This window comes from Cajanus cajan, chromosome 3 (genome assembly GCF_000230855.2).
Source record: "Cajanus cajan strain Asha chromosome 3, NIPB_CcT2T_4, whole genome shotgun sequence".
Lineage (NCBI taxonomy): Eukaryota > Viridiplantae > Streptophyta > Magnoliopsida > Fabales > Fabaceae > Cajanus > Cajanus cajan.
The window spans coordinates 13,591,138-13,735,316 of record NC_138519.1 but is presented as its reverse complement, the minus strand read 5'-3'; the positions used below and the strand labels follow the sequence as shown (position 1 = coordinate 13,735,316).

Here is a 144,179-nt window from a genome sequence, read left to right as displayed (position 1 = left end):
GCCACTTATGGTTTAATTAAAGTATTCTTTAACTTGTCTCTTCAAACAATTACCAAAATATTCTTTAAATAACAAAGTCTCTCCAGACTTTAACAACAAGTGTTATTTACAACAAAACCTTCCTAAGCTTTAAGTAATAACACCAAGTTAAAAATGAAAAATCACTTGTTTCATCTTACTATTAAGAAGTGATATAACTAAATTAAGTACAATATTTTTTACAGAAAGAATGAATATATTTTTACAACTAGTGTTCTTCTTCTTCTTTTCGAGTCTTCAAACTTCTTTATTTAGGTGTTTTATAAAGATGATCATTGCAAATCCTTGAGCATCTCTCACAGGGTTGCTTTGTTTTCCTTTTTTGTGGTGAGAAGTGTTCGTTGGTACATTAAATATGTTTCACCAAATTGTCACTTATTATCTTATCAAGCATACTACTTATCGCTTTTAAGGTACCAAACGGAAGGAACTATTACACGTGTCAGTCACAAATGACTTTCTCTAAGACTTTGCATGCTTTGAGAGATTTGTTTGTCCTTTTTTCTTATAGAAAACATGTCTTTATTCCTTTTTGAAGTTCATGTACCAAGGAATTTTTTTCCTTTCGATTCATTAAGGAATAACATAGGCAAATATGATTTAGTTATTAGACATCATAAATCATGCATTCATTTTACATACAAAGTGAATCATTTGAGAAATTACATGTCATCATAATCAATCATCCATTCTAATTCGTCTTATAGCATGATCTAAAAAACTTTTATCTTAAAAACATCTATAGTGTGTTTGGATGGGGAATTTAAATGGAGTAATTCATTTATTTGAAGAATTTCAAATTCTTTGAGGTGAAATACCATGTTTGGATAGAGAATTTATAAGGAATTTAAAATTCAAGCATTTGTGAAATTCCTTGAAATAGTAGAATTTCAAATTCTCTCAAAAAAGTAAGAATTTGAAATTTCTCATATTTTTTTTCTTCTTATTTCACTTATATATTTTATTTTATCTCTTATCTCTTCATGTTTTTAATTATTAAATATTCAAAAATATTTTTAAGATTATTAAATATTATAATATTAATTTTTTAAAATTATTATATATTTAAAAATTTGTTAATATTTATTTTTATAAAATTTAATTTAAAAATTCTCAGCATATAAATATATTTTTAAATCAATTTTGCTATGGTGGAATCAAATTATCATATCCAACCTAATAATTTAAAATTTGATAAATTTGAATTGACTTATCCAAACAAAATATTTTAAGAATGATAGAAATTGAAATCAAAGTAATTCAAATACCAAGAATTTAAAATTTCTTGAATTTGTAAAATTCTTCATCCAAACACACCACTAAGTTAGTTGATATTAAAATCGATACTTTGAGGGATCCAAAAATCTTTTTTTTGATCTAATAAAACCTACTATTAAAAAGTGCAAGTAACATTTAAGTGTAAATAAAAAAGTAAAGTAGAAAATGTAAAATTAAAATAGTCTAACATAGTCTAATATAGTACTTTAACATTTAAAATTAAAGTATTTCAACTTTACATATTTCAAAATATATAATATATTAACATTATAAGATAACAATATTATTAAAAGACTTATCGTAATACTATTAGAGTGTTAGTGCGGTATAGTATTACATTAATGTGTTACTAATAAAATCATAATATTATAAAATAATAGTAAGATAATAATTACTATTTCTATTTCTATAGATAGGACATAATTATCTAATTCACTAAGATTAAGAAAAGTAATTAACTTAGTTGATAACCATAATTTTGTCCTCTTTATATATATTTTTCTTCTAAAACCACCTTTATATATTACTTCTCTTTTCTAATTAATACTTATATATCTTCTAATCAATTAGAGTGCATATCTTATTCTATTTCTCTCTCCTAGTTAAAACTTATATTTTTCGTAACTGATTGAAGTGCATGCCCTTTGAATAATTTATAATTAATGTATTTTACAAAATTAAGAAAACACACTTTAATTAGGGATATTTTAGTCTAAAATTATTAATACATAAGATAATATGAGTTAGATATTATATAAAGGAACAAACAATTGTTCTAAGTTAGGTTTTATAAATAAGAATGAAGATAGTATAATAGTTAAAATAAAATAGTAATAATAATTTTAATTGGTTTGGTTTTTGACTCATTGGATTCGTAAAATATAATTCTATTTTCTGAACCAATTAAGGTTAGATTTATTTAATTTGGTTCAAATTTGATCCGATTAAGAAAAAAAAATCAAACCAACTTAATTAATTTAATTCAAATAATCGATTTTATTGAATCTAAATTGACAAACACCTTAATTGATGTGTTTAATTAGGAGTTATATCTTATAAGGATATTTATATATTTAACATTTTAATGATGCACTATGGTCATCACACTTATGAATCACAACTATTAGCAACAAAATTATCTCATAGAAAGGATTTATATTCGAAATAACTGAATATGCACACTATAACGTGTATATAAACATAAGCAACTAAAAACAACTATAAAAATATATACAGTATATGTACAATCATCTGGTATAAAAATAGTTTATAATCTTATGTGTCGATCAAGCACAACTATACAACTATAAAAGTAGTCATTTATTATATTGCCAATCGATACATAGCCCATCGACAACTTTGCCAGCTCATTCCAGCTAACTTTGTCCTGCTCCCATGAAAATCATGATCATCACAATTCATATTACATGGAAAATACATAAGGGTAAGCTAGATTTCAAAAATATACTAGTATAGGAAGAATATCTATACTACTCTCCAACATGTAAACCAACCAAAAACATGCCACATGATTTACAACATACAAGAATCATCATTTGTGAAAGCTAAAACACTACAGCAGATAAATAATCACCACAATTATACCATACAACAAGGTATTCATGTCATGCATATGGACATAATCAACTCACACCCTATCATATTGTTAACACTACAACTAATGTGTCGTCATGCATTCACTTATGGAGATCTATTAATGCACTTGAGTAGCCTAAATGACTTGACCCTACTAAACCAACACAACCATTTTCAAATCAAAATGCCCCTGCTCGATCACAAATAAAATGGGATACCAATCCCTAACTTATGATTTCTCGGGTCGCCACTTACACTAAGAAAATCCGATTCCATTGTCAAGAATAATATAGTTGGATATAAATATATCATGACCTTGGTATGCATTAATATGTCACATGTGAAGTTAGCCAACTAACTATTTGCAAGGAACCACAAACTTTTTTAAAAATTAGTTAAGGGTTGTAGCCCTCGATTTCATACTTTATTCCATATTGACTAAGGACCTAAAGAAGACTCAACAAAATCCACTCCAAGAGTTTCACACTTACTCTAGGAGGATTTTCAAAATTTGGCCTCCTAAAGTGGTAAACAAGGTTCCTTATATGGGATCTTCAACTTTCAACATGTTTTAATGCCTACAACATTTTCATCATCAACGCCTCAACATACATCTTTTATATACATTATCCCAAATCATTGTATATAGAGATCAAATCATATCAATCATACTTAGCATACCAATGCTAGAAAACATATTCATAACAACATATTAATGCCCATCCACCATTTTCAATCATATAACTATAGCATAGTAATGCTCAACTCATAACTCAATCATACAAAAGAGTAGCACACCAATGCTTATCAACGTTTCAACCATATCATAAATAACATATTAATGCTCATCATCATCATCCATTATACAACATCTTCATATAACATCACATATAAACATACATATATACCTATCACTCCTCATACATTATACAACATGCAATAGACTCAAATGCTTTATTCATGTTCACCAATCAACTCACAAGTCAACATATAAACATAATACAACTTGCAATCGATGCAACTTAACTCGCGTCCGATGCCATTGAGGTAAGGGACTCTCTACCTCGCCCATGCATAATGCCACTTAACTCGTGTCCGACGTGATTGAGGTAAGGAGCTCCTAGGACCTCACGACTGACATGGCAAAACCCAGGTTCGACCTCATACTGGACAGAGATCCTCTACTTGACTCACGTCCAACGTTAGCTCAATGATGTCCAACATCATTTAGGTAGAAAGCCTCTACCTTGATTATGCTTGGCGCTACCTAATTGGGGCCTAGCATCACTAAGTCAAAGACTTTCTAGAGCTTTCATGCCGATGCCATTTGAATCACGCTTGATGTGATATCATAAATCTGTGAATGCAAATCACGAAAATTGCTCCCAAACACTTGAAAATCAAGAAATTCAGAGCATGCAATGCATCCAACAATACATACACATTATTTGTGACTGAAATTTAAGCTAAAATAACACATGCAACCTCAAATCAAAGAAATCACCAATTTCCACTTCCATGAACCCAACCACTCAAGTCCAACATATCTAACCCCAATTCATGTAGTTTAAACATAAACTCATGAAATCCACAACCCATTCAATGCATTCAACCCAACATTCATTAAAACACTTCTTAACTTCCCTTACCTCAAAATCAAACTAATCTAAAGTGGAGAAATAAAAGAAGAAAAAAAGAAAAAAGAAACAACTCCGAGCTTCAAATCACTCAAGCTCCACGTCGCCCCATGAATTTTGAATTCTAGGAAGAAGAAATAGAATCAACCCTTCTTAGCACCCAAGACTAGGTAAGAGAATTAAAAAAAATAGTAATTAATTAAACTTACCTCACCCAAATTAGTAATTAATTAAAAAAAATGTTAATCGGTACCCTTAATGCATTAGTTAAAAAAAGAATAAGTAATTTTTTTATTGAAAAATGCACCTATACATACTTTTATGATACTTTGTTTTAATTTTTAATAAAAAAATATGTTTATCGATTCTTTAACCAATGATCTTTTACATACTTATGTGAAACTTTAATTTCATTTTTAATAAAAAAAATTATTTATCGATTCTTTAACTAGTAATCTTATTGATGGCAATATTTTTAATTATAATAGCTATAAAAAAAACTTTACCACATTAACTTTTCTTATATTGGAATAAAATGTATGTATAGAAATCATTAAAAGGAATGAAGCATTGTATTTTTTTCTTTTCGATATCTGGCGTAAGATTGATCTTAATCATTATTGGTGATCAAATCATGTACTTACAGTATCTATAATATACTGCGTGATATTCAAGCTTAATGTCGACGCATGCATGCAGGAAATGCGATTAGTGTAGTGGTCCCACTCTAATTACATGTGCAAATCACGCGTCAAGGGGCGACATCACGTACCATATGTTAATCAATTCTAAATAAAATTTTTGAGTATTTCATTCAGCATGTTTTAAAAAAATTATATATTATTTCTGGAAAAATAATAATATTTTTACGAAAACATCAATCATGCTATTACTTTTATTTTATTTTTAATAATAATTTAAAAACAAAATGTTCCTGTCTTAGGATACACACTTCAATTATCCTTGTTGTAGCGGGTCTGGTCTTGGGTCTAGGTCTTCTCGCCCTTCTCCGAGTAGTTCGAAGTGAGGGGGTGCCTGCAAAGACACTCCAACGTTCAAATAAGTGATCGGCATAATAAATGCGGTAGTTAAAAGTTAGTTACGTATCTCGCTGGGTCCTATTTATAGTGATTCTTATTGAGCCGCGATTAAGGACTGGGTCCCGGGAAATTAGGGGGCTAATCTGGTGCATTACGTAAATTAATCTCACCCTAACTATCCTGGCGTAAATCCGTGACTTGGCCGAGCACACCGACACGTTCCGTTCAGGTGTGAGTGGTCGGTGTAACATTGTTAAAAAAAAAAAAAAAAAAAAAAAAAGAGGCTGATTCAGTAGCCCAGAACGGGCCGTTCCCAAATTGGAACGGGCCGTTCCAAGCTACTGAATTGAACTACATATTGTAGTTGAGAACGGGCCGTTCTGGAGGGAGCACGGGCCGTTCCGGAGGGAGAACGGGCCGTTCCGGAGGGAGAACGGGCCGTTCCGGAGGGAGAACAGGCCGTTCCGGATGAGTTCCGGAATGGGCCGTTCTGATTTCAGAACCGGCCGTTCTGGGCGTTAATTTTGTGCGTGATTTGGGAATTCGGAACGGGCCGTTCCGAATTCGGTACGGGCCGTTCTGGGCCAATCCGAAAGTCTATAAATAGGGGGTTGGGGGCCTTCAGGAGTTTTGGAGTTTTTAGAGAGAAGTTTTAGAGAGAAGGTCTCTGGGTCAGTGAGCTCCTTTCTCTCCCAAATTTCTCTGTTTGACTCCTTTTCTCCTCTAGATCACTAACTCCTTCTGACTTTTCTTGAAATTCAGATTAGAAAGTTTGTTTTGGGAGGACTGAAGTTCCGAGTTGAGCCTCGAGGGGAAATTATACTTTTGTTCAGTCTTTGGCTATCTGAGCCAATCTTCAGGTAGGATGGAATGTCACTTATACAACTCTATTGTTGTGGAGATCTCCTAGGTGTATGCGTGACGACGCATTAGATGATTGATATGCATTGATATCTGTCATGAGATGCATTTATTGTATGATTATTAATATGATGAAGTGTGGTGTTTGACTTCATGATTGGTGGATTGTATTTTATGCATGAGTAGTATTGGATAGAGTATATGGTGTGACTCTATGAATACGATTGTGTAATATAGATTATTATGATTCATTTGTGAATTCTAGCTTACCCTTCTGTTTCCATGTGGTGGAACTGCGATGATCATACTTGGTATGGGAGCAGATCAGGGCTAGCTTGGAGTCGAGGTGACCGCTGCGAGACGGGGAGTTTGATCCTCGTGTTAGGGTTACCATTTTGGGTAGCGATTTTTGTCTGTTTGACCGGCACTAGGAAATATTATTTTTGGGATGACTGTACATATATGGCATTTTATTTTGTATTTAAAGAATTTGGTTATTTTTATTCTTATCTATACCTGTATGTATGAGTTATCCAATTTAATATTTTCCTTAGTTCACTAGTAGTAGTGCGATTCCACTAAGTGTAGAGACCATGGCGGGTCGTTACACTTTTATGGTATCAGAGCCGGTCGAGTCTGTTAGGATGCTCTGTGGGGAGTGATCCTTCTATGTTTCTGTTGTGTCATATCTTTGATATGTGTTAATTTTGGTGAGTTGTAGTGGTAAAGTGTTAGTAAAAGAATGTTTGAATTCTTTTAGTATGGTGAGGTCTCAGTTTGATCATATCGCTAGAACTATAGAGATGATGGCCATAGTGATGCAATAGTAAAGTGCTTACTTTGCTTAGATGGAGGTGGGTAGAGCTGCGGTTGAGGCAGCTAGACCGGTGGTCTCTCAGGCAGAGTTTAGGAGATGTTAGCTTCTTCAGTTCAAGGGGGATTCAGATCTTGATGTGGCATATTAGTGGTTGTGTGAGATGGAGAAGATCTTCAGTGTTTTGAGATCTTCTGAGGAAAGGAAGTTGGCCTATGCAATATGTATACTGGCAGGCGAGGCTGAGTACTGGTGGAGAGACACCAAACAAATGTTAGAGAACAGGAGTGTACCTGTTGATAGGGATTGCATTAAGAGAGCCTGTCTGTTCTAGATTATGCTATGAGGTTTGAGCATTTAACTCGTTTCTACTCTCAGGCCATATCTGAGGCTTGAAGATGTAGAAAGTTTGCAGAGGGATTGAGGCACGAGCTGAAGAGGGTCATAGTCCCTATGTCCATAGTGGAGTTTCCTGCCTTGGTTGAGAAGGCAAAGACTGTTGAGAGTTTGGAGGGTGGTAGTAGCAGTGGTAAGGCTGCTAGAGTTCAGGAGGGGAGGCCAGTAGAGGGGACCCTATGACAGACCGGTATAGTCTCAGAGAGGAGCTGTTAGTAGAGAACCTCGACCTGTTACTGCTCAGGGCGGAGCACAGTCGGTGCGGTACTACAGATGTGGAAGAGCACATATGGTTAGAGATTGTTCTCATCCGGGGAATGTTTGCTTCAGATGTGGTAGGCCAGGCCACATCTCTAGAGATTGTCAAACACCGCCGACTTCATCTGGGAGTGCCCCGAGGCCACCTAGACCTACAACTGCGGGGAGAGTGTTTACATTATCAGGTGCAGAGGCTTCCACTTCATCAGACTTGGTGAAGGGGATAGGGAAGGCAACAGGTGAGGATGTTTTATTTTTGTTCGATTCTGGTGCCACACATTCATTTATTTTTGTTGATTGTGTGGGGAGATTGGGTTGTTGGTGTTTGTAGGGCACGTTGTTTTGTATGTATCTACTCTGGCTTCAATTTCTTTGATGACATTGGAGATGTGTGTGAGATTCCTAATAGAGGTGTTTTGGTAGGAGGTTCTGAGTGAACCTGATTGGGTTGCTCATGATAGATATTAACATAATCTTAGGGATGGATTGGTTATCTGTCCATCACATCCTTATAGATTGTGCTCGGAGAAGATTGGTATTTCCTCAGTTGGAGGATGAGGTGTTGTTGTCAGCGGGTCAGGCTGAGTATTTGATGAAAGATGGAGCTGAGTGCTTCATGTTGTTTGTCGTTTTGAATGATTGAGATGGAGAGGGCCATCACTGGGATTGAGATTGTCAGTGAGTTTCCTGAGGTGTTCCCAGATGATGTGTCGGGATTGTTACCTATGCGTGATGTTGTATTTAGCATTGACCTGGTATTGGGTGCAAGATCGGTATCAGTGGCTTCTTATAGGATGGTTCAAGCTAAGTTGGTAAAGCTGAAGAAACAGATCGAGGATTTGTTGGAGAAATAGTAGTGAGGTCCAATGTTTCTCCTTGGGGTGCCTTGGTACTGTTAGTAGAGAAAGATGGTGGGGCTCGTTTGTGTGATTATCGGCAATCGGTAACTGAATAAATTGACGATAAGGAATAGGTATCCGCTTTTGAGAATTGATGAGTTGATGGATCCACTGAGGGGAGCTTCGATGTTTTGATGATATATTGGTGTATTCTAAATCTTTGGAGGATCACTATGAGCATTTGAGGTTGGTTTTACAGGTACTGAGAGAGAGGTAGTTGTATGCCAAGCTGTCCAAGGGTGAGTTTTGACTGTCTGAGGTGAGATTTGGGGCATGTGATATCGATAGAGGGGATTACAGGAGATCCAGCCAAGGTGGGGGCTGTGATCCAGTGGGAGCGTCAGAGGACTGTTACGGGGATTAGGAGTTTTGTTGGGTTAATGGGTAACTATCAGAGATTCATGAAGAGTTTCTCTCGAATAGTAATGCCTTTGACTTAACTGACTTGGAAAGATCAGCTTTTAGTTTGGATGGACGCTTGTGAGCAGAGTTTTCAGGAATTGAAGGAGTGATTGAATACTTCTCCAGTTTTGGTGTTACCTAATACTGGTGAGTATTTTGATGTGTGTTGTGATGCTTTTCACCAGGGGTTGGGCTGTGTGTTGATACAGGAAGGAAGAATAGTAGTGTATGCTTCGAGGCAACATAAGACTCATGAGAGGAATTATCCTACTCATGATTTGGAGCTTGCACAGCTATGGTGGTTGCCTTGAAGTCGTGGAGGCACTATCTGTATGATGCGAGATTCAATGTATTTAAGGATAAAAAGGAGTTTGAATATGAGGCAGAGGAGGTGGATGGAATTCCTAAAGGATTTTGATTTCAAAGTTGATGTATATCCTGGAAAGGCGAGTGTGGTAGCAAATGTATTGAGTAGGAAATTCATTCATGTGTCGGTTATGTTGATTAAGGACTTGGAGCTGATTGAGTAGTTTAGAGATTTGAGACTAGAAGTGGAGGTTGTCCAAGATCACATTAGTTGTGGTATGATCACCATAACTAATGATTTCTTAAGACAGGTGGGAACTAAGCAATTACATGATCTAGAATTGTTGAGGATTTTGGGATTGCTTGGTATTAAGAGGGCAGCTGTTTTTGAGCTTAGTGCTTTGAGCTTAATGCTGATGGAGATTCTCAAGTGGAAGTGTGATAGTGTCACTAAGGACTTTGTGGTTGAGTTGCCTAGGATAGCTAGGAACAGTGACTCTATCTGAGTGATTGTTGATAGGTTGTTAAAGTGTGCGCACTTTCTTCCTATCAAGAGGTGGTCCTTGGAGAGGCTTGCACAGTTGTATATCAGAGAGATAGTACGGTTGCATGGAGTGTCTTACAGTATTATCTCTAACAGAGATCCAAGGTTTACTTCCCGGTGGGCAGACTCTGCATCAGGCTTTGGGAACAAGGTTGAGGTTGAGCTCTGTTTATCATCCACAGATAGATGGTCAGTCGGAGAGGACAATTCAGTCAATGGAGGATCTCTTGAGAGCTTATGTGTTGGATCATCTGGGTAGCTAGGAAGAGGTGTTACCATTGGTAAAGTTTATTTATAATAGCAGTTATCACTTGATTATTGGCATGACACTTTTTGAGGCTTTATATGGCAGGAGGTGTATGACTCCATTATGTTGGTATCAAGAGGGTGAGCCAGTAGTGGTTGGTCCAGAGTTAGTTCTTCAGACTACTGAGATGGTGAGATAAATTCAGCAAAGGTTGAGGGCTACCCAGAGTTGATGAAAGTCCTATGCCGATAAGAGGAGGAGACCTCTAGAATTTGATGAGGGAGAGCATGTGTTTCACATTTTATAGTTGAGGAAGTAAATCCCAGATCTGAGTCAAGTGGTAGAGATGGATGAGGTGCAAGTTAGAGAGAACTTGACCTATGAGAAGAGACCGGTAGCTGTGGTTGATCACAAGTTGAAGAAACTTTGTGGCAAATCCATCAGCTTGGTGAGAATTGTTTGGGATGCAGCTACTGGTGAGGTTACCTGGGAGGTGGAGAGTCAATTCAAGGAACAGTATCCATTCCTCTCTTCAGGTAGACCTATTTTCGGGGACGAAAATTCCTATTTGTTGGGGAGTATTGTAACATTGTTAAAAAAAAAAAAAAAAAAAAAAGAAGAGGCTGATTCAGTAGCCCAGAACGGGCCGTTCCCAAATTGGAACGGGCCGTTCCAAGCTACTGAATTGAACTACATATTGTAGTTGAGAACGGGCCGTTCTGGAGGGAGAACGGGCCGTTCCGGAGGGAGAACGGGCCGTTCCGGATGAGTTCCGGAACGGGCCGTTCTGATTTCAGAACCGGCCGTTCTGGGCGTTAATTTTGTGCGTGATTTGGGAATTCGGAACGGGCCGTTCCGAATTCGGTACGGGCCGTTCTGGGCCAATCCGAAAGTCTATAAATAGGGGGTTGGGGGCCTTCAGGAGTTTTGGAGTTTTTAGAGAGAAGTTTTAGAGAGAAGGTCTCTGGGTCAGTGAGCTCCTTTCTCTCCCAAATTTCTCTGTTTGACTCCTTTTCTCCTCTAGATCACTAACTCCTTCTGACTTTTCTTGAAATTCAGATTAGAAAGCTTGTTTTGGGAGGACTGAAGTTCCGAGTTGAGCCTCGAGGGGAAATTATACTTTTGTTCAGTCTTTGGCTATCTGAGCCAATCTTCAGGTAAGGGAAGCTAGAATGTTTGTTATTTAAGTTGCATGTGAGTTTAGAAACTCAATTGATGCATGAAAGTTGAGGATCCATGGCTGGATCGGAGAATTCGCTAATTGTTCAAAGTCTTGGAAAAATGGGGGTTCTAGTGAATTTGATGCATCAGATGGGTGCATGTTGATTCTAGGTTTATTTAAGTTGTATGGAGTCTATGCATTGTATTTTGTGTTTGCATGTGGCTGGATTTGTTGGTGTGGATGAGAGTTTGTGAACTCTGTTATTGGAATTTAGGCCGGGCGCAGGTTGAATGCGCTAGGCGTGGATGAGTCTTGGGACTCTCAGGCTGGGATTAGGCTGGGCGAGCTCAGGCTACGCCGAGCGTGAATAAGTTTATGAATGAATTGATGCTTATGCATGTTTGAAGTTAAAGTTTTAGATCATGTATGTATGATATATGATGTATGGTGAGGTGTGATTCATATGTATGCTTTGTGATGATACGTATGAATGTTTGAATATGATATGACATGCGTATATGTTCATATGAGTATGATTGTTGATCATAATGGTGGGCAGACCATTATGATGTATGATGCATTATTGCATGTGATGTCTTATGATATGTGTATGATTGTTGATCATGATGGTGGGCAGACCATTATGATGTATGATGCATTATTGCATGTGATGTCTTATGACATGTGTATGATTGTTGATCATGATGGTGGGCAGACCATTATGATGTATGATGCATGATTGCATGTGATGCCTATGGCATGAGTCTAGCCTAGGACTTGAGGAAAGGAAAAATATTTTCGAACTGGAAGAGCTCACATAGAGTCTCTTGAGAGTGGTGCTTGGATAGACCACTGATATATGAGAGTGGTGCTCTGGGAGGCCACTGGATTTGGGAGAGTGGTGCTCAGATAGGCCACTGGGTTGGGTGAGTCTCCTCTAAGTCCTTAGCTAGTGTTGGAGCGGGGTATGAGGTCGAGGGTTATTCCCTTAACCAAGTACTCGGGAAGGTGCGTGGATCCTTGCGGATAGTCGGTGGGCGAACTCCACAATTGACTTGGTTAATGCATGCCAAGGTCGTGGTAAGCCCGTACCCAGCTGTGCTATACCTGACGGTGGATCTAGACTTCCAATTGTGTAAGTGACATCATCCGAGTAAACCCGAGGGAGGATTATATATCCTGTTTAGCTGTGACCGAGCGGGCGCATTGGGCGTGAAAACGGTTGGGGTGGTTTCGGTAGGATGGAATGTCACTTATACAGCTCTATTGTTGTGGAGATCTCCTAGGTGTATGCGTGACGACGCATTAGATGATTGATATGCATTGATATTTGTCATGAGATGCATTTATTGTATGATTATTAATATGATGAAGTGTGGTGTTTGACTTCATGATTGGTGGATTGTATTTTATGCATGAGTAGTATTGGATAGAGTATATGGTGTGACTCTATGAATACGATTGTGTAATATAGATTATTATGATTCATTTGTGAATTCTAGCTTACCCTTCTGTTTCCATGTGGTGGAACTGCGATGATCATACTTGGTATGGGAGCAGATCAGGGCTAGCTTGGAGTCGAGGTGACCGCTGCGAGACGGGGAGTTTGATCCTCGTGTTAGGGTTACCATTTTGGGTAGCGATTTTTGTCTGTTTGACCGGCACTAGGAAATATTATTTTTGGGATGACTGTACATATATGGCATTTTATTTTGTATTTAAAGAATTTGGTTATTTTTATTCTTATCTATACCTGTATGTATGAGTTATCCAATTTAATATTTTTCTTAGTTCACTAGTAGTAGTGCGATTCCACTAAGTGTAGAGACCATGGCGGGTCGTTACAGTCGGTGGGCTCAGGCATTCGGCCTGGTCATCCGCAGACTCAGGTATTCGGCCTAGTCGACCACGAACTCGGATATTCGGCCTGATCAACCACCATACGATATACAAAAGATTATTAACTAATAATACTATTTTGTAAACAATAATTTTAATATGACATAAAAACTAAAAATAGTACAATAGACTTATTAGCTAAAATGATAAATAAATAATAAAATATTTTCATTGGTGATATAAAAGATGCTGTGGATGACCTCGTGTGGCTACTTTATAGCATCCATGTTTTGTGGATGTTAGCATCCACTTTTCATTAATCCATTGGATGCCTTTTATATACAGATCCCTTATATGTATAGACTCACTTACCTATATGTTTACAGGTGAAAAGAAAAAAAAATCCAAATTTAAATTAAAAAATAGTAAAAGATAGGAAAATTTTGAAGAAAAAATTATTTATTAATCATTTCTTTTATCAAATAAAAATATTTCGTTATTTATATTTGAAGTGTTTTTTTTGTCTCATTTAAACATACTAAGGAAAAAATGTTCTCATCATCCATTTTCATATGTCACTACAAGAAATGATACATATAATGACATACAAAAAGTGTCATTATAAATATAATATATGTAAGTATATGTCTATTTGACATATAGTTACGTATAATTTTAGTGTTGATTTTGGATAAAATTTAACAACATATTTTGTGTATCACTATAGTCTATACCCACACTTTTTAATAATATACCAATATATATTATAGTTATTGTATGGGTAAAAGTAATTTTTAGTAACATATATAGTGTCACTATAGGGTGTGTGTCATTATATGACAATTTGTTATAATGTGTATAGACACACTTACGAATTTAGTTTATAGGTGAGAGGAAAAATTTTTGAAATTTAAATTAAAAACTAGTAAAAGAAAGGAAAATTTTAAAAAAAAATTCTATTATATATTTAATCAAATAAAACATATTTCATTTATTTTTGTCCATTTAAACACAGCATGGAAAAAGGTTCTCTTGTTCATACGCTTTGAAGCAATTCACATGTTCTTATTCTCTCCCATTCCTAGAAGCCTAGCTAGCTCAATGTCACCTCAACTTCCTCAAACCTTCTTTTTGGTCAAAAATAGTTCTTTCGTATGTTTTGCAGCCCTTTATAGCTAGCTAGGCTATGAAATCATATTGACCAAATTTTGTGTCATTTTATTTTTCGGGAGGAGATGCTTTCAATTCATAATGATTTTTTTTATATATTATATTATGCAAAAATTTTGTATTTCTATTTATAAATGTGTATATAAACTTTAATTTGATTATACCTTTAAATTTTTATAAAAAAAAGTGGACGTAATTTTTTTACTTGTTATAATCATATATAGATTTTACTCGAGTGGATTTATTTCCTCCATCCTTCTTAGTTTGTTACCTATACCAAGTGAACTTTACTTCAACACGAATATACTTGAAAAAAAGATAAGTATTTGTCTAGAGGGGACCAAAACTTGACTTCAATACTAAAACAAAAAATTTTCCGTAATAATGATTAAAGATGGCCAAGGTAGAATGATTCAAAATTTAAGTGTACTTTCATAAATATCTATATTTTGATGGTATAAATTTGGAGATATTATATACGTAATAATCTCTAAAAAAAGAAAGAAAATCAAACTACAATAATCATAAAGGTAGACAAATCTTTAAGAAAATAGAAGTTAGGTTCTTGAATTTTTTTATTACTTTTTAAACTTAATTTTATGTGATTTTTTTATAATATTTATAATATTTTTTTATTTGCACTTTAATTATGTTTAATATTTTTCATATAAGTAAATCTAATTAAAGAATAAAACAAAAAAAATCATATCTAAAAATTAAAAACAAATTTTGTTTAAAAATGACTAAATCAACAAAAAAATTTTGGAGATAAAGATTAAAGAATTATAATGAAGAGTTTAAAAAATAAATAATTAAAATAAATCTTAAAAAATAAAATAAATGACAAAAATATAATTTAACTGATTATAATATTGATATAATTAGCATATTCCATTAACCAAAGGTTATATATAATAACAAAGACTCATAGAACACTGAACCTACATGACATTGACATTTTTCCTGTAGTGTAATAAAAGTGATTTAGGTATGAACTTAGATTTTCTAAATTCTTAATTATAAAAATTTCATCGTTGCGTGAGAATTAATTAGGTGATTAGTACAAGTAGTGGGCAAGGCTTGTTTTGTTACTGTTTAGAGGTCAGCTTCACCTATCATGTTCAGTTGGAAATCATCAAATTAATTTGCAGTCTTAAAATAATTCTGCTTAAAGTGACATGCATAAACACAAATTAGGTGAAACTAACGATCATACATTAAATAGGACCAACTTAATTGTCGAAACCTCTCCTGCTGGGTCCCTACCTTTTAGGGATTGTATATTTGTATGCATCGATCCAATATTCCATTAAAAATAATTAATCATATTGTTATATAAATTAAAAAACAATTAAGTGATTTATTAGTGAAAATGAATAATTAATGATTTTTAATTAACAAATGAATTAACAGGGACTTCAATTTGATGAGTGATTAAGTAATCCAATGAATGTCTAAAAAAGTAATTCAATAAGTATCCGTACATCTAAATATTGCGACAATATTAATTATACATGTTATTAAATTAAATGTAAGATTTTTGTTGGGTGGTAAAATGGGTCCGACTCAGGTTTGTTAAACACGTAATATCATATTTTCTTAATTATGTTTATGATAATAAATATATTTAAGTAATATATTTTATGTTGTTTTATTGTTTATAGTTTTTATGGGATAAAAATTAGAGTTATGTACGATAAATTTAAAGTTAAGTTATAGAGGATATAATTTAGGTGTGTGAGAGAGGTCACGAGAGAGTTGAGGATACAAGACGAACTCTTAGTAATAAAGTTTACAAGTTTATGACCCTAGAATTTTAAAGAGAGGAATTCTAGATTTTAAGTTTTTTCTTTTTCCTCCCTAACATTTCTAAGGGTGTAGAGATTCGTGGTTAAGTAGCAAAATGGTGATTTTAAGCCCGCATAGTTGAGAATCGGAGTAGGTGTAGTGTTGTGTAGAGTTTTTGTGCAAAGTGAGAACATGGAGCTCATCTTCTTCTTCCATCTCCTTTGTTTTCTTGGATTCCAGACGTAAGACAAGCTTGTTGTTTGCCTTGCTAAGTTATGTATGGTGTTTTTGTCGTGTTGATTCATGCATTGGTAAGGATTGAAGTTGAGATTAGGGATAAAACTTGGTGTTCTTAGTGAAGAATAAAGAAATTGATGATCTTGATATGCTTGATGGTTGCATGTGGCATTTTATTTAGTTTTTGAGTTGTATGATGATAGTGATTACTATTTTTGTGTTGTATGTATGAATCTTGTAGTTGGGTAAGAGAATTTATAGAGTTGTTATATTGTTCTCGAGTTATTGTGTTTGTTTTTAGACTTATGCATGTTTTATGGGTTCAATCATTTAGAGTGCCCATGAGGGTAGCTCAAAGCAAGCAAGTGAGACCGATCAAAGTGTTCTTTGACCTAGCTTGCTTAGAGCGCTCATTGTGGACACTCCATGCGAATTTCACTAGCTTTGAGCTAGTTGTTGGACGCTTCGAGTAAATTTCAATAGCTTCGAGTTAGTTGTTGGGCACTCCAAGTGAATTTTTGTTGCTCTGAGTGAGCTCTAGGAGCTTGAAGCACATGTTTCTCTTTTTAACTTATAATTTTCTCAACTTTTCTTATTGAGTTGGTTGTTTACATGATGTATGGTGAAGATTGAATGTAGTTCATTATATATTGATCTATGATGATGTATAATGATGATTCAAGTTGATTAGGTTGAAAGTTGTATGTTGTATTAAATTTTTTAGGTTGTAAGTTGCATATTGTTATAAGTTGTCTGTCGTTGCAAGTTGCATATTGTTGTAAGTTGCTTAAGTTGTATGATGTTTTAAGTCGTTAAATTTTAAATTTTCTTATAACTTTAAGTTGATTAAACTTTTGAAAAGTTATAAGTTGAGTTTTATGTTGAAATTTTGGTGGTTGTGTTGAGAATGAATTAGGCATTAAGTTCTGTTGAGTCGATTGACTTAGGACTAGAGGAAAGGTTGCTTTAAAACGTTGAATATCCCATTATATGGATATTGTGTTGTGTGTTATGCGAGACGAGTTATTGAAAACCTTTCTTGAGAAGTTAACTCTTGAAGTGAATGATTAAGTCTTCTCTAAGACCTTAATTGATGTAGTATGAGGACAAGGTTGAGTCATACTATCTACGAGTGACCATAGAATAGAATCCAGGATGAGCTATATTGATTATAAGGCGACTAATATTGATCTATATATGAGTAAGGTCGAGGCACACATGTATAAAGCTACCAAAAATAGAGTAAGGTATAAGATCGGGAGCCAAAGTAGGATGTCAAGAGTTCATGTTGGATGATTCCAGTAATAATTGAGTTGAGGAAACTGATAGAGAAGTTGTGGTAAGTTTTAGCGTTTTCTATAAAGAAAAGAGTTGAAAGTTTAAGGTTGTGTGTGACTTGAAGTTGGTGTGGAAGTGTTGAGGGATAATCAATTGTGTGCTAAGTTATCAAGTGCGTGTCTAATTGAGTTAAGTGACGTTCTAGATCATGTGATTTTTGCTGAGGGGATTTCTGTGAATCCATCTAAGATGAAAACTATGATACAATGGGAACATTCTCAAAACAGTTTTAGATGTTTGTGAGAAAAGTTTTCAAAAGTTAAAAAGGAGTCGATCGCTCCTCCAATGTTTGTGTTACCTGATTCTCATCAAGGGTTAAGGTATATGTTGACGTTGTAGAGGAAACGAGTAGCTTATGCTTCAAGACTGTTGAAGATTCATGAGGGAAATTATCTTATTCATGATCTGGAAGTTAGCAGTTGTGGTATTTGCCTTGAAGATCTGGAGACATTATTTGTTTTTTTTTTGGAACAACGTTTAATGTCTTTAGTAACTTTAAGAGTTTGAAGTACTTATGTGGCTAGAAGGAGTTAACTATGAGGAAGAGAAGATCAATGAAATTCCCTAAAGATTGTGACTTCCAATTGATGGACCATCTTAGTAAGGCTAATATGGTTGTAGATGTGTTAAGTAGGAAATCTATCCACATGTCATCTATGATGATTGAGGAGTTAGAATTGGTTGAGAAGTTCAAAGATTTAAGTCTCTATGTTGTGATGGCTGATCACATTAATTGTGGGCTAACTACTATTACTAATAAGCTCTTAGAGCAAGTGAAGGAGTAATATATGCAAGGTTTGAGAGAGGTTGGGAACTAATAAGGCAGTGGGATTTGATGTTGGTGGAGATGGGTTTTTAAGGTTTAAGGATAAGATTTACCCACCTTAAGATTTTGAGTTGGGGAAGATAATTTTGGAGGAAGGGCATAAGAGTCGACTTAGTCTATATTTTGATGTAACTAAGAGGTGCCAAGACCTTAAGAATAATTTCTTGTAGTATAGTATAAATAAAGAAGTGGTGGAGTATGTGGCTACTTGTTTGACTTATTAGAAGGCAAAAGCTGTAATATAAGAAAATTAGGTGGTTTGTTACAGTTGATGAGGATTCATGAAATGAAGTGAGTTAACATTAGTATGGAATTCTTATTAGGTTGGCTATATTTACTAAGGATAGTGATGATATATGGGTTATACTTGATCATCTTAGTGGTTGGGAGAAAGCATTATTCTTGGTAGAGCTTACTAATAATATCAATTTTCATGCTAGTATTGGTATGATATTGTTTGAAGCCTTGTATAGGAAAAGATGTATGACGCCTTTGTGTTGGTATAAGGAAAGTGAATTAGTTATGGTGGGACCAAAGTTGATTTTACAAACTATAGAAGAGGTAAAGATGACACAAGAGAGGAGTGAAGAATGTCTAAAGTAGGCAAAAGTCATATGTAGATAAGAAAAGAAAACTTCTTGAGTTGTTGACGTAGAGCATGTGTTTCTTGTAGTTTAGTTGAGGAACTATGTTTATGACCCTAGTCATGTAGTTTAATATGATGTGGTGCAAGTTAAAAAAAACCTAACTTATGAGAAGAAACAAGTTATGGTTGTGGATCACAAGATGAAATAGTTGATGGGCTAATCCTTTAGTCTTGTTAATGTTGTTTGAGATGTGTTATTTGTTAGGCTATAAGGGAATTGGATGATAGGATTGGAGATCAATATCTAGACCTTTTCCCAAGTAGAGAAATTTTCGGGGACAAAAATTTCGGTTTAGGGTTTAGAGATTTATTATGATTCGAAGCCTGCATAGCTGAGAATTGGAGTGAGTGTAATGTTGTGTAGAGTTTTTGTGTAGAGTGAGAACGCAAAGCTCATCTTCTTCTTCCTTCTCCTCTATTTTCTTGGATTCCATAGGTAAAGGAAGCTTGTTATTTGATTTTCAAAGTTGTGTATAGTGTTTTTGTCATGTTGATTCATGCTTTAGTGCATTGAAGTTGAGATTAAGGATAAAACTTGGTTTTATTGGTGAGGAATGAAAAATTCGATGATCTTGATGCATTTGATGGTTGCATGTGGCATTTTATTAAGTTTTTGAGTTGTATGATGATAGTAGATGACCATTTTCAAGTAACATGTATAAATTTTGTAGTTGGATGAGAGAATTTATGGAGTTTTTATGTTGTTCTCGAGTTATTGTGTTCATTTTTAGATTTATGCATGTTTTTTGGGTTTGATCGTTGAGAATGCCCATGGAGGTCGCTCAAAGCGAGTAAGTGAGGCCAATCAGGGTGCTTCTTAACATAGCTAACTCAGAGAACATTTTGTGGATGCTTTAAGCTAGTTGTTAGGCACTTTGAGCGAATCTTTGTGCTCAAAACTAGTTGTTGAACGCTTTGAGTGAATTTCTATTTCTTTGTGTGAGCTTTGGGGTGCTTAAAGTGCTTGTTTCCCTTTTTAACTTATAAGTTTCTCAACTTTTCTTATTGAGTTGGTTATTACATGATGCATGATGAAGATTGAATGTAGTTCATTATATATTGATCTATGATGATGATTGAAAGTTGATCAAGTTGAAAGTTGTATGTTGTATTAAGTTGTTTAGGTTGTAAGTTGGATATTGTTGTAAGTTGCTTACCGTTGCAAGTTGCCTATTATTGTAAGTTGCCTATTGTTGTAAGTTTCTTAAGTTGTATGATGTTTTAAGTTGTTAGAGTTGGAAGTTGTTTATAACTTTAAGTTGGTTAAGCTATTGAAAATTTGTAAGTTGAGTTGCATGTTGAAATGTTGAGATGGTTTTGTTGAGAGTGCTTTAGATATTAAGTTGTGTTGAGTTTATTAACTTAGGACTAGAGGAAAGGTTGTTTTAAAAAGTTGAATATCTCATTGTGAGAATATTATGTTGTGGTGCTATGTGAGTACCGTTGTTGAAAACCTTTATTGAGAAGTTGACTCTTGAAGTAGATAGTTAAGTCTCTTATATGACTTTAGTTAATGTGGTATGGGGGACAAGGTCAGCCATATTGTCTACAAGTGATTATTGTTTAGGGGCTAGGTTAAGCTATACTAGTTATAAAGCGACCAATGTTGATCTGTATGTCAGTAAGGTTAAGCAATATGTGCATAAAGCAACCAAAAATAGAGGAAGGCATAAAGTTGAGGAGTCAAAATCTCTAAGTAAGTATTAGAAGGGCGTGGAATTTGGAAGGTAATCGGCATGCTAATCTTATAGGTGACTTAGTTATGCTACCTAATGTCGTGGTAGTCTTACACCCAAGCTACTTTACTATGACAAGAATACTATACTTCCTAGTTTAGGTGGTGACATTCGAGAAACTATGTTGTTGTGAATTTTTTATTCAAATTGATTGTTGATTTAGTTAGATTGAAAAGATCGAGTTGTTGATTCGATAGGGTCAAACTACTTAGATTGCTCACTTGTGTTGTAAGAGATTTGTAGGTTAAATGTGTGACGACGCATACAATTGGTCTGTTGTCCATGTGATGTTTTGATATGTTTGTATTGTTCACATGCTATGTTGACATGTTGATTAGTTGCTTGACTGTGTTGTAAGTTGAACATGTTGAGAATATTCCCTACGTGGAGAATTTAATGTTGTTTTATGTTGTATAAGTTGTGAATTCATAACTTGATGTTGTTCATGTTATAAGTGGTATTTGATGTCGAAAGTTGTAATTAATGTTGTGAGTAGAAATTGAAGTTATAAGTTGTTGCTAATGTTGAATATGTGATTATGTTAAATGGAAACCTATCTTGTTGTTCTAAGTTGATTATATTGGTTGAAGTTGTTATTTCCTATTATGTTGATTAGGTTACTTTCTTTCACAAGCTTACCCTTATTTTTTCATATTGTTGGACTACAATGACCATACTTGATATGAGAGCAGGGCGAGATTAGGTCAAAGGGCTATGCTTGGTGAATGGTCATGCTAGAGATGACCTAATTTTTGTGATGTTGTTCTGATATAATAATGTGTTAAATATAGTCATTTGACTAGCGATGGAGTTTTATGCTTTCAATAATCAGTGATGTGGATGGTATATATGCACAAGTTTCATATATAACTCTATAAGAGACTTTATGTTTTTTAGTCTTATAAGTATGAATTGTTTTAGATTTTCTACACTACATGCATAAATCTATTACATGAATGATTAGATATTGTTGCATGAGAATCCCAAAGTAGTTGATTAGCTTATTATTTTTTACCACATAATGTTATATTGTACCAAGTGTAATGACCTGTTGAATCTTTACAAAATTAAAAAATAGGTTAGATGTCGTTACTCGCCCTCTTTAAGGGTGGGTTGGTCGGCTAGCGGTAAAAAATTAAAAAAAAATAGAAAAAGTTTGCATATTTATTTTGACTATCTTTTCTAACATATTTTTTTCTCAATATCTAAAGAATATACATAAATTAATGTATCTAATAATAAAATCAATATCAAAGATTTAGTTTAATTTGTTGCACAACAAATCACAAATTATACGCACAATAAATATGATGTAACTTAGTTAAATTTAATTGAAAATAATAAATAAAATTTAAGTGGGTTGACAAGCTAACCTGTATAGGCCTGCCATTTTGACTTAATGAGTTAATGGATTAGGTAGGTTAGACATGTTGCTGGACTAAGATGCCTAATCTGACCCATTAATTTTTGATGGGCTATAATACATCAATCCGAAAAAAATGTGACCTATTTTGTCATCTATAAATTTTAATTAGTAGTTTCCATAAGATTTTTTTTATTTTTTTATGATACATTAAAGAAATTTTCAATTAAAATATATTTAAATAAATAATTAAATAATTTTCGCAAATACATATCAGGTTTTATATTTTCAAAAATCTAAAGACAATAATCTTTTTTTTTATTTTCACATCAATATTCTAAAGTTTAGTAGTATGAAACAACTCTGAATTTTTTCATAAAATTATTGTTAAAAAAGCTTATCCAAAAACACAATAAATTCTACACCAACTCATGTCCGGTCTACTTGATAAAAGTCAGGTTTTGAACAATAGTTTCAAGTTTTTCCTTTCATGTGATTCACGTCAGACTTAAATGCAATAAAAGTACATTTCCCTTTTTTCAAAAAGCATATTTCACATCAATTTAATCCTATTTTAATTTTAATTTCATTATTCCTAAATTTAGAAATAAACAATTTTATCAAATATAATCATTTAAAGACTCGATAAGAATAATCATTCGATAATAATCTATTATAAATGATAATTATATTAACTTTTATAATACTTATTTTTTTAAAAATATTTATGTTAAATCTACTTTTGAAACCAAATACATATGTAAGATAAAATCTCATATTCTCCCAATATTAGTAAACCACAGTAGGTTAAAATTTAAAAAAAAAATATGAAAAGATAAGATTTTATCATTAGATGAATGTGTTTTTGACAAATAAAAAAAGAAAAGAATGAAAAAATGGAGGGTAAGAAGTAAGAAGTAAGAAATATAGCTAATGATTCTGACGCAACAGTGATTGTACTATGTGTCCGTAGGCATGGTAAAGGGAAATTCCAGGTGAGGAGGGTAGGTGACACAGTAAGCAGTAGCAAGCAAGTGCTGAAGATGATATTGATGCGTAGTGAATTAACTACGATGATGATAAGAGCCAATAATTATGAGACCCAAAGGGTGGCGTCGTTTTCGAACAAAACGCAGATTGTGATTGTTCACTCTGTAAAGTGTGAAGCTTTTGTGTTCATGTTATGGTCAAACGCAAGATTACAAACTACACAGTACGTACACTGCTTTTACTGCTGCATCAAGCATTATGCATCATGCACATGCACATGCATCATGCATCATGCATCATGCATCATGCATCATGCATCAGACCCCCACTTGCTTCAATTCCTCCCTGCCATTAAATCATTTCATTTCATAAACATATCAGTTTATTAATTAATTAAACATATATAATGTTACTTCCAATTGAGTGACTAATTAAGAGAAGTTTTGGGTGACTATGTCATTCTTATACATAACATTTAAATTAATAAGTTGTTTTTCATCTTAATCATCATCTTTCTTAAGGGGTTCTTCACATTAAAATTTCCAGTTTAGGGATTTTCTCTATGTATATATGTCACGCCCCTCCAATTTTTCGCCATTGTTATTAGTTGGGTCATTTAATTATCCAAATCATGTGTTGATAAAAGAAGGCTTGAAATTAGTTTCTTGTAAAAAATAAAATAAAATTCTAAGTGCTTTTACACTAAACTGGCTCTAGCTATTAACCCTAAATTAGTTGGCGTGGTGTAGATACATTGGAGGTGTTGCAAATGTTTTGTATAATGTTGCTCGCATACCAAAAAAATAAAATAAAAAATAAAAAAACTTGACTATACTGTCATTAGTTGATTGTTCTTTTCATCAAGTGACTAATCGAAGCAACAACTTTGTCAGTAGCTTGTAGATTATGATTGAGGAACTTGACATCTTTTCCCAGGCATTCTTAACTTGTTTTCTGTGAGTTGCATTATCAAATCATCTCTCCTGCTCTTAAATTATGATTGTTCATGTCATTATGCTTATTTAATTTGTTGCATCTCGTGTCTGCTAATGCAACTTACCTGCACTATTCAAACATTCAGTAAGCAGCGATGGTTGTATGAATCATAACCGGGTAAAATGAGAATGCGTGAGTTTGTATTCTGTATTTATATCCATATCCTCAATATTTGATGATATGAAATTTGTGTTTTATTTTGTTTTCATTAATTATTGGATATACTCATTTTTGTTTTGTATTTGTTTAAAAATTAATTAAATATATTTTTTTAAAATATAAAATCACAAATTTTAACATAAAATAATTATTATAAAATCATATTTATTAAGTTTTGTATAACATAAATTTAAAATAGATTAAAAATTACATAAATTTTAAGTATACATCTAAAATTTTAAGGGTATTTTAGAAATTTAAAGTGAGATGAGATAGATATAAAACAGATAAGTATATACTCATTATTATTTTCATACTTGATTTAATAAATTGTATATTACTTGTACACATATACATGTTTGTTTAAATCAGATATTTTTTGTCAAAATTATGACAAATTCGAGCATTACTTACATATATGAATTTATTTGTCATCTTTAAATACGAAAAACTCCAATATATTATTAAATTCATGTTTATTAGTTGTCTCATCCCTTATATATTATTTTAGTGATGTGAAAGAAAAAAAACCTTACCATCTATTTGGAACTAAGAAAAGAGAGAAAAAACAAAGAAAAATTTGAAATTTGACTTGAAAAATTATAAAAATAAATTTTATTTTTAGAAGTCAATTATCTATAACCAAATAATAAAAAAATGTAGTGTTATTTACGTTCTTTAATCTGTTTCCCTTCCTATATACTAAATATATATACTACTAATTATCCTTAACAAATTAATATAAACTAAGCTTGTTAGCATTGTAAATCATAGATCGGGTCAAGAGTCTTGAACTAATAGTGTCTAATATCATCTGGTTGGTACAAGTGCACATGTAAATAGTTATCACTGTTGATGTTTCTCTCTCTGGTCTAAGGAAGCTAGGTGTTCAACATTTTATCATAAACATTCTACATTCAATATACATCAATTTCTCGTTTACCACTTGTCTCCTTTATTATTATTGCCATAATCTTAGGGGTATTTTTTTATTCATATAATCCTAGGGGTATCAAACAGATTCTTTGAATAAATTTTGAATCGAATTAAGTAAAAATAAACTATTTATTCATTTATAATTTATTGAAAACATATTAATAATAAAATAGACATCCATATTTAATAAAAAAATTCAACCAATTAACTTATCTATTAATATTTTTTTCTGAATAGATATTCGACCTATATCCATTTAAGTATATTATATTTTTTCAAAATCAAATACTTATATGAAATAAAATTGGTTAAAATATCTTTTTAGTCCTTATAAATTTACTTATTTTATCTTTTAGTTTTTATAGTTTAAAATAGTATTTTTAGTTTCTACATTTAATTTTATTAATTTTTTTAACCTCTATAGTTTAATATATACTTTTTTGTCACTATTCTTTCTTTTTTAATTTTTTTCTAGTTTCTATTCTTAATTTTTTTGTAATGTCATCTTTTTATATTGATGTGATAGAGATCTTCAATTTTGTGAGAATAAAAAAAATGTCTTAATAATAGGTGTCGTATGTAAGAAGTCGTAGTAAAAATAAAAAGGAAGTACGAAGTGTCTAGGAACGTAATTTAAGATAACTCAAAAAAAAAATAACATTAGATATATTAAATTAAATTAATATTTTTGTCACATCAACACAAAAGAGATAATATTATAAAAAAATAATGAAGGAACTAAAAGAATAAAAAATTTATAAGTATAAAACTAAAAAATCTATTTTAAATTATAAAGATTATAAATGATGAAAAATAAGTATAAAAACTAAAAAAAGTAAATAAAATTATAGAAAAAAATATTTTAACCTATAAAATCCAACATTTATATACACATTGTTGTATCCAAATGCTATAGAGTGACATATTCTTTATCCAATGTTTGTCTGATCGTAAATAAAGGGGGAGAAAATGAAAAACAGTGTGGTGGGATAAATTTATTAAATTTTTACAACTTATCTAAATAGGGAAATAAGAAGGAATGAATTTTTTGAGTTACAGATATAAAAAAGTTGTATCCCTAACTTGCCATGACATGAAATGAAATGAGAGAGAAATATGTGTTTCTTAATTTTATTTTTTTAAAAAAATAAATAACTTTTTATAACAAAAATAATGAATATTTTTATGTTAAAAAGTATAATCTAATAAAAAAATTATTATTTTTTATTTAAACATAATTTTTAAGTTGTGCATGAAAAAAGATTACAATTTATTTATTTCAACTATGATCTACTATTTTATTCATCCAAATAAATATATAAAAATTTCTCTAGTTCTCTTTTTACATCTATATATTCAAATATTATATTTTTTTATTTCTATCATTTTTATTTATAATTTTTCACTTTATTTTACTTTTTAGGTTTAAATATAATTTTCATCCATGTAATTTATCTTCTTTTTTTTCACTTTTAATCCTGTAAAATTTTGTTGTTATTTTTTCATGTCTAACCTTTTATAATATTTTAAAAATAGTCCCTATTATCATATTATATTTGTTATATTTCACTTTATTATTGTCATGTACGTAAATTGTAACAAACTGTCTTGATTCATATATTTTATAGCATAGCTATTGGCAGCGGAAAACATCTAAGTTACAATTATAGAATTACAAGTACTAGAAACATGTACTTTATTACATACACATAAAGGTACACAACTACATAAATATGTGCAATATAAATACAGTAATCCGGTAAATATAAACTATAAATCATAAGTTGTCACTCAAGAAACTACAACTGTCTATATAAATTCACCATTGAGTAGTTAACAAAAATCCTCTAACTCTTGTGCCACTAGATGACCTCCACAACAACACTTTAGTCTTATTCATGTCCTGCTCCCATACCACAAATGATCATCGTAGTTCACACCACATATGGAAACACGTAAAGATAAGTTAGAGTAAAAAGAAACAACATGTATACAATACAAGAACATCACATCATCATTTCATCTTTAACAACATAACAATAGGGCTTCATAGTATACAACATAGATCAACACAACTATAGTTCAACACATCAACACATTTCATCATGGATCAACACAACATATGCTTAACACAACTACTGTATGTGTCATCATGCATTTTGTGACACCCTTACTACCCCAACACATATATAATATAATTTAATTAAGAAGAATAAACTTTCAAAGGGTTCGTAAAAGGGTTCACATAAAACTTCAAATCTGTTCTTTCTTCAATATAAGAGAATGACTGAAAAATAAAACTTGAAAGGTAAAATTTAAGAGTTTACAATTTTAAAATCATTTATTACAATACCAAATCCATGTAAATATTCTGTCATAGAAATCTTCTGCCCCGATGTCACACTATCAGAGCATTCCCATAATTTAACTGTTGGCATTCTAGATGCCACTCGTAGCCGGATCTTCTTCACCTAAAATATCCACAAATCGCACGGTGAGAAAAGAAAATATCTATATGCAAAGTACATACAAACACATCACAATATAATCTCATCATAATTCATTATTTAATAAAATATACATACATATATATATATATATATATATATATATATATATATATATATCAATCATTCATCATCTTCACATCTCAATTCACATTTAACATATCTCATTTCACATACATATCTCAATCCATCATAATCCACACCAATTATACAATTTACAACATCATTTCCATATTCATAATTCATGTCAATATTACAATTAACAATATCATTTCCACATCCATAATTCACACCAATTTTACATTTAACAAATATCATTTCCACATCCATAATTCACACCAATCTCATAATTTAAAACATCATTTCCATATCCATAATTCACACCAATCTCACAATTTACACTATGCCAAGACCTCGCCACATCTGACACAAGTGATACGGGTTAATTGCCTCCCACACCAAACCAGGGTCACGCCCTCCCTGTAGCATCACTTACCCAGGGGCCGTGCCATCCCTAGTCATTAAGGAGTACGCTCGTCCCTGAAGCATCACCTACCCAGGGTTCGTATCATCCCTAATCATCCAGGAGTACGCTCGTCCCTGAATCATCAACTACCCAGGGTTCGTATCATCCCTGATCATCCAGGAGTACGCTCGTCCCTGAAGCATCCACTACCAGGGTTCGTATCATCCTCGATCCTTTAGTGTGAGGAACCACAATCACATTACAATCCACATAGTCTCTTGCAATTAACTCTATGCCAGGGCTGCCATAATCGACATAAGTGGTGTGTGTTAACTGTCTTACTCATCCCACACCATGCTAGGGTCACGCCCTCCCTGTAGCACCACTTACCTAGGGGTCGTGCCATCCCTAGTCATTAGTGTGAGGAAACACATCGCAATCACATTTTTAATCATGTCCATACAACATCTCATCTCATATCACGATTTCATATCACATACACAATTCCATATCACATACTCAACAGATAAGTCTAACAAAATAAGGGTTTACACATCCTCAAGCAATTCACATCTCAATCATCAATTCTTATAAAATAATATAAGAATAACATTCATAAACTAATATAATAAACATTGGAATTATCAATTTAATATAATTTTAACATAAACAGTAAAATCCCCAATTGTTCCAAAACCTAACTCATAGGCACTTTTCTACAATTTCGTTCTCCCTCTTAGATCATCATTCTTACAAATTATTAGCATATCTATAATCCTCAACACATACAGAATCTAATGGGATCCTCAATTTCTCAAACAGAAATCATCCAATTTTTCACAACCTAACTTACAGGCACTTTTCTATAATTTTGTTCTCTCTCCCAGAGCATCATTTTCTCAAGTTAAACATATATTCGTAATCCTAAATATATATAGAATCACATAAGATAATTAATCCTCCAAACAGAAATAATTATAAAATTATTCATAACCCTAAGGGCTCTTCCTCTACCCAATTCCCTCATGTAACTCTATATATAAATAATCTCCTTTTCCCCCGTACCTGGATAAATAGGAACTCGGGCAGAACCTCCTCCTTTTTTTCCTTAAACAAGGATCGGAACTAAAACTGGAGTAGAACCTCATCCTCTGAGTTCCTCTTGGTCTTCAGAGAGAAGAAGAGGAACGAAAGAGAGAACAGAAGAGAAGAGAGAGTGAGAATGAGAGGTGTGTAGAAATGAGAGGATTTGAGGCCTATTTATAGGATTTTTCGCCCACCTACCACTACGGCCCGTTCCAAAATCGGAACGGCCCGTTCTGGGCCCTTCAAACCTACGCAAATTTTTGAACTGGAACGACCCGTTCCAAAACCAGAACGGCCCGTTCCCAATCCCAGCAGAACGGCCCGTTCTCCCTCCGGAACGACCCGTTCTCCAAACCAGAACGGCCCGTCTCCCTCTGGAACGGCCCGTTCTCCCTCCAGAACGGCCCGTTCTGATTCTCAAATTTTGGGCCTTTAACTTATTCCAGAACGGCCCGTTTCACTTTTGAAACGGCCCGTTCTGGGCAACGAATTAGGCCTACGGCCCATTGAAAATTGGGCTGTTACACATTTCAACAAAGAGATCTCTTACAACATAAGGTGAACAGTTTAACTGACTTAGCCCTATTAAATCAACAACATAGCGTGATCTTTTTGGGCTTGTTAGATCAACAACAAAATGGATATAAATTCACAACATAGCAACTCGATTTCTTAGGTGATGCCATTTAAACAAATAAGTCTAATAGTATTGTTAAGGTAGAACAGTTGGGTATAAGCCTACCACGACATTAGCTAGCTTAACTAAGCCTCCTATGGGATTAGCCTACCAACTAAGCCTACTATGGGATTAGTCCACCAACTACCCTTCAAATACCATGTCCTTCCGATACTCAATTAGGAACTAAGTTCCCGATTTCGTACTTTACTTGGTTGGTCACTTGTAATCAATATAGCTCGGCTTGATCCCTATACGTGGTCGTTTCACATATGTGTACCTCGACCTTGCCCACACATAATACCAACAAAGTCCTAGAGGAGAAACAACACAATATCCACTTTAAGAGTCAACTTCTTAAGAAATTTTTTAACAAATTGGGCTTTCAAAGCACAACAACATAATATCCACACAATGAGATATGCAACTTTCAAAATCCCCTCCTTTAGTTTTAAGTGGTCAACACAACTCAACAACACAACAACTCTTTATAAATTCAACATAGTAATGAAATCAACACACAACTTTACATCTCACAACTCATATTTAACTTTGTAATCAACAAACATCTCAACAACACATTTTATATTTAACACAACTACACAATTATCATACAACTTGGTCAACACATATCTCACATCTCATATCTATTCCTCATCTAATAACTAACAACATAATCATCACATACTACATCATGTCTACAACTCATTTGTCATATTTTCATGTAACAACTTAAATCAACAAGTAATCAACACTTTATCAACTACATCATCTTGTTTTTCTTCAGCATTTAGTGAGCGACGCTACTCACCTTGCACCTGGTGCTAGCCAGCCTAGCAGAAAGCTCTTTGCCTCTCCCACACTCGATGTTACATAACTCGTGTTCGATGTGGTTAAGGTAGAGACTCCTAAGACCTCACGCTTGGCATGGTAAACTATCATGCTTGACCCCACCTCAATTAGAGAGTCTCTACCTGAGTCTCGCTCGACATCACCACCTCGATGCCTTGTGAATCCAGACAAAGAACTCTAGCTTGGTCACACTAGGTGCCACTCCACTTTGGGCCCGATGTCACCAAGTTAGAAAACTCTCAAGGCTCCCACACTCGGTGCCGATCCAACCCGAGATGAGTCTCTCTCCTCACGCTTGACGTGATCGAGACAAAGAGCCTCAAGTTAGAACAACACCTAGCACTTTGAAGGTGTTACTAGCTTAACATCAGAATTTTGCATATGCAAAACCCAATTTTGATTCACAACCTAAAATCCAGCAGAAATCTTACACAAGCAACAAGAAATAATGTTCTTACACAACACAAATAACTGAATTCTTGCACAAAAGGCAACATACAACAATAATTCAACTCAAATCACTACATTCTTCATTACGAACATAAAACCCCAATTTTCACTACCTGAGTCCACCATTTCAAATTTCAGTGAAATTCATGCAATAACCACTCATGCATCAATCAACAAATTGACAACTCCACTTCAGAGAAAAAATCTAGCTTCCCTTACCTTGGGGTAGTTCAGGTCCAAGGTATAAGAGAAAAATGATCAAAGCTCCGCACCGAAATCAATTACTTGATTCAAGGTTTCCACCACCTGAATCACAACAACACAACTTAGAAAATATCGAAAGAAGAAGAGAAGAAGGTTGGGAGAGAAAAAGAGCTCATGGACCAGAGATCTTCTATCTAGAGTCCTCATTCTAGACTTCTAAAAGAAATGAGTTTTTGAGGCTCTATTCAAACAAAAACCTTATATACTATTTCCTCTAAATCAACCTGGATCTCTACCTAGAGAAACCTCATTTCAACACCACTAAAGCTCTAAAGGGATCCTAAGACCCTTAAGTCATTCAACACTAACAATTCAACTTTATAACATAAAAAAAGTAGGGGGTAATATAACACTATTTATAGTGTTATAATACTCCCCAACAAAAGGAATTTTCGTCCCCAAAAATAATCTTACTTGGAAAAAAAATGGATACTGCTCTCTGTATTGATTGTCAACCTCCTAAGTAGCCTCACTCGTAGTTGTATCCCACACAATCTTCACCAAATCAATGGACTTGCCTGTCAGTTCCTTCAACTTGTGATCAACCACAACTACATGTCTCTTCTCATAAGTCAAATTCTTTCTAACTTGAATTTCATTCATCTCAACAACATGACTCGAGCTATGAACATACTTTCTCAATTGGGAAACATAAAACACATAGTGTAGGTTGGAAAGGAAAGGTGACAAAACCAACTAATAAGCCATTATCAAAAGACTATTTTTCAAATGTTATCAAAAGTTAGTGATGAAACAAAACAACAAAAAAATTGTAAGTACCAAAACTAAGAAAACAATAAATTATAGAAACAAAAATTATATTTAAACCTACTTTTATCCAAACATAACATCTATGGTTAAGTAATGAACTATGTACTACTTGTCATAATGGATTATAAAATATGTTGGATTTTTCATTTATCTAATAAAAAAGTTAATCTTCACTAAATTTGATTTCATAATTTAATAAACTAGTTGAATTATTTATAGATAAATTGGACGGTTAATAGATAAATGAATTGAATTACAACCCTTGAATACTTCTAAACATGATATATGATCATATGTGATGTGTCATGCCACATCCCAACCCTTGTATAATGTGTGTGAGTTTTTTTTATGGTTTTGAAAATCTGTGAGACCCCGTACGGAAAACTCTTTTTGCTCTCAACCTTCACTCTCTTCTTCTCACTCCATCTTCCTTTCTCTTTTTCCCCAATATTCTCTACTCACTTGGCTGATTTGTTGATTTCGTTTCTTTGGGATTTGAAGGTGCTGATCCAGAGTAGACCAAGGCTAGCAAATTTTCGGAGTTCTCTCTCTCTTGTTCTTCCGTGATCGTTCAAGCTCTCTTTCGTCCCTCTCTTCCGTTCTTCTTGTCCCTAAGCTCCAATTTCTGGATTCAAGGTAAGGGAAGTTAGTTTCATGCTGTGGTTTGGTTAAAAGGGGGTCTGGGGACTCATTTAACCGGCTGAGAACTGATGATTTTGGTTGAGAACTTCTAAAGTTAAGATTTTGGGGTTTTCGGGATTTTTGAGAAATTTTGAGGAAATTCTTGGATTGTGGTTGCATGTGGAAAATGAGGTATTTTTCTTGATGTTTGATGAGAATGTGACATTTTGGCTGGATTGCATGCTTGTTTGTTGTTAAGATTTGCAGGTTTTGAGCAATTTTTCGAACTTGGGGAAGTTACTGATGAGTTCGCGCTGGGCGCTGTTCTTCGCGCCGGGCGCGCGACCACCAGGAGACTCTGTTTAGGCAAGCCCGCCGGGCGCAAGGCTGTGTGCGCTGGGCGAGCTTGCAAATGGGGGTCTCTGGTTGGCCCGCGCCGGGCGTGACTCGAGCTGCGCTGGGCGCGATATCAAGACTAACATGTTTTTGGGATACTTGGACTGCGCTAGGCGCACTTTTGGACTCGCTGGGCGCGGAGGCTCCTTGGGAGTCTCTGCCAAGGGCATGCCGGGCGCAATTGTGAATTGCGCTGGGCGCGAGACCCTGGTAGGTCTCTGCCTTCCCCACGCTGGGCGCGGGTTAGGCTCCGCTGGGCGCACGAGACTCCTTGAGTCTTTGCCAGACAGGCGCTAAGCGCAATTTGGAATTGCGCCAGGCGCGGGAGAGCCTTGGTGCTCTCGGGTTGAGTCGCGCTGGGCGCAACCTCGAGTGCGCCGGGCGCGCAAGGAGATGATGATCTATAGGATGTTGACTGTTGATTTGTGCCGAAATTGTTAATCAATGATGTTATATGCTGAACCAAGCGAATTTGATGAATAGGTTGTGATGATTAGGGGATTAAGCTGAGATAAATATGTTAGTTGTATTAGAGGTGTATTGTTGAGCTGGAATCAATGGATTAATAAGAGAAATTATATAGTATAGCGGAATTATAGACCGTTGGGCTGAATTGTAGAAAGTAATAATTTTGTTGAATTGCTGTGCTGTGCTGTGCTGTACTGTGCTGAGATATGCTGGGTTGGGTGATATTATAGCCGCTAAGTCGGTGCTGTTGTTATCCGCACATGTGGTGCTGATTCTAACCGCTAAGGCGGTGCTGTTGTTGCCGCTTTGCGGTGCCGTTATAGCCACTAGAGTGGTGCTGTTGTTGCCGCTTTGCGGTGCCGTTATAGCCACTAGAGTGGTGCTGTTGTTGTTGCTAAGCAGTGCTGATTTTGCCGCATTGCGGTCCTGATATTGTTGAGTGGTATAAGCTGTACAAGTGTGCTGATAACTGTATCTGTTGTTATTTATATTGACATTTATATAATTGTATGCTGAATTTTAATTTCACTAGCTTACCCTTTTGTTGTTTTCCATGTTTTTGGACTGCGATGATCATACTATGTATGGGAGCAGGGCAGGAATAGATGTCTTGTGGTGAGGTTGGTGGACCTTGCAGCTGTTTTGCTTGGCGATGTTGTTTTGCTTGTGGCTACGCGGGATAGTAGCATTTGGTTGTATTTTTCTTTAGTACACTTTAACTCTAGTCAGACTGGAACCTTGTATATCTATATATTCTAGATCCTATATTCATATACTTGTTCTATCTGTCTGGTGTTTCTAGTGTGCTATGCCGGGCGTAGTGACCAGTCGGGTCGTTACAAAATCAGCCTAAACTTGTTGGTTGGATCGAGAATTGGTCCTTAACTTAATTTGATTGTCTCAAAAAAAATTGTTTTGCAACCAACTAGTGAAAATTTGGTAGAATCAATTGACAATTGGTCAAACCAATTTGAATTAGTCTAACTAAAAATATTTTTTGATTTTAAATTTTAATTTTAATTTTTTTAATAAAAATACATATTTAATAAAAAATTAGAATAATACTTGTTTTATAAATATAATTTAATTATTTATATTAATTTATAATTTTTATATCTTATTTTTATAATTTATATTATATTATTTTAATACTTTTTTATTCTAAATGTAAACTTGTTATTATCAATGGACATTGTTACAATTAAAATTTAAACTTAAATATTATATTATATTTAGTTTAGGATTTTACAAATACATTAAATATTAAGAAATTATAAATAATATTTTATTTTAATTTATAATATTATAAAATTATATTTATTTAATATTATTTTATTAATACCAATTTAATCAAAATTTAACTACAATTAAATCATTAAACCTTAAATTAGTGTTTAAATAAATTCTATAACTGGTCCAATTTTTTACTAATCATTAATTTTTATTTTCCATTTTTTCCTAATCATGATTCCTAAACACAAATATTTAACTATTATCTGGTCAAGTTTCTAAATAAGCACGAAATATCTAATGATTTTAAATATTTAAATTATTCTTTGACATATGCAAATAAATACACATTTACGATGGTTCTTACATATACTTCTGACACATGTTTGATTCTACTTATTGCATAGAAGTATTTATACTAGTTTTGTCAATTTTATGAAAAAAAAAAAAAAAAACGATGATCTAATATGCTATTACCGTACGTCTAAGGTGCCAAATCAATGTTGTGGTGCTTCCCACAACGGGTTTGAAGCTTCTTTTTCACGTTCAGCTTTCTTAACGACGTCTATGAGATTTATGAAATAAGGATTTAAGCAATCAATTGTTACACACTTCCATCTCCACAACCATATATTATTACAATTACTTACATGTGACTTTGTTATGTAAGAACTAATCACTTGAAACATTACCTTATTATATCTGTTATATGAGCAAAAGATATAATTACTTGCAAAAAGGATTTAACACCACAAGTGTTAAGGTATTAAGACGGATTCTAACATGAATGAATAAAATAATTTTTTTCCTTAACTCATCTTTATCCAACCATCACACGCAGTGTTATCATCGTGGTCACACATAGTATTGTTATCGTGGTTATACCTATAGTGTCACTATGACCGTACAAGCAGTGTCATCATCGTGGTCGCACTCACAACGTCATCATTGTGATCGCACCTGTAGTGTCACCATAGCCGCACAAGCAGCATCGTTACCGTGGCTGCACTCACAGCATCACCATGGCTGCACAAGTAGTGTTACTATCGTGACCGCACAAGCAGCATCGTCATTGTGATTGCACCCATAGTGTCACCGTAGCCGCACAAGCAATGTTGTCACTGTGGTCGCACACGCAACGTCGTCACCATGACTGCACCTACAGTGTCACTATGGTCGCACAAGTAGCGCCATCACCATGGCTGCACAAGTAGTGTCATCACCGTGGTCGCACAAGTAGCATCGTAGCCTTGGTTACACATGTAGCATTGTTACCATGGCCACACCTGTAGCGTTATCATGGTCACACAAGCAGTGTCGTCACCCTAACCGATTGCTTGCACAATATCATTGTGGCTCCTCAAATATTTCTGTAATTTTTTTATTTATATTTTTCTAATTAAAAACCTCTTATTGCATATCATTTTAGTGTCTCATCCATGAGACACATTTTTTTACTATTTCATATTAGCATCCGTCATGTATTAATTAACTTGTTATATCATACAAAGATTTTTTCAAAAGCTTTAACTTTTTTTAAGTAAATTTTTAATATATTAAGAGTTATCATGTTTATTTAAGGGATTGAATTCTCCTAATGAATAACATAGATTGTATTGATTATAAGATTTAAAGACTTGACCTGTTGTGACAAAATAGGGAAATGTTCATTCGTCAAATAATGTACCATTTAGTCAACAAGTGACGACAACCGAACAGATTTTATATTATTATAGATTATCCACTATACACATAGGTTTAAAAATTGAAGTCTTATTTAAACGACACAATTATTTATCACTTGTGTCATATCATGGTAGTTTGAATGTGACTATTATAAAAAAAATGTGTGGTTTTAAAAATATGTACTTATATGTTAATTAAAAGATTAACACTTGAATTTCATATAAAAATTAAGTAAATGTATATTGCAATTTAAATTATTATTGAAAAAAAGTTAATTAAAATTATAATTCTTAACTATCATATAATATGGTGAAAAATATGATGTACCAACAAAAATACACATTATCAGATAGAATGCATTTTTCTCAGTTAAAAAAAATCAATTACAAAAACATTTACTACTCTGCTCTGTGTGTCTAAAACAATGCAACAGATATATAGGTCAGATGCGAACGTTAAAGAATGATGACAGTCTAAAGAAACCAAAACGTTTGAATATAGAGAAACAAAAAAAATAGAAATAATATTTGAAGTTCGAAGATTCATACAATAATGTTTGCTGAGAAAGTAAATGACTTGTTTCTTGGATCTCGAGAGAAAGGCTACCGACGAATCAAAAAATTTTAGATAGTGAAGACAATACTTATTCATATATTTATAGTATTAAAAATTTTACATATATAACTTTTAAAAGCATAAATATATATATCATAATTATTTTTTACAAGCTTTTATATTTATGATTATAAGTAAAGATGAAAATAAATTAAGTTAGACTAAATTTTATTATAATTTAATAAGTTTGAACCTAACTTTCTTTAAAAATATATATATCTTAAGTATGACTTATTTATCTATCATAGACATTTTTTAAATTTTTGGTTAGAATTACAATTCTAAAAATCTATTTTATAATAATTTAACAATATTAAAAATTTAAAATAAATGTGTTAAATTTTATAAAAATCAAGTCTGATTTATTTATGATATAACACATATTTTTAATATTTAATATATTTTTATATGATAATTTATTTTAATATATATTTTATAATAACAATTCTAAATGGAATATATACAATAAATAAAAAACACTACGTGTTTCAATTTTTCTTATTTTCATTTTTTTAATTAACATATACAATAAATAGAAAATACAAAAGGTAAATATGCATATTATAAATTTTATTTTATCAAAAATTGATTTTTTAATATATTGCATTATATATGTGAGTATTAAGATATATATATATATATTATAATTAAACCTTTTAAAAAAAATTAATTCGTTATTAAAGAATATTTTTTATTACATAAGAAAATTAATCTCCTTAAAAAATTTGACAGACATCAAAGAACTGAATCTCTTCTCCAAATCTATATTTTATACATATGATAATTTAAACATATATATTTATTTTATTCAAATATAATTTTTATTTTTTAAAATATCTTTTTAAAATAAAAGAATATATACATGTGAAATAGTAGTGGGGCAATACTACTCTCAATATGTAGATCCGTCAATAAAAGGCCATAAACAAGCCCAAAATCCTGCCAGAAAGGGTAAGCCCAGCAATAGTACAGTACTCAAAATGAAAGGCCGATGATGTATACACTTCTTTTTTCTTTTTTAAATACGTCTCCTTTCTTTCTTTCTTTCTTTTTTTATTTTTCTAAAAAAAAATTAAATTCTGAAAATATTTTTAATTCTTTAATTTTTTACCTCCAACGTTTAATTTAACACTTTCTCCTTCTTTTCCACACATTTCATTTTTTTCCACTTTCAATTTTGACATGTACTCCTTACCTTTCTCCCATCCCTAACCTATTTCACAAGATAATTTTTTCTCCAAACACTTCCTCCCATTTCATACTTCCGAAAAGTACAATATTAAATGTAGTATTACAAAAAATACTTTTCAAAACATTAATTTTAATGTTCTAAAAAGTATTTTTGGGAATAGTAAAATTAGTATTTTGGAAAGTATTTTTTGAAATACTTCTATAAAGTACTTTCTAAAATATTAAATTTACTATTTTAGAAAAAATATTTTGGAATTGTGTAAAAAAAAACTTCTAAAAATGACTTTTTTTAAACACTAATTTCACTATTCTAAAATACTAAAAACAAATTTTTGAAAAGTTTTTTTTTTCTTCTGAAAATATGACGAAAATTTTTTAACGAAATACCTATGTCCTTTGGCTTTGTCGTCCACTCTATACGTTAGTTACTGTGGCACCTAACTTGAAAAAAAAATTCAACCAACCATTTCTATCTATTGTGGATAAATAATATTAAATAAATTACAAATAATTACAAATGAAAATGTAACTTAACATATTAATTTATATATTGTATTGAATGTAAGAAACAGTGAAAGTTAAGTGAAAAATTAGGATTTAAAGAACCATAGAATTAAAAGTGAAAAATAAAATTAAAAAAAAAAAAACAAATCAAGAGACTTTTTTTTTTAATATATCAATTTTTTTTTTTATTTTTCTAAATAATCTCACTCTCATTTTATTTATCAAAATCACCCATTTACTATTTAAGGTGAGAAATCGGTTGGGGGAACCGATTTCTCACCTTCAACTTTTATAAAACGTAAACAGCTGCAGTGAGAAATCGGTTGATACGAAACCGATTTCTTAACTGCGTTTTTTTTTTTTTTTCGTTTTTGGTTTTTGGTTTTTTTATTTCGTTATTGTTTTTTGTTTTGTTTTTTTATTTTTGTTTTTTGTTTTTTGTTTTTTTTTTTCGTTTTTGGTTTATGTTTTTTGTTTTTTTTGTTATTTTTGTTTTTTTTTCCAGATTTTTAATTTTCTTATTTTCATATTTTAATTTTAAATTTTAATTATTTTTTAAAAAAATTAGTATTTTTAAATAAAATAGTTGAGTTAAGTTTTTAGAATAAAAATAAATAATGAAATAATTATTAATTAAATAAATAATGAAATAAATATTAATTACTTTTATTTTTTGATTTTTTTTTCTATATTTGTTATTTATTTTGTTTTTCAGTTTATAAAATTTAGATTTTTAAAAAAATTATAATGAAATTTTAAAAAATTTATTTACCTATTTTTTGTTTTTTTATTTTTGATTTTAAAATTTTTTTTTCAGATTTGTTAATTTTTTTCTTTTTCAGTTTTTAATATTCAGATTTTTTAAAAATTATAATGAGATTTTAAATAATTAATTTAGTTATTATTTTAATTTTAGATTATAAAAATGTATTTAAAATTAAATTTAAAGAATAAAATTGAATAAAATTAATTTTAAATAGAATATCTAAAAAAGTAAATATTATGATAAATGACAACTTTAAATAAAAACAACATTAATTGAGACGAACAACTTGAAATAAAAACAAAATACAATAACAAAATAGGAGATCGAATAAAAAAGAACAACAACAGAATTACAATCCAGGAAATTACAATCCAACTTTAATGATGTCTATGCCCACCCGTTCCACACCTCGGAGGTTGTCGGTTCCTTGTTGGGTTTCGACGACCAATGCGTGGTTGTTGTGGTTCAACCTAGTCCTTGTCATGTTCTATATTAACAGTATCGGTGACTGGATTTGACAAACCACTTCCACCGACCTCAGAGTGATAAGACGAAAATGAAGGGAAATTCATGTTTTGCATGTAATTATATGCACTTTGTGGCGTGTGTACGTCGACGCCTAAAAGATTGCTCATGAAGTCCCCTGTTGGAGTTGTTGTTGATGGTGGTATGTACATGAATTGTTCATGGTGCGTATGAAATGATGGATAAGACTGAGGATGTTGTTCCACACTATAAGGTGGGTGATTATCTCCAGCCATTGGGAATGTTGTTGCAGTTGTTGTTGGGAGTTGCGTACTAGAAGTGGATGCATGAGATGAAGAATACTGGCTACAAAGAAATAATTTAGAATTAGCACGAAACCAGAAACCGAAGGTGTAATTGAATGGCTCAACACCATACCAAAAGAACAATGGACTCTTGCATGGGACGGTGGCCGACGATGGGGACACATGACTACCAACTTGGCTGAAGCAATTAACTTCATTCTTAAAAAAATAAGAAATTTGCCAATTTCTGCAATCATCATGTCGACTTATAAGAGATGTAATGCCTTATTCATCCAAAGGGGGAAGGAAGTCGATGCTAAACTTAGGGCTGGCCAAGTTTATACGGAAATAATGAATAGGGCCATGAGAGATGCAGAATCAAAGGCTAATACTCATCATGTCCTCGAATTTGATCATCATAGTACACGTTTTTTGGTGCAAGAGACCATTAACCCAAGGGAAACACGACCTACTGGAACTTTCACGATTAGACTACATGACAACTGGTGTGACTGTGGAAAATTCCAAAAGCTACACATGCCATGCTCCCATGTTGTTGCTGCATATAAGCATGTTCACCACGATTATAAATCTTACATAGATCCGGTATACACATTACAATATGTTTCAAATGTGTATAACGAATTATTTGGTGAACTGCCTAATGAATCTTATTGGCCGGATTGTGAAGAACCGCAAATCATACCAAATCCGGAAAAGATTAGAAATAAAAAAGGTCGTCCAAAGTCATCCAGAATACGTACTGAAATGGATATGGTTGAACCAGGACAACCAAAAAGATATTCTCTCTGCAGAAATGTAGGTCACTCAAAGAAGAAATGTCCTTACCGTCAAAGAAGTTCAAGTCATCAACCTTAAAATGTCATCAAACCTTCCAAATATTGTATTTTGTTTTCTAGTATTTTATATAAATATTTTATCTTTTGTTAAAAATTTTAATTAATATTTATTTCATTATTTATTTAATTAATAATTATTTCATTATTTATTTTTATTCTACAAACTTAACTAAATTATTTTATTTGAAAATACTAAAAAAAATTTAAAAAATTGAATATTTAAAATTAATATACGAAAATAAAAAAATTAGAAATCTGAATAAACAAAATCAAAAATAACAACAACAAAAAACCAAAAACAAAAAAAAACAAAATACAAAAACCAAAAACGAAAAAAAACGAAGAAAAAAAATACCAAAAACCAAAAATGAAAAAAAAATAACGCAGTTGAGAAATCGGTTTCGTATCAACCGATTTCTCACTGTTATGTTTCATAAAAATTGAAGGTGAGAAATTGGTTCCCCCAACTGATTTCTCACCTTAAATAGTAAATGGATCATTTTGATAAATAAAATGGGGGTGAGGTTATTCAGAAAAAAAAAATGATATATTAAAAAAAAAAAGTCCAAATCAAGAACCAAGAATGAAAAAGAATAAAATCAAGGAAGAGTGACTAGAGAGATAAATTAAATGAAAAAAAAAATAAAGAAGGGGTGAATGAAAAATATATTTTTAAAAATAAAACTTAAAATAGAAAATTAATTACAAAGGCATGTTAAGATTTTATTTAAAAGAAAAAGATAAAAAGTGTATTTATACAAAAAAAAAATAGAATGTGTACATATCTTGAGTCAAATGTAAATAACTGTGGAACATAAAAAAAATCCAAAATAAACAAAAACTGAAATGATTTTTTTTTTGTACAAACAAATTGTTTTTCTTTGTTAGGCACTTTGATGTACACTATATTGAAATACATTCATAGTGTGAATTAATAGATTTTTTTTAATTTTTCATAATATATGAATTTATAATTTTGATTTAAATTTTTTTAATTAATATTTGTGGCGGTAATTAGTAATTATTGACGTATCTAGTTAATCATCTTCATAGTTTGAAACGAATTAAACTCCCACATTCCATTCCTTATAAAAGTAATGAAGGCAAACTCACCTCACATCATAATTCTTCACATTTTTTTGTTGTTGTTATTGTTCACGATGTGGAGGCTAATCAAATCCAGAAAGCCTGAGGCATTGCAAAAAAGAAAGATCACCCCAATCTACTTGCCATCATCGTTGATAGCCAACAAAGAGGCTCCTCAATCAAAATTTTGTCCCGAAACTCCTTCAGGTACATTTTTTTTCTCACGAGGTTGAAAAATTGGTCATTATTGGATTTTTGTTTTAATTTTTAAATGTCGGATTTTATTAGTTTCAATGTAGTAGCCTTATTTGCTGTCACTTTTTTTTTTTTTGCAATTTTGATTATTAAAACTGCAACAAATATTTAAAACTTTTCAAGTTGTGGTTAGAGTCAAGGTTATGGAGTTCTTGTTTTAAGTTATGTATGTTATGATTATTTCAAATTGTGTTGTTAGTTTGTGGATGCTTTGTCATCACTTACAATTGCATGAAAGTGTAGCTTTTATGCATTTGCGGTTTCAAATTGGAATTTAAAACATGTAATAAGTTTGATGAAATAAATATCTTGGCTATTTTAAGAATAAACTTTAATATAATTTGCGGGTTTTTTTAGTTATTCGTAAATGACAAGTAGGGATGGCGGGACGGGTCAGGTATGTCATGATACTCGTCCCCGTCCCCACGAGTCAAACTCATCTCCGTACCCGTCGGGTATGTGATTTTCATCCTCATCCCTGTCCCCGTCGAGTATCCAGTATACCTGTACCAGTCAAATTTTTTATTTTTATTTTTTATAAAAAAAATATGATATTTTAAATTATTATTTTTTATTATATTATAATTATAATTAAGTTATTTCTCTATCTCATATTATAATAAATAATCACATATAAAAAATATTAAAATTCTTTAATATAATTAAATTGAAAGTGGTTATTAAATTAAAAATAGGAACGGGGACGGGTACGAGTATGAGTACGGGGCGGTTAATACATACTCGTACCCGTACCCGTACCCGATTTAAAGTATCGGGTTTTACCCGTACCCGTACCCGGTCAAATCAGGTATTCCCCATCAAAGTCGGGATAGGTTCGTGTATTACCCGCAGGTACGAGTATATTTGTCATCCCTAATGACAAGTAAAAACTTGTATTAGGATTAGGAGGTTGAGTTTTATTTGGGGTCACTAAAGCTTTTATCCTCTATATAACACTCGCCGGTATATGTTATATCTATCATATATTCATGGGATATTCGTGAACCAAGGGAGTTATGGGTACTTGCAAGGACGGATACACATGTATCCTAGTGGGGGCACTTTCCCCCACTAACATTTTTCTATATTTTATTAATTTAAATATATATATATATATATATATATATATATATATATATTATATTATATTAAGATTTAAATGTGTTTTTATTCTCTTAATTGTAAAATTATTGTTTTTAATTTCTATAATTTTTTAAAAATTTTGTTTTAGTCTCTCAAGTCATCAATAACATATATAAAATTGACATTTCAAGATAGTAATGTAGTTTCAATTGGATTTGATATGATGTTTTTACGGATAAAGATATCAATAGATAGATTTTAGACAACAATATTTGATAGATTCTCTGACAAAATTTGAGTATAAAAATTGAAACAAGATTTTCTAAAATTTACAAGGATTAAAAAGACCAATTTTTAATTTGAGGGACTAAAGACAAATTTACCTTAAATTTGAGATATTAAAAACATATTTAAATCTGTTATAAATTTATAATAATGTACTCACACTTGTCATGTTAAAAACTAAGTGCTCTCACTCTTTTCTATATTTTTATTTTGTTAAAAAAGTCAAAGTTAATATATTAAGTTTTTGAAAAAAATAAATCTTAAAATAAGTGTCATGTTAGTTTTTCAATATAATATTAATTATCTTTTATTTTTCATTTATACCCTTCATAATATTTTTTAGAAAGTGAATATTGTATTGTATTATTTATAATAAAGAAGATTAATTATAAGTTTTTTATTTCTAGTTTGTATAAAACAACCTAAAACGATACTTATTATAAAATAAAGGGAGTACTAGTTATAGTTAAATCAAGCCAGTAAATGGATTAAGGAGTGATAATTGATCTAAATTCATATTATACTATTTTTAAAATGAAAAAAGGTTAAAATTTTGATACGAGATATAGAAAGAGATATTTTTGAAAGTGTTAAAAATGAGAAAATCATTCAATGTTTTTAAAATATAAAATCTCAGAAAATAATTTAATGTATATTTATATTTCAAAAAAAATGTAAAATTATATATTTAATACTATAAATTTATGTATTAATATTACTCCCACTATTTAAAATTTCTGGATCCGTCACTGGGTACTTGTGTAGTTAAATTTCTATATTGCAATGGAGTAAAATGAAATTAATAGTGATCAAATAAATTATCACATAAATTTTGTCCACCAGCTCTTGAAAGCCAAAAGAGTCAAGGATAACTTAAAAATTGGACAATTACTTAATATGATATCAAAGTTGTTGCAAGAACTTAGTCTCCCTTACATTAAGCTCTACAGGATCATGAACAACTTATAAAATGGAAATCGAGGAATAACTATAACCAGTAATCGTTACTAGAGCATGAATCATTTTTGAAATGATTGAGTTGGATCAAATTTATATTTTTGCTTTTTTGAAGTCCAACCTGACACAATCCAATCACAAATGAGTTTGATTGAATTGAGTTAATTGGGTCAACATAATTAGATTTGTTTATTTTTTTGATAAAAATTTAAATATTTCATAATAGATGTAAATCATTTGATATCTTATTATAAATATAATGTTATCAGCTCATAAAACAAATAATAATACAAATTAAATTCAAAAATAAATTTGTTATATTATTATTAGCTAAATTTTAAAATAAATGTATTGTTACAATGCTATCAATTTGAAAATACAAAATTTGCTATCGAGTAAAAGTTACAGAGTTGTTTTGAGCAAGTGATTATCAAAATACTAACTTGTTATTTTTAGTATTATCATTTAATGTTATTTTCTTATTTTTTATTATATATGACAAGGTTGAATTGGGTAACGAATCACAAAATGCATACCTATTGTTGGATTTTGATCGAATTAGATAGGATTTAATCCAAACGTTAAAAAAAAAATCAATCTAAATTCACTTGAGTTGGTTTAAGGTTTAAGGTTTAGAATTTGAACTACTTTAGATTCATGAATTATAAGTAACTACTTACACCCCTAATAATAATAAAGTTAATCACATATACATTGTCAGTGTAAAATTTTTTTACACTGACAACCAATTATATCTTTTAATTGTGTTATGTCACTGTAAACACATTTATTTTTAATAGTAACTGTAACGACCCGCCACGGTCTCTACACTTAATGGAATCGCACTACAACTAGTTAACTAAGAGAATATTAAACTGGATAACACATACATACATGCATAAATATAAAGATCGAAATAATTAAGTTTCTGTATATAAAATATAGCACCATATATGTACAGTCATCCCAAAATATTCCTTAGTGCCGGTCAAGCACTGACAAAAAAAAAATGTTACCCAGAATGGTAACTCAAAACACGAGACTCAGATCCTCGTCTCACAACGATCATCTCTACTCCCAAGCTATCCCTGACCTGCTCCCATACCAAGTATGATCATCGCAGTTCCACCACATGGAAAACAAAAGGGTAAGCTAGAATTCAAAGATCAATAATACAAGTACAGAATAAAAATCTATATTACACATGCATCCCAAATCCTGTCCCTAAGGAACCTTTCATCTCAATCAATCATTCATTCATCAAACATGAAGTCAAACACCACACTTCATCATATTAATAATCATGCAATGAATGCAACTCATGACAGATATGCATACATATCAATCATCTAATGCGTCGTCACGCATACACCTAGGAGATCTCCATAACAATAGAGCTGTATAAGTGACATTCCATCCTACCGAAACCACCCCAACCGTTTTCACGCCCAAAGCGCCCGCTCGGTCACAGCTAAACAGGATATAATCCTCCCTCGGGTTTTACTCGGATGATGTCACTTACACACTTGGAAGTCCAGATCCACCGTCAGGTATAGCACAGCTGGGTACGGGCTTACCACGACCTTGGCATGCATTAACCAAGTCAATAGTGGAGTTCGCCCACCGACTATCCGCAAGGATCCACGCACCTTCTCGAGTACTTGGTTAAGGGAATAACCCTCGACCTCATACCCCGCTCCAACACTAGCTAAGGACTTAGAGGAGACTCACCCAACCTAGTGGCCTATCTGAGCACCACTCTCCCAAATCCAGTGGCCTCCCAGAGCACCACTCTCATATATCAGTGGCCTATCCAAGCACCACTCTCAAGAGACTCTATGTGAGCTCTTCTAGTTCGAAAATAATTTTCCTCTCCTCAAGTCCTAGGCTAGACTCATACCATAGGCATCACATGCAATCATGCATCATACATCATAATGGTCTGCCCACCATCATGATCAACAACCATACACATGTCATAAGACATCACATGCAATAATGCATCATACATCATAAATGGTCTACCTACCATTATGATCAATACATACCATATGAACGTATCATATTCAAACATTCATATATATCATCACAAAGCATACATATGAATCACACCTCACCATACATCATATATCATACATACATGATTTAAAACTTCAACTTTAAACATGCATAAGCATCAATTCATTCATAAATATATTCAAGCACAGTGCCGTCAACTCGCGCCTGGCCTAACACCAACCCAAGAGCTCTAAGCTCTTCCACGCCTGACACGCTCAACCTGCGCCCGGCCTAAAACTATTCAGAGAGTTCAAAACTCTCATCCAAACTAACAAATTCAGCCACATGCAAACAATCTAGCTTCCCTTACCTGAAGATTGGCTCAAATAGCCAAAGACTGAACAAAAGTAGAATTTCCCCTCGAGGCTCAACTCGAAACTTCAATCCTCCCAAAACAAGCTTTCTAATCTGAATTTCAAGAAAAGACAGAAGGAGTTATTGATCTAGAGGAGAAAAGGAGTTAAACAGAGAAATTTGGGAGAGAAAGGAGCTCACTAACCCAGAGACCTTCTCTCTAAAACTTCTCTCTAGAACCAGAACTCCTCACGGCCCCCCCTCACCCCTATTTATAGGCAATCCGGAGTGGCCAGAACGGCCCGTACCGATACCGGAACGGCCCGTTCTGAACTCCCAGATCACGCACAAAATCCACGCCCAGAACGGCCCGTTCTGAAAACAGAACGGCCCGTTCCGGGACTCATCCGGAACGGCCCGTTCTCCCTCAGGAACAGCCCGTTCTCCCTCCGGAACGGCCCATTCTCCCTCCGGAACGACCCGTTCTCCTTCCTAGAACGGCCCGTTCTCCTTGCCGGAACGGCCCGTTCTCAACTACAAAATGTAGTTCAATTCAGTAGTGTGGAACGGCCCGTTCCAGTTTGGGAACGGCCCGTTCTGGGCTACTGAATCAGCCTCTTTTTTTTTTTTTTTACAATGTTACAATACTCCCCAACAAATAGGAATTTTCGTCCCCGAAAATAGGCTTACCTGAAAAGAGGAATGGATACTGTTCCTTGAACTGACTCTCTTCTTCCCAGGTTGCCTCACCAGTAGCTTCATCCCAAAGAATCTTCACCAAACTAATGGACTTGCCACGAAGCTCTTTCAACTTGTGATCAATCACAGCTACCGGTCTCTTCTCGTAGGTCAAGTTCTCTCTAACTTGCACCTCATCCATCTCTATCACGTGACTCGGGTCTCTGATGTACTTCCTCAACTGTGAAACGTGAAACACATCATGCAGGTTGGACAGAATCGGAGGTAACGCCAACTGATAAGCTACTGGACCTACACGACGAAGGATCTGATAAGGACCAATGAACTTCGGTGTGAGTTTCTTGGCCCTTACAGCCCTACCCACTCCAGTAGTAGGTGTCACCCTGAGAAACACATGCTCTCCCTCCTCAAACTCTAGAGGTCTCCTCCTCTTATCAGCATAAGACTTTTGTCGATTCTGAGTAGCTCTCAACCTCTCCTGAATCTGTCTCACCATCTCAGTAGTCTGAAGAACTAACTCTGGACCAACCACTACTGACTCACCCTCCTGATACCAACATAATGGAGTCCTACACCTCCTGCCATATAGAGCCTCAAAAGGTGCCATGCCAATACTCGCATGATAACTATTATTATAGGTAAACTCTACCAATGGCAACACCTCCTCCCAGCTACCCAGATGGTCCAACACACAAGCTCTCAAAAGATCCTCTAGTGACTGAATTGTCCTTTCCGACTGACCATCTGTCTGTGGATGATAGGCGGAACTCAACCTCAATTTCGTTCCCAACGCCTGATGTAGAGTCTGCCAAAACCTTGAAGTAAACCTTGGATCTCTGTCAGAAATAATACTGGAAGGCACTCCATGCAGCCGTACTATCTCTCGGATATATAACTGTGCAAGCCTCTCCAAGGACCACCTCTTGTTTACAGGAAGAAAGTGAGCACACTTTGTCAACCTATCAACAATCACCCAGATAGAGTCATTGTTCCTAGCTGTCCTAGGCAATCCAATCACAAAGTCCATAGTGACACTATCCCACTTCCACTCAGGAATCTCCATCAACTGTAAAACCCCTCCGGGCCTCTGATGCTCAATCTTCGCCTTCTGACAAGTCAAACAAGCGGCTACAAACTTTGCTATCTCCTTCTTCATACCAGGCCACCAACAACTTTTCTTGATGTCTTGATACATCTTAGTCATACCAGGATGTATGCTAAGACGACTCATGTGTCCCTCCTCTAGAACAGCTCTCCTCAACTCTGAATCACAAGGCAGACAAATCCGACCTCTGAATCTCAGAATCCCATCAGTACCAAGCTCAAAACCAGCTGCCCTCTCAGTACCAAGTAATCCCAAAGTCCTTAACAACCCTGGGTCCTGAAACTGTTTAGTTCCCACCTGCTTCAAGAACTCATTAGTTATGGTGATCATACCACAGCTAATGTGATCCTGAACAACCTCCACCTCTAGTCTCAAATCTCGGAACTGCTCAATCAACTCCAACTCCCTAATCATCATAGCCGACATGTGAATGGATTTCCTACTCAATGCATCAGCTACCACATTCGCCTTTCCAGGATGATACATCAACTGGAAATCGAAGTCCTTTAGAAATTCCATCCACCTCCTCTGCCTCATATTCAACTCTTTCTGATCAAACAGATATTTCAAACTCTTGTGATCACTGTATACACTGAATCTCGCACCATACAGATAGTGCCTCCACGACTTCAAGGCAAATACCACAGCTGCAAGCTCCAAATCATGAGTAGGATAATTTCTCTCATGGGTCTTCAGTTGCCTCGAAGCATACCACTACTCTCCCTCCCTGCATCAACACACAACCTAACCCCTGGTGAGAAGCATCACAGAACACATCAAAATGTTCACCAATGTTAGGTAACACCAAAACAGGAGAAGTGGTTAACCGTCTCTTTAGCTCCTGAAAACTCTGCTCACAAGCGTCCGTCCAAACAAAAGGTTGATCTTTTCGAGTCAGTTGAGTCAAAGGCATTACTATTCGAGAAAAACCCTCAATGAACCTCCGATAGTAACCCGCCAACCCAAGAAAACTCCTAATCTCTGTAGCAGTCATCGGACGCTCCCACTGAATCACAGCCTCCACCTTGGCTGGATCTACTGCAATCCCCTCTGCCGATATCACATGCCCCAAAAAATCTCACCTCGGACAACCAAAACTCACACTTGGACAGTTTGGCATACAACTCTCTCTCTCTTAACACCTCCAAAACCGACCTCAAATGCTCACGGTGATCCTCCAATGATCTAGAATACACCAAAATATCATCAATGAAGACCACCACAAATCTGTCCAAGAACGGTCTAAAGATCTTGTTCATGTAATCCATGAACACTGCTGGAGCATTAGTGACACCAAAAGGCATCACCACATACTCATAGTGACCATACCTAGTCCTAAAGGCAGTCTTCGGTATGTCACTCTCCTTCACCCTAATCTGGTGATATCCGGATCTCAAATCAATCTTTGAAAACACTGAAGCTCCCCTCAGCTGATCCATCAAATCATCAATCCTCGGAAGGGGATATTTATTCTTTATCGTTAATTTATTCAGCTGCCGATAATCAACACACAAACGGGCCCCACCATCTTTCTTCTTCACTAACAGTACCGGAGCACCCCAAGGAGAAACATTGGGCCTCACCATCTGTTTTTCCAACAAGTCCTCAATCTGTGTCTTCAGCTCTACCAACTCAGCTGGAGCCATCCTATAAGGAGCCACTGATACCGGTCCTGCACCTGGTACCAGATCAATGCTAAACTCAACATCACGCCTGGGTGGCAATCCTGGCACATCATCTGGAAACACCTCAGGAAATTCACTGACAATCTCGATCCCAGCGATAGCTCTCTCTGTCTCAATACTCAAAGCTGCAAACAACATGAAGCACTCAGCTCCATCCCTCATCAACTGCTCAGCCTGACCCGCTGATACCAACACCTCATCCTCCAACTGAGGAAACATCAACTCTCTCCGAGCACAATCTATAAGGATGTGATGGGCAGATAACCAATCCATCCCTAAGATTATGTCGATATCCACCATGGGCAACACAATCAGGTTCACTCGGAACCTCCTACCAGACACCTCTATCGGGCATCTCACACACATCTCCGACGTCACCACAGAAACTGAAGCCGAAGTAGACACAAACAAATCAACATGCAAGGAAGATACTGACAAACTCAATCTCTTCACACAATCAACAGAAATAAAAGAATGCGTGGCTCCAGAATCGAATAAAAATAAAACATCCTCACCTGCTGCCTTCCCCTTTCCCTTCACTAAGTCTGATGAAGTAGAAGCCTCTGCACCTGACAATGCAAACACTCTCCCCGCAGCTGTAGGTCTGGGTGGCCTCGGGGCACTCCCAGATGAAGTCGGCGGTGTCTGACAATCTCTAGAGATGTGGCCTGGCCTACCACATCTGAAGCAAACATTCCCCGGAAGGGAACAATCTCTCACCATATGTGCTCCTCCACATTGATAACACCGCACCGACTGTGCTCCGCCCTGAGGAGTAACAGGTCGATGTCCCCTACTAACAGCTCCTCTCTGAGACTGTACAGGTCTGTCATAAGGTCCCCTCTGCTGGCCTCCCCTCCTGGACCCAGATGATCCCTCCTGAACTCTAGCAACCTTACCGCTACTACCACCACCCTCCAAACTCTCAACAGTCTCTGCCTTCTCAACCAAGGCAGGAAACTCCACTATGGACATGGGGACTATAACCCTCTTCAGCTCGTGCCTCAATCCCTCTGCAAACTTTCTACATCTCCAAGCCTCAGATATGGCCTGAGAGTAGAAACGAGCTAGATGCTCAAACCTCATAGCATACTCAGAAACAGACAAGCTCCCTTGATGTAATCTCATGAACTCTGCCTCCTTAGCGTATCTAACGCTATCCGGGAAATATTTCTCCAAAAAGACCCTCCTGAAGCAATCCCAGTCAACAGGCACACCCCTGCTCTCTAACATCTGCCTGGTGCCTCTCCACCAGTACTCAGCCTCGCCCCCCAGCATGTAAACTGCATAAGCCAACTTTCTCTCATCAGAAGATCCTAAAACACTAAAGATCTTCTCCATATCCCTCAACCACTGATCCGCCACATCAGGATCTGAATCCCCTCTGAACTGAGGAGGCTGACATCCCCTGAACTCTGCTAGATCTCTCCCCTCCTGAGAGACCACCGGTCTAGCTGCATCAGCCGTAGCTCTAGCTGCCTCAGCCGCAGCTCTACCTGCCTCCATATGAGCAAAGTGAGCACTCTGCTGCTGCATCGCCATGGCCATCATCTCCATGGCCCTAGCAATCTGGTCATACTGGGGTCTCACCATACTACAAGAATTTAAACATCCTATAAGTAACATAATACCCCCACAATTCACCAAAGGCTAACACATATCAGAGATATGACACAACAGAAACCTAGAAGGATCACTCCCCACATAGTATCCTAAAAGACTCGACCGGCTCTGATACCATAAAAGTGTAACGACCCGCCACGGTCTCTACACTTAGTGGAATCGCACTACAACTAGTTAACTAAGAGAATATTAAACTGGATAACACATACATACAGGCATAAATATAAAGATCGAAATAATTAAGTTTCTGTATATAAAATATAGCACCATATATGTACAGTCATCCCAAAATATTCCTTAGTGCCGGTCAAGCACTGACAAAAAAAAAATGTTACCCAGAATGGTAACTCAAAACACGAGACTCAGATCCTCGTCTCACAACGATCATCTCTACTCCCAAGCTATCCCTGACCTGCTCCCATACCAAGTATGATCATCGCAGTTCCACCACATGGAAAACAAAAGGGTAAGCTAGAATTCAAAGATCAATAATACAAGTACAGAATAAAAATCTATATTACACATGCATCCCAAATCCTGTCCCTAAGGAACCTTTCATCTCAATCAATCATTCATTCATCAAACATGAAGTCAAACACCACACTTCATCATATTAATAATCATGCAATGAATGCAACTCATGACAGATATGCATACATATCAATCATCTAATGCGTCGTCACGCATACACCTAGGAGATCTCCATAACAATAGAGCTGTATAAGTGACATTCCATCCTACCGAAACCACCCCAACCGTTTTCACGCCCAAAGCGCCCGCTCGGTCACAGCTAAACAGGATATAATCCTCCCTCGGGTTTTACTCGGATGATGTCACTTACACACTTGGAAGTCCAGATCCACCGTCAGGTATAGCACAGCTGGGTACGGGCTTACCACGACCTTGGCATGCATTAACCAAGTCAATAGTGGAGTTCGCCCACCGACTATCCGCAAGGATCCACGCACCTTCCCGAGTACTTGGTTAAGGGAATAACCCTCGACCTCATACCCCGCTCCAACACTAGCTAAGGACTTAGAGGAGACTCACCCAACCTAGTGGCCTATCTGAGCACCACTCTCCCAAATCCAGTGGCCTCCCAGAGCACCACTCTCATATATCAGTGGCTTATCCAAGCACCACTCTCAAGAGACTCTATGTGAGCTCTTCTAGTTCGAAAATAATTTTCCTCTCCTCAAGTCCTAGGCTAGACTCATACCATAGGCATCACATGCAATCATGCATCATACATCATAATGGTCTGCCCACCATCATGATCAACAACCATACACATGTCATAAGACATCACATGCAATAATGCATCATACATCATAAATGGTCTACCTACCATTATGATCAATACATACCATATGAACGTATCATATTCAAACATTCATATATATCATCACAAAGCATACATATGAATCACACCTCACCATACATCATATATCATACATACATGATTTAAAACTTCAACTTTAAACATGCATAAGCATCAATTCATTCATAAATATATTCAAGCACAGTGCCGTCAACTCGCGCCTGGCCTAACACCAACCCAAGAGCTCTAAGCTCTTCCACGCCTGACACGCTCAACCTGCGCCCGGCCTAAAACTATTCAGAGAGTTCAAAACTCTCATCCAAACTAACAAATTCAGCCACATGCAAACAATCTAGCTTCCCTTACCTGAAGATTGGCTCAAATAGCCAAAGACTGAACAAAAGTAGAATTTCCCCTCGAGGCTCAACTCGAAACTTCAATCCTCCCAAAACAAGCTTTCTAATCTGAATTTCAAGAAAAGACAGAAGGAGTTATTGATCTAGAGGAGAAAAGGAGTTAAACAGAGAAATTTGGGAGAGAAAGGAGCTCACTAACCCAGAGACCTTCTCTCTAAAACTTCTCTCTAGAACCAGAACTCCTCACGGCCCCCCCTCACCCCTATTTATAGGCAATCCGGAGTGGCCAGAACGGCCCGTACCGATACCGGAACGGCCCGTTCTGAACTCCCAGATCACGCACAAAATCCACGCCCAGAACGGCCCGTTCTGAAAACAGAACGGCCCGTTCCGGGGACTCATCCGGAACGGCCCGTTCTCCCTCAGGAACAGCCCGTTCTCCCTCCGGAACGGCCCATTCTCCCTCCAGAACGACCCGTTCTCCTTCCTAGAACGGCCCGTTCTCCTTGCCGGAACGGCCCGTTCTCAACTACAAAATGTAGTTCAATTCAGTAGTGTGGAACGGCCCGTTCCAGTTTGGGAACGGCCCGTTCTGGGCTACTGAATCAGCCTCTTTTTTTTTTTTTTTTTTTTTTTTTTTTTTACAATGTTACAGTAACATGACACAATTAAAAGAGATAATTAATTGTCAGTATAAAAAAACTTTACACTGACATTGTATAGGTGATTAACTCATAATAATATGACATTTTATTGGCACTCTCTTTGGGGTGCTCATTAAAGTGAAAGCAATTGCCAATTTCTCACTATGGTGCCTCAATCAGTCTTCTTTTTCCTCGTTATCCCTGTCATCCAAAATAGAGCTAGTATCGCGCACATATCATTAATTCTTAATTTCTGAAGTTAATTCTTCTTCCAAATACTGATTGATCTCCACATGTTGTGTGTGGCATTCACCCCCCATATGGAATTGGTGAACCCGATTCTTCACTATACCCAACTTACAACTAATCTAAGACCTGCCATTTTCATCATACAATATTGATCTACAACTCCCTCAATGTACCCTTTTTGAGCTTTTCCCGCCATAATTGTATTCCATGCAACCACATAACAATTTTGCATCCAATTGAGAACTTTTTTCCAGATACATAGCCTCTCTTTCAAAATAGACCGATGATATGACCAAAATAATGTAAGGTGAAAGATCCTCTCCTTACAAAACAGAATATTAGGCAAAGGCTGATTAACTGCAACTACCAAGAAATCAACACTAAAAACATAGGTTACATATCTAACACATTCAGATTCCAAGTATGAAGTATCCAACTCTTTTCACTTAGTTGAAAATCCCACGTCGATTAGTAATATGGTCAAAATAGTGTAAGCTGACAATCCTAACTTGTAAAACAATACTTGGTTGTGAGAAATAATTTCATTATAAACAATTATTCTGTCTTGGTGGAAATGTAGAATACATAACTTAAGATTGTTAGATGCAAGATAAACATAGTGTGTTATCTCTTCATCGCTTCTCTTTTTGCTTGTTTATATTATCCGAAGAGGTGGAATGGATTGTGAGCAAGTTTTTTTTTCCTGGAAAAACAATTTAAAAACCAAGTTGTTCTTACATTGCCTTAACCTTTAAGATCGTCTATTTGCAAAAACTTCTTTGTTTAACTGTTTTCAAAGGTTTCTGGTATGTGTTAGAAAATTTTAAGAGATTCCAAAACACAATCCAATCCTCTTTTATATTTTCTTTCTATCTTTTGCTATTTTATTTTTTACATATTTAAACTAGTTTTTTTTTCACATTTAAAGAAACCAATGCATATTATATCATAACACGAAATACAAATCACGATATTGAGATATAAATTAACTAAATGATTTCAAGTTATATAATTTAAAAATCAACATACGTTGTTTAAGAAGGCATGATTATTGTCTGTTTACATACATACATTATTTTTTTAATTTAATGAAATCATGAGGTGAACTTTCTTCTTATAAGTAAAATCACCAATTTCAATCTACAATAATGGGATAATTGATTCTCCCTCTGCATTAAACAATCCAAACAAATCAACCTGCCATACATGGTGAATTTTTCTACTTAATAAAAAACTTGATACTTCACCAAACAACAGGACAATATATACACATCCCGCGCAGTAAAGATCAGGAAACCCTATACAGAACTAATATATAGCAACTTAAGAAGAGAATAAAACCAACACATTTATATGAAGATCCCTATTTTCTCTTCCATACATTGTTAGCTGGCCTGAAAAATCAATAATACAAATTGTTTTAATCAGTAGATTATCAAGAAATTCTAATATTTACCGTGTTTGGAACAAGGGAAGAGGGTGGAGAGAAATTTTAAAAATTTAAATCAGAAGGAAAGTGAGAGAAAATTTTGAATTTTTGATTTTTGAAGTCAATTTTTTTTTTTTTCATTTTTCTTTCTACTTTCTCTCAAACCAAACAACAGAAAATACATTATTATGTGTGATTTCTTTTCCCTCTATTTTCTTTCCTTCCAACCAAACATACGCTTAACCAGATTACAGGATCAGAAAACAAGCATAGTCATTATAACTCAGACCATGAGCAAAGGATATTAACAAACCCTAAGAGGATTCAAAATGGACAGATAGGCATACCTTATACCCTTTGCATTTAGTGCACTCACTCTTTCAAACTAAGTCTTGCATTTTGGACCTTTACTGATAGCTTTAACTTCTGTTCTTCCATATCCTTTAGCACAGCCAGCAAGTTTGCTCTATAAACTTCGCATCGTTGATTTGTGGCCTCTAACTCAGCAGTCAACTCTTGGATTTTCTTTTGCTTCTCCGCCTGTTGCATAGGATCCTAAGGGAAATTTTTAATACCATGTGCATCAACAAAAAATAGGGGCCAAATATAAGAAGAGGTTATTAGTTCTTACTATGAGTACAGCAAGGCAAACACACAAATTCTGTATCATAATTCTACTAAATAATTAATAAAAATTAAACTTTTTATTTATAGCATAATGTTAAAAGCTTAACAAGATAAGCACAGATACAAGGTAGCATCAAGACCATGTTCCATGCGAAACCCAAGTCTATGACAACAGGCTCAATTTTAAGCGGTTCAATTTAAACCTACTGGCAAAGCAATTTCAATTTCTTCAAATATTAAGAGGGAATGAAAAATGAAGATCACCATAGTCATAAAATAAATGTTACAGGTCCATCCCAGACCGATAAACATATTATAACCAAAACATACGCAATACGGATTCTTTACATAACATCAAAGAAAAATTGCACTGACCTCCACTGTGGTCTTTATAAATGACACACCTCCCTTCTAATTTTTAAGTGAACACTAACCTCCCTTATTTATTTATTTATCTAAGTGACACATATAACCTCTGATATAAGATAATACTATTTGTAAGCTATTAAGAAAAAACAAATTATTAATGCAAATGTTAATAATTAAATGAGACTTGATCACTTACTCAATTTTAACTCTAAAATTATATCTTAAATATACCAACTTTAAAGAATAATTTCAAAAAAACAGACGGAAAAGTTATTGTTTTCAAAATTGAAGAATAATAAAAATTTCACAAAAAAACAACATTGTATGTAACTCAAACAAAAAATAGACGCATATATAATTGACAAAATATGAATTGCCTTTTAATTTTTCTCTTTTTCTCACTTTAACTAATGAATTTAAATAAACTTCAGGGGAGGTGAGTGCAATTTCCCCTAAAATCAATTTTTAAGGGAAAATTACAATCAGTCTCCCAAAGCTTTGCCCCTTGGGAAAAATGACCTCAGTGCCATTAAATTCGTCTCAATCTATTAACTTAACAAAATATTACAATAGACCCTTCTGTTTAGCTGCCATTTAACTCAATAAGGGAAGAGCTGCGTCGCATTTAATCCATTCATTTGTTAAAAAATCTTGTTGATAGTGTATATGTTAGCTTTACAATCGGAATCTACTGTATAGCTTAGCACTCAGTCTTTTATTTGGTGTAACTAACTAACTGCAGTCGGTCATGCTAAGCTGTCAGTTATTTAGAATAGCTGTAGCCTAAACTAAGCTTTCTGCAAGCTACTGCAATCTGTATAAATACAAATATTTATACTTCAGTGAAATAAATGAAAAACATTTTCAGTTTACTCAAATCTTAGACTCTCACAGTCTGATCCTATTTGAAGTTTAAGTAAGGTTTTACGTCAACAATTGAAAAAAATAGTCAGTGGTATGGAGTCAAACTACCATGCCAACAAAACCAAACCCCATCATTACTCAAACAGCAACCATGCACCACAACAATCTTCTGCGAAAATAAACGAGAGAAGAAGACAGGGAGAGAAATATATAATCCTAAACAAGTGCTCACCATCACCACCACCCACCGTCACTAGCCAAAACATATCTTAAAACCAAGTTGCGACCAGATTAAGACTATGCATGCACCACAGCAGAACTCCCCAACCAAAATGGACAAACTCACTCGTTCTAGAGATTTGATCATCACAGCCACCACTCATTTTTGCCTCCCCATCATTCAAGCTTCCTAGTTCTCGAGAAAATTTTAGATTTCATAATTTACTTGGATTTTTGTTTAAAAGATAAATGTGTGCTTTTCTGATTTATGAATATTTATTAAAAAATAAATATAACAGAAAAAAATGGATTGTGAGGGTTTAGCGAGATGGATGGATAGTCTTATGAGTTGTCATCAAGTGTTCACACAAGGCAAGCACACCACTTAATGAGTTAAAGGATCAACACAGAACAAAAGGATTTATTGGTACATGAGAAATACAAGCAACACACTAATATTATCTCCCTGACACTCTAATTAGGTGAAATTCATGTGTGCCCCATTAAATATGTGAATTAAATTACCCATTTGGTAGGTCTCATTCGCAAACTAGTAGAACTCACATGTTTAACCAGTAAGATTGTTAAAAAGGAAAATATTAGAGAAATACTTTGCTAGCAATTCTCATTGGTACACTGTAAATTTTAAGGATTAATTAAGACAAGTTTAAGGTTGGTGATAGCACTTTGCAAAAGATCAAACACAAATGTTATTTACTTACCACATTGAAAATGATTACCAAGAAAACAAGCATGAAATCTCAAGTGCCAGCTTGGGGGTTGTACATGGGGAAAAAACTGCCCACTTCCCCCTCCCTTAAATTTATTTTTTATTTGCTTCAAACAAAAAACATGTGCAGTAAAAGTATAGTTCATTGGATGCAACTCATTGTAGAATTCATCAAAAAAGGACTTAGAATACATAATTGTTCTGGTGAGACCCTAATGATAGGTTTATGATCTAAGAAAAAGATCATAAGTTCAAAGAAACTAACCACAGATTGATAGCTTGGAACATCCGCATCTGCTGCAAGCAATTCACCCTTGCTTCCATTGGTTACTGTAGCTCCCTCTTCTGTTCCAGTACTCTGATTTTTTACAGTGCAAACCTTCTTAGAAGCTTCTTGCAAAGCTCTCATGGCAACATGGTAGATTTGGATTGATTTTGCACCTTCTTCAACATATTTAATTGCTTCTTGACGCAAATTGTTATAACGAACTGTTACAGACTCACGAGTACTACTTGGCAATTCAGATGCATGTTCATCTAACAAAGTACCAGTTTTGGCATTCCTTGTCCAGCGTTTCAAAACATACTGAGGTGGAAGAGTGAGAACATTTTTAGCTCTGAAGACAGTCAAGATATGCCTACAAATAATTCCTGAATATTCAAACATCTGACAGCTGCAACTAGCTTTCATCTCAAAAGAATTAAAAGTGACAACATGAGATTTCTGGTTTTCCCCAAATTTGGCAACTCGATATGTAGTAATAGTTCCTGATTCATCAATTTTTGTAGCAGGATTGGCAAGAGTCTCTACTAACTCCTCTTGGAATTTCATGAATATCTTTCTTGTATATAGACTCGCAGCTTGTTTTTCCATAGGAGATGGTGTTTTTAAAGCTGGACTACTATTAGTAGTGTCATAATCTGCTTTTAATTCTCTTTCATGCCAACTTGATACAGCTTTCTCATATTGTCTAATCAATACCTGTAGAGTGGTGGATGAATTCACATATCCATCAAAATAAAAATTCAGATATTCATTTCCCTCATTTAAAGATATCTCCCCAAAGAAAGTGTCCCGCAAGAAGACAGGAACCCAATGTTGTCGTGCATTATACATTGACTGAAGCCATTCATTATCCATGACATAGAATCTTTCCAAGAATGAGTGCCAATAAGACTCAAAATCATCAATAGTCTCACTCTCATGAACACATTTCTTAAATTCAGTTTCAAAAGCAGGATGTGACTGACATAAATGAGATAGTTTGGCTCGAGTTTCTCTGAATATGCTCCATTTACAAAACCGATGGCGAGTTGAAGGAAGAACTTGGGCAATAGCCACTTGTAAGAAAGGGTCTAAATCTGTTGTAATGGAGACAGGGTGGCGGCCAGACATGGCATGAAGCCAAGTCTTGAATAGCCATATAAATGACGACTCATATTCATTGAGAATCAATGCACAACCAAATAACACATGCTGCCCATGATGATTAAACCCAGTGAAAGAGGCAAATGGCACCCGGTATCGGTTAGTCTTGTAGGTTGTGTCAAATATAACAGCATCTCCAAAATAAGAGTAGTTTGTTCTAGATGTTGCATCAGCCCAAAATATATTCCCACATGAGAGATCATTGTCATCCTGTACTGCATAAAAGAAAGCAGGATTCTCTGCCTGCATGCGCTTCAAATAGTCCAATATCTGATGAGCCCCACCACCAAGAGGACGCTGTCTAGTGCTACTCATAGGTGCTGTAGGGGAGGGGGGAAATGTGATCAGAATTATACCAAAACGGTGTGTTAACAGGTTACAAAGTAATCCTGCCTAAATTTTTTAAACAAAATTCTTAAGTTTATGCTGAAAAGGTAATCAATTTAGAATTCCAAACTCATAATGAAATGGAAAAGATTCCATGATCCTGCTATGTCTAATCCCCAAAACGTCAGAGACAAATGTAAATGTGAAGAAGCATACCATATTCTTAATGAATAACGAGATAAGTACAAAGTAATAAAGCCTGTTATCAACTTACATATAACTCACATAGATCAAGCAATTAGCCAGATGATATAAACTCACTCGTATTTAAAAAAAATAAATGATAGTTAAAATCAACAACATGTAACATACAAATGCATCTTACAACTCCTTCACATGAACACAAAACTCAAATACACTAAAAAAATCAACAACATAAATAATTTGCTAAAATTTTGCTTCTCTACGCGAACAACCAATAAATTACAACAACTAAACAAGAACAAGTAACAGCCCACAAATTATTTTTAAAAAATTACCGTCTCAGTGACTGTCAGCAACGGAATTGTGACGGTGTGAGCTCGCAAATGTGGGAAACACTGGATGGACTTGCAATGCCTTCCTTTCTTGACAGCGGACTGCCTGGTGACTGAGAGATTAAGGCGTGAGGAAGAGGGAGAGTTGGGACTGATCAGGGCATGAAAATATTATAAAGAAATATGTTTCGTAAAAAAAAAAAAAAAAAAAACAGAGATTTAAAAGTTAAAAATATATATAACAAAAATTATAAAAAAAAAATTACAAGAGAGAATTAAAAGAAAAAATAAATACGGTAGAAAAGAAGAACACTATCTATTAGAGAGAAACTAAACAATTCTATATATTGGAGCATCGCTACACATAAATTTTATATATTGGAGCAAAATTATTGAATTTAGAAAAACAATTATAATTGGCCTCATATCAACACAGCTAGAAAATGTTTAAGTCAAATGTATAGAATTAAAAAAAAAAAATTAAAAGCAAATTAAAAAAAGAGAATTAAAAAATTTACATGTAATAGCTCTATATACCAAAAATATCTCTCTACGTGTTTTCAGTTTTCACCTAATCATATGCATGAAATTAGCTCTGTATACTAAACTTTTGGTCATGTCTTGGTGAGAAACATTATTAGTGGTTCACATATTTTTTTTTATTAGGTGGCCATTGTTAATTTCTTTTATATATTTGTTCTTTCAAATGTGACAGCATGGATTTTCCATCAAAATTGTTACATTACTATTGATGAATTGAAAAGGAATCTAAAGATGGGAAATGCTAAGCCAATAGAAACTTAAGTCATTGTTGCTTTTAGGCAGTGTTTTTTTCTCATTGTTACATATCTAATGTGGCACAGGTGCAAGGCTGGTATGGATGAATTGGTCATATTAAAGAAATTAGTATGTGCAGATCCAGATGATATGTGTCATTGTGTTTATTTCCCTTCAAGTTTTAGATAAAGGAATCATCTTTGTTTAGTTTTTGAATCTCTTGATATGAATCTGCGTGAGGTTTTAAAGAAGATTGAGAATACAAGAACAAATCATGAGGATTCTTGACAGTTAGAGAGAAAAACTTTTGAATCTTAACCCTTAATTTTAACTAATTGGTTATCTTATAACAAATTTAGGGAACTAGGATCACTAAGGATGAGGATTCTCTGCGGTCAATGGTATTCTTAGAATGCACAATATACCTGGTTCATATAATTTATGTGACCTATTTCTATTAGTGGTAATTTGGTTTCATGTTAATTTGCAGTTACAACAAACACAACTGCAGCAGCAACAGTTAACAGGGTGAGAAAAGACCCAAATCAATATGAAGATGGTAATTTTTTAAGTTACATAAAAATATAGGTGTTAGTGGCAGTTCAGTTAGAAAGAACTGATCAGAGTATTTTTCTTCTTTTAAGTGAACAAACAGAAAATTTATATCACTTCAGAGACAATGTACAGATTCACAAAACAAGTGACAAACAATACACGACATTCATATAATCAGATTGAAGCCATCAATTTACACATAATCACTCTTAAGGAATTATAGTTGTTACCATAGATAAATAGAAGGCCTAAAAATTTAATATGGTTACTGTTGTTACCTTTTTAGAAGTAAAGCTATAGCAGAAACCTTTCAAGCAAGTAATGACAGAAGAGTCTGCAACAGTGCAAAAAAGCTATAAAATTTAACGAACTAAGTAATTATTCAAATCATATCTATTTTCCCAGATTTCAATGAACAATTAACATAAGATTGAAATGTTCTATCTGGAATTTTGTTTAGTACGAACCTGATAAGATTAAAACAAGAATGAGGAATGTCACAAAGTGTATTTAATTCCTTTATATGCACAAAGTAGACACACCCAAAATTTGGCTTGCTAGGTTTTCAATTGGCCACTACATTGGAAAACTAGATTTAGAATTTTCAAAGGCAACCCCTATTAGTTGATTTGCAAACAACTTACACATCAGCATATATGAGATTATAGGGGACAAAATAACTAAAAAAATGGCTCAAATTTTTCAAACATAAATGATTAAAACAGCAAATGCCAGCAACATGTTGGCCAGCAAAACCTATAGCAAGTAGGCTAATCAACTAGTTTTGCTTAAAACTCTTGGTCAACTTAGATTCAAGTCTATTTGTCTATGTTCAATCCTTTTCTTCCAAGGCACTACTGCTTTGACTTGTTATATCTAAAAGGAGTGATTTAAGTTGTGTTTCTTCAATATAGCATACACTTCTGTTTTACGTGTGCAGATTCACAACATCACATGCACATATATCTTTCATCCTTTCCACCCAAATCAGGCCCAATCCTTAAATTTCAACAAGGTGCATTCAGAAGCAAGGTTTAAAACCAACAAGAAAATCAGTTAATTTAGTCCTCAAAAGCATTAAGAAAAAGACATAATGCAGTATTATTTTTCTGTGCAAGGGTGTAACTCAAGTACTCAACTAGCTGATCTACCAATCCCATAGGCAGTCCCTTAACTCCAGCAAACACAAATCCAGTAAAATCCAGAAGTGAATAACTGTGCCTTTCAAGTTTTAGATGGAAATAAAAGATGTAATAGTGTTCACACTTCAAAGCCTATTATTTCTTCCCTCACAACAGAAAAAGGTTTGCTACAGTAATACACATGTCATAATAAAACTTTAAAATATGCATAAAAAAATGCTTATTTACAAACCTTCCAAACTTCTTGGTTGTTAGAGATGCAATTCCTAGGGTGTAATTTATTCTTAGTCCATTTTTTGTATCAACTAACTATCTTCTTGAAAGACTACCTAGCAATGATATACAGTCATGCTATACTGCTTGTTGCGTATCTCATTTTTATGGACCTTCATTACCATTGACGTAGGATGAAAAGCTACACAGCAGGAACGGAATTGTAAATATATAGCAAATGTTTTGCGACATTCATATAATCATATTGAAGACATCAATTTACAGAGAACCGCTCTTCAGGAATTATAGTGGTTACCACAGACAAATAGAAGGCCCGAATACTGGATTGCTAGGTTTTCAGAGATTGGCCTGCTAGAGTTATGCAAAAATGAAACACAAAAGAAAAGCTTCAGTTAGAGTCACCAGCATAGGAAACTGAATACATTAAAGGCAAGAATTACAGAGAAAGAATAAAAATGAGGCAGTGAAAATGCAAATATGAATGACAAGTTGGTGCCATATAGTAGCCTACATTTCTGCTAGTTGTTAGTTCATAACTATCACAGTAAATAATCATTTTTGTTAGTTTATAATTATAATGCGTGCAACATCTCGTCAAGATAACAACCAGTTAACCCCACATAGCCCTCTACTCCATAACTCTAGTTTTGGGGCAAGTAGTGGAACAGATAATCATGCACAATATTTTGTGTTAAAGACCGAAAAGTATTCCTGATGCTTACTACTAACCTATTTCCTAGAAGACAGACTATAAACATAACATGCAATTGGCAAGGCTAGGACAGATTGTTGAGCTTAAGTTTTCCAAGAAAGTATAAGTGGGCATGACAACAAAGCCCATCCCTCATACCCAATCTATGTCCCATCAGTGTATACATCCAAAAAAAGAGGCCTTTTAACCCCAGCAACCCCTCAAGCCCTCATCCCACCATGTCAGAGAGACTGAAAGAGAAACAGAGAGAAAGAGAGAGAGAGAAACAAACCAGTCATGAGGAAGCTCGGTTGTGACTCGTGAGGAGGAGAGCTCGATCAGATTCGTCAATGTGTTTCCCAAATTCAGTAATCCTAACGCCGTAATGCTGTAAATGTTGTAAAAAATTAAAGGGACCGTAACTAGATTAGAATTCTAGGTAAAGCCATGAGATTAACCTTGGAAGTTAACTTTTTTTTTGTACTCTTAACTATTTCCAATAACAAACCGCAAGTTACGCCTTATGGGATACTCAATCCCTAAACCCCAATAGTAACTACATGCCATGACCATACAAAACAGAGGCACACTACCCTAAACCTCAATAGTAACGATAGGAATTTTATCAAGAACATGCTAGGGAAGAAAATGTTTTTCGTGTGTGTGGGTGCAAATCTATCTATACCATTACATTGAAAAATAAATATATCCTTTTTAATATCTGTTTTGATTTCTATTTTTATATGAATTATTTTGTTCTTTTTATTCTAGTTAAAAATCTAAATTATTCTTTCTATCTTAATATTTTTTTTTTGCCTTAAATCATTTATTCTTTTCAAGTAATTATCTAATTATTTTCATAATTATTACTTTTTTATGAAAAAAATAAATAGAAACACAAAATATTTAATATTTTGACTTACTAATGAACTTAATACAAATCCATCTATACTAACAACCTCTCGTCTTCATTTTTGGTAGATTATTTTATCCTTCTATTATTAAAAAAAATTAAGAAATTAATAATTTGTTAGTAATTGATGTTCTCTTTTAATAACTATGCATTATATTTTTATTAAAATGAATTTTTTTATTAAGTATCTATATATTACACATTGTTGTCAAAGTTATTATTTTTTATAAAAAAATAATAGAGACACAAAAGGTGGTAACCCCACTAGTATTTATAACCTAAGTCGATATAATAATTCACAATATAAATAAATTATTAATTGATCGATGTAAATTATTGAAATTAGGATAAAATATATATTTTGTCCTTATAATTGCATTTACCAAGTCTTTTAGTTTTTATTTTTAAATATTCTTTTTTATATTTATCTTTTTCAATCGTTTTTAACCTCAATAGTTTGAGATAAATCATTTTAATCTTTAAACTTACAAATTTTCTAATTTTTAATTTCTATCATTAATTTTTTAATGTGTTTTATTTTGTATTGACATGATAAAAGTCTTTAATTTTATAAGATAAAAAAAGTATATTAACAATGGATATTACAAGTACGGGTAAAAAAAAGACATAAAATATTAAGATACCTAATTTAAAATAATTCTAACAAAATAAATTTAACATCAAATATACAAAGTTAAATTAATACCTCTGTAATGTCAGCACGAAAAAGATAACATTATAAAATAAATTTACGATATGTTAGTATAAAGTTTAAAAAAAATCTATCTCAAACAATAAAAACTCGCAAAAATTGAAAAAGATAAATATAAATACTAAAAAAATTGTTTTACATTATAGAGAAAAAAATATATATAAAAATTAAAAAAAATATATTTTAATCTCGAATGTTTTTGTCTGCTCAAATTTTACATCAATTTTTTAACGGCTGATGTACTGATGTAGAACAATAAATTTGTAGCAGTGATCACAATGAATCAGCACTCTTGTCTTTTCACTAGTAATTGTTAATACTATCATTTTTGTCATCATAATATATTGTGCTAATAACATGGTTTCTTAAAAATTAAAACTTGTCTCCAATTAGACCAAAAGTATAGCCATTGTTTATGTTGGAGTCATTTGAAAGGATATTGTATATAATCAACATCATTGTATTAATCTCATATGACAATAATCTTAGGTTCATAATCATTTGAAAAGCACATTAATGATTATATAGTAACCTCATAATATAAGTTATATTTGGTTTAGTGTAATCGGCAACGTACCGGAGTGTTATCGATTATATTCGCACACTTAGATTGATTAATATTATCATTAGAGTTTTTAAACAACTTAACACTAGGATCACATAGATACATATACTGAATTACAATGAAAGTAATCATATTTCTTTAAAATCTACTTAGGAATTGTTAACACATGGAAATATAAGTTCTCAACCTTCTTGTCTCTTCATTAGTAATTATTAATTTTTAATACTAACATTTTTGTCTTCATAATATATTGCGCTAATATAGTTTCTTAAAGACATTGTCCCAATTAAGCAAAAAATGTGATCATTGGTTTCCTTAGGGTCATTTGAAAGGGTATTCTAATTGATATCATTGTATTCATCCCATATAACAAAAATAAAATTTGATAATGTAATCTTAGGCTCATGATCCTCTGAAAAGCACACCAATGATCGTTAATAAGATGGCTGGTAAAGCTACGTAACATCATAATATAAGTTATATTTGGTCTAGTGCAATTGACAACATACCAAGTGTTACCAATTATATTCACATACTTAGATTGATTAATATTGTCATTAGTGTTTTTGAAAACTAGGATCACGAATGTATATGCTGAATTACAATCAAAGTAATTATATTTCTTGAAAATCTACTTAATCTAATGGAATTGGTTAAAAGAAATTTCTTTTTTAGTTATAGTAATTTTAATTTCAAGTTCACCTAGGACCTTGTCAAAATTTCAAAATATAATTGAAAATTAATAAGTAATATATGTATAGACAAATAATGATGCAAATAGTGTTATTGATTTATAATATACGCAAATATCACATTCATTACTTTTGAATTCATTATCATTCTATTGGGATTATGGAGATCTTACGAAATCGGGATTATGGAGATCTTGCTGAATCTTCTATTCTGTAATTACTGATTTAATATCTTCCATATTTACTATAATTATCTTGTCATATCTGTTAATATAGGATAACAATCTGTACATATTATATTTAGGAATAGTTACCTCGTAATTAGCTAGAATTGAGGCAACAATTCCTGAACACTGTGTATACATATATATGTCTGGACAACAATAAAGCACAGCAAGAATTGCATCACGAATTCTTCTTTATATGGTACCAGAGCTCTATCTGGGCTATCACTGCCATCATGGCTGAGGAAGACAACAAGAACAGAGACAACAGAGAAGACATAGTAGCAAGGAAGACAATCTCACCCTATGACATCACTATAAGTGACAATCCAGGAAGCCTTTTGACGCTAGTTCAATTGAAAGGAGAGAAATCAAACAACCAGCAGAAAAATCATCAGATCTTGAAGATTGGTGGACCAATAACTCGTTATTGGTGTCATGGATAATGAACACTATTGAACCGACTCTCCGCTCAACTATATCGCATATGGAGGTGGCTCAAGACCTATGGACAGATATCAAGGAACTTTTCTCAATAGCGAATGGGCCATGCATTCAACAGCTTAAAGCAGAGCTAGTTGAATGTAAGCAGAAAGGAATGACTATTGTTGCTTATTATGGCAAGTTGAAGAAGCTATGGGAGGAGTTAGCAAACCATGAGCAGATACCTACGTGTACGTGTGCTGCGTGTACTTGCAATCTAGCATTCAAGCTGGAAAAGAAACGTGAAGAAGAGAAAATCCATCAATTTCTCATGGGACTTGATGAAACCACTTATGGGACAGTGAGATCGAATTTACTTGCACAGGATCCATTGCCAAGCTTGAATAAAATCTATTCAACCTTGGTGCAGGAAGAACGTATGAGAAGTATCACCCGAGGAAAGGAGGAACGCAATGAGATAATGAGTTTTGCTGTACAGACCGGAGGAAAATCTCGTGGCAAAATTGAAGTGAAGGACAAAAACGTAATCTGCAGTAATTGTAATCGTTCAGGGCATGACTTGGAGAGTTGTTTCCAATTAATTGGTTACCCAGAGTGGTGGGGAGAACGACCTCGAGAAATTGGACGAGGAAGTGGTCGTGGCAGAGTTGGACAACAAGGAAAGACCTTTGGCGGTAGAGGACGTGGTGCACTAACTAAGGCTAATGTAGCACAAGCTTCAACAGGAGGACCAGAATTTAATGCCATGATAACGGATGCTGATAAGTCTACTGTTAGTGGACTTAATGGTGAGCAGTGGCAAACATTGGTGAATCTCTTAAATAATGTCAAATTAGGAGCTGCTGAAAAACTGACTGGTAAGCGAAATTTTGTACAATGGATTATAGATACAGGTGCTTCTCGTCATATGACAGGAACAATAGAATACTTGGCTGATGTGAGAAATGTCTTGCAATGCCCAATAGGGCTTCCTGATGGAAAACAAATTTTTGCTACCAGGGAAGGAACGGTGGTGCTTAGTGATACTCTAAAACTGAACCATGTTCTTTATGTGCCTGGCTTAAAATGCAATTTGATTTCAGTGTCACAACTTATAAATGAATTAAATTGTAAGGTTCAGTTCACTAATACATTCTGTGTAATACAGGACCGTATCTTGAGGACGGTGATTGGAGCGGGTGAACAAAGAGAGGGGCTCTACTACCTTCAAGGAATGACTGTTGCTGCTGTAAAATCTGATGGAAATTTTTTTGACTTATGGCATAAGCGATTGGGACACCCATCTCCTAAGGTTGTGGAGTTAATTCCAAATATTGGTTCTAGTAGAAGTGATGCATTGTGTAATAAGGCTTGTGATGTTTGCCTTAGAGCTAAACAATGTAGAGAAAGTTTTCCCATTAGCATAAATAAAACCATGGTTATTTTTCAGTTAATTCATTGTGATCTTTGGGGACCCTATCGAACTATATCTCATTGTGGTGCTCGATATTTTCTTACCATTGTGGATGATTATTCTTGAGCTGTATGGATTTATTTGTTGGAAGAAAAGAAAGAAGTTTTCACACGTATGTGCCAGTTTTTTGCTATGGTGGAACGCCAATTTGGAAAACAAGTGAAGGTTGTGCGTAGTGATAATGGTACAGAATTTGTATGCATGGATAGCTGCTTTCAAAACCATGGAATTGTGCATGAAACATCTTGTACAGGAACTCCTCAGCAAAATGGACGAGTAGAGCGAAAGCATAGGCATATTCTTAATGTTGCTCGTGCACTACGCTTTCAAGCGCATCTTCCTATTAAGTTTTGGGGAGAATGTGTTCTTACCACTGGATACCTAATTAATCGAACACCCTCAATTATTTTGCATGGAAAACTCCCTATGAGATGCTCTACAACAAACCATCGTCACTCAATCATCTGCGCGTGTTTGGGAGCTTGTGCTATGTCCATAACAGAGATTCTAAGAGGGATAAATTTGCAAGTCGCAGTCGACGATGTGTTTTCTTGGGATATCCCTATGGTAAGAAAGGTTGGAGAGTTTATGATTTGGAATTGGGTGTGTTTCTAACATCCAGAGATGTGGTGTTTTCTGAAAGTGAATTTCCTTGTGCTGAATCACAAAACTCTGCACCTACACACATTGACATAGAAAAGGACAATCTTGCACCTTGGAATAGTGTTGATGATGATGATGAAATGGAGATTGCACAGGCTGATTTTGAAAGTAGAAAAGGTGCAAACAATGGGAGTGTAGTTTCTTTGCAAGAGCCAACAGGTCCACATACTGATTCCCATGATATTGAGACTAGTGTAATAGAAAGGGGGGCTTAAGTGCTGACGTGAGTACACATCCTTTGGGTCGTGGACATCGTGCTAAGATGCCTTCCACTCGATTAAGAGATTTTGTGACAAACACCATCTGCAGATTAGACCCCTCTCCAAGTTCACTTGCTACTTCTCGCCCTTTAGGTACACCTTATCCTATAACACATTATGTTAATTATAATAACTTCTCTGCACACTATCGACATTTCTTGGCAGCTGTTAGTACAGGAACCGAACCTCAATCTTTTGCTCAAGCCATGAAAGATGAGCAATGGCAACAAGCCATGAAGGCTGAAATTCAAGCATTAGAGAATAATGGGACCTGGACTTTGGAACCACTTCCACCTGGGAAGAAAGCTATTGGGTGCAAATGGGTTTATAAAATCAAGTATAACTCTAACGGTTCTATTGAAAGATTTAAAGCACGACTCGTGATATTGGGAAATAACCAAGTTGAAGGACTTGATTACAATGAAACCTTTGCCCCGGTAGCGAAGATGGTGACTGTGCGCACACTTCTAGCTGTTGCAGCTGCTAGAAAATGGGAGCTTTATCAAATGGATGTTCATAATGCGTTCTTACATGGGGATCTTGAAGAGGAGGTGTATATGAAACTTCCTCCAGGATTTCGATCTCAAGCTTCAGGTAAGGTTTGTAGACTTCGCAAGTCATTGTATGGATTAAAACAGGCTCCTCGATGTTGGTTTGCCAAATTGGCTGGTGCTTTGAAACGCTATGGATTTGCACAATCCTCTTCTGATCATTCACTCTTTACTCTCCAACGTGAACGTGTGCAACTTCATGTGTTAGTTTACGTGGATGACTTGGTAATTTCAGGAAACGATAATGCTGCCATTAAAGTCTTCAAACTATACTTGAATGCATGCTTTCACATGAAAGATCTTGGAATGCTGAAATATTTTTTAGGCATTGAGGTGGCTCGTAACTCTACTGGCATTTTCTTGTGCCAACGCAAATATGCATTGGATATCATATCTGAAGTCGGATTGTTGGGAGCCAAGCCTGCTAGTTTTCCTATGGATCAACATCATCAATTACCTTTGGCTAAATGTGCTCTTCTTCCAGATCCAGAACGTTATCACAGGTTGGTTGGTAGGTTGATTTACTTGTCTGTTACAAGGCCCGAACTTTCTTATTGTGTGCATACACTTGCTCAATTCATGCAACATCCGAGACAAGAACATTGGGACGCTGCCTTACGTGTTGTACGCTATTTGAAAGGTAATCCTGGACAAGGAATTTTGTTACATGCTAACTGTGATTTGCAGTTGTATGCTTGGTGTGATTCAGATTGGGCCAGTTGTCCTTTGACTAGGAGATCTCTTACTGGCTGGTTTATTCTTCTTGGTAATTCTCCTATATCTTGGAAAACTAAGAAACAACACACGGTCTCTCGCTCTTCCTCTAAAGCAGAATATCGATCTATGGCTACTACCACTTGTGAATTAAAATGGTTGAAGGAACTCTTATCATGTTTTGGGTGTGCTCATTCTGGACCTATGAAGCTTTATTGTGATAATCAGGCTGCTCTACACATCGCTGCTAATCCTGTTTTTCATGAGCGCACCAAACACATCGAGGTGGACTGTCACTTTGTACGTGATGAACTTTTGCAAGGAACTATTAGTACACATCATGTGCCATCTCATGCTCAACTGGCAGATATCTTCACCAAAGCTTTAGGAAAGACCCAATTTGATCGCATATTGTCCAAGTTGGGCATCTGTAATCCATCTGCACCAGCTTGAGGGGGGGTATTGGGATTATGGAGATCTTACGAAATCGGGATTATGGAGATCTTGCTGAATCTTCTATTCTGTAATTACTGATTTAATATCTTCCATATTTACTATAATTATCTTGTCATATCTGTTAATATAGGATAACAATCTGTACAGATTATATTTAGGAATAGTTACCTTGTAATTAGCTAGAATTGAGGCAACAATTCCTGAACACTGTGTATACATATATATGTCTGGATAGCAATAAAGCACAGCAAGAATTGCATCACGAATTCTTCTTTATACTTATCATTTTAATTTTAATTTTTCCATTACCATTATTTGACATTTTAATTTTAGTCTTGCTATTACCATTATTTAGCAAAGAAATTACTCATCACTTTCTCCTATCATTCATGGACCCCTTATTTAAACATTTCAAGCAGTCTCCCTCTAGTGTTCCAGTGTTTAGGTCCAGAATTCTTTGAATATTTACGATACAAGTTGTTTAATTATGTATATATCTTATTGCATTGGACCTCACACTGTCATATCACATTTAAACAATTCAGAAGCAACTCACACTTTTAATTTAAAGGCAAAATTTTAAGCAATCCATACTATTTATTTTTTGTATGTGTTACCAATTTCTTCTGTTATTTTTTTCTCAGTTTGAAAGTATAAAAATATTTTTTTTATTCATAAGTTACTATACGTCTACGTATTGAAGGGCTTAGCATGACCCTTCATCATTCTTTACTAGATGTTTGGGTCTGGAATGGAGCACTGTCTAGGAGATATACGGCATGTGTGGGGTATGAGTGGCTATTAGCACAGGAGGATGGCTTTCATGACTTAGTGTGGGGTTGGATTTGGCGGCTCAGGATACTAGAGAATCTAAAATTCTTTTTGTGGCAGCTAGCTCATGAGTGCATCCCTTCTGCTCAGTTTCTCTTTTCACATGACATGGGTTTAGATACCTTGTGTCAATGTTGTCATAAAACAATTGAGGATGCATTTCATATTTTCTTTGGTTGTGATGTAGCTGTGACGCTATGGTAGTATGTGTTCCCTGGTTTGGTTTTACCACAATGGGGTACAATCAATTGGCTCTTATGATTGAAGGCTAACATTGACGAGTATGGGGTCATGCTTGTTATCTTATTATGGGAACTTTGGCTGAAATGCAACCGTCGAGTTTTTTCGGGATGATATCTCCCCCTCATGTTTTGGTTGGTTGTATTCAGGCTATGTCATCTCTTTTTAGAACGTTATGGGCACCACAAGAGAGGGTGGCTCAACAAGAGCGTCTGGTTACATGCTTACAAGCTAGCCAAAGGCAAGTCACGGTGCATGTGGATGGCAGTGCGCTTGGTAGCCCAGGTCCGGCGGGTTATGGAGGTTTATGTAGAGACAACTTTGGTCGTTGGCTTATGGGTTTTTATGGGGATGCTGGAGTTGCATACAATCTCAAAGTGGAGTTATTAGCTATCCTACATGGTATGAAGTTGACGTAGAGAGCTAACTTTCGCAATATACTTTGTGTTTCTGATTCGTTACTGGCAGTCAATTTGGTGTTGGGACCATTGGATGTGTTTCATAAGTATGCTCCTATCATTGCTCACATTAAGGAGTTACTGCAACAATCTTGGAGTGTTTGTGTTTGCCATTCTCTTTGAGAAGGAAACCAAAGTGCAGATTTTTTTGTCAAAATTAAGGCCAAATTGTGGTATTGACCTAGTAGTTTTGGATACCATGTTTGAGGGTTTACACCCGTTTGTGACAGCGGATACGGCTAGAATGGTGTTCCGTAGGATATAATCTTCCTTTTTTCTTTTTTTGTTTTTTTAACTTTGATTTACCAAAAAAATATATTTAAAATATACGGAGCTTAAATTTAAGATACTTTTTTATCACATAAATTTTCTTCAATAAAAAAAAAAAATACTCGTAAGATACTAGTGTAAGTTTGAAAGGTTCATGATTTAAAGTTAAGCAAAATTATTTTTAAAATCGTGTCCATAAAAAAATGAATCACGTATTATGAGAATATATTGTATCTTTCCTTTTGGTAAATAAATATTTTAGGTTACAAATAAATCAAATTAAATTTGAAATTAAAATTAAGAAATATAAGAGTGAAACAAATTTTTTAACTTTTTGATTTCAGTGTTCCAAAATATATTTTCATCATTCTAGATCAAGTGTTCTAAGACATTTTTAATATTATGAAATGAGTGTTTTGAAATATATTTAAAATTGTATATTGAATGTTGCAAAAACACATTTTAAATATTTCGGATTGAGAGTCTTAAAACATATTCTCCAAGTCATTCTCATAATTTTGTTCATTATTTTCTGGATTACCGAGGTGGCAGGTGCAGTGTAGGCGCAGCTCTGCCTTTGTGATATATAACAGAAAACCACTTTACTAATAGTAGCTGGAATAGCTCAGTTGGTTAGAGCGTGTGGCTGTTAACCACAAGGTCGGAGGTTCAAGCCCTCCTTCTAGCGCTTTTGCTTTTCATTTTCTATGTTTGATGATTTATTCTTCTAGTGCAGTCACTTTAGTTTTTTTTTTATTTTTTATTTTAAAGAACGTGGTATTTTGATGATTTTTATAGTGCAGTAATTTTAGTTTTTTAATTTTATTTTTTAAGAATGAGCTATATTTTTATTTTCAGTAAAGATAAGAAAGATTACAAAATTGATCATAATAAGAATTGAATTTAGGTCATCATATTTCAAACTATCTTAATTCTAGTGATTGATTGATCGAACTATATAAAAGTTTATATAAGATATATGGTTCAATTATCATAATTCAATCAATTAATAAAAGAAAAATTGACTTAAGGAATAGCATGTTGAGGTTGATTTTATATTGTTAAAATTTAAAAAAAAATTAATATATATATATGCATATAAATTTAAAATTTTTAATATATAGATCAAATTTATAATTTTTTTTTAAAATTTAAAAATTATTATATAAATTCTAATTAACGTATAAAATATTTATATAGATATTTTTCAATTTGAATTAATCAAACAAAGAATCAAATGGTTTCTAAATTTAAAAAAAAAATTATAAACTTGATTTATATATTAAAAAATTTAATTTAATAATTAAATCCTTAAAATTTAAAATCGAATATAAATTATAAAATAGAATAAATCTACCAAAATTTAAATAAAACTTTGTATATATATATATATATATATATTTATTAACTTATACCTACTTATTTTTAATTGAAAAAATTAGAAAGTTATATCCAAGTGTATTTAAAAATAGCATAATTATAACTTAATCAGTATACTTCTAAAATAGGAGTGTATATTAACGAGTTCTATAATCATTTGTTAACTTACATCTACTTAATTTTTATTTATACCAAGTTAGCAAACTATACTGAAAGCATTTTTTTAAAAAATAAATTAATTCAATTTGTTAATTTAATCAAACTAAAACACAAATGAGTATATAAAAAGAATAGTTAGTTTTAATGAAATGAGCAGTTATTTTTTTAAAAGAAATTATTTTTTTCCTTTGAAAATAAAATCGGAGTATAGATGTCTTGGAAAAGTAAATACCAAATAAATACATCTCCTTTATATATTATTATAAATAACATCATACTTGATAAAAAAAAATATTACATAAATTATTAATTAAATCATAATACTCCATTAATAATGGAAGTGACTCCAAAAAAAGTGAATGAAAATAATTTTCAAGTGTAAAGATTTATATGTAAAGGAATCTGAAAAGCAAGCAAATGCCTCTAAACACACTATTTATTAAGTTAAGCAATTAAGAAATAATACATAAATAAATAATTTAGCCAACATATTTCGATTGATCCAATTCAAATATAATCTAAAATAAGAAAATAATTAAGCTAAATTTATTCAATTTGGATAATTAAAATCCACATCGATGAATACCGTTAGTTTGAATAAAGATGAACTAAACCCAACACAATCCATAAACATCTTCAATTTCTTTAATACCTGACTTTATAAAATGCTTATATAATTCGTAATTTTATAAAACATTAATTATTTTAATTTTAATATCAATTAAAATATGATAAAATCAATTTATAATGTAAAATAAAAAACTAAAATATTTCACACTTGCAAGTTGCAACTCGCGAGTTGTGGATCTATTGCGAGTTTACTGGAATTCCGTACATAGAAGCATAAATCCCTCATTGAAAAAATGGTTTAACTCTGTTACACACATTATCAATTGAATTAACTTCCGACATTGGAGGGAACCAACAACCATTCCCCAGTAAATTTGAGACATTTCTACAGCGAACTATTTCAATGGCAAGGCACCGAAAATTAAGTAGGATATACAGAAAATGGCACGTTATTAGAACTTTCAATTAGATTCTGATAATGATACCCCATCATCCTCATAGAACATAAATTGGCACAGCTTTCCACCTGCTTCATCAGCAAAGGCTATTTTTTTCCTCTCTTTACGCACTACTTGAGGCACTACATCTTGAGGAGGTGGACCATCATCAGCTAATTTCTGAAATTCATCAAAGATCAGTAATTAATCATACAGAAAATTGGAAACAGAAGAATAAAAGCTAGTTTCAAGAGTTGTGATAGGGAATGAACAAACCATTATCTTGCAGAAACGGCTGCAATCCCTTGACATGAAGGCCAGGCATCGTTTTGCAGCTTCTTCTGCCCTTGTGGCATTCTTAACAGCCATTCTTGCCTGAAAATCAATATCAATAATCAATAATTATTTACTAATCACCATATATATCAACTTATGTGCATGCCTCCACTAGAATAATTGAAATTACAAGGACTTTGGATCACTTTGCACTCTGTAGTTTTACATAGGAATAGAAGTTCCACCACAAAAAATGTAGGACAAATATTTCCCTTTCAAGTTAAATTTAATTTCTACCTTCAGCAATTAATGAATTAAATTGCTTGAATAACATCCACAATGACTAATGATTTAAATTTAATTTCTACCTTCAGCAATTAAATTATTTCAAATGAGCTGAAAATCTAGCAGGCTTCCATCAAATTATCACCATTCAGAAAGTAATATTGACTGAATAGGTTTGTGGTTATCATACCTCATTTACTTTATGTCTCAAAGACGTGTTTAGACAGAATTCAGATCGTAACATATCATCCACAATGTCCTTCATTGAATTCAATTCCCTTGTGAGTTTCATAGCAAGGCTTTCTACATCATGCATCTGCTGCTGTGTAAATGCAATTGCACTCTTTGAGCAACTCTGTACAGTGCTGCACCCTATGCGTGATGCTTGGCGAGAAGTATGAGGAATCTTGGAAATTCCTTTTGGATGGGAAACTCTTTTAGAAGTCCTAGGAATAACACTAATTTTGTTAGGGATATCAGTAAATCGTGCTCCTGTGACATCATCAAGCGTTTCTTCAGCTGTACCATTCATCTTATCAGTCTGCTCAGAAAAGCATAGTTTTCCCTTCCATTCTGCAATCATTATAACCCATTATAAGTAAAACAAAAATGCGGTAAAAGGTCGAGGTATTTTGAAGGAACAAAACATAATTGTAGTTGCACATAATAAAGAAATTTGTAGCTGTTTTCATAGAAACAAGTTATAGTTGACACAAGTGACAGAGAGAAAGAGTTAAAGAAAAAGTATTTTCACTCATTAAATAAAACTATAAAAGCCTTTTTTATTTCATTAACATTTAAACTCTCAATATAATGGATCAAAGTTAGAAATATTACTTGTTTCAAACATCAGAATAACAGTGACCCCAACCCCATTATGGTTTAACTTTCCCATTTCATGATACTTCTCATGTAGACTATAACTATACAACCACATTTCACCTCTTTCAACATAATCTCTAATTTCTCAAAATAAAGGTGGGAGGTTTTAAACATGTAATTGCCTCCGATGGATCAAGATCACAGCATAAATACTGAAGGAACTTACTCAATTTGTTTTTATGATTCAAATCAACGGACTGCCTGGCTTTACAGAGCCTTTCCTGAGAAGATGGTGAAATTGCCTGAAAAGAAACCAACTAATGAGAAGAGGCAATAATGCAAACCAAGACAAATATAAATTTTATGGTAATATTTGCACCTTTCTGGTAGATGGAAGCCTTTCAGGACGATGCAGCTTTGAACTACCATTAAATTCATCCCAGGAAGTCAATTCATCAGTAGCCTCACTGATATGTCTCTTCTCATCAATGTTTACTGAAGCAAATGATTGCTTCTCATAATCAGGGATATCATCTGAGCAACGAACCAGACATCCATCAGAAATGGGGTCATGTTCAATGGTAGAACTGGGTTCTACCTGATTCTCAGAATCAGTTGTAAATTCATCAGAATTGGGGCTATCTTCAGTAGTAGAGCTGGGTTTTACCGGATCCTCGGAACCAGTTGTAAATTCATCATTATTGCAGTCACCGAGGAAAGTATTATCATCTTTAAGCTCTACATCTATGTATTCAAGGTCTTTAGTAGCCTCATTAGATAGTGAGACTGCGGTGTCGGTGTCACCACCGGGTTGACTGTCATAAATATCAGAGCTACGACCTTCAACCAGAGCGAGTACTTGTGGGGATATGTAATGAAGATCTGGATGGATGATACACTCTTCACTTTCAAATTCTATTGCAGGCATGAATGGAGATTGGTCATTGCTTAGTCCTGTATTACTATTGATTACAATATCCATACTAGATGGCCTCACCATTTGTAATGGAATAAGCTCAACACGCTCTTGCCACACATTATTTAATTCATTCTCCAAATTCCATTCGTAGATTATCTCTGCTTCTTGGCTCTCTATAATAGAATAGTTATCCTGCTCGCCAAAACAATCAGTTTCAGGAACCTCAGATTTTACTTCAATGAGGGCAGATGAATATCCACTAGAGGATGGGATTTCTTGATCGGTTACGATCACTTCACTAGAGGGTGGAAACTCTTGACCGTCTTGGATCTCTTCACTAGAGGGTGAGCACACTTGACCGTCTTGGATCTCTCCACTTGAGGGCGGAAACTCTTGACCGTTTTGGATATCTTCAGTAGAGGGTGGTAACTCATGACTGATCAGGATCTCTTCAGATTTGACAACTAACATAATCTCTAGGGTATTAGTAGAGATTGGGTCTTTAAAACACCTTTTCTTCTTCGCCTTCGTATTCTTTGATATTTTAGATTTCCAGCTGCTGAGAGTCTCCATGAAATCAGAATCATCTACTACCATTTGCTCCTTTCCGTAGTCCTCCGGGAATGACAAATCTTCAATTTTTATGTTTCTTTCAGATGAGTCGAGACATTGTGAGTGTTTTCTCTTCCTTGTTTTGCAACTTTCTCTAATTTGCGTTAGGGTAAAATTGTCAAAGTCGTCATCATCCAAGTTATTGATTCTCTGATCATCACCATCATTGACATTACATACTGAAGCATCAGGCATGGTTTTCATAGTGCTTTCCTCAATTAAATCAGAGCATGATCTTTCAACAATTCCATCATCATTATGAGACAATAAGTCATCATATATGTCTGTGAACTTTTTAAATTTGAGTTTTGGTTGTCCACGAGCAACATTTGGAACTTTTGTAACTAAACCACCTTTAATGGCCTGGATGCAATGAAGCTGACCACAACACCGTAACTCCATATGAATGCTCTATTGCTCTACTCCCAAATCACAATCTTTGCACAGTATACTTCCGATATTCCCCGAAAATCTATCAAGAATTACCAACCACTGGGAACAGCAAAAGCAAACATTTAGAACAACGATTAAAGTACATGCAAAATCACGACTAATTTTGGATTTTCAAAATCAATTCTGCAAGAGAAGAACTTGAAAATAATTGATTTAAACTTCAAAAATGAAACTACTTAACCGCCCCCCCCCGGACCCAAGCAAAAATAACTTTTCCAAACTCACTTTTATAACACCATTCCCAAACACAAACAAATCCTTTTACCTCAACTTCTCCAAAATCTAAAATAAACAGACCCTAACTCATCAGACTCACGGGCAACAAAATTCATATAATTCCAACAGACAGTTGAATATAAATACCTGAATTACTCGTTTCAAGGAATCAACACTTTAGTCTTCGCCTATACTCCTATGCGGTAAATATCCAAAACACTTGCGGAACCTACATCAATTCCAAAGTTCAAACAATATAATAAGTGAAAATTCTATCACCAAAACATTAACTAAAACAGCAGTGAACACACACAAGAAAAACATAACATAAATCTGCACTAATCAGAACCACCAAGCTAGCAAAAACGGAATAAACCTCAAATTGAAGCGAGAACGCTCAAAACACAAAAACAAATCAAGAAATACACCATACTCATACTTATAGTACCAAAATCACACAACCATAGAATTAACACAAATCTGAACATTAAATGCCGTAGATTTCCACCGGCTAAATTAACCCTAATAATCGAATAGATTCGTAACTAGCTTTAAAATCATGTCTCCAAAGAAAACAAATCATTAGAAACTTCTAAACCCCAGAAGATTAAAAGGGGGAAAATACACAACGAAACACTTTCGCGGCTTAAAAAGTCACACGCGAATAGCTTGAGCCAAATTGGCGAGAAATCGAAAGCCAAAACAAATGAAAAAAAAAAAAAACAAAAAAAAAAGCAGATTTGGAGTCTTCAGATCTAAAAGAGAAGAAGAGGGTTTTGCAAAGCGGAAACGGAATACATAAACGCTCACCTGAGGATGGACGAAACGCTGCGTTTCGGAGCGCGGAAGAGAGGAAAGGAAACAGATCTGAATTAGGGCGAGTTCGCGAATGTGAGAGCGTGTGTTAGAGAGAGAGAGAGAGAGATTTACATTAAAAACTTGGTCTGAATATGTTTTATAGTATATAGCAGTGATGAAGAGCGAGCGCGGCAATTGATTTTGGCGGGAGTCTACTATAGTTTTTTATTTAATTTTTAGTTTTCAATAAATTAAAATTATACCCAAAAAGGAGAAAATTATCAATTTAGTTTTAATTTTTTTTAACAAAAAAAGTTGAACTTAAAAAAAAGGAGGAAAAGTGTTAATTTAGTTTTAATTTTATTTAAACAAAGCACTAAACAACTAACTTATTCAACAAAAGGATTTCTTTTTATCCATAAAAACAGATAAAAATTGGGGAAAATGTTTCCTAAATCCTCTCTGATATTTCATACTAGTTCTGTTCATACCTAGTCAAATGACGTGGCCATATCTCTAAAGAAAAATAATAACTGTAGCATTTTTTAATTAAATTTAAATTTAAAATTATTATTTTACAAATTACAATTTTAAAGTTTAATTAATATCAATTTTAATGATATATGATAATTTGATTATTATATTTTTAATTATTTAAAATTATCAAATGTTTCAAAAACTAATTGTGATAACAACTTTATTCTGATTAATATATATCTTTTTTATCTTAAGGTTGCTATGATACATTTACTCTAGCTATATCTTTAATTGTTATGATATTATCTTGAATTATTTTATCTTTATCGGCTTTGATAATATCTTGAATGTTGTATAACATAATCCCTCTTATATATGTCTAAATGCTCTAATATATTTTTTTATATTATAATTTGTATTAAGTGTATATCTTGCTTTGATAAACGTCTATTAAAAACTCCTTGAAGTCATAATGTATGACCTTTTGATTGGATGATCTTGTACACACTTATTAACTTGTTATTAAGTGTTGTAACTATTCTTAAATTGTAACCTCTATTAGTGAGTACTTTCTTTTACATTTATAGTGAGTAATCTCATAAAAAAAATTATGAAGTGTAGAGCTTGTAAAAAATATTTGGGTTAGGTGATTTTTTAGATAAGATCATTGTTGTTGTAAGTCTAAAGAGAAATTAAAAATTTGTTTGTAATTGGACTTAGTTATAGTGAAAATATTTTCATATTGAAGAAATTGGATATATATATATATATATATATATATATATATATATATATATCTTGAAGGGTTAATGGGTATAAACATTTATGTCCAAATATTTTCTTTCTTATCACTCGTATCACATTTTTTTGTGAAAACCTTTTTTTTTTGTTATAAATTTATGATGTTTTGTGAAAAAGGTTTTCAACTTATCACACACATAATTTAATCTCTCTTCTTGTATGTTTGTTTAAACTTCAAACATCTCCTTGTCTAGCATATTGTTTTAATACATATTTGCAATTTCACTTATTATTTGGTTTTCCAAGATTGTCCTTCATCCTTTTACACTTTCTTACCAAATTAGGTATTAGTATACATGTTATTCAATGACAAACCTTCATTATAGTAAGGCTTGACAGATGCACTCTCTCGTTTTAATTGAATTATTTGTGTATGTTTAAAAATATTATATTTTACACCCCTAATTTTATATATTAAATTCATTGATGATTGATTTTGACATTTATGTGTTGTTCTTTGTAAATGAGATAGAGATTATTATTATTATTATTATTTTTAATTGTTCCCATTAATCTAGGATCTTAGATCCACCATTGAATTGATATTGCTCAATTATACTATATTATGTTACTAATTTACAATTAAATCATTTCATTTTCAAGAATCCTTATAATTTGAGAACTAACCACTCCAATTACAGACATATATCAATCTAACTACATACTATGGTTACTAACCTAATTTTAGGAAAAGGAAAACACAAAATTTAACAAGTAAACTCTTAATTTCATCTATACAATCCACTTACATGATTAATGGTTACCAATATCATAGTCTCAATTCACCAAAAGTCATACAGTTCGTCTAATATCAACATAACAAACCAAATTCAAAAATCAATAGCATAATTGAAAACAAACACAACAATTTTAATCGGTCAATATCCTCACTATCATCAATAAGAAAACCCTTAATGATGAAACTAATGATAAGATGCTTGAGGTTTCTTCTCAACAAGCTCCATTGATGCTCCAATCTTTATCCATGGACTCCAAAGCTTCAGGACAAACCAAAAATGATGGAAAAGTAAGAAAAATAGTGTACCACTTCCTAGGAGGATAAGCAAAAGATGAAGAACTTGCCACAAGGAGAAATTATCTGATAAACATTCATAAGGAGAAAAGTTCTCCAAAGCGAGAGCAAAGCCTTTTAAAAGAAAAATTTGAAAAACTCAATTCTCATTTCATTCAAAAGTGACATCCAAATGAGGGGGAACATCAAGATGTAGAGTTTGGTAACTAGTGGTGTATGTTAAGCTAACCATGGTTACATGTAACCAAAGTTAGATTAACTTGTACTAGAGACTACTAACTCTTGTTACATTTACAAATTTGAATTTTCCTCCTAAAAATATCACTATCCTAAATCTAAGAGTCAATGGTAGCATGCCACATGAAAATGTGCAAATGGTGTGACTAGATGTCAACATCATGGATCTAAAAGAGTCAAAGGGAGCATGCCACATGACAATGTGCCAAAAGTGTGACTAGGTGTAATACATGTGACTTGTTAGAATTTGAATAACTCATGAGAGGTAGTAGTCCACAAAGTGGAAGTCCAACCTTGGGGTTTCCACACCCTTCCCCCACTCTCTCATGGGTCATTCAAGTTCAATAAACACATATATCATTTACTAGTTACACCCCATAAAATACTAATTACACCTCTAAAAAGAAAATTACAAGGGAATAAATTCTTACACTAATTGACCTAAACATACAAGGTTAAAAATAATAAAATATTTACAAAATATATATATATATATATATATATATATATATATATATATATATATATACACACAAATAAGATATGAACTAAAGAATTAACCTATAACTTAAAATGAGATTATACTTTTTACCTTCATCACGAGCACATTCCTCTTACATCTTTTTTTGACATTGTCCTTATAATAAAACCTTTAAGGAAAATATGTCATCACTTAAGCTTCTTATTTAGGAACTTATTCATAAAATTTTATAATGAAAGGAACGTAGAAGTTTGTCACTGTAACGTAGTAAGTTAAATCAGAAGGCTCAAAATCCCAGTATAGGTGATTTAGTAGCTTAGAATGGGCCGTTCAAAACTACTAAATTGACCTATAAATCGTAGTTGTGGAGAACGGGCCGTTCTGGATGAGTCCCAGAACGGGCCGTTCTGGTTTCAGAATGGGCCGTTCTGCATGTGATTTTTGCACATGACGAAGGGGTGTAGAACGGGCCATTCCGGATTCGAAATGGGTCTTTCTGGCCATTCCTGAACTTCTATAAATTGGGGTTGTGGGTAGTTGAGGAGAATGAGAGGTTTTAGAGAGAAGTTATAGAGAGAAGGACTCTAGGTCTATGAGCTCCTTTCTCTCTCTAATTTCTCTGTATGATTCTTCTTCTCCTCTAGACCACTAATGTCTTCTGTCTTCTCTTGAGTTTCAGACTAGAAAGCTTATTTTTGGAGGATTGAAGTTCAAGAGTCAAGCTTGGAGGATATTTCTTCTTCTTTTTCTTCTTCTTAGATTCTTGGCGATTTCGAGCCAATCTTCAGGTGAGGGAAGCTAGAATGTAGGTTGTTTAATTTCAGGAGAGTTAGGGAAGCTTTATGCATGATGTTCTTTTGTTGAAATAGTTGAGTTATTGGGTGCTTAAGTTGATTTATGTTGTTTATAATGTGTAAGTTGACATGATAGATGAATTTTAAATATGTTGTATATTGCTGAAGTTGTTTATAAAGTTGTTAAGTTGTATTAAGTTGATATTGTAATGAATATAGTTGTTTAATTAAGTTGTCTGCATGTTGTTAAAAAAATTATTAAAGTTGCATAGTTGTTTAATTGAATAAGAAGTTGTCAAGCTGGTATATAATGCCTATTGTTGTATTGTTGTAAGTTGTCTATCGTTGAAAGATGTCTATTGCTATAAAGTTGTTAAGATGTATATTGTTGTAAAGTTGTTAAGATGTTTATTGCTGTAAAGTTGTTAAGATGTCTATTGTTGTAAAGTTGTTAAGATGTCTATTGCTGTAAAGTTGTTAAGATGCCTATTGTTGTAAAGTTGTTAAGATGCCTATTGTCGTAAAGTTGTAAAGCTGCCTATTGTTGTAAAGTTGGAAAGTTAGGGACATATGGTGAAGATATATGTCCTATGTTGAGATACATAGTACTAAGGTGATAATTTGAAAAGTGGTTTTAAAGTTGAATCCCTTAGTACTGTGTGGGCGACATGGAAGTAGTCGATCCATGTCATGGTTGAATGACCAATTTGAGTAAGTTATCTAATTAGAGATGTAGTCTTTGACTAGGTACTAGAGGGTGCGTGGTACTTGGAGGACAGTGGGTGGGCTAACTCCATATGTGGATTGGTGATGCTAGCCAAGGCCGTGGTAGTCATACCCAAACCCTTCTGTCCTGATAATAGTATTGGACCTTCGAGTCTAAGTGGCACACCTGAGCAATCGCCTATTGTTGTCTATACCTGGTTCTCTTCGGAGTTCCTAACGCTGTTCTATACCTGACCTGGTTGAGATAGGTCAAACGCTAGATTCAGTAGGGTTTATGCCACCTAGACTGCTCAACCTCAATTGTTGGAGATCTCCCAGTTGTATATGCGTGACGACGCATTAAGTATTAAGTTGTATATTGTTGTTGTTATTGTATTAAAGTTGCTTCTAAGTTGTATGAATGAGTTGGGTTTTTATGTTGAACTGTATGGTCGTTTGTGATGATGATTGAATGAATGAGTAGTATAGTATTTTCCCTATACTTGTATGGTTGTTTATTGAACTCTAGCTTACCCTTCTGTTTCCATGTGGATGGACTGCTATGATCATACGGTGTGTGGGAGCAAATCAGGGCTAGGTTGGAGCTGTTGGCTGAGTCTGCTGCTAGAAGTGGAATTTTTGGTTCCTAGTGTCAGAGTTACCACCTTGGGTAACAGTTTTGTGCTTGACCGGCACTAGGAGTTAGTAGCTTTGGATAACTGTATAAATACCTAATACTTAAAAACTTAATTATTCTTATATATTTTTCATGTTTTTGCATTTATGAGTTATCCAATTTTATTATTTATCTTAGTTCACAAATTTTTAGTGCGATTCCACTAAGTGTAGGACCACGGTGGATCGTTACAGTCACTAAGTATTTGACCAAATAGAATCATCTAGTTCCTTTAAACATATCACTAAAATAACCTCAAACAAAGTTCGACACAACAATTATAATTAAGACACGCAACAAAGATTAGGGCAAGCCCTCTACCCACACTCCTCATGTATAATGAGTGAGACAATCTCCTCCCTCTTGGATAAACAAAACTTTACATCAAGAGTGCAAAGCAAGCCACAACAACCTTCTCATGGTTCTTTTTCAAAAATACAATTCTCTTGACGTAGGGTTCCAAGACAGCACACTAAGAGAAAGAGTGAGAGAGAGGGAGAGAGAGAGAGTATTAGGTTTGACATAATAAATTCCTTAGCATAAATAGAAATTATTGGGCTCACAAAGGCTAGGCCTAAAAGCTAAAAAGAAATTTCCTTTTGTTAAAGTATCATGTTTTTTCTAAAACCTTCTTTTAATTATAAAAACCCGTTTTAAAATAACCCATTAATCTCCTATAATATTTTTCATTAATTAAACCTCTTATATTAATTTAACTATGAAAACCATATTGTTACGCTTTTCATGCTAAATGAGCCTTTATTATGCTATCATTTAGTCAATTAATAAAATATTTATCTTTTTTTATTCATTATTAAGGAGTATTCTTCGTTGAACATGGATAATCTTCATCAAGGGCTTGACAAACACCAAATAGGTAGACATCTCCTCCCAAGTTGAGTTTTCTACACAAACAAGAGCCAAAATTTGAACTCAACCACTTGGTTAAGCCACACTCACACCAACTAAAATTGATACAAAACATTTTTCTTATCTAATGTATATATATATGGATAACCAATTTTATTTGGTCGAAAGATTAAATCTTAAAAAAATAGGATAATGTGGAGACTTTTTCAAAGGATAGAAGCAGCTAAAAAAATGAAGTTACGAGATCAAGGTGGTTATCTAAAACCAAGGAAGTCATCACACATAGTGAAGGTTTGCTTGAGAACTAATTCCACTATAAAATGAGACCTACAATTATAGTAAAAGGGGTGGTTTTTACTTATTATCTGTAGAGTGATACTGAGCACATTTTTCTTAAGAGATTAATCATCTATTTCCAATCATTTATGCGCTCTTGCAGTAAATCAACTCCTAGCAATTGGTCATTTAGCAAATTTTATTCCATACGATTGCAAAGTCAACCTAGCATTGGACTTCATAGACATAACGTCCCTTCAAGCAAATTGTAATGTTGTTTTTGGTGTCACTATTGGATTTCAAGGTCTTTTATTAAAGTTTTAATTTTTTTATCCTTTCTTTTGTTTATTTTATTATTTCACGCCATTGACGTGAGTATGTTAGTAATATTGTTTTATTTTTCTAGATAAGAATGACATGTTTAAAATTGAGATGTTTCTTTACCTTGTAGTATAGTAAGAAAAAAGGAATATACATATTTGTGATTTTTGATCATGCACGCTAACTTATATTTTTTATTTTATTTTTAAGGATAAAATAAAAATTAAAAATATTTAAAAATTGTCATGGTTGTAGATCACAGGATGTAGAAAGTTGATAGTTTCGTTTATTTGTTGAGTTTTTTTTCTTTCTTTTACTTCTTCTAAAAGTGGAATAAAACTTGAACCTTCAGGTTTCTAGTATATATAAGATCAATCATGATATTTGAAATCTTAAACTGAATAATTATCTTAACTCATGCAATAATCTATGATATTATTAATTGAGTACTAATTTTACCATCAATTATAAGAATTTATAGAATAGTCATTTGTTTTCATAAATTTTTATGCATGGAGTAGAATATAAATTATCTTCTTATGAAAAATACTCTTTGAAATTTGTTTCGATATGCAATAGTCAATGATGTCAATAAAATAATATTTTTATCTTGAAATTATTTGATTGTGAGAGTTTAAAAACTAGTCATTTACTAGTTTAAATTCTTGTGTAAGAATATTTTCTTTTAAACAAAAATGTGTAAAATATGGAGTTTCTATATCTTAATAAAATACAAAAAATACAACAATAGATAACATTAGTTGGATAACAATTTTATCTTTAATGTTATTATAAGAATTTATTGATTAGTCATTTGCTAACTCAAATCCTTATGTGAATTTTGTTTATTTAATTTCATGATATTAATTGAGTAGCACTTTTACATTTAATATCGTAAATCATAAAAATTTATAGAATAATCATCTACTATCATAAACTTTTACGCATGAGGTAAAATAAAAGTTGTATTTTTATGGAAAATAAATAATATTATTGATAATATTATTTGAATAGAAAATTCTATCTCTAACGTTATCGAATTTTAAAGGTTAATGATTAACCATTTTCTAGCTTAAATTCTTAACAATTTTTTTTAAAAAAATAAAAAATAAAAAAGGCTTATTTCACATATAATTTTTTAAAGGATTAAAATATATTTCTTAGGGGTAAAATAAATATTTGTAAAATTATATAAATTTTTATGATTAATTAAAGATATTGTTTCCAACATGTAGAGTGTTAATACATTTCTTAAATGTAGTTGACTTTTGTGTCCAACTCTAGTTTCAAAGACCACATTTTCTAAAGGGTATTTCAATTTTTTTCCCTTCAAAATCAGATATTGATAATGACTTCATAAAAAAAATATTTTTGCATCATTATCATCGTGATTTCGATTACGACAAGGGTAGACAATGGACATTTAAGACTATAGCTAACATGTGAAAATTTTTGTAGGCTACAAACTATTTTAATATCAAGAAGCCTTGGACCAGACATGTAAAATTGTAGTTAACATGATCAAAGGAAATTCTCTAAAGGAGGTTCGGAAGACTTGTAATAAAATTTGAATGATTTTCAGAAAATATGAATTAAAGATCTATCATGTGGATTTTTATCAATGTTATATGTAACAATCTGGCTTGGTTCTTACGCTGTACGACACAATCACTAATAGTGAAAAATAGCTAACTTAAGACTATAGACATACAAATATTAGAACGTATTATATTGCATGTATATAAAGGAAATCAACTAAACAAATAGATGTAATATAAATATAATAATCCAGTAATGTAAATTATACATCCTACTGATCAAGCAACTACACTGTCTATACAAATCTACCACTATTGGGTAGTCAAAAAAAATATCTTCCAACTCTTATGCCACTAGGTGGCCTCCATAGTAACTCTCAAGTCCTATTCATGTTCTACTCTCATACCATGTATGATCATCCCAGTCCACACTACATGAAAACACGCAAGGATAAGTTAGAATTAAAAGAAATAACATATAGATACAACATAAGAACATCACATCACCATCTCATTTTTAACAACACAATGATAGAACATCATAGTATACAACATAAATCAACACAACAACACATGTCATCACGGTTCAACATAGCATATGAACAACATAATCAACTCAACACATCATATGCTTAACATAACAACTATATGCATCGTCATGCATGTCAACTAGGAGATATCTTGCAACAAAGGATCAGCAGTTTAAATGGTTTGGCCCTACCTAACCAACAACACAGGGTGATCTTTTTGGATTTGCTAAATCAATAACAAATTGGATATAAATCCACAACACAACAACTCGGTTTCTCATATGTTGCTAATTAAACAAGAAAGTATAGTACTGATGTTATGATAGAACAACTAGGTATGGGCCTATCACAACATTAGCTAGCTTAACCAAGCCTCCTATGGGGATTAGCCCACTGACTACCCTTCAAATACTACAACCTTTTGATACTTGATTAGGAACTAAGTTCCCGACTTCAACTGTACTTAGTTGGTCACTTATAATCAGTATAGCTCAACTTGACCCCTATATTATGGTCACTTATATACGTGTGTCTCAACCTTCCCACACACGATACCAACAAAGTTCTAAAGGAGAAACAACACAACATCCACTACAAGGGTCAAATTTTTAAGAAAGATTTTCAAAAAGTTTGGGCTCTTGGAATACCACAACACAATATCCACATAATGAGATATCCAACTTTTGAAAACATCTCCTCTAGTTCTAAGTGGTCAATACAACTCAATAACACAACAACAAAATCAACACACAACTTTACATCTCACAACTTAATCATCACAACTCATTTTCAACTATATAATCAACTAACATATTAACAACACATTATATATTAAACTCAACTACACAACCAACATACAACATGGTCAACACACATCTCATATTTCATATCTATTCATCATCTAACAACTCACAACAAAATCATCACATACTATTTCATCATTACAACTTATTCACCATATATTCATGTAATAACTTAAAACACGAGCATCCAACACTTCATCAATCACAACATCATGTTTTCTTCAACAAATAACACCCGACACTACTCACCTTACACTCAACGTCATCCAAACAAGGAGCATGGCTAAGGTAGAGGCCCCTAAGATCTCGCACCTGGCATGGTAAACTACTATGCTCAACCCCATCTCAAACAAAAAGTCTCTACCTAACCCTTGCCCGACATCACCACATTGGCACCCAATGAAATTCAAACATAGAGCTCTAGCTTAGACACATTAGGCGCCACTCAACTTTGGGCCTAGCGTCGCTAAGTCAGAGAGCTCTCAAGGTTCTCACACCTAGTGCCATTCAACCACACCCAACGTTGTCCTAAATCGAGACAAGTCTCTCTCTTCACACTCGATGTCACCAATCCTAAGCTCGATGTGATTAAGATAAAGAGCTTCGAGTTAGAACAACATCCAACGCCTTGAAGGCGTGCTCGATGCAGTATCAGAATTCTACATTTGTAGAATCCATTTTTTAGCCACAACCTGAAATTCAAAAGAAATCCAACACATGCAACCAATAATAATGTTTCTACTCAAAACAAACAACTCATTTTCTACAAAAAAAAGCAACATGCAACAACAACATATATCAAATAATCATATTCTTCCTCATGCACTTCAACCTCAACCTTCATACATTTCTACACCAAATTCAATTAACTCAACCATATAAGTTATAAATCTAATCAATGATCAATACCAACATCACCCAACAACTCCATCATACAACAAGGAAAACATAAATCTAGCTTCCTTTACCTCGGGTAGCTCGATTCCAAGGTAAAAGAGAAGAATGATTCAAGCTCTGAAATGAAATCAACTACTTAATTCAAGGTTCCCACCACCTAAATCACAACAACACAACTTATAAAAGGATTATAAGAAGAAGAGAAAAAGATTGAGAGAAAAAGAGTTCACAGACCAAATACCTTTTTTTTTCCTAGAATTCTATTTATGAGAGAAATGAGTTTATGCGACTTTGTTTAAAATATAAACCTCATATACTCTTCCCTCTAGGGTTAAACTAGATTTCTATCCAAAAAAAACCCCCTCTCAACACCATTGAAGCTCTAAAGGGATTCTCAGACTCTTAAGTCTCTCAACACTGAAAACTCAACTTAATATCATAAGACAACTAAGTGTAATATAACACTATCACAATCTATAGTGTTACATTATACTTGTTTTTTTTATATTTCAAACTATTTTAAATTGAATTTATAGTTAATAACAATGATTTAGTAGTTTGGTTTAAAAATGTTGATTTTAAATTGATTTTTTATAATGTAGTTTAGTTTATTGTTAACAATAGTTTAGTTTATATTATAGTTTAGTTTGAACTTATAGAACTATAGTGAACTAAACTAGAAAATAGTTTAGTTCAATTTAGTCAATTTTTGTTCTAGTTTAGTTCAGTATGGTGAACTATTCATTATAATTCAGTTTAGTTTTCTTAGTTTAGTTTAGTTCAACAGTTTGAACACCCTTAGTTAACACTACTAAAAATAAAGAAAAAGAAGGATAATTGTTTATGATTTACACACTTGAAGTTAAGTAAATTACACAATTATTACACATTTGAAGTTAAGTAAATCAGACCATTATCATCAAGGTGAAGTTAGTTATGTTTACCCAAATGATAATGTTACAAGAGTTGGGTTAATTATTCTATCTGAAACATTTATATAGTCATAATCTTTTAGACGGAGGAATTTGTTGGGAATGACACACATACAAATGCACACATTAATAGACAAAAAATATAAGAACAAAGAATATAGAGTGAAAATTGAGTAGAGAAAAACTTATTTTCATATTTGTGTATTACACATGACTATCATCTATAGAGTAACAATATGTTCAAACACATATTTATAAAGTATATTAAATTCTAATTATCAACTCAACAGGAGATACAAACACAACACTGATAGTTTAAGGTACATAAATGATAGCTACATACTATATCCTAAGATTATACAAGCTGATGATACATTTGAATTATAGTGCTACAAAAATTAACATTTTAACCAGTTTTTAATGCCTCAGTTAAACTTTTTTTAATTTTTTTTTTATCTTAATTGAACTTTTTCGGTCATATAGTTGAAAATTTTTCAACGTATAGAGTAACATCAAATGGTTGACTAGCTGAGAAGACCATTTTGAAATGTTCAAAATTAGTCACCACTTAAGGTATCATTCTCAAGAAAACCGAAAGGGAGTCATGAAAGCAAAATATAAAAAAGCAGGTGAAAAATGAATTTGAGTGACATAATTATAAAATATGATCAAAAACTCTTTTTTTTTTTTTTAATGGATGGATGAAAGTATAACATTTATTTATGTTTTTATAGAAGATGGTATTTCCTTCTTGTTATATGAGACATTAAATTAATCCTTGTAAATCAAGGATTTTTCATTTTTTTAATAAATAAATGACAATATTATTTTTATGCGCAAATAATTAAATAGATATTTATAATATATTTGTTATAGATTTACTAATAAAATTAATTTAAATATTTATGATTATTTTAAATTTTATAAAATATTAAATGGATTAAAATTATTATCTATAATTTATGTATAATATATGTAGATGAATCTCATTCAAAATTTATACTAAAATTGTATATGAGAATATATCAAATAGTTTACATTTATATCTATTTATCTATATATATATATATATATATATATATATATATATATATATTTATTATACTTATAATAATTTTTTTATATAAATTTCACAAAAATTACATTCTTTGTACTATAAGTAAGGAAGCATAATCATTAGAATTTATGTATTTTTTTTTCTTTTTTAAGATATGTGCTTATAGTACAAGTCATATTATTAATTATATGAGATATATTTTGACGTTAAATTTACAAATTATATGTATATATAGAGACATTAATTAAATTACTTCAAAAATAACTCTTAATAAATTATTCTACTCAATAAATTATAGAGTAAGTTGAGTTTTAACAATTTATCTATTAAACTAGTCGTAAAAAAAATACTTTCCAAAAAATAAAAAATTTGAAAATCACTCAATAATCATAAAATAATACTTTCTAAAATAATTTAAAATTTATAAACATAATTTATATTTTAAGAATTTTTAATTTAATCGTTACATAGTTAAAATTGAATATACATATTATTGAATTGAGAAACTTTACGAAAAATTATTCTTAGATTAATTTGATCCTTTATATATATATATATATATATATATATATATTAAGGATTTATATGCACCTAACTTGGAGGCTCTGCCACCATTACTGGGAAGTATAAGTTCTGAGAATATTAATTCTGTTGAATAAATATTGAATCATATTTTATTCTTCATATCATTTGGAATATCATCTACAAACTTAGACTTTCCTGAAAATAAATTTATTAGCCCAACCTTGCCTAGTTCATTGTGAGTAGTCTTAGCGTTGGTAAGCCAGTGAGTGGTAGTAAGTCCTGAGGAAAGGCAGTAAAACCCGTAGGTGTTCCCGTGAAAGAATTACTTGTGTGATAGGATGGAAAGGTTAATAAAAGTATTTAAAGGCAAAGAAAAGTTTGAAGAAGATATGAAAAATGATGAAGAAAATAATATGAATCAGTTGATGCAACACGAATTAATAATTCCAGAAATAGAAAATCAGTTAAATAAGTGGACCCTTCCAAAGTTAAAAATTTCAAATATTTATGAAAAAGAATGGACAGATAAATTTACAACTGAATACATAATAAAAACAGTAGATAAAGAAATTGAACTTAAAACAAGTCATGAACAAATTCCACTAATAACCAAAGCATTAATAGTTGAACATATAAAAAATTATAAATACATGCATATAGGATCAATACAAATAGCAATAAAACCCTTATTTAGATTAGGCATGGACACGCCTATGTTTGTAGCCTTAAGAGATAATAGGCCAACTGAACTAGAAAGTCAAATTTTGGCTATGTTTGAAACAAATTTACATCAAGGACCAGTGTACATTAATAACTATCCGAACTATTCAGTAGCCCTTAAAAGTCTTCATAATACTGATAATAATTTAATATTGGATGTTAAAATACTTGAAAATAAATGGAATAAAAATTCATATCCAGTAGCAATAATATATAGAATATATTATAAAGTCATGAAAACCCATTTAGCTCCTAGAGCTCTATTAATGTCTCCCAAAGATGAAACCACTATGCTTTTAATAAACCCTGAAAAAATAAGTGCAGTAGTTCCTAAAACTTTAAAGCATAATGAAATAACCATGGGATTAAAATGGAAAATAGAAGATATTTTAAAACCAGACCCTCCAGACCTAGTAGAAGTAGAAGAAATAATTGAATATAAATCAGGAACAGTAGAAGTTTCATTTACCCCATTAAGAAGAATAGAGTCTTTAAGAATAGGAGAAAGTTCAAAAGCATCCCCTCAAACTTTTCATACAGCACGAAGATCCTTAGATAAATCTAGTTTTACATATCATAAAACTATGAATTTAAGAGGAATTAGACCAGATCATATAGTACCCACACCAGAATATAATTGGGAAGAAGCTAAAACTCATAATTCGCCATCAAATACTGAACTAGCAGGAGAAGAACATATAGATACCTCTATAAATGTAATTAAAAAATTTGAAATAAATAAAGATATGATAAAGCAAGAATTTTTAGCAAAAGAAAACCAAGACAAAAGAAAATGGTTTTTTGAAACATTCTCCCAACAAGAATTAAAAAATTTCAGAGAATCTTATTATAAATACTTAGAAGAAATTCAAGAAAATATTCCTTATTTTAATTGGTTTGAAGAAAATTGTTTAAAAACTTTAAGTATAAATGTTTTAAAACATGCTGAAAAGATTTGGAAAACAAAATCAGGAGAAAGAATAAGCGAAATACCTCCTTTAGAAGAAGTAAGATTTCCAAATATAGAAAATAAAGAGGTAATAGCGTCACCCTTTAAGATGATAGGAAAAAGAAATTTAGATGAAAATATATCAGTCCTAGATATACAAAATGTTCATAGTCAATTAAATTATACAAATCAATTATTACATCAAGTGGCAATAAAAAATTTTGAAGAAAAATCCGAAATAAAAAATGTAAATCCTTTAGGAATAAAGCCTTTAGAAAGATCATTAATAACTCCTACAAGATTTACAGATAAGGAATATAAAGAATTTAAACTAGGAAGTAATACAGAAAATTTATTAACAGAAATTAATAAAAAATTAGAAAAATTAAATATAAAAAACATTAATATATTAGAAATTCCTCAAGAAGAAATAGGAAGTATAAACCCATAAGATTTAGAAAATGATATATTTAGAATACAAAGAAAATTTAATCAAAATCCCAACACAAACAATATGCCCACTACTAGAAATTATTATAGAAGACCTACACTGCCAGACATACAATTTGAAGAATGGAATTTAGAAAGTCCTTCTACCTTCAATGGTGAAGGAATAACTGAATGGAATATAGATGGATTAACCGAACATCAAATATTAAGAAAAACCCATGAAATATCTATGGCTGCCTCTGCATATAGAGCAAAGCATAATGAGGCCCAAACTGCAAAACTTTTAATAGCTGGATTTACTGGATCATTAAAAGGATGGTGGGATAATTATCTTACCCAAGAACAAAGAAATTATATTTTAAATATAGTAAAAGTTGAAGAAGGAATAACTATCCCATTAATGGTAGAAACTTTAATAATATCTATAATTCAAAGTTTTATAGGAGATTCGAATATTTTTTATAATAAAACAAATACCCTCTTGCATAATTTAAGATGTCCCACTTTAGGAGATTTTAGATGGTATGTAGACAATTTTATTATGATGGTAATGACTAGGGCAGATTGTAAAGAAAATTTTTGGAAAGAAAAATTTATTGCAGGATTGCCCCCCGTTTTTGCTACGAAAGTTAGAGAAAAATTAAGTCAAACCTATGATGAAAACTTACAAGAATTAACCTATGGAAGGATAATTGCAGTAATAAAAACTAATGCTTTAGAATTTTGTAATAATATGAAATTAGAAAAATAAATTAAAAGACAAAAATAAAGTGGAATAAAAGAATTAGGAAATTTCTGTGCTCAATATGGGTACGAAGGAATAACACCCCCATCAAGAAAATATAAAAAGAATATTAGAAAGCCTTTTAAAAGAAGCCAATCTTTTAGAAAAAGTAATGTGCCTTTTAAGAAGAAAAAATTTTCTAATAATAATAAAAATTTTAAAAAACAAACCTTTTATAATAAAAACAAAGGAATAGTTTGTTTTAAATGTGGAAGATATGGTCATATGAAAAAAGATTGTAGAGTTAAAGAAAAGATAAATAATTTAAATATGTCTGAAGAATTAAAAGAGCAAATTGCAAAACTTTTACTTTATGAGTCAGAAAGTGAAGAAGAAGAAAATAGTAGTGAAGAATATATAGATAATATAGGCACAAGTAGTGAAGAAGAAAGTGAATGTGAATGTGAAGAAAATCCTTGTTCATGTTCATTTAGCATAAATGTAATTACGTCCGAAGCAAAATTAATATTAGAAATAGTAGAAAAACTTCCAAATGAAGAAGAAAAACTAGAATATCTAAGTAAATTAAAAGATTTAATATTAGAAGACAAAACCCATGAAGAATCTACCACTCTTGAATTTAGTGGATATGATTTTTCACAAATATTAAAGAAAGCTTCCATAAAAGAGAAACCTGTAAATATTAAAGACTTGCAAAGAGAAATAAATGAATTAAAAGAAGAAATTAATATAATAAAAACCCAATTAATAGAAATAAAACAAACAACTTATCAACAAAATGAACAAATAAAAGAAATCCTTGAACAAGATAAACCATCCACGTCAATAAATTCAGAAGAAAATATAGTTATAAGACAGATAAAAATAATACAGCAAAAATGGTTAATATTAAAAATTGGAAAAACATATCATAAAATTTTTACAGCTTTAGTAGATTCGGGAGCAGATTTAAATTGTATAAGAGAAGGTTTAATACCAACCCAATATTATGAAAAAACTGTTCAAATCCTAAGAGTAGCAAACTCTAATAGATTAAAGGTAAAATATAAACTTTTGAAAGCATATATTTGTAATAAGGGAACTTGTTTTAAAAATACGTTGATTTTAACTCCAGATATAAGTGAAGAAATGATTTTAGGAACACCTTTTTTAACTCAAATATATCCTTTTACAGTAACTTCAGAAGGAATACAATTTAAAGAATTGTTATTTGAATTTATAAAACCAGCAACAACAAAAGCAATACATAATGTAAAAGATATAAATGAAGAAAATTTTATAACAAGAATACAAGCAAAAACAGAACAAATAAAATATTTAAAAAATGAAATAAAATATAAACAAATTGAAGAAAAATTGCAAGATTCAAAGATTAAAAAAGAGTTCGAAAATATTGAAAAAGAAATAGTAAGAGAAATATGTTCAGATGTTCCTAATGCATTTTGGGAACGAAATTATTTTGAAATAGAATTACCATATGAAGAAGGATTTGTGGAAAAGAATATCCCTACGAAAGCTAAACCAGTACAATTGAATAAAGAAACTCTAGAATACTGTAGAAAAGAAATTCAACAATTTTTAGATAAAAAGTTAATAAGACCTAGTAAATCTCCCTGGAGCTGTGTAGCATTTTATGTACAAAATGCTTCAGAAATAGAAAGGGGAGAACCTAGAATGGTCATTAATTATAAACCATTGAATAAAGTATTAAAATGGATAAGATACCCTCTTCCTAATAAGTCAGAACTAATAAGTAGAATTTATAATGCTACCATATTTTCAAAGTTTGATATGAAAAGTGGTTATTATCAAATAAAAGTAAAAGAAGAAGATAAATACAAAACAACATTTGTAGTACCATTTGGCCAATATGAATGGAATGTAATGCCAATGGGACTAAAAAATGCCCCCTCCGAATTTCAAAATATAATGAATACAATATTAAACCCATATTCAAAATTTGCACTAGTTTATATAGATGATGTGTTAATATTTTCAGAATCAATTGAACAACATCTAAAACATTTGAAAATATTTAAAAATCTAATTAAAAGAAATGGGATGGTTATTTCACAAAAGAAAATTAAATTAGCACAAACAAAAATTAGATTTTTGGGACACGATATTTATCAAGGAACCATTACCCCTATAAAAAGAAGTATAAAATTTTCAGAAAAATTTCCCGATGAAATAAAAGATAAAAATCAATTACAAAGATTTTTGGGTTGTGTAAATTATATAGCAGATTTCATCCCAAACATTAGAATATTATGTAAACCCCTCTATAATAGGCTTAGAAAAAATCCAAAACCTTGGACTCCTGAGCTAACCAAAATAGTTCAAGAAGTAAAAGTCCAAGTAAAATCATTGCCTTGTCTAGGAATCCCAAATCCCAAGGCCCAATTAATAGTAGAAACCGATGCTTCAGAACAAGGATATGGAGGGATACTTAAACAAAAAATAGGAACCCATCCTGAACAAATAGTAAAATATCATTCAGGAATATGGAATTCAGCTCAAACCAAATATAGTACTATTAAAAAAGAAATTTTAAGCATTGTGTTGTGTATGCAAAAATTTCAGCATGATTTAATAAACAAGAAATTTCTTTTGAGAATAGATTGTAAATCAGCAAAAGAAGTTTTAGAAAAAGATGTTAAAAATTTGGTTTCGAAACAAATTTTCGCCAGATGGCAAAGTTTAATATCTTGTTTTGATTTTGAAATTGAGTTCATAAAAGGAAAGAATAATTCAATTCCAGATTTTTTAACAAGAGAATTTTTGCAGGGCTTCACCCATGTCCACCCCAATAAAGAAAATGGGCTCTCAGCCCAATCCCTCTGAAAAACCTGGGCCATCTAGTCTTTCAATAGATGACTTCTCTCCATCATACTCAAAAGCCTCCCAAACCCGAAAATTACCCAATACCTTGAAAAATCCCCTTGAAAACAAATTCACAGTACTGACTCATAGCCCAAATACCCCTGAACAAGCCACCTCTTCTACCTCTAAAATTATCCCAAAAGAATTTCATATCCTTGAACAGTGTCAACATGTGGTAACTCTTGAAGACCATTGGCAAGAGGAAGATCCCTGGAAAATAGTACAAAGTCTAGCTCCTCCTCATTGGAGTTGGATACCAAAAAATGAAAATTTGAAGAAAAACAAATTTTTTTATCAATTTATTTTAATAGATACAGGATCCGTAGAAATTACCCCAGTAGCAGATTCAAAGAACCCATCTATAATAAATTATTCTAAATTAAAAATAGCAAAAGTGTTGTCTTACCATGATTGGAAGCAACACCCTTTCACCGAAAAGAATTTTTCTAGACCTTTTGATCCTCCTTCATATTCATATTTTGATTATCAAAAGGCCTGGACCTATATTTTATTAGAAGAAAACCCTAAACACTCTTGGTATATCAATTTTAAAAATGAATTACCCCTTCCAATACCAAACTGGTTTGTAGATTGGTTCTTTCAAATAAGCCCAGTTCAGTCTATAATCCCTGAAAATATCTTGAATATATACCGAAAATATAAGATCCTCACCCCAAATCAACCACCCCACCTACGTCTCATAAAATTTTGTTCTACTATGGGCATAAGCTGGCTCTTGGCCCATCTTCTTGAAATCCACCAGCATAAAGAAGATACTTATCCAAAATTTATTTGTCGAAAAACCAAAGTTTTTTGGTGGAAAAAGTTCGAAGTCAAATATGTTGAAGATAGGTTTCAGAAATGGAAAACTTTGGGTCTTCAATCACCAGTTAAGGCCCAGCCCATTCCGATGATTGAAAAGCCCCTTACAAAGAATATCTTGGAAAACCTCTCTTCCTCTAAAGAAGAAAAGGCTCTATTGAAAAAACAATTGATAGATGCTTTGTCCTCTTTAGGAACAGAATCTGACGAAGAAGAAATTGAAGACTGCTATACCATACAGATGGCTCAAGCTCCAGTAAAAAATCAAATTGAAAATCGTATAGGAGCTATTTTGGAAAAGTTAACAACAGTGGTAGATGAAGACCAAAGATGGAATATTTCTGAAGACTTGTGAAAATTATGGCATCTGAGTAAGAAGTCGTGGGTCCCTTGTTTCCCACGTCGCCCAAAAGATGCTTTTGTATTTTGTCTTTTGCGTCGGCGGTCTAAAGTAAAGATTCGCCAGTTGTATTTGTCTTTTGTGTCAGCAGCCTAAATAGTAAAGGTTTGCCAGTTGTAACTATTTTTGTTTAGATGATAACACGTGTATGTATAAGATGTGTTATCAGAAAGATAAAGTCTGGTTCTTTGTCTATAAAAGGCCTCTCATCTAGAGGAGAAAGACACAGCTCTTCCGAGCCTTAAATTTGTACCTCTCTTTGAGTCTCCTTCCTAGCTAAGAACCCTGGCTCCGAGTCTGTAAAATTCTCTGTAAGTTTTATTGTATAAATGATAATATATTTTGAAGATGGTTATGTTTGGATATATTTGTATGAAGATTATCTTAGACATGATTATCGTGTTTTTGTAAAATTCTTTTTACATCGAATTTCTTATTTTATTCCCATATTAATTTATATTGAAGATTGGCGCTCTGATGAAGAATATGAGAATATTATCCATAATTTTGAAACATTAAGGACTCTTACTGAAAATATAGAACCCTTAATAAATGAATTTATTTTCTTTTAAAATTCAGCTCCTCTTTCTTTAATTAATATTAATATTCCGCTCCTCTTTTATGAATATCTGGTACCATATATATATATAATACAACTAGAGTACAATTTATAATTTCAATTCAACATCATTTTTTAATTAAATAAATATGCAGTATTCATAATTCCGGATATTCTACTTTAATAAAACTGTAACTAAAACAAAGAACTTAGTCTGTGACTTTATATAATCGTCATTCAAATAGACCTTTATAAGAAACTTAATTATAAACTTCTTCTCATTATTTTTCTTTTAAAACCATTCCACACTCCTTAATAACTTTCGAATATAAACTCCTAAATTTGAATCCATGCATTTCTCATCAATGAATGGCGACTATACAATGTTCTAATTGTTAGGATTGTCAAATTTGTGAGATGTTGGTTAGAAAATGACTCCTGTCAAGCTTTGAAGCAAAAGAACAACAACAACACACACAGAAAACAAACAGAAAAGAAAAAGAAAAGAAAAAGATGCTTTAATCTTTACTATTATTATATATTATATAATAACTTGGTTGTGCTCTCTCAGTCTCTCTCTTCTTTTGTCTTTGATTCTAAGGCTACCAAAGGCCAACCACATAATTGATATCAACCTGCCGGAAAATGCCATCAATGATTAAAAGGGCATCACATTTAATTTAATTTAATCGATTGTTGTTCTCAATTAATCTCATATATTCCTATATAAAAACAATGATATATATTACCAAAAACCAAAATAAAGTTGTATAAAAAACTGATATTATTACCTAATCATGTTGTAATTTTCAATTTTTTAAAAGTGACAAAACTAAAACCTTCTGATCTTACGTGCCATGTATATATTATAGGGATACAGAGGAAGAAGAAGATGGTTGTTCTATGTTAGCAAAAGAATGACCAAAAATGGGAAAAAAAATATGGTAGAGCAATTTAGGCAGTTTGGATCATTTTATTTTTAGGATGGGGTATACAAAAGACCTCTTTGTCGAATGCGTCTGAATAATTTTATGAATGTTTCTATTTTTTTTAATTATAATTCATTATTAAAATCAATTGTTATTGAAAATGAAAAATAAATCACAAATAAAGTTTTGAAAATCATTATTGAATTAATAACCAGAATTCCAATTCACTTTTTCAAGTTTCCCATCTTCCTTGTCATGGAGAGGAAAAGGTAAAAAGAGTAGATAAAAAAACAAGGAGGCAAAAGTGGGGGAAGAATCTCATTCTCTGTAATTTACCACATGATTTTCTACTTCATGTCTTTTCCCTTATTCATACAATATCTTGTATCGGACATCATCGTTGCCCTTTTACTTCTTTCATCTTAATTTCTCCTTCATGTGATGTCTTCTGTATTATCCGTACTGTCAAGCCGAGCTTAAACTCGGTATTGAAGCGCAGGTGGACATCGGATACGCGTCGCATGACATGGCCAAGACAAAGGCACACTATCTGAACAGGTCACAACCGACCTCAGGCCCAAGGCCTAGATAAACCCTAATTTACACTAAGATACGTGCATTACATATACGAAACTTATACACTCACAAACACTAACTTTAGCATCAAAGTCTCTTTTGCAGGTACCACTCCCACTTTGGAACAGCGAACGCATCCAGCGAAGGAGACTCACCAATCTTGCTCAGCAGATCGTCCCCTACGACCGATCTCCAGTAAGAACATCTTCTATAGTTAAAGCATGACATTCCTTATCCAAATATGATAAAATCCAACAAAAGAATGAGTTTAATTGAATCGTGAAATTAAGTAAATTACATTCACACTTTTAAGATTTCGTAAAATGTTGCATATGCTTTATACTTATTTTATAACTACACTAGTTCTTCTAATTATTTAAAAAATATTATACTGACACCTCTTATATATTACATTGACCGTTTTAATTGTTTAAAAATTACATTGAATTAGAATTGATCATTTTGGGTCAGACTAAGTCAAAACTACCTCAAACCTTAATTACATTGAATTAGATCCTTTTTGACATCTTTACCTAATGTAACCGTAATACTAGCCCATTACATGTGAGGACGTGCTCATGCCAACGCAAATTCAAATTCCAAGTACAATGAATCACAGGACCAAGCTAAATTATTCAATAGAAATAATATGAATTGTTTTAAGTCACATATAATTAACTGAATTTTAATGGATAAAAAAATAAGTGAATTTTAAGTTGTTCCAACTAAAGTGAAATTCTAGAATATTGGTTTTGAATCTTCACAATAACTGGTCCAAATAGTATCATCTCTCTTTTTATTGATTGTAATGTTAATTTTAGCGTCACACTTCACAGTTCATCACCATTGATCTTCTTCTTTACTTTCCTTTTTTGTCCGTTTAGTTTTGGATAATATATCATCGGCTTGAGTCACTTGTCTCGCTCACCATTGAAATTGAAACCCAAAGCATTACAATTTAAAAACCGCTTAACCCCGTTGTCTTCAAAAAAAACACCCGTTATGTGCCTCTTGCCACTTGTGTCCTATGTGTCCAAATTTCTCAACTTCGCTTTCCATTTACGTCACCCACCTTCCTATGTGCTATCCATTCTCACACCGCCGACACAAAACCCAATCCACACTTAAATTACGAAAAACGATTATTTCCATTTCCTTCAAATTTTATAAATATAATATTTATATTTATTATATACAATACTTATAAATCTTCACCATACATACTCATAAATGTTTAATTTATCTAAAATTTTACTTATATGATCATTTAAATATTGTCATACATGATTCAACGATAAATTTACAAATTATGTGTTTTTATAAAAATATTAAGTAAACATAAAAAGTTGATAAAAATATTTTATTATAATTACTCTAAATTAATAAAAAAAAATGATAAAGAATTTGTCAATTTGTATAATACAAGCAAATTCAATTTGGCTTTGGAAACTCCATTTCAATTATCCTCTACCTACTGTGATATTGGATATGCGCCACACGACATCGGTCAAGATAAAGATTCATTACTTGAAAAGATCATATCTGATCTCAGGCCCAAGATTCAGATAAACCTTAATTCATACTAAGGTACATGCATTACTTATACGAGACTCATACACCTACAAACACTAACTTTAGCATCAGAGTCTCTTTTGTAGGTATCATCCTCATTTTGGAACAGCAAGCGTACTCAATGAAGGAGGCTCACCAATCTTGTCCAGCAGATCGTCCCCTACAACAGATATCTGGTAAGAACAATTTATAAAGGAGAAAAATAATTAATTTTAAATTATAAAAAAAAGTTATTTTTATTTTTTTGATTTGCTATGAAATTTATCTAAAGGTGGTAATGGAGGTACTCCTTTAAAGTTTCAATTTCAACATCACCCAAAACGGTCCATTACAATTTCGGCAATTATGACTTCCATTCTCATTCTGTATAATTAACGATCCAAGCTTCACCTCACTTCCCCACACACTCTCTATTCCCATGGACAATGTCTCCCTCTACCTCTCATCATGCTTTCTCCTCCTCCTCTTTTACACAACTCCCGCACGTGCCGACCTTCCCGGCACGTGGGAGCTTCTAGTCCCGGACGCCGGCATCGCCTCCATGCACACGGCCGTGACGCGCTTCAACACGGCGGTCCTCCTCGACCGCACCAACATCGGCCCGTCCCGAAAACTGCTCCCGAAAGGCCACTGCCTGAAGCGCGACTGCTACGCCCACTCCGTCCAGCTGGACCTCGCCACGAACGAACTCCGCCCCCTGAAAATCCTCACCGACACGTGGTGCTCCTCCGGGCAGTTCCTCCCCGACGGCACCCTCCTCCAAACCGGCGGCGACCTCGACGGCTTCAGAAAAATCCGAAAATTGGCCCCCTGCAACCGAACCAGTTTCTGCGACTGGGAGGAGCTAAACGACGTCGAATTGTCCCAAGGCAGATGGTACGCCACCAACCAGATTCTCCCAGACGGATCGGTTATTATAGTTGGAGGAAGAGGGTCCAACACGGTCGAGTTTTTTCCACCAAGAAAAAACGGCGCCGTTTCCTTTCCCTTTCTATCCCAAACGGAAGACACGCAAATGGATAACTTATACCCCTACGTCCACCTCCTCCCAAACGGTCACCTTTTCGTCTTCGCCAACACCAACTCCGTCATGTACGATTTCACGCGCCACCTCATCGTCAAGGAGTATCCTAAGCTCGAGGGAGGTCCCAGGAATTACCCTTCGGCGGGGTCGTCGGTAATGCTGGCCTTGCAAGGGGACTATTCCGCCGCCGAGATTGTCGTATGCGGCGGGGCTCAATACGGTGCGTTTTTGATGCGGAGTACGGACACCCCGGCGCACGGTAGCTGCGGGAGGATATTGGCGACCTCGGAGAATCCCAAGTGGGAAATGGAAGACATGCCGTTTGGGAGAATCATGGGGGATATGGTTATGCTTCCGAACGGCGACGTTTTGGTTATTAATGGGGCCATGTCTGGGACTCAGGGGTTTGAGTTGGCGAGTAACCCGTGTTTGAATCCGGTTTTGTATAGACCGGACCAGCCGGTTGGGTTGCGGTTTATGGTTTTGAATCCCGGTTCGGTTCCCAGGCTGTATCATTCCACCGCGAACTTGTTACCGGATGGGCGGGTTTTGCTGGCGGGGAGTAACCCTCACGTGTTGTACCGTTTCGACGCGGAGTTTCCGACCGAGTTACGAGTGGAAGCGTTTTCGCCCGAGTATTTGAGTGCGGACCGGGCGAATGTGAGAGTGGTGATTGAGGAGGTGCCCGAAACGGTGCGTTTTGGGGGGAGTTTCGATGTGGTGGTGTCGGTTGGTTTGCCCGTGGTGGGGATTGTGGAGGTGAACTTGGCGAGTGCGCCTTTCGCCACGCACTCCTTCTCGCAGGGTCAACGTTTGGTCAAACTGCCCGTTACCTCCGCCGTGCCTGACGGCGACGGGAGGTACCGGATCGGGTGCAGGGCTCCGCCCGGCGGGAGGGTGGCGCCGCCCGGGTACTACATGGCGTTCGCCGTGAACCAGGGCGTGCCCAGCGTGGCCAGGTGGATACACGTGTCATAATTTCGAAAAGTTTGATGTGGTTTTGGAAATGTGTTTATTTATTTATTTATTGTTTTTTATTTTTGGGCAAGTGGGAGATTCTGCAATTGTTAATAAGTAAGAAGTAAGAATGGAGAGTGTGGATGGTGAATAGTAGCAGCAGGGAATTTAGCTGGTTTAATGAATGTGATTTTTAATTTGGTGGTGCTAAATACCAAGCAAAAAGTAATTGTTTTTTAGATAAAGCGATTGTGACAGGTGCCAAAATATATTAACATAATTGGTTTTGTTTGGTCCATGGGGTCTTAATCAGTGTCTTCATTTTCTACTCAACCCTATATATATAAACAATGCACCAACAAAGTGAAACACAATTTATTGTGCATGTACTTTAAAAAAAAATAAAAATTAGTGAGAAGTAATTTTTTTTAACATAAAATAATCTCTTTTGAAAATTTAGCACACATTGAATAGACAAGTAAATATCTCATTTTAGTTTAAATTCGCAAAAATCAAAATTCAAACTTGGATCCCTTGTCACTTATTTTCATATATTTTTTCATCACTTAAAAAATTTTATTTTACCTTCGGTTTCTACTATCTTACAAAAATATTTTTAGAAGTTCTAAAATTTAGCTAGCATGTTACATACTCACAATTCAAATACAAGTAAAAAAGAAGAAAAAAATATCCTAAGAATTATGATACACCTTTTTTTCTAGATAATGATTCTGGAGTAACTTCCATGCATTATGCATTGCACTAAGCTTCCAATTATGTTTCGAGGCAAGAAAAGCTGGTGGAAAGCGATTATTCACGTTTGAATAGTCTCATGGGATCAAGGACGGAGCCAAGGGGACCTACGGGTGCCACGGCCCCCCCAACAATTTTATTTTTTTTTATATACATATATATTACTATATGGCACAACTTAAGAAATAAAGGTACATACTTGAATAACTTGATCTTGCAATATGTTCGATATATTTATCAAATGTAAATATGAGAAATAATTTTTATTAAATTATGTTAATTATTATCTAGTTTTGTCAGATAATATGCTTTTGATACTTTAATTTTCATTTATTATAAATTATATATTATTTATTCTCGGCCCCCCAGTATTGAAATCCTGGCTCCGTCCCTGCATGGGATGCGATGATTGCTTCTTAAAATGACTTTTGGGACCGAAGTGTTTTTTTGTTCTTCATTTCTCTGAATTCTTGTTAATTATCCCAAGTTCAATAGCAAATGGAATAATATGTTTCAAAATTAAGACTGTATATATCACATATAACTACATGCATAATTTTTCCTATTTGCTTATTTTGTAATAAATTTATTTGCCAAAATTTTCTTTCTATATTTTTATGATTAGTTTTTTTCATAAATATTCTAATTTAAACAGGATAAGACAATAAATCTACAGGTGTATTTTAAGATACTAAGAATTTAAAATTAAATAATTTTTATTTAAATTAATATATTAAATATGATATTTTTAATTATTTTTAAAAATTTTAATTAACATTCTTAAAATAATTAGTTATAAGCATGACTATAACAACCACTAGAATCAAGTTAGTAATTAAAAGAAGGAGTTTAATCAATATATGATGAAGATTTATATTTGATCTTCATCATTATCTTTATTATCTTTTGATATGGATCATTATCTTTGTAATCTGAATAATTTTTTTTTTAAATTCAATGCTTTAAAATTGAGTTAATTTTTAAATAAATTAAGAGAAAATATACAGCATTGAAAAATGAATTTGTGTAAAATAAATAATATTAGTTTGGCGAAATAATATTTTACTATAATATAACTTAGCATTCTTTTTAATGAAATTCTTTCTATCTTTTGCGTTACTAAACTCTTAAAATTTAAGTTATGACAAATATTTTATAACTAGCATTTGAACCAGAGTTGATAATTTTGAAACCATACTTAAATATTTTCTGAAACATAAAAAAATAGTTAAACTAAATATAATTAAAATTATGTATTTTATTTTAATTTTAAGGAATTTAATAACTCAAATAAATAAAAAAACTTAAGAAATAAGTTATAAAGGCAGGGAATATATGTAACTTTTTTTTTAATAAATATGGTAATACACCCTATAAGTTTAACTTAATTTGAATAATTTTTTTCTTTTAAAATGTATATTTCTACCTGTTGTAAAATTTAAAAATATTTTTAATAATTATATACATGCATTTTCTCAAAATGGTGACTGATGAGATATAACTAGATACGTAGCATAAAATTACTCAATAGTATAACGAAATTTATTCTTAAAACAATATAAAATTTATAAAGACAAAACTTATTGAAGAGAAGTACAGTATTAAATACCAATCTCGAAATCGAATTCCTAATATTTAATTACTGATATTTTAATTTGTACAATACATATTTATTGTATATATAATTAATAATTATAAAAATTTATATAAATAAATATTATGTTTTAATATATAAATTGTATTTAAATTTTTTATAAATATATATTTTTAAATATATAAATTATATTTTAGATTTATGATAAATAATTTATATTATATTAATTTTTTATTTATTAATAATTTATTTTAAAATATTAATATTTAATTTATAAATTATTCATGATAAATAAAAATCAAATTTAATAGGAAATTAAAAGAATCCTACAAACTGTCTTTGAAGAAATTTTTTTAAAAACAATATTCTCATTTAATATAGAAATCCATATCTTATATATAATGATTGATTTTAAATTAATTTGTAGAATAAGAATTTTTTTGCTCATGAAAATTTTACCGATCTGAAACAAAATATTTTATAATAAAAAATACATCTTTATACATAGAAAAAGTCCAATAAAATTGTATTATTGATGACTAATTACATATGCTTGGATCACCATTGACATTCGAAGCAAACACGCACTAAAACATATTTAAAACCTTTTTTAATAAGTGACACTCTTATTACAATTTGGCAATGTTAGCTATTCAAATTTCAAAGCACTAATAGCAGAAAAGTTGCATCTTCTGTTTCAATTTTCATTAGCAATAAGTGTAAGAATACTGTTCACAGGATTATATGCAAAAACAATTCAAACTTTTGACATTAGGCATCATAGCTATTAGCTAGACAATAATTCGTGCTTCAAATCAAATATATGTTATATATATATATATACTTCTTCTTGTTGGTTCCGAATTTAAACAACAACAAAAATGTTTGTTAGACTAAATAAATATTAACTAAATTTATTTTATTTAATTTTATTATTTTAAAATATTTTTTTAATTTAATTGAGATTATAAATTAATTATCTTTTTATTCTTAGTATCAAGTTTCATAAAGGAATAGTTTTAAAAAATAGTTATTTTTTTAATAAAGCTAGTGTAGTTAAATATACTTAAACTAACTTTTATTTTTAAAAAATAGTTTGATTTTTTTTATTGTTATTTTTATTCATATTTTTTTTCTTCTAATTGTTAATAGTCAAAGTGTGTAATTTGACTCATTACGGACTATGTAATAGATGAATTAACTCAATTCGATTCATCTTTTAATGAATTTAAGAAAATTTAATTTGATCCAATTCATCACAACAAGATGGTGGATTAAATGAGTTTGATCATTTAAATATTTAATTTTTTTTATTAAACTTCATAAAAAAATATATTATAATCTAATATTTTAGAATTATAAATATGTAAGTAATAGGAAAAAAAATGTAAAAAAAAATAGACATCAATCACAATCAACTTAATTAACTTATAATATCAAAATTGCTAAAAAAATATCAATAAATAATATCAAATTGATACTAGTTATCATAATTCATAATTAATATATATAAAATTTAGTTTATGATATAAACATATATAATTACAAAAATTAACATATTAAAACATAAAAATAAAAACATGAATCAGTTTCATGAGTGAACTTAACTCATCATGAGGTGGTTTGTGATGAGTTAAGTTATAAATAAATTTAGGTTAATTTTTTTTATAATTAAAATGATGAAGTTTTTGTGATTCAGTCATGATAAATTAGGTTATGTCGTACCTTGGGGCTGATTTCGTTGGCTATGCTAAACAGCAGATCGAAGGCACTGTGCAGCTTTACCTCATTGGATATACTATCAAATTAATAGTGAAATACAAGTATGGAAGAAATGCAAAGCAATGCGTGGGCGAAATATATATTGTGAATAATGATGTCTAGCATTTATGTGTTTTGGAAGTGGGCTAATTATGAAAAAGCTACCATAGAGTGGCTGCAACACAATTATGTTGACATTTAATTAAGACGTGAAAAGGATCATAATATATAAAAATACTCATTCTAATTGGTTAGCTCGGCATAAAAAAAAATACTAATGGTTAGCTTGAGGTTTTTTCAAACGTACGTCACTTCATTTTCAAGTGATCTCAAGAGGATTACTATTAGGGTTTATAACTGTTTTTCACATTCAACTTTTTTTGGGTGCTGGTGCTTAAACTTGTGTGATCAATTTTATTAGGAGATAAGAAAATAAAGTTTTTCACTCTTTACCTAGAGCATCTTATTTTTAAGCTAATCATCATATTTTTTATTTGATTTCTCACTTATATCGACTCATTTATTATGAATCGAATAATATGTTTTTTTTAATACAAAAACTGTTATTCACATTTATTTAACACACTATTTATTATCACATAAATGAAATGCATATTTTATTAAAATATTGGACTCACAATCTATTTAGTGAAACTAATATCCAATTGATTTATCTAATAATAAAAATAACTTGAATACTTTGAATACTTTTTTGGATGATATAGGAAAAGTAGTTTGAACGATTAACTAATTTGTGTAAACCATAAACTACAGAACAAATTTTCAAGGTTTATAATATGAAAGTGAATTAAAATTGTTTGTATATTCGTAGTAAAACATGTCAAAGATTAATTTCACTTATATTTCTCACAAATATTATTTTCAATTATTTAATTTTAGTTATTATTATGTGACTCGAATAACTAATGAAAGTATTTTAATCCTAGGTTTTTAAGTGAGAAATTTTAGATTCTTTAATAAAACTCTCAATTTTTTAGCGAAGTTAATTAAACAATTTATATTAAGATCAAATGTTTAAAACATCAATTAATAATTCTTTATATATGACAATAAACATCATTAGTGTTATTTGTTGGATTGTATTTTAAAAATTTTCTTAATCTCAGTTAATTCTATGAGATCTGTGATTGTTGATTAGTCCAAGAACAAACATTAAGAGTAAAAGAATAATAATTAACTAAAAAATAACTTTACTGAACAAAATTAGAAATTTACATAGATTCAAAATTAGTTTTGTTAGTCAAGTGAATTAGTCACTCATAGTTAATTGAATCACAAAAAGGAAAAGAAAAAGAACTTTATGATGACTTTCACTTTTTCACTCTAGTCTCTCAAATCTAAATTCAATGACACTTTATACAAATATTTTATTTCTTCCCATCTTGGACATTTATAGATTCATGTATGGAATTTTTACTCGTTGACTCGCTTAAGCTAGCAACGAGGGTTACTCACTCAAGGAAGCTTATTAGTTGGTTCTGGAGGTGCTTGCAACCATAACTCATTCAAGCAGCCAAGAGGCTTGCTTAAGCGAGCACTAGTACAAAAATAGGATTTTACGTCCCTCCATTTACGTCAGAACTCCCAAAATACGACGTTGTAAATACGCGGTGGCATTGTCGTAAATAAAAGTTAACTAATTTACGTCAGACAAGGGGGTGTCCGACGTAAATTATACATTCTACGTCAGACACAATTACCCTCCGACGTAGATTGCATAATTTACGTCGGACCCCCCTTGTCCGACGTAAATAATGCACATGACTGCCCTTAAAAGAAGGTCACTAGTAGCTGGAGATTTGGAGACATTTCAAAAACTTCTTCTCCCGCGCGTTGAAATCCCTCTGCTCCTATACTCCTTCCTTCCTTATAATTTTTCTAACATTTCAGTCTCCATTCATACGAAAAATGGGTGAGGAAGCAAAAACAGGTGATATTTCTTGGTGAAACCTTTTTTCTTGCTGATAGTGTTATAACTTGGTCTACATTAATTAGTTCTTGTACTTATTATGTGTGTTCCTTTTTATATTTTGAGTAGGAACAACTAGTGGCTGAAGCCAAGCCTGAGGAGAACAGAGAAGAGAAGCCAGACGAAAAACCAGCAGAGGAAAATAAGGAGGAGAGCCAAGTCCAGGTTGCAGCACGGGCCGTTCTGCTTGGGGAACGGCCCGTTCTCCGTGCAGAACGGGCTGTTCTCCAAGCAGAACAGCCCGTTCTGCTTGTAGTCGTTTTTTTTTATTATAATTTTTTTACAACTTTTTACGTCGGATTTGTTATGTCCGACGTAAATTTACGTCATATTTGTTATGTCCGACGTAAATTTTACGTCTCCCGCTTCCACATCGCACATTTTTCCGACGTAAAATCCGTAAAATAACCGACGTATAATGTATATTTTGTACTAGTGGAGAGTCTCTTATTCTCCAAATACTGCTCTCGACATAGCCTTACTTAAGCGAACAAGGTGATTTGCTCGAGTGAGGGTTGATAACTTTAATGCTCTCAACTTGGGTCTCTTTGATTAGCTTCTTATCTTCTCCCATTTCTCGTCTAAAATACTAAAAATAATAATAAAAAACTCTATAACTTGAATAAATATGTGTAAACAAACTAAACTAACTTTTAATACTTATTTTGATCAAAACAGGACTCAAAAGCATAAGACATGTTCAATAATTTCCTAAATTAGTTAGAAAATATACACATATTTGAAAATGATCATATATTAAGCTTCAATATGACAAGTCATTAAGTTGCACAAACTAAAGCTTTGACACTACAGTTGCACGAGAACAAAAAAAACTCGTTCTTTTTTATGCATAATAATAAGAATACAAATAAAAACACAAAAGAAAAAGAAAGATAATACATAATATATTTAACGTGATTCAACCTCTTATATCTACATCTAAAAAATATTCATTATCTCAAATATATTATAGGTTTTATAAGAAACTGTCCCTACAAGTTTTTAGGGGAAATTAGAAAAATTCTTCTTACAAGTTTTATAGTTTGAAACTTGTTAAAAAAAATGTTTCTTACAAGTTTTATCGATTGAAACTTGTTAAAAAAAAAAAACCCTCCTTTTAAGTTTTATGCCAAAACTCAATAAAATTCTTGCAAGTTTTTTTGAAGAAATTTGGTAAATTTTTTTCCCATATCTCTCCTCATTAAACAAATACATACATCATTTCAAAATGAGATAATTGGAAAAAAAACATTAATGAGAACTTTTTGAAAAGACAATTACATACATACTTTTATTTTCATATTACATGGACTCCAAAGAAGTTTTAGAAGAAAAAAAAAACATTTTTTTTTTTTGTATCACAAGTTATCAACAATATGTACGTTAAGAAGGAAATTCTATGTATTTATAATATTCATCATCGAAGGATGGAATCTTAGTCATTTATATTACATATAACTAATTTCACTCATTCAAATCACGGTCTCTACTCTACCATCATCACTTTTGCCTTTATAATGGTTGACCATTGAAACCTTTTGCACATTTTTATAGGAATACTTTCGAGCATAGAACACAAATGCGAACAAGTTCAATGTGGTCATGGTTGCAAGCAGCCAATAAAATTGGTCCAAACGGCTACTATTTAAATCCTTACCAAACCAACTTTCCCAAATCTTACTTGTCACATGATCAACAATTGTTATCAACAAACTACTAACAAAACTTGCAGCTCCAATCACACTAAAGTAAAGTGCTATTCCCAAGCTTCTCATTGAGTCAGGCACTTGGTCATAGAAATACTCTTGCAAGCCAACAAGAGCGAGCCCATCACCAAATCCAATTAATAGAATTTGTGGGGCCAACCAAAGGGCACTCATTGACAAAGAACCCTTTAATGGGCCATTCATCTCAAAAGCCTCGAGCCTTCTTCTCTCTACCAAAGCTGCTACTATCATTGTGATAACCGAGAAACACATTCCAATACCAATCCTTTGGAGGATGCTGATTCCTCTTTCATTTCCCATTAGTTTTCTTAGCATTGGCACTAGGAGCTTGTCATAAATGGTGACACAAAATATCATCCCAATTCCAGCAAAGGTGACAATTGAACCTGCAGGAACCTCAAACCTGTTGCCTAACTTTCTATTCATGATGGCACATTGTTTGATGGAGAAAGTGGAAGTTTGTGAAAAACAGATTCCAAATGGTAAAGTGAATAACCAAATAGGGATCATGTTGATGATAAGCTTCAGTTCTTCAACTGTGGTTACGGTTGCTAGTTTCCAGGCACTTTTTTTCTCTGCTAAGCTCCCTTCATTTTCAAGAATAGCTGCCTTGTCAAGAAATCTGATCAAAACATACCATACCATCTTAATATCTGGTAAATATTGCTACCCCTATCGTATGAACATTAGTCATAAAACACAAAAGTAAAAATGTTGTCCAAGAAATAAATTTTATTGTACCAAAAACGTAAAAAATATTCAAAAGTTATTTTTGAAAATAACCAGAATTTTAGTAAGATGAATTTAACATTTTATAATCGGTTTCTTTAATAAATTAGACTGCAAACTCTTAATTTATCTAGCCCTTTTTATTTTGGGCTTATGTTCATGCGATGTGGAGTATTAAATATATAATATTACATATTTTAATTATTTAAAAATATTACATGATTTTTGTAGTTCGGTTGAAAACTTATAAGTTAGTGATGAAATAAATGATTCAAATAAATTATTTTCTGTGTGATATGTAGAGGTGTCTAAATTGCTAAATTGAACTAAACTAAAAGAAAACTAAACTAAATTATAATAAATAGTTCACAAAATTAAATTGAACTAAAATAAATATTAATTAAACTAAACTATTATCTAGTTTAGTGCACTATAGTTCTAGGAGTTTGAACTAAACTACAATATTAACTAAATTAAACTATTATTAACTATAAACTAAATTGAACTACTTTCAAAAAAACAAATTTAAAATCAACATTTTTAAACTGAGCTACCAAATTATTGATATTAATTATGAATTAAATTTAAAATAGTTTGAAATGTAAAACAAGTATAATATTGATAAAAGTTCACATAATAGATTTTTTATTCATATTTTTTAAAAATCAATCAAATCTTATTAATTTTTAATCAATTTACCGATATTATTAATTATTAAATAAAAAAGTTTGGGTGGGGAGGGGTTGGGGTAGTTAGAAGCATGAGGACCTAGATTCAATCCTCACTGCAACCATCTTTGTAATCTTTCCTATCTTTACCAATAAATAAAAAAAGTTTAAAAACAATATCTAAATATTACATGTAACTATTTTTTCAAGTTAATACGTTCTTTACAAAATAGTATGAATTTTAAAAAATATTATAAAAATGTATACCGTTACTTTTATAATGTTGTAAACTCAATTAATTAATATTATAATTTTTTTTATTAAAATAATATTTTTTAGCATCAAAAATAAAATTATTTGGATAATAAAGAGAGAAGTTTGTACATACATATATAATACATTTTTTTAATTTTTATAATAATTATATTAAAAATATTGAAAGAGTAATAATTACGAAAGGTATATAGATTTTTATTCAATTAATAAATGAAAATTAATTTTTTTGTTTAATCCTGTAAATTAATAAAAAAAAAAATGTGTAGTTGTACATAATAACACTAAACCACTAGTATACCGACTCAAAAGTGGGCAATAGGCAAAATTGAAAAGCTACGAAAAATGTATTAATAATAAAAATTTAGTTTTATTAATAGTTTGGTTTAACAAACTACTATTTAGAAAATAATTTTAGATTTATAAAACTGAACATAAAATTCATTTTAGTTCAACTTTTATAAAAATAATTTAGTTTTTTCTATTTTAATTCAATTTAATTATTTATTAGTTTAGTTCTAATTAATTATTTAGAACATTTCTTAATTATAAGTGTAACGTAGTTTAAAAAAAAAAACGGTGGCTGATTTAGTAGCCCGGAACGGGCCGTTCCCAATCTAGAACGGGCCGTTCCAAGCTATTAAATTAAACTGAAATTCGTGGTTGGGAACGGGCCGTTCCGGAGGGAGAACGGGCCGTTCCGGATGAGTCCCGGAACGGGCCGTTCTGTTTTCAGAACGGGCCATTCTAGGCGTGGATTTTGTGTGTGAAATGGGAGTTCGGAACGGGCCGTTCCAAACTCGGTACAGGCCGTTCTGGCCTCTCCGGATTGCCTATAAATAGGGGTGAGGGGGGGGGGCCGTGAGGAGTTCTGATTCTAGAGAGAAGTTTTAAAGAGAAGGTCTCTGGGTCAGTGAGCTCCTTTCTCTCCCAAATTTCTCTGTTTAACTCCTTTTCTCCTCTAGATCAATAACTCCTTCTGTCTTTTCTTGAAATTCAGATTAAAAAGCTTGTTTTGGGAGGACTGAAGTTCCAAGTTAAGCCTCGAGGGGAAATTTTACTTTTGTTCAGTGTTTGGCTATCTGAGCCAATCTTCAGGTAAGGGAAGCTAGAATGTTTGTTATTTAGGATGTATGTAGGGGTGGGCAAAAAAAACTAAACTGAACTGAACTGACCTGAACTGGTGGTGAACTGTACTATAAAAAACTGAACTGTTTGTAAAAAAACTGAACTGAACTGTTTAAAAAAAACTGAACTGAACTGAACTGTTGTAAAGTTGAACTGTACTGAACTATAAAAACTGAACTGAATTATAAAAATTGAACTATTTTTATAAAAGAATAAAAATTAAATGTGTTTAACATGTTATGTCTTAATGGATTAGCTCGATAGTCTAATAACCAAAACTTTAGAAAAAAAATGATCTGAAAAAAAAATTGTATCAATTTTGTCGAACTTAATGGATCAATTGAGCTATGTTGAACTACTTATTTTTAGGCTTAAAATTCACTGAGTTTGTTTGACTTAATTTTATATTTTTTTCCTTTAAAAAATTTAAATAAAATGGAAAATAGAGTAAAGTTGGCAAATGTGTCCTATTTTGATAGATCAATGAGTCAAAATTGTTCAATTCAAAATATCATAATAGTTTAGTGCAGTTTAAATTATAAATCAGTTCAAATTTTTATAGTATAGTTCAGTTCAGTTCAATGACACAAAAAAATAGTTCAGTTCAGTTCGTCTAAACTAATGTTTAGTTTAGTTCAGTTCATATGAACTACTTTTAAGTTCAGTATAGTTTTTATAAGTTCAGTTTAGTTCAGTTCGTTTTGCCCACCCCTAGATGTATGTGAGTTTACAAACTCAATGGGATTAGGCCGGGCGCAGGTTGAGTGTGCCAGGCGTGGAAGAGCTCAGAGCTCTTGGGTTGGTGTTAGGCTAGGTGCGAGCTGACTGCGCCAAGCGTAATTATATTTATAAATAATTGTTTTAAATTGATGCTTATGCATGTTTAAAGTTAAAGTTTTAGATCATATATGTATGTATGGTGCGATATGATTCATATGTACGTTTGTAATGATACGTATGAATGTTTAAATATGAATATGTTTATTGATCATAATGATGGATAGATCATTTATGATGAATGATGCATTATTGCATGTGATGTCTTATGACATGTGTATGATTGTTGATCATGATGGTGGGCAGACCATTATGATGTATGATGCATGATTGCATGTGATGCCTATGGCATGAGTCTAGCCTAAGACTTGAGGAGAGGAAAAATATTTTTGAACTGGAAGAGCTCACATAGAGTCTCTTGAGAGTGGTGCTTGGATAGGCCACTGATATATGAGAGTGGTGCTCTGGGAGGCCACTGGATTTGGGAGAGTGGTGCTCAGATAGGCCACTGAAATTCGTGGTTGGGAACGGGCCGTTCCGGAGGGAGAACGGGCCGTTCCGGATGAGTCCCAGAACGGGTCGTTCTGTTTTCAGAACGGGCCGTTCTGGGCGTGGATTTTGTGTGTGAAATGGGAGTTCGGAACGGGCCAGTCCGAACTCGGTACAGGCCGTTCTGGCCTCTCCGGATTGCCTATAAATAGGGGTGAGGGGGGGGCCGTGAGGAGTTCTGATTCTAGAGAGAAGTTTTAGAGAGAAGGTCTCTGGGTCAGTGAGCTCCTTTCTCTCCCAAATTTCTCTGTTTAACTCCTTTTCTCCTCTAGATCGATAAATCCTTCTGTCTTTTCTTGAATTTCAGATTAGAAAGCTTGTTTTGGGAGGACTGAAGTTTCGAGTTAAGCCTCGAGGGGAAATTATACTTTTGTTCAGTCTTTGGCTATCTGAGCCAATCTTTAGGTAAGGGAAGCTAGAATGTTTGTTATTTAGGATGTATGTGAGTTTACAAACTCAATGGGATTAGGCCGGGTGCAGGTTGAGTGTGCCAGGCGTGGAAGAGCTTAGAGCTCTTGGGTTGGTGTTAGGCTAGGTGCGAGCTGACTGCGCCAAGCGTAATTATATTTATAAATAATTGTTTTAAATTGATGCTTATGCATGTTTAAAGTTAAAGTTTTAGATCATATATGTATGTATGGTGCGATATGATTCATATGTATGTTTGTAATGATACGTATGAATGTTTGAATATGAATATGTTTATTGATCATAATGATGCATAGATCATTTATGATGAATGATGCATTATTGCATGTGATGTCTTATGACATGTGTATGATTGTTGATCATGATGGTGGGCAGACCATTATGATGTATGATGCATGATTGCATGTGATGCCTATGGCATGAGTCTAGCCTAGGACTTGAGGAGAGGAAAAATATTTTCGAACTGGAAGAGCTCACATAGAGTCTCTTGAGAGTGGTGCTTGGATAGGCCACTGATATATGAGAGTGGTGCTCTGGGAGGCCACTGGATTTGGGAGAGTGGTGCTCAGATAGGCCATTGGGTTGGGTGAGTCTCCTCTAAGTCCTTAGCTAGTGTTGGAGCGGGGTATGAGGTCGAGGGTTATTCCCTTAACCAAGTACTCGGGAAGGAACGTGGATCCTTGCGGATAGTCGGTGGACGAACTCCACAATTGACTTGGTTAATGCATGCCAAGGTCGTGGTAAGCCCGTACCCAGCTGTGCTATACCTGACGGTGGATCTGGACTTCCAAGTGTGTAAGTGACATCATCCGAGTAAACCCAAGGGAGGATTATATCCTGTTTAGTTGTGACCGAGCGGGCGCTTTGGGCCTGAAAACGGTTGGGGTGGTTTCAGTAGGATGGAATGTCACTTATACAGCTTTATTATTATGGAGATCTCCTAGGTGTATGCGTGACGACGCATTTGATGATTGAGATGCATTTACTGCATGATTATTGACATGATGAAGTGGGGTGTTTGACTTCATGTTTGATGAATGAATGATTGATTGAGATGAAAGGTTCCTTAAGAACAGGATTTGGGATGCATGTGTAGTATAGATTTTTATTCTGTACTTGTATTATTAATTTTTGAATTCTAGCTTACCCTTTTGTTTTCCATGTGGTGGAACTGCGATGATCATACTTGGTATGGGAGCAGGTCAGGAATAGCTTGGGAGTAGAGGTGATCGTTGCGAGACGAGGAGCTGAGTCTCGTGTTTTGAGTTACCATTTTGGGTAACATTCTTTTTGTCAGTGCTTGACCGGCACTAAGGAATATTTTGGGATGACTGTACATATATGGTGCTATATTTTAGATACAAAAACTTAATTATTTTGATCTTTATATTTATGCCTGTATGTATGTGTTATCCAGTTTAATATTCTCTTAGTTAACTATTTGTAGTGCGATTCCACTAAGTGTAGAGACCGTGGCGGGTCGTTACACTTTAGTGCGATTCCACTAAGTGTAGAGACCGTGGCGGGTCGTTACACTTTTATGGTATCAGAGCCGGTCGAGTCTTTTAGGATACTCTGTGGGAAATGATTTTTCTAGGTTTCTATTGTGTCATATCTCTGATATGTGCTAGCCTTTGGTGAATTGTGGGGGTATTATGTTACTAAATAGGATGTTTGAATTCTTGTAGTATGGTGAGACCCCAGTATGACCAGATTGCTAGGGCCATGGAGATGATAGCCATGGCGATGCAGCAGCAGAGTGCTCACTTTGCTCATATGGAGGCAGCTAGAGCTGCGGCCGAGGCAGCTAGACCGGTGGTCTCTCAGGAGGGGAGAGATTTAGCAGAGTTCAGGGGATGTCAGCCTCCTCAGTTCCGAGGGGATTCGGATCTTGATGTGGCAGATCAGTGGTTGAGGGACATGGAGAATATTTTCAGTGTTTTGGGATCTTCTGATGAGAGAAAGTTGGCTTATGCAGTTTACATGCTGGGGGGCGAGGCTGAGTATTGGTGGAGAGGCACCAGGAAGATGTTAGAGAGCAGGGGTGTGATTGTTGACTGGGATTGCTTTAGGAGGGTCTTTTTGGAGAAATATTTCCCGAATAATGTTAGATACGCTAAGGAGGCAGAGTTCATGAGATTACATCAGGGGAGCTTGTCTGTTTCTGAGTATGCTATGAGGTTTGAGCATTTAGCTCGTTTCTACTCTCAAGCCATATCTGAGGCTTGGAGATGTAGAAAGTTTGCAGAGGGTTTGAGACACGAGCTGAAGAGGGTCATAGTCCCCATGTCCATAGTGAAGTTTCCTGCCTTGGTTGAGAAGGCAAAGACTGTTGAGAGTTTGGAGGGTGGTGGTAGCAGCGATAAGGCTGCTAGAGTTCAGGAGGGATCATCTGGGTCCAGGAGGGGAGGCCAGCAGAGGGGACCCTATGACAGACCTGTACAGTCTCAGAGAGGAGCTGTTAGTAGGGGACCTCGACCTGTTACTCCTCAGGGCGGAGCACACTCGGTGCGGTGCTATCGATGTGGAGGAGCACATGTGGTGAGAGATTGTTCCCTTCCGGGGAATGTTTGCTTTAGATGTGGTAGGCCAGGCCACATCTCTAGAGATTGTCAGACACCGCCGACTTCATCTGGGAGTGCCCCGAGGCCACCTAGACCTACAGCTGCGGGGAGAGTGTTTGCATTGTCAGGTGTAGAGGCTTCCACTTCATCAGACTTGGTGAAGGGAAAGGGGAAGGCAGCAGGTGAGGATGTTTTATTTTTATTCGATTCTGGTGCCACGCATTCTTTCATTTCTGTTGATTGTGTAAAGAGATTGGATTTGTCAGTATCTTCCTTGCATGTTGATTTTTTTTCTGTTTCTACTCCGACTTCATTTTCTGTGGTGACGTCGGAGATGTGTGTGAGATGCCCGATAGAGGTGTCTGGTAGGAGGTTCCGAGTGAACCTGATTGTGTTGCCCATGGTGGATATCGACATAATCTTAGGGATGGATTGGTTATCTGCCCATCACATCCTTATAGATTGTGCTCAGAGAGAGTTGGTGTTTCCTCAGTTAGAGGATGAGGTGTTAGTATCAGCAGGTCAGGCTGAGCAGTTGATGAGGGATGGGGCTGAGTGCTTCATGTTGTTTGCAGCTTTGAGTATTGAGACAGAGAGAGCTATCGCTGGGATCGAGATTGTCAGTGAATTTCCTGAGGTGTTTCCAGATGATGTGCCAGAACTGCCACCCAAGCGTGATGTTGAGTTTAGCATTGATCTGGTACCAGGTGCAGGACCGGTATCAATGGCTCCTTATAGGATGGCTCCAGCTGAGTTGGTAGAGCTGAAGAAACAGATTGAGGATTTGTTGGAGAAGCAGATGGTGAGGCCCAGTGTTTCTCCTTGGGGTGCCCCGGTACTGTTAGTGAAGAAGAAAGATGGTAGGGTCCGTTTGTGTGTTGATTATCGGCAGCTGAATAAATTAACGATAAAGAATAAGTATCTACTTCTGAGGATTGATGATTTGATAGATCAGCTGAGGGGAGCTTCAGTATTTTCAAAGATTGATTTGAGAGCTGGATACCATCAGATCAGGGTGAAGGAGAGTGACATACCGAAGACTGCTTTCAGGACTAGGTATGGCCACTATGAGTATGTGGTGATGCCTTTTGGTGTCACTAATGCTCCAGCAGTGTTCATGGATTACATGAATAGGATCGTTAGACCGTTCTTGGACAGATTTGTGGTGGTCTTCATTGATGATATTTTGGTGTATTCTAGATCATTGGAGGATCACCGTGAGCATTTGAGGTCGATTTTGGAGGTGTTGAGGGAGAGACAGTTGTATGCCAAACTGTCCAAGTGTGAGTTTTGGTTGTCCGAGGTGAAATTTTTGGGGCATGTGATATCGGCAGAGGGGATTGCAGTAGATCCAGCCAAGGTGGAGGCTGTGATTCAGTGGGAGCGTCCGATGACTACTACAGAGATTAGGAGTTTTGTTGGGTTAACAGGTTACTATCAGAGATTCATGAAGAGTTTCTCTTGAATAGTAATGCCTTTGACTTAACTGACTCGGAAAGATCAGCTTTTAGTTTGGATGGACGCTTGTGAGCAAAGTTTTCAGGAATTGAAGGGGTGATTGACTACTTCTCCAGCTTTGGTGTTACCTGACACTGGTGAGTATTTTGATGTGTGCTGTGATGCTTCTCACCAGGGGTTGGGCTGTATGTTGATGCAGGAAGGGAGAGTAGTAGCGTATGCTTCGAGGCAACTTAAGACTCATGAAAGAAATTATCCTACTCATGATTTGGAGCTTGCATCTGCGGTGTTTGCCTTGAAGTCATGGAGGCACTATCTATATGGTACGAGATTCAGGGTATTTAATGATCAGAAGGAGTTGAATATGAGGTAGAGAAGGTGGATGGAATTCCTAAAGGACTTTGATTTTAAGTTGATGTATCATCCTGGGAAGGCGAGTGTGGTAGCGAATGTATTGAGTAGGAAATCCATTCATGTGTCAGTTATGTTGATTAAGGAGTTGGAGATGATTGAGTAGTTTAGAGATTTGAGACTAGAGATGGTGGTTGTTCATGATCATATTAGTTATGGTATGATCACCATAACTAATGAGTTCTTTAGACAGGTGAGAACTAAGCAATTACAAGATCTAGAATTGTTGAGGATTTTGGGATTGCTTGGTATTAAGAGGGCAGCTGGGTTTGAGCTTAGTGCTTTAAGCTTAGTGTTGATGGAGATTTTCGAGTGGAAGTGTGATAATGTCACTAAGGACTTTGTGGTTCGGTTGCCTAGGACAGCTAGGAACAATGACTCTATCTGAGTGATTGTTGATAGGTTGACAAAGTGTGCGTACTTTTTTCCTATCAAGAGGTGGTCCTTGGAGAGGCTTGCACAGTTGTATATCAGGGAGATAGTACGGTTGCATGGAGTGCCTTCCAGTATTATCTCTGACAGAGATCTAAGGTTTACTTCCAGGTTGGCAGACTCTACATTAGGCTTTGGGAACAAGGTTGAGGTTGAGCTCTGTTTATCATCCACAGAAAGATGGTCAGTCGGAGAGGACAATTCAGTCAATGGAGGATCTCTTGAGAGCTTATGTGTTGGATCATCTGGGTAGCTGGGAAGAGGTGTTACCATTGGTAAAGTTTATTTATAATAACAGCTATCACTTGATTATTGGCATGACACCTTTTAAGGCTTTGTATGGTAGAAGGTGTAGAACTCCATTATGTTGGTATCAGGAGGGTGAGTCAGTAGTGGTTGGTCTAGAGTTAGTTCTTCAGACTACTGAGATGGTGAGATAGATTCAGGAAAGGTTGAGGGCTACCCAGAGTTGATGAAAGTCCTATGCTGATAGGAGGAGGAGACCTCTAGAATTTGAAGAGGGAGAGCATGTGTTTCACGTTTCACAGCTGAGGAACTACATCAGAGACCTGAGTCAAGTAGTAGAGATGGATGAGGTGCAAGTTAGAGAGAACTTGACCTATGAGAAGAGATCGGTAGCTGTGGTTAATCACAAGTTGAAGAAGCTTTGTGGCAAATCCATCGGCTTGGTGAGAATTGTTTGGGATGCAACTACTGGTGAGGTTACCTGGGAGGTGGAGAGTCAGTTCAAGGAACATTATCCATTCCTCTCTTTAGGTAGACCTATTTTCGGGGACGAAAATTCCTGTTTGTTGGGGAGTATTGTAACGTAGTTTAAAAAAAACAAATGGTGGCTGATTTAGTAGCCCGGAACGGGCCGTTCCCAATCTAGAACGGGTCGTTCCAAGCTATTAAATTAAACTGAATTTCGTGGTTGGGAACGGGCCGTTCCGGAGGGAGAACGGGCCGTTCCGGATGAGTCCCGGAACGGGCCGTTCTGTTTTCAGAACGGGCCGTTCTGGGCGTGGATTTTGTGTGTGAAATGGGAGTTCGGAACGGGCCGTTCCGAACTCGGTACAGGCCGTTCTGGCCTCTCCGGATTGCCTATAAATAGGGGTGAGGGGGGGCCGTGAGGAGTTCTGATTCTAGAGAGAAGTTTTAGAGAGAAGGTCTCTGGGTCAGTGAGCTCCTTTCTCTCCCAAATTTCTCTGTTTAACTCCTTTTCTCCTCTAGATCAATAACTCCTTCTGTCTTTTCTTGAAATTCAGATTAGAAAGCTTGTTTTGGGAGGACTGAAGTTCCGAGTTAAGCCTCGAGGGGAAATTCTACTTTTATTCAGTTTTTGGCTATCTGAGCCAATCTTCAGGTAAGGAAAGCTAGAATGTTTGTTATTTAGGATGTATGTGAGTTTACAAACTCAATGGGATTAGGCCGGGCGCAGGTTGAGTGTGCTAGGCGTGGAAGAGCTCAGAGCTCTTTGGTTGGTGTTAGGCTAGGTGCGAGCTGACTGCGCCAAGCGTAATTATATTTATAATAATTGTTTTAAATTGATGCTTATGCATGTTTAAAGTTAAAGTTTTAGATCATATATGTATGTATGGTGCGATATGATTCATATGTATGTTTGTAATGATACGTATGAATGTTTGAATATGAATATGTTTATTGATCATAATGATGGATAGATCATTTATGATGAATGATGCATTATTCCATGTGATGTCTTATGACATGTGTATGATTGTTGATCATGATGGTGGGCAGACCATTATGATGTATGATGCATGATTGCATGTGATGCCTATGGCATGAGTCTAGCCTAGGACTTGAGGAGAGGAAAAATATTTTCGAACTGGAAGAGCTCACATAGAGTCTCTTGAGAGTGGTGCTTGAATAAGCCACTGATATATGAGAGTGGTGCTCTGGGAGGCCACTGGATTTGGGAGAGTGGTGCTCAGATAGGCCACTGGGTTGGGTGAGTCTCCTCTAAGTCCTTAGCTAGTGTTGGAGCGGGGTATGAGGTCGAGGGTTATTCCCTTAACCAAGTACTCGGGAAGGTGCGTGGATCCTTGCGGATAGTCGGTGGGCGAACTCCACAATTGACTTGGTTAATGCATGCCAAGGTCGTGGTAAGCCCGTACCCAGCTGTGCTATACCTGACGGTGGATCTGGACTTCCAAGTGTGTAAGTGACATCATCCGAGTAAAACTGAGGGAGGATTATATCCTGTTTAGCTGTGACCGAGCGGGCGCTTTGGGCGTGAAAACGGTTGGGGTGGTTTCGGTAAGATGGAATGTCACTTATACAGCTCTATTATTATGGAGATCTCCTAGGTGTATGCGTGACGACGCATTTGATGATTGAGATGCATTTACTGTATGATTATTGACATGATGAAGTGGGGTGTTTGACTTCATGTTTGATGAATGAATGATTGATTGAGATGAAAGGTTCCTTAAGAACAGGATTTGGGATGCATGTGTAGTATAGATTTTTATTCTGTACTTGTATTATTGATTTTTGAATTCTAGCTTACCCTTTTGTTTTCCATGTGGTGGAACTGCGATGATCATACTTGGTATGGGAGCAGGTCAGGAATAGCTTGGGAGTAGAGGTGATCGTTGCGAGACGAGGAGCTGAGTCTCGTGTTTTGAGTTACCATTTTGGGTAACATTCTTTTTGTCAGTGCTTGACCGGCACTAAGGAATATTTTGGGATGACTGTACATATATGGTGCTATATTTTATATACAGAAACTTAATTATTTTGATCTTTATATTTATGCCTGTATGTATGTGTTATCCAGTTTAATATTCTCTTAGTTAACTATTTGTAGTGCGATTCCACTAAGTGTAGAGACCGTGGCGGGTCGTTACACTTTAGTGCGATTCCACTAAGTGTAGAGACCGTGGCGGGTCGTTACAATAAGTTTTTTTTAATAGTTAAAGTTCACTAAACTACTTTTTATAATAGTTTAATTTTTAAAACTAAACTTCAAATATAGTTTAGTTTTTATAAAAATTAGTTTAGTTTTTTATAGTTTAGTTTAGTTTAGTTTTTACAATAGTTTAGTTTAATATAGTTTTTTGAACATTTCTAGTGATATGTAATCAATTTTTATTTTTGCAAATTAATAACTTAAATGCATGTCAAGTAAGATTAGATAGGAATCGAATCATGAATATTTAGTAATTCTGAAATACTTAATAATTCTTTTAAAAATCAAAACACCTCATTATTATAGGAGAAACATGAATTTATAAATACACACAAAATCTTCATTAATAAAAAAATATTTTGAATGATGATAAAAATAAATTTATGAAAATTTTCAAAATAGATAATATGTGAAGAGTAAAAACTTTTGCACAATAATTAGAATCACAGTTGATAGTTTGAATTAATAGGCCAACATTGGTTTACAAGGTTTCCGCGGTGCACAACAATCCAACAAAATTGACTTTTGATTTTTTTGATATAAAAGTATTTTTTTACCTCCTTCACATGTGCCACATATATAACATAAGAATTGAATATATATATACCTCTAAATCGACCTCTCTTTCTCCATGTAATGATATAGTTTTTACTACTTACCTGAATTTCTTGGTATGAGCAAGAAATCTCTCACTATTGCCATCAGACTCGGAAACTTCATACAACTGAGTTGGATCGGAAGGATATGGAAGCTTTCTTTTGGAAATAGCAGCAACAAGAACCTGCAACATAGGAGTTAATTAGGGACTCCCAATTGGTGTCCTATAACGATAAGAAGACCTCCCTATCAAGAACACGAGCAATGAGATAGCCATGACCCCTGTGAGGATGATATAAGAAACTCCCCAATTTACATGATCTTGCACATAAACAATCACGGTGGATCCCAGAATGAGTCCACTGCACAAACCAAAGCTCCACCAGTTGAAAAATGACATTTTTTGCCTTCTTTCTTCAGCATGATTATCATCAAATTGATCAGCACCAAAGCTCTGCAAAGAAGCTAGGTTTATGCCCCCCAGTTCCTATGGATACTAAATAGATGCCTAGGAAAAAAATCACTTCATGAATCTTCCTAGGTTCAGTGCACATATTATGATCGCATGGCTTAAAAGCTGGTAAGAACCATGACATGCAAAGCATAACCAAACCCTGTTTTTGTTTTTTTTTTTTTTCAGACAAAAACAAGTTTTTCATAATTAATAAGGTATATAATTATAAAATGCTAAATTAATAATAGTAATGTCATGATTTTCATAATTGAATGTGGTGAGTGAGATTTATATTACCATGAGATAAACAACACATGATGCTATATCACAGTGGTGTAACGACCTAAGTATGCATCAGCCAAGAATCCTCCGAGTAATGCAAACAAAGTGGTGGAACCAGCCACGTAGTTCACATTCTTAACTGCTGTCTTAAGATCTTGATGAATAACCTTAGTGAAGTAAAGGACCAAACTAGTTGTTATTCCGGAGAAGCTTAATGATCTCTCACTAAACTCTATAGCTGTAAAAGAGGACAAAAATCATGTTTAACGTAAACTAATTAATTACTATTTATTTTTTTTTGGAAAGAATGAGCTCAAAGTTTATGAAAATATGCATAGGTAGTTGTGGACCAGCTTCATAAATTATTAACTTATAGATCAAATAAATGGAATAAAGAAAATTAAGTGGTTTCAATACATGCTTGCTTAATTTTTAATATATGAAAGATGTAATTATAGAAGGATCGCAAATTTAAAGGTGAAAAAGTTTGAAAGAGAACAAGCATATGTATCCTCAACCATGAATCTCGAATTTTTTACTTCAAATAGATTTTTGATTAGAAAATGGAGCAAACAGCTACAGTATCATTCTTGTTTAATGATTTCGTTTTATTCCACACAACATGCGGAACACTAGGAATATAGAATAAATTTTTTATTGTAAAAGGGTTGAATAGGTTAAAAGCTACAAGTTTAAGAGAAAAATATATTAAAAAAATAATAAAGTATTGATATTTAATTTGAATTTATAATAATGAATAATATACGAGAAAGATGCTGATGACATTTTATTCTTTAAATACCCCAAGTAGAATAGGAAAATAAAAAGTAACACGAACTAGGCAATCTAAATTAAAGTTAAAAACTAATATTTAGCGTTAATATTAGAGTTAGTAAAATGAGCTATTTGACCATTGTGAGTTATTTTGATTCATATTACAAATTATAATGAGTTGGGCTAAAAAGATTTAAATTTAATTTGATTTTTTAAATTGATGTTTAAGTTTGATCATATGCGAGTTGCGGATCTTCTGTATTAAATTATTAATTTGTTTGTTATTTTTTTAAATTTAAACTTGATAATTATTTTAATGTAATAAATAAAATATAAATAATTAATTTATTATATTTTTATATTTAAGAAAAAGATTAAAACTTGATAATATGAGAATTATTGTAATTATTTTTAAATAAAAATACTTATATATATATATATATAATGTATTAATCCTTATATATCATTTTGTGAAAGTTGTATTGGAAAATTAAAGTACCCACACCCTAGATAATTGGGCTACTCCGGTCTATATTTATTTATGATATAAATATTTTTTTAGTTTTTATAATTTTATTTATTTTATTTTTTAGTTATTTATTTTTTAAATCATTTAATTTAAGATAAATATTTTTAATTTTTATATTTGTAGTTTTTTTCTTTAATTTTTTAATTATTGATGTCAATTTTTTTTTTATGTTGTCTCTTTCATATTAATGTAATAGAGGTATTAGTTCAATTTTTTTGCTTGATAGATTTATTTATTAGAATTATTCTAAATTATACCTCGACACTTTATATTTTTTTTTTTTTACTTTTATCAGCAACGTTCATTGTTAAAACATTTTTTTTACCTTCAAAAAATTTAAGACCATTATCCTATCAACACAAAACAAATGTTACAAAAAGAAAATATTATCAATAAGCACAATATAAATATTAAAAAGATCTATATTAAATTATGGAAATTGGTTGAAAAAGATAATGTAAAGGCTAAAAATATCTATTTTATTTTATCTCAATTTTCAAGCATATTGGGAAAATTTAAAGCTATTGTGCTTTAGTATAGTTTTGATACATAAAATATTAAATTTTTACAGTTATAAAAAAATAAAATAAAAGATGTGATTTTAAAATAAGTGTTTTAAAATTAACAATCTTTGATCAAATGATACACTGAAAGTGTATTTTAATCAAATTTTATATATATAAAAAAGAAAAAGTAAAACACATGAGTGATTTTTCAAAAAATAATAAATATAAACTTAGTTATGATAATCATTTTATTATCTTAACATGAATAATTAATTTTTTTTATAGCAAAAATATGACAGTATTTGTGTCCGAGACCAAGACGGTACTCCAGCGCAAGAAAACGTGAGGACTACGCGGGATGGACTTATTCATCTTGAAAGTATACAACATATTTAGAGTTGAAAAATCTCAATTACATGTTAAAAATTGAATCATGGATATTGCCGTGTTTAACCAACACATAATAAATTCTCTTTTGACTCTTAATTTTCAAAACAACAAACTTTAATTTTGCAGAATTATAATTATATTGTGCGTGAAGAGAAATCATGTTAAAAAATTGTAAAATATTATTACAATTAGTATTCTAAATAATGCATCATTATATTGTACGTGTTTCGTTAGGAAAATAATAGAAGTAAATCATTTTTATAATTTTTTATTTGGTTTCAATTCTGGAAAAAAAATTCACTGAATCTTAATCCTCTCAAAATTGTAAATTTATAAAATAAATAATTTTTTACTCTAATTAAAAACAATTATCACTAATAACCTCATTTTGTAAGAATATAACAATATAACAATTAAGTGACTCATATTTATAATTGATATAACCATTATAAATTTTAAATTTATGCATTATTAACTTTTAATAGATGAGTCAAATTAAAGGTGGGTTACATTTTTGAGTTTATAAAAGGATTTTTAGTCTTATTTATATAAAGTTTGTAATGCTCCATTATTTTCTTTGTGATAATAATAACTATAAATAGAGATATATTTTTATATTATACTTTATATTATTTATTTTTATTCTATAAGAACCAATAATCAAGTAATAAATATTTTATTATATTCATTATAGAGGTTTAACACACTTCACAATTAATTATATATAATAATAATAATACTTCTTTATAAATTAATAATATATACACAAATGATATTTAAATTAAAATAAGTAGAAAAAACAAAACACCCATTCTTCACTATCTTAATTTTTTATTCTTCTTCTTCTTCTTTCTTTTGGTCTTCCACAATCACAACCACAAAAGTCACTATATTGAACAAGTCAATCCAAAACCTAATCCGAGCCCATATGTAATCCAAAATCATGAGTTCTTCCGGTGTTTGAATAAAATCTTCTATTTACCCAATTACGAGAGAAGCTATAAAAATAGAATAGAAAAATTAAAATACATTTTTATTTCACATAATTTTCCTTATTTTGTATTTTAATCTTTATAATTTAAAATAAATTTTTATAATTGTCATACTTATTTTTTTTTAATTAATTTTAGTCCCTATAATTTAAAATATTTTTTTGTTTTATATTTATAATGTTTTAAAAATATTTTTAATCTTTAAATTTAATTTCTTTTTAACATTATCTCTTTTATGTTAATATGACAGAGATATTATTTAACTTTATGTTTTTGATATCGAATTTATTTTGTTTAGACTTATCATAAATTAATTATTTTGGCACTTTATGTCTCTCTTTTACCTACAAGGCCCATTTTTAAATATTTTTTTTTATTTTCACAAAATTAAAAATATCTACCACATTAATAAAAAAAATGATATTATAAAAAAATTAATAACAAGTACTAAAAAAGATTAAAAAAAGATAAACATAAATATTAAAATAATATATCTTAATTTATAGAGACTATAAAAGATGAATAAAGAAAAATATAAAACTAAAAATGTCTATTTTGAACTTGACTAAATGAAACTATAAACATTATTATAACAGTATTTAAAAAAAAAGAATTATATAAATTTATTTAACGTATTGAAACTGTTGTCTTTTCTCAAAGACTTGTGAACAAAGTCATGAAACTGTTGTCTTTTCTCAAAGACTTGTGCTCACTTATTTTTGCTTTCTTTAGTCGTTATATAGTGTCACACACTGTCACTGAATTCATCACCCTTCACCCCTTTGGTACCCCTCTCCGTTTTGATGTCAGAAAACAGATTAGAACAAGAGAAAGCCAAAACCTACCCTTTTCTCTTTCTCTCCTTCTTTATTCTGATATCTGAAGCCACTGGCGACCCAGAATACAGTTACGGAGTGTGCTACACAAGCGGAAACTACACCCCCAATAGCTCCTACCCCACCAACCTCAAAAACGCTCTTTCCAGGCTCATCTTCAACACACAAATTGACTATGGCTTCTACAGTGCCTCCTACGGCCAAGCTTCCGACAAAGTCTACTCAACTGGCCTTTGCAGAGGGGATGTTACCCCACATGCTTGCCGCACTTGCCTCAACAATTCTGCTTCCCTTCTCCTAAAGCATTGTCCACTACATAAGGAGGCAGAAGGAGGATATGATACATGCAAGTTGCACTATGCATATTACTCCTTAGATGGTTACCAAGAATATAATTTCTGGGTCTACTTGATGTCTGAAACTAATGTAACAGATTGGGATCAGTACAGCTTTGTGCTCAACAAGTTGCTGGCAACACTAAGAGACAAAGCTGCAACCGACTCCCATCTGAAACGTAAATATGCTTCTGGAAATGCCACAGCTCCCAATTCTCAAACTATATATGCTGTTGCTCAGTGCTCACCTGATTTGTCGGTGGGAGAATGCAACGATTGCTTGAATTTAGCCTTTTCGAAACTGCCAGATTGTTGTACTAACAATTCAGGTGGTGGAGTTATTAGATCAACGTGTGATTTCAGATACGACAACTTCAGCTTCTATAAACCTATGGCTGATACATTAACACTACAGTTGTCGCCACAAGGATCTCCTTCTCCTTCACCTTCTCCTTCTCCTTCTCCTTCTCCTTCTCCTGTACCATCCACCACTGCAAATTCCTCCCAGAGTACTCATCATGGTATCCTTACTCTCAAAATATCATACAAGCATGCATGCATGGATACTTATTATTAGGTTCAACTATTTTCTAGTCTTACTGTTTTATATATTTTATAATTTAGTCTTTACAGATATATTAGTCTTTATATATATTATTTTTTATCTGTTTTAGTGTCCATCATCAATTTCTATAAAGATCAAAAGATTAAGTTTATGAAACTACATAGATTAAAAAAAAACAAAAACAGTATTTAGAAGATTAAAATGAATATTTTTAATTATAAGAACATTAATTAATGTAAAGTCTATAATGTTACAATATTTTGTAGGTTTGTTTGTGGGTTATATTTTTTGAGAGGAACATTATATCTTGGTGTGAGTCGAATATTATACACATCTCTATATTAATTTGATATTATTCATTTTGAGGTTAAATTTTTATAGTTTTACTTTTGATCATTATGTAAAATTTTTTTTTTTAATAGAATATGTGTATATTTTATAAATCCTTATTTATTTTCTTTTTTTAATGATGTAAGACTTAGTTTATGTTGGGAAAACTCGGACTTTCCCGCTTCGTGAAGTTAAGATAGGCACTTAGAAATTAAAGGTAGTAATGGGAGCACACGAGTTAAATTCTCCAATATGGAGATTCTTCCACTATACAAAAGAATAGTAGGATTACAAGAATGTAATTACAAAATTGACTCACTCTATGGTGGCACACTCAAACTTGAGACTATCTCTCTTCTCTCACAAAGAGGCTTTCTCATTTTCTCACTCTAAGGAGTGGATTCACTCTTGGCTTGGATGGATAGGAATGAAGCCTCCTACCCCTATTTATACTACTCCACCTTCAAAATGAATGGTGGGGATCAAGGGTTGAGATTGGTTCTCTAGAATGCTCCACACATTCCAGGAATCTCTACTCCCTTCTATATCCTTCTATACTCTTCCATAAAGTTCCGGAAGGCTCCACACATCTCTAGAATGTTCTAGAGGGTTCCACACTATTCCACAAGCTTCTAGAGAATTCTACAATTCTCTAGGATTCTCTAGAATGTTCTAGAAAATTCTATACTTCTCTAGAAAGCTCTAGAATTTTCTAGAACCTCTCCAATTAAGGAGGGATCGTAACAAATCTCCCCCTCCCGACTTAATTGGGGGGCAGTAGTAGACCTGCACCTTGGCAGCAATCTTCAAACTTCTTTGTCGGTATTACCTTGGTCATCATGTCTGACCAGTTCTCGTCTGTGTGAACCTTGTCAAGATGCAATTTCTTTTCCTCGAGGACTTCTCGGATCCAATGATATCTTGTGTCAATATGCTTCGTGCGGGAATGAAATGTTGAGTTCTTTGCTAAGTATATTGCGCTTTGATTATCACACTTTAACACATACCTTTCTTGATCTACTCCCAGCTCAAGAAGCATGTTCTTCATCCACAGCATCTCTTTGCAAGCTTTAGTAGCTGCAATGTACTCCGCCTCTGTGGTGGATAATGCGATACACTTTTGCAGTTTTGATTGCCAAGAAACGGCTCCCCCTACAAAGTAGTTAGGTATCCAGATGTTGATTTCCTTGAATCAATATCACCAGCCAAGTCTGCATCTGTGTATCCCTCTAACACAGGTTTCCCTTTTCCAAAGCATAAGCATCTTTTGGAAGTTCCACGTAAGTATCGGAGGATCCATTTGACCGCTAGCCAATGTTCATTCCCGGGGTTGGCTAAGAAGCGGCTGACGACTCCAACTGCATAGGCGATATCTGGTCTTGTGCATATCATCGCATACATGAGACTGCCTACTACAGATCTTTATGAAGACACAATGATCGCTTTCTGTCTTTTTGAATTCATGTTCTGCCATGAAGGATTCAAACTTCTTGTACCATTGCCTAGGTGCTTGCTTAAGGCCATATAAACTCTTCGTGAGGCGATACACCAAATTTTCTTTGCCCGGAACTTTGAATCCTTCGGGCTGCTCCATGTAGATCTCTTCCTCTAGGTCACCATGAAGGAACGCCGTCTTGACATCGAGTTGTTCAATCTCTAAATCTTGAGTTGCTGCTATGCCAAGGATAACTCGAATGGATGACATCTTTACCACGGGTGAGAATATTTCTTCAAAGTCAATACCTTTTTCTTGACCGAATCCTTTAACGACCAACCGAGCTTTATAACGAGGCTTTGTGTTGTTATCTTCGGTTTTGATCCGGTACACCCACTTGTTCTTTAAGGCTCTTCTCCCCTTTGGCAGCTCTACGAGTTCATAAGTGTGATTCTCATGCAAGGATTGCATTTCTTCTTGCATGGCTTTCCTCCACTCTTCTTTATGAATATCCTTGATTGCTTCTTTATAGCTTTGAGGCTCCCCCTCATCAGTGAGCATAACATACTCCTCAGTGTTATACCAAGTGGATGGTCTTCTTTCCCTTGAGGAACGCCTCGGCTCTGATGCTGGTAGAGAACTAGATTGAGGATCTTCCTGAGCTGGTTCATCATGAGTCTCCTGGTTGCTTTGCTCTAACACAGGCTCATCTTCTTCAGGATCATTGTCTTGATGTGTCTCATTATTCTCATGTTGAACTGGAGTGAGTTCGGTACTCTTATTACTTCTCAATCTTGGCTTTTCTGAGTTTTTAATGTCTTCGATTGTTTGGTCTTCGAAGAATACAACGTCTCTACTACGAACCACCTTCTTATTTATTGGATCCCATAGCCGATAGCCGAATTCATCCTTGGGTGAGCGGAGATAGATACACTCCTTCGTCTTTGCATCAAGCTTTGCTCGCTCATCTTTGGGGATATGAACAAATGCCCTGCACCCGAACACTTTGAGATGATTGTATGATGCCCTTTTGCCCGTCCAAACTTCGTCTGGGATGGCACCACCCAAAGGGACTGATGGTGTGAGGTTGACAATGTCAACTACAGCCATTATAGCTTCTCCCCAAAATAACTTGGGTAACTTAGCATGAGAGAGCACGCAACGAACTCTTTCTTCGATTGTTCTATTCATTCTCTCAGCTAGCCCATTTAATTGCGGTGTCTTGGGTGGAGTCTTCTCTAACCTAATGCCATGTTTCTTGCAATAGGTTTCAAATGGACCTCTATATTCACCTCCATTGTCAGATCGTACACACTTGATCTTTCATCCAGTCTCACGTTCTACCAGAGCGTGGAATTCCTTGAAGGCATCAAGTACTTGATCCTTTGATTTTAGCAAATGCAACCACACCTTCCTTGAATGATTGTCAATGAAGGTCACAAAGTACAGTGCACCCCCAATGGATTTCTCAGACATTGAGCACACATCAGTGTGTACAAGGTCAAGAATGTTCTTTCTCCTTGCGGGCGGAGAAGATCTTTGAAATGCAACTCTATGTTGTTTTCCAGCTAAACAGTGAGCACAAGGATCAAGTGATTTACCTTTCACATTAGAGAGGAGTTGCTTACGAGCGAGTATGTGAAGACCCTTCTCACTGATGTGCCCAAGTCGTTTATGCCAAACCTCTATGTCATCAGTGGTTATGTTTACCTCTCCTTTGCAAAGCTTAGCTTGCATTACGTACAAGGATCCTTCTTTCTTTCCTCGAGCCATAACTAGACTACCTTTGGTGAGCTTCCACTTTCCTTCACCAAAGTAATTCATCAGACCAGCATCATCTAACTTTCCAGCAGAGATAAGATTGAGGCGCATGGCCGGGACATGCCTCACATCTTTCAAGACTAGCCTACATCCGGTGCTCGTTGTCAGGATGATGTCTCCTATCCCGACGATCTTGCTTCTATCTTGATTTCCCATTTGAACGGTACCAAAGTCACCACTTTGGTAGGATGAGAAGAAACTTCCATGAGGAGTAACATGGAAGGAAGCACCAGAATCCACAATCCAAGAGCTATCATCATAAGCAATGTTTAGGATGTTACCTTCTCCAATGATATATAACATATCTTCTTTAGATGCTACGACAGTGGTAGTCTTTTCTTCTTGCTTCTTCATTGGGATGACTTGGTCTGGCTTGACAGTACCTGCCTTCTGATCTCTCTTGAAAGACCGACACTCCATTTTCCTATGACCCATTCTTCCACAATAATAGCATGTAATCTTCGAGCGTGATTTGGATCTACCTCAAGATTGATACTGATCTCGGCTCTTACTACGTCCACGAGTCTCATTCTTTCCCCGGTTTTCAATGATATTAGCCTCGGGATGGATAGACTCACCTCGTTCCATTCTCCTCGATTCTTCTCCAAGAAGGCTATCACTAACAGCATCCATAGTGAGGTTTCCTCCAGGAGCAGAGTTACTAAGTGTAACTACTAGCGTATCCCAACTTTCCGGTAAGGAACTAAGGAGTAGTAGGGCTTGCAACTCATCATCAATCTTCATCTCAATTTTGGTTAATTGATTTACAAGCCCCTTGAAGTTATTCAAGTGCTCAATCATACTATGACCATCCTTATACTCCAACTTCACCAATCGACGAACTAAATTGGCTTTGTTACGAGGTGTTTTCTTTCGAATCATGGACTCAAGCTTTGCCCATAATTCATAAGCATTTGTGTATGTAGAAACATGCTCAAAGAGAGATTTGTCGATGTACTTACGGATCATAGCAACGGCCTTCCGATTCAATAGCTCCCACTGAGCATCGCTCTTGCCTTCCACCTTCTCTTTATAGATGATGGGCTCATGCAAATCCTTGCAGTATAAATGATCCTCCATCATTGGCTTCCAATATGAATAATTATTGACAGTAAGCTTGAACATGTCTCCATCATGAGCAACGTTGTCCTCCATCTTGAACTGCACGAGCTAATGACAGCTTTTGATGAACCTGGCTCTTGATACCACTGTTGGGAAAACTCGGACTTTCCCGCTTCGTGAAGTTAAGATAGGCACTTAGAAATTAAAGGTAGTAATGGGAGCACACGAGTTAAATTCTCCAATATGGAGATTCTTCCACTATACAAAAGAATAGTAGGATTACAAGAATGTAATTACAAAATTGACTCACTCTATGGTGGCACACTCAAACTTGAGACTATCTCTCTTCTCTCACAAAGAGGCTTTCTCACTTTCTCACTCTAAGGAGTGGATTCACTCTTGGCTTGGATGGATAGGAATGAAGCCTCCTACCCCTATTTATACTACTCCACCTTCAAAATGAATGGTGGGGATCAAGGGTTGAGATTGGTTCTCTAGAATGCTCCACACATTCCAGGAATCTCTACTCCCTTCTATATCCTTCTATACTCTTCCATAAAGTTCCGGAAGGCTCCACACATCTTTAGAATGTTCTAGAGGGTTCCACACTATTCCACAAGCTTCTAGAGAATTCTACAATTCTCTAGGATTCTCTAGAATGTTCTAGAAAATTCTATACTTCTCTAGAAAGCTCTAGAATTTTCTAGAACCTTTCCAATTAAGGAGGGATCCTAACAGTTTATATCTCAATAGATCAAATCATAGGATCAAAAGAGTAATTAAACTTTATTATTAATTTATTATTATCATCATCATCTTGAATTCCTTCTTCCAGACTAAATTGAGATGTCTACCAGACAAGGATTGTATTAATAAGAAGAGATGTTGGGTTCATGCAGGAAAAAGCAACAAATCACAAGCTGTCATCGTCAAAGTTTTGCCTCCTGTTGTTTTTCTTGGACTCCTGATCTTTATTTGCATCTATTTAGAAGTGAGAAAGTCCACAAAACATTTAGAGAGTAAGTTCAGAAGTTTATTTAATGTTTGATGTAAGAGTCAGTCAATATTTGCTCTTGTAATTACGGCAAGATAAAAAATGAAGAGTCAAATAGTTTCTTTTCCCCCGGGCATTGACATGGGATATGAATCGAGAATTTTCTTGAATAATTTTATTTACTGTTAAGAACAAAAACCAAAAAGGGGATATAACTATTTTGCATAAATGAATTGCTTACATGTTCCTCTTGATCTCAAATTGAAGAAATGTTTTCGAAACATTTACTTTTCCAAGCTTCACCATCAATTTCCATTTGACAAAGTCGCCTGTTAAAAACATAATTTTACCTCCCACATCTAGGTGAAGCTAAGGTTGATGAAGAAATTGGGCAAGCAGAGTCATTACAATTTGACTTTGACACAATCATAGACGCTACAAACAACTTCTCTGATGCAAACAAACTTGGACAAGGTGGATTTGGACCTGTTTACAAGGTAAACATCGCATTATTACAATCAAATATAACTGTATATCAATGCAGTACGGCCAGCTTGTTGGCCAATTTTACATGTATAAAACACGGATACCATGACATCTTCAGGGCACTCTCTTCAACGAACAAGAAGTAGCAGTCAAAAGGTTAGCAAACAACTCCAGCCAAGGAGATATTGAATTCAAGAATGAAGTGCTATTGATGTCAAAGCTACATCACGGAAATTTAGTTAGGCTCCTTGGTTTCTGTTTTGAGAGAGAAGAACGACTTCTTGTCTATGAGTTTCTTCCCAATAAAAGTCTTGACAAATTCATATATGGTAAGTTAACTTATTCTCAAACTGAAAGTCTATCACATTATTTCATTTGAATGACTAAATGAAGAAAGGTTTTGACTCTTGTTCAAAACATTAAATGATTGTACTCATGTTGGCAAATAGATCCCATCCAGCGTGCACATTTGAATTGGAAAAAACGCTACAAAATAATTGAAGGAATTGCACGTGGCCTTCTTTATCTTCATGAGGATTCTCAGCAGAGGATTATTCACCGTGATCTCAAGTTGAGTAATATTCTTTTAGATGCCAATATGAATCCTAAGATTTCAGATTTTGGTTTGGCAAGACTATTTGCTCTGGATCAAACTCAGAATAATACAAGTACCATTGCAGGAACATAGTAAGTATCAAGTATCATAGGTGTATTTTGTTTCTAGCTAATTGAAAACAGGTAATGATTTTACCTAATTATTGAGCCTGTTCTTATTGACTTGAAGCGGATACATGGCTCCTGAGTATGCAAGACATGGAAAACTCTCCACGAAGTTAGATGTCTTCAGTTTTGGTGTAATAATACTAGAGATTGTAAGTGGCCGAAAGAATGGTGGACTTTATGATGGAGAGAATGTGGAGCATCTATTAAGCTTTGTATGTATACCTTCTGCATCTTTCTTGTCTTTATATGATTTATAATAGAAGTGAAGAACTAATGTTTTCAACGATGAACTACCTACAGGCTTGGAAAAACTGGAAGAAAGGGACAGCAGCTAATATAATAGATACCACCCTAAATAATGCATTGAGAGATGAAATAGTTCGATGCATTCACATTGGGTTACTTTGTGTTCAAGAAAAGGTTTCTGATAGACCAACAATGGCTTCAGTGGTGCTTATGCTTGATAGACACTCTCTTGCTCTACCAGTTCCATCGAAACCTGCCTATTTTATGAACAATAGTTGTTTATCAGTCATCCAGTTTTCGGGGTGCAATTCAGTGGACGCAGGACCAAATGAGCAGAAAAGTGTCTCTGCTGAGGCATCAGCAAATGAGGCTTCAATTAGTAGTCTACATCCTCGTTAGATATCAATCATATGATTACAGTCAAAGGTGACGATCATAACTACAATTAAATGTACTAAGAGGAACAGATGCTTGGTGCCTGCTATTACTAAGAAGGATTGTTCAACACCATTTCCTTGGAATGATTTATTTACTAATTTCCCTTATCCAATCTCTTATTTCTGTTTCTGTTGGGGATGTTCCTTTAGAGGCTGATAAAGCAATTTTAAATATTAGTTTGAATAAGTTAATTAGTGAATTAATAAAAATATGATATTGAATTGTTAGTTGATTAGTTAGTTTCAGATTTTATTCTTCAGTTATTAGTAACAATTTCTATAATTATGGAACATAATTTTTATGTTTACTCTCTTGATCCAGATCACAAGTATTTTTCATTGGAGATAATCATGTTTGAGCCGAGTAGGTTGACTATGAATTACAAAGTTCTTATTTTGACTATTTAACATTGCATATTTAGGACTCAAACTTGAGACCACAAATTAAATTGAAAAAACCCCTTATTGATTGATCAACATCAACAATGTTTCATGCTTAGTCTATTTGCTTGCTTCTTCATTTATAAATACAACCATTTTTTAAAATCCATCATAATTTAAACATTTATTTGAAATAGCATTTCGTTTGTGTGGAAGGCTTTATGTATAAAAGTTTTGATGATGCCAAATTGATTATAAAACATTGAAGAAGAATTAAGGTTGAGCTAAAACAAGTTGATACAAGAACAAGATCTCAAGTGTTACATAAATAAGTCTTGTCACTTAGCTAAAAATGTAAAAGAATCTTTTAGAATTGTAAGTATGCTTTGCCTTAAGAATAAGTTTTCAAAAATCTCAAATTGATCTCTTTAAATTTAAGCAAGTTTTGAATCTTTTGAAAGTAAGTAAGAATGTTTTCAAGCCATGATGAATGACTTGCTCCTATTGTATTTGTGATGCTTTGTCATCATTTTCTTTGATGACATCCTTGTTTCCAGCAAAGAATTCAAGCAACACATTGGCCATCTTGAGATTGATTTTTCTCTCTCTAATAGAGTCATTTTTTTTTCTCAAAATTTCCAAATGTGATTTTGGCCAACTAAAGATCGAGTACTTGGGCCATATTATTCCCATTGCTAGAGTGGAACCAGTCCCTTCCAAAATTGATGCCTTGCTTGCTTGGCCAACACCATCATCTCAGAAATCTTAACGTGATTTCCTTCGCCTTACATGTTTTTACCATCATTTCATCAAGGATTATGCTAAACTTCTTTTTCCTTTGACTTTGTCACTCCGCAGGGATTGTTTCCAATGGAGCCTATAGGCACAAGTAGCTTTTGAAGCACTCAAATGTGCTATGGCTCATGCGCCAGACGGCCCATTTGGCCAACACCCTTTTGTCATCCTTACTGACCATCACAGCTTGAAGGATTTGATGAACCAAGCTATTCAAACTCCGGAGCAACATGTCTACCTAGCCAAACTTCTTGGCTATGATTATACCATTCAATACAAAGTGGGAAAACATAATGTCACTTATGCTCTTTCAAGGGTCGCATTTGGTTATCTAAAAGTTGCTCATTTATTCCCATTCTCTTGACTGAGTACCACGCTTCTCCCCTTGGAGGTCATATGGGTGTTGCTAAAACTTGTAGTTGCCTCTTAGCCAATTATTTTTGGCCAATTATGAAACAGGATGTTCAACATTTCATTTCTCAAAGTTCGGTTTGCTTACAAACCAATTATATCACTAGGAAAACTCCTGGTCTACTTCAACAAATACCCCCACCCTCTACTCCGTGGGAGGATCTTGCTCTTGACTTCATCACTGGCCTTCCACATTCCTCGGATTATGATGTTATTTTGGTAGTGATTGACCTTTTCACTAAAGGGGCTCATTTTGGTACTCTTCCCTCTCATTTCACAAGAAGAAAAGTTGCCAAAATTTTTCTTCACATGGTATGAAAACTTCATGGTTTGGCAACAACTTTTCCGACTCAATGGCACCAAACTTCGTATGAGCAGAGCCTATGACCCTCAAAGTGATGGCCAAATTGAAGTCTTAAAATGTGTCCTCGAGCGATATCTCCAAGCTTTTCTCCATCACAAACCATCTTAGTGGACTAAGCTCTTTAGCCTAGCTAAGTGTTGTTATAACACCCAAACCCATTCCACTACTGCAATTTCTCCATATCAAGCCACATATGGAAAACCACTTCCAACCATTGCTCATTATCTCTCGGGTTCCTCTTCTCTTGAGGTTGTTGATTCCTTCCTATTTGTTAGGATCCCTCCTTAATTGGAGAGGTTCTAGAAAATTCTAGAGCTTTCTAGAGAAGTATAAAATTTTCTAGAACATTTTAGAGAATCCTAGAGAATTGTAGAATTCTCTAGAAGTTTGTGGAATAGTGTGGAACCCTCTGGAACATTCTAGAGATGTGTGGAGCCTTCCGGAATCTTATGGAAGAGTATAGAAGAATATAGAAGGGAGTAGAGATTCCTGGAATGTGTGGAGCATTCTAGAGAACCAATCTCAACCCTTGATCCCCACCATTCATTTTGAAGGTGGAGTAGTATAAATAGGGGTAGGAGGCTTCATTCCTATCCAATCCAAGCCAAGAGTGAATCCACTTCTTAGAGTGAGAAAGTGAGAAAGCCTCTTTGTGAGAGAAGAGAGATAGTCTCAAGTTTTGAGTGTGCCACCATAGAGTGAGTCAATTTTGTAATTACATTCTTGTAATCCTACTATTCTTTTGCATAGTGGAAGAATCTCCATATTGAAGAATTTAACTCGTGTGCTCCCATTACTACCTTTAATTTCTAAGTGCCTATCTTAACTTCACGAAGCGGGAAAGTTCGAGTTTTCCCAACACTATTATCTCATGAGAATCTCATTACTTATCTGACCCGAAAACTCACCACGACACAATGTTCCATGAAGAATTTTGTTGATGCTCATCGCCCTGATGTTTCTTATAAAGTTGGCAAGTGGGTGTATGTCCAGTTGCCTATCACTTGGCCTTAATTACCAAATTCTACCA

The 144,179-nt window shown here is 33.5% G+C and overlaps 7 protein-coding genes, 2 long non-coding RNA genes and 1 other non-coding gene across 19 annotated transcripts in view; 6 read left to right on the top strand and 4 right to left on the bottom strand.

Moving 5' to 3' along the window:
• The first annotated feature begins 6,356 nt into the window (after nt 1-6,356).
• Nucleotides 6,357-7,015, top strand: LOC145955567 (uncharacterized). Its single transcript, XR_014432206.1, has 2 exons — nt 6,357-6,450; nt 6,775-7,015. It is a non-coding gene; the product is annotated as an uncharacterized LOC145955567 (long non-coding RNA).
• Nucleotides 7,016-8,099: 1,084 nt separating this feature from the next.
• On the top strand, nt 8,100-13,274 carry LOC145955568 (uncharacterized). Its single transcript, XR_014432207.1, has 2 exons — nt 8,100-11,474; nt 13,040-13,274. It is a non-coding gene; the product is annotated as an uncharacterized LOC145955568 (long non-coding RNA).
• A 37,204-nt stretch (nt 13,275-50,478) lies between these two features.
• LOC145955566 (uncharacterized) lies at nt 50,479-56,328 on the bottom strand. 2 transcript variants are annotated; one of them, XM_083070484.1, is made up of 3 exons: nt 54,689-56,328; nt 54,500-54,597; nt 50,479-53,224 (listed from the first exon to the last, which is right to left on the bottom strand). In XM_083070484.1, exon 3 carries the CDS (start codon nt 52,813-52,815, stop codon nt 50,479-50,481), a length of 2,337 nt encoding a protein of 778 aa, XP_082926610.1. In that variant the 5' UTR covers nt 52,816-53,224; nt 54,500-54,597; nt 54,689-56,328. The 2 variants fall into 2 exon arrangements, with proteins under 2 accessions (XP_082926610.1, XP_082926609.1); XM_083070483.1 differs by having other exon boundaries at nt 54,500-56,328.
• Nucleotides 56,329-56,523: 195 nt separating this feature from the next.
• Nucleotides 56,524-65,971, bottom strand: FRS9 (FAR1-related sequence 9). 8 transcript variants are annotated; one of them, XM_029271495.2, is made up of 8 exons: nt 65,770-65,967; nt 65,604-65,699; nt 64,916-64,971; nt 63,523-63,578; nt 61,916-62,025; nt 59,886-61,369; nt 57,159-57,366; nt 56,524-56,776 (listed from the first exon to the last, which is right to left on the bottom strand). In XM_029271495.2, the coding sequence occupies exons 6-7, from the start codon at nt 61,362-61,364 to the stop codon at nt 57,184-57,186; spliced, it is 1,662 nt and encodes a 553-aa protein (XP_029127328.2). In that variant the 5' UTR covers nt 61,365-61,369; nt 61,916-62,025; nt 63,523-63,578; nt 64,916-64,971; nt 65,604-65,699; nt 65,770-65,967; the 3' UTR covers nt 56,524-56,776; nt 57,159-57,183. The 8 variants fall into 8 exon arrangements, with proteins under 8 accessions (XP_029127328.2, XP_029127329.2, XP_082926613.1 ...); XM_029271496.2 differs by having other exon boundaries at nt 64,916-64,968; XM_083070487.1 differs by having other exon boundaries at nt 57,159-57,351; nt 64,916-64,968; nt 65,604-65,971.
• Nucleotides 65,972-74,097: 8,126 nt separating this feature from the next.
• LOC145956073 (uncharacterized) lies at nt 74,098-74,610 on the top strand. Its single transcript, XM_083071633.1, has 2 exons — nt 74,098-74,431; nt 74,498-74,610. Exons 1-2 carry the CDS (start codon nt 74,098-74,100, stop codon nt 74,608-74,610), a joined length of 447 nt encoding a protein of 148 aa, XP_082927759.1.
• A 761-nt stretch (nt 74,611-75,371) lies between these two features.
• Nucleotides 75,372-75,445, top strand: TRNAN-GUU (transfer RNA asparagine (anticodon GUU)). The gene has a single exon. It is a non-coding gene; the product is annotated as a tRNA-Asn (tRNA).
• A 1,629-nt stretch (nt 75,446-77,074) lies between these two features.
• Nucleotides 77,075-81,832, bottom strand: LOC109797308 (uncharacterized). Its single transcript, XM_020357308.3, has 7 exons — nt 81,697-81,832; nt 81,034-81,115; nt 79,066-80,709; nt 78,913-78,988; nt 78,055-78,437; nt 77,580-77,678; nt 77,075-77,483 (listed from the first exon to the last, which is right to left on the bottom strand). Exons 3-7 carry the CDS (start codon nt 80,617-80,619, stop codon nt 77,328-77,330), a joined length of 2,268 nt encoding a protein of 755 aa, XP_020212897.2. The 5' UTR covers nt 80,620-80,709; nt 81,034-81,115; nt 81,697-81,832; the 3' UTR covers nt 77,075-77,327.
• Nucleotides 81,833-105,526: 23,694 nt separating this feature from the next.
• On the top strand, nt 105,527-107,468 carry LOC109795758 (glyoxal oxidase-related protein). The gene has a single exon (XM_020355296.3). The coding sequence runs from the start codon at nt 105,661-105,663 to the stop codon at nt 107,242-107,244; it is 1,584 nt and encodes a 527-aa protein (XP_020210885.2). The 5' UTR covers nt 105,527-105,660; the 3' UTR covers nt 107,245-107,468.
• A 7,079-nt stretch (nt 107,469-114,547) lies between these two features.
• Nucleotides 114,548-117,442, bottom strand: LOC109802033 (protein NRT1/ PTR FAMILY 5.7). The gene has a single exon (XM_020363234.2). It carries the CDS (start codon nt 115,691-115,693, stop codon nt 114,794-114,796), a length of 900 nt encoding a protein of 299 aa, XP_020218823.1. The 5' UTR covers nt 115,694-117,442; the 3' UTR covers nt 114,548-114,793.
• Nucleotides 117,443-132,683: 15,241 nt separating this feature from the next.
• Nucleotides 132,684-144,179, top strand: part of LOC109809491 (cysteine-rich receptor-like protein kinase 10) — a 12,064-nt gene continuing 568 nt past the window's right edge. Inside the window, exons 1-7 of one of the 2 annotated variants that reach the window (XM_029273466.2) lie at nt 132,684-133,620; nt 139,212-139,331; nt 139,670-139,803; nt 139,911-140,121; nt 140,242-140,479; nt 140,577-140,727; nt 140,816-144,179. The exon at nt 140,816-144,179 is cut by the window's right edge and continues 568 nt beyond it. In XM_029273466.2, the coding sequence (XP_029129299.1) occupies nt 132,732-133,620; nt 139,212-139,331; nt 139,670-139,803; nt 139,911-140,121; nt 140,242-140,479; nt 140,577-140,727; nt 140,816-141,160 (2,088 nt within the window). In that variant the 5' untranslated portion in view covers nt 132,684-132,731 and the 3' untranslated portion in view covers nt 141,161-144,179. The remainder of the gene's footprint in view (nt 133,621-139,211; nt 139,332-139,669; nt 139,804-139,910; nt 140,122-140,241; nt 140,480-140,576; nt 140,728-140,815) is intronic. The other variant, XM_029273467.2, reaches the window with a different exon arrangement.

What these genes read in the sequence shown, in the direction of transcription:
- LOC109802033 (XM_020363234.2), bottom strand. Translation starts at nt 115,693, where the DNA reads ATGGTATGGTATGTTTTGATCAGATTTCTTGACAAGGCAGCTATTCTT.
- LOC145955566 (XM_083070483.1), bottom strand. Translation starts at nt 52,815, where the DNA reads ATGTTACTTATAGGATGTTTAAATTCTTGTAGTATGGTGAGACCCCAG.
- LOC145956073 (XM_083071633.1), top strand. Translation starts at nt 74,098, where the DNA reads ATGGGAACTTTGGCTGAAATGCAACCGTCGAGTTTTTTCGGGATGATA. An exon ending in GTTATTAGCTATCCTACATG is followed by an intron (nt 74,432 to 74,497) that starts GTATGAAGTTGA and finishes CGTTACTGGCAG; the next exon opens with TCAATTTGGTGTTGGGACCA.
- LOC109797308 (XM_020357308.3), bottom strand. Translation starts at nt 80,619, where the DNA reads ATGGAGTTACGGTGTTGTGGTCAGCTTCATTGCATCCAGGCCATTAAA. An exon ending in GAATCATAAAAACAAATTGA is followed by an intron (nt 78,438 to 78,912) that starts GTAAGTTCCTTC and finishes TAATGATTGCAG; the next exon opens with AATGGAAGGGAAAACTATGC. An exon ending in TGAGACATAAAGTAAATGAG is followed by an intron (nt 77,679 to 78,054) that starts GTATGATAACCA and finishes ATTGATTTTCAG; the next exon opens with GCAAGAATGGCTGTTAAGAA.
- LOC109795758 (XM_020355296.3), top strand. Translation starts at nt 105,661, where the DNA reads ATGGACAATGTCTCCCTCTACCTCTCATCATGCTTTCTCCTCCTCCTC.
- FRS9 (XM_020375365.3), bottom strand. Translation starts at nt 61,364, where the DNA reads ATGAGTAGCACTAGACAGCGTCCTCTTGGTGGTGGGGCTCATCAGATA. An exon ending in TTCCAAGCTATCAATCTGTG is followed by an intron (nt 57,367 to 59,885) that starts GTTAGTTTCTTT and finishes AATTTCCCTTAG; the next exon opens with GATCCTATGCAACAGGCGGA.